The sequence below is a fragment of the Somniosus microcephalus genome, chromosome 3 (genome assembly GCF_052327205.1).
Source record: "Somniosus microcephalus isolate GS21.2 chromosome 3, FLI_Smic_1.0, whole genome shotgun sequence".
Lineage (NCBI taxonomy): Eukaryota > Metazoa > Chordata > Chondrichthyes > Squaliformes > Somniosidae > Somniosus > Somniosus microcephalus.
In genome coordinates, this window is record NC_140989.1 from 67,018,551 (window position 1) to 67,140,446 (window position 121,896).

The 121,896-nt window shown below is 44.8% G+C and overlaps 1 protein-coding gene across 1 annotated transcript; it reads left to right on the plus strand.

Annotated features, from left to right (window-relative positions):
* The first annotated feature begins 5,330 nt into the window (after positions 1-5,330).
* On the plus strand, positions 5,331-121,140 carry rcor3 (REST corepressor 3). The gene is made up of 12 exons (XM_085980904.1): positions 5,331-5,618; positions 5,782-5,838; positions 18,164-18,241; positions 20,671-20,723; positions 22,427-22,588; positions 25,476-25,600; positions 32,938-33,016; positions 57,082-57,300; positions 66,219-66,296; positions 106,743-106,800; positions 109,587-109,828; positions 119,031-121,140. Exons 1-12 carry the CDS (start codon positions 5,489-5,491, stop codon positions 119,346-119,348), a joined length of 1,599 nt encoding a protein of 532 aa, XP_085837030.1. The 5' UTR covers positions 5,331-5,488; the 3' UTR covers positions 119,349-121,140.
* Positions 121,141-121,896: the final 756 nt, after the last annotated feature.

Genomic DNA, 121,896 nt, shown 5'->3' on the forward strand with positions numbered 1-121,896 from the left:
ACCACTGTGCTAAATGGGATAGATTCAGAACAGATCTAGCAGCTCAAAACTGGGCATCCATGGGGCGCTGTGGGCCATTGGCAGCAGCAGAATTGTATTCCACCACAATCTGTAACCTCATGGCCCGGCATATCCCTCACTCTACCATTACCATCAAGCCAGAGGACCAAACGTGGTTCAATAAGGAGTGTAGAAGAGTATGCCACGAGCAGCACCAGACGTACCTAAAAATGAGTTGCCAACCTGGGGAAGCTGCAACACAGGACTAAATGCAGGCTATAGACAGGGCTAAGCGATCTCACAATCAACAGATCAGGTCAAAGCTCTGTAGTCCTGCCACATCCAGTCATGAATGGTGGTGGACCATTAAACAACTAACGGGCGGAGGAGGCTCCATGAATATCCCCATCCTCAATGATGGTGGAGCCCAGCATGTGAGTGCAAAAGACAAAGCTGAACCATTTGCAACCATCTTCAGCCAGAAGTGCCAAGTGGGTGATCCATATCGGCCTACTCCTGAGGTCCCCACCATTACAGAAGCCAGTCTTTAGCCAATTCGATTCACTCCACATGTCCAAAGATGTGCGGGTTAGGTTGATTGGCTATGATAAAAATTGGCCCTTAGTGTTAGGGGGGATTAAATACGTGGGGTTACGGAGTTACGGGGATAGGGCTTGGGTGGGATGGCTGTCGGTGTAGGGACCGGGTGCTAGGGTTTGGATGATCAGCCATGATCTCGTTGAATGGCGGAGCAGGCTCGAAGGACCGAATGGCCTACTCCTGCTCCTATCTTCTATGTTTCTATGTTTCTATATCAAGAAACGGTTGAGCGCACTGGATACAGCAAAGGCTATGGGCCCCAACAACATCCCAGCTATCGTGCTGAAGACTTGTGCTCCAGAACTAGCCGCACCTCTAGCCAAGCTGTTCCAGTACAGCCACAACACTGGCATCTATCCGACAATGTGGAAAACTGCCCAGGTATGTCCTGTCCACAAAAAGCAGGACAAATCCAATCCGGCCAATTACCGGCCCATCCGTCTACTCTCAATCATCAGCAAAGTGATGGAAGGTGTCATCGACAGTGCTATCAAGCAGCACTTACTCACCAATAACCTGCTCACTGATGCCCAGTTTGGGTTCCGCCAAGACCACTCGGCTCCCGACCTCAATACAGCCTTGGTCCAAAAATGGACAAAGGAGCTGAATTCCAGAGGTGAGGTGAGAGTGGCTGCCCTAGACATCAAGGCAGCATTTGACCGAGTGTGGCATCAAGGAGCCCTAGTAAAACTGAAGTCAATGGGAATCAGGGGGGAAACTCTCCACTGGCTAGAGTCATACCTAGCACAAAGGAAGATGGTTGTGCTGGTTGAAGGTCAATCATCATAGCCCCAGGACATTGCTGCAGGAGTTCCTCAGGGCAGTGTCCAAGGCCCAACCATCTTCAGCTGCTTCATCAATGACCTCCAACATAAGGTCAGAAATGGGGATTTTCGCTGATGACTGCACAGGGTTCAGTGCCATTCACAACTCCTCAGATAATGAAGCATTCCAGGCCCGCATACAACAAGACCTGGATGACGTTCACGCTTGGGCTGATAAGTGGCAGGTAACATTCGCGCCACACAAGTTCCAGGCAATGACTATCTCCAACAAGCGAGAGTCTAACCACTACCCCTTGACATTCAACGGCATTACCATCGCCGAATTCCACCATCAACATCCTGGGGGTCACCATTGACCAGAAACTTAACTGGACCAGCCACATAAATACTGTGACAACAAGAGCAGGTTAGAGGCTAAGTATTCTGCGGCTAGTGTCTCACCTCCTGACTCCCCAAAGCCTTTCCACCATCTACAAGGCACAAGTAAGGAGTGTAATGGCATACTCTCCACTTGCCTGGATGAGTGCAGCTCCAACAACACGCAAGAAGCTCAACACCATCCAGGACAAAGCAGCCTGCTTGATTGGCACCCCATCCACCACCTTAAACATCCACACCCTCATACCGTGGCTGCAGTGTGTACCATCTACAAGATGCACTGCAGCAACTCACCAAGGCTTCTTCGGCAGCACCTCCCAAACCCGCGACCTCTTCCACCTAGAAGGACAAGGGCAGCAGGTGCATGGGAACACCACAATCTCCAAGTTCCCCTCCAAGTCACACACCATCCTGACTTAGAAGTATATCTCCAATCCTTCATCGTCGCTGGGTCAAAATCCTGGAACTCCCTACCTAACAGCACTGTGGGAGTACCTTCACCACAGGGACTGCAGCAGTTCAAGGCGGCGGCTCACCACCACCTTCTCAAGGGCAATTAGGGATGGGCAATAAATGCTGCCCTTGCCAGCGACACCCACATCCCATAAACCAATTAAAAAAAAACTGCAGTATGAAATGTCAACCAGTGAACCAGAGATACCCTGGCAGCTGCCATTATGCCTTCATTTTGTGCCAATTATTGATTGACAGAACGTCTAAGTTCCAGAGTGAACAATGTTGAAGCCTGAAGCATCTATTTGTTATGGGCGAACGGCGCTACAGGAGTGAAAAGGCAGAGCACATCAGGGACCTATTTAAAGATGATTTCATAAAATTAGGGGGTGTAATAAGGCCCATGCACACTCTCCACATTACCATCAAAAAGCTGAAACATTTTTTGATCACCGAATTCAGAGTGCAGTGATTCTGGTGCTCAAGCGTATTTGCCTGGTTCTGTAATGCTTGTGTACATCGGTGTGCTTCCTGAATGTACCATTAGGGAATCATGCTTTATATCATCAGTGAAAATTCTTCTTTAGTTAATAATTTAAAAAGTATATTACTCCCAAAAATAGAGCCTATTTTTTGTTCTGTAACAGCATGTTGCACTTGCAAATCAAAGCATCCAATGATCCAGCAGCTTGCTTTGCCACAGGAGTAGTACGTTTCCCCCTTGCATCACAAACCATTTTCCAGTTTATTACATGTAAATCTTAATGATTAATGCTCATGTTCTCTTCATCTATTGAGGCACAAACAGCTATACGAATGTAGTCAATTGCTCCCGTGTATTGGAGTCAGTCTGACCCCTGCAATGGTGCCATACATTGTATGCACTGAGAAGCTTTTAGCAGTGTCAGTAATGAATAGTTACATTTCACTATAATGCCAATGTGGGTATCCATTTTCTAAAAGTCTACTTTTCTACAATTTTTGACAATACTCTGCTCCCTTAGTGCCCTCCTACAGTGAAGTGTTAGCCGATGTGCTCAAGTCTCAGAAATGAGTCTTGAGCATATAACCTTCAGGGTTAAAGGCACGAGTGCTATCATTAAGCCAAGGCTAGCTTTACTTGTCAAACAGGCTGATTGAGGATGGGGAATAGAGTTAATTAGAATGGATAATGATGTGGCAACAGTAAAAATAAAGGGGGTGTATATTTTTCTCCATTTGACAATTTTAGCAAAATAGTAGATGAGAGTAATGTTAAAGTTAGTAAACTTCTATTTGTCATTAACATTATCTAATGCAAGAAAAGTATTGGGAAGTGAATTGTGGTCACTATTGTAATGTAGACAAACACAGCAGTCAATTTACACACAGCAAGATCCCACAAACAACAATGAGACATATGACCAGGTAATCTCACAAATTGGGAAGTGAAGGCAAACCTTCCTTAACCTGACCATTTCTGTGGCACAAAATTTCTGTTAAAAATAAGTAATTAAAAAAAAATTATTTATTCATTGGATATGGGCATCGCTGGCAAGGCCAGCATTTATTGCTGATCCCTAATTGCCCTTGAGAAGGTGGTGGTGAGTCATGGTCTTGAACCGCTGCAGTCTGTGTGATGAAGGTACTCCCACAGATAGAGAGGGAGTTCCAGGATTTAGACCCAGCGACGACGAAGGAACGGCAATATTTTTCCAAGTCAGGATGGTGTGCGACTTGGAGGGGAACTTGGAGGTGGTGGTGTTCCCATGCGCCTGCTGCCCTTGAGCCTCTAGGTGGTAGAGGTCGCGGGTTTGTGAGGCGCTGTTGAAGAAGCCTTGGCGAGTTGCTACAGTGCATCTTGTATTTTGGGGCACAGTGACACAGTGGGTTAACAAACTACTGAAGTCAGCACACTTCTGAGGCCTAGGTTTGAATCCACTCTTGGTTGATAGAATAAGAGCCACTTGTTTCTGTTAGCTGTAAGTACTATACTGAAATGAGTTTGGGTAGTTTCAACACATTTCCCAATGCTTGATGCTCACACTGGGTGACAAAAGTGGGAAGAGCGTTCTGTTCTCCAGGACTGACATACGTCATCTCAAGAAGCACAAAATTACTAAAATAATATAAAGTCGAGGAAAAAAAGAATAAGCCATTTTAATTATAATCACAATATTTCTATAGCTGCAGTTAACTCAATGATGATGTATGGTGACTTTCCCCTCTTTTAACTGGTGTGTAAATGTGAAACTTTTAGCTATCTAATATTTGCTACATTTTAAATGCCCCAACTTTGAAAATCCCAATTTGGGGACAGATTTACTGCTACCCAAATACTACATGTTAAAGACATATTTCTACACAAGGCCAATAGTATTTTCTATTGAGCTTGGCATTAATGCAATACATTAATTTTTGTGACAAACTGGATTGGTACAATTTAAGTGTAGTGGACAAAATGTGTGCTACATGCAAAACTTTTATATATTAAATAGATTAATATAAACAGTGGCATGTGAGTTTGATAATAAATTCCTTTAAAGAGCTAGTTTATTTTATTTTTGTGCTGTCCCAATTGATCTCGAGCAACTGAGTACACTTAAAGCAGTCCAAATCTCTAAATATCAATGCAGTATTATTAGTTTTTATTATTCTGCACCTTTTCAGTCGCAGTTTTAGGCTCGAATTTATTTTTGATCTGGTTTTCATACAAATGTAGAGAATTTACACCGCAAGTAATACCTGTTATTCGTCGAAATAATGCATTTGCTACCAGGCTGAATTAGTAACCATGCACACACACATGTACAAATATTGCTTGGTATACAAGGGCAGAAGTCCTTGCAAGTTAAATCAGCCTAATCTTTTGTGCTTTTTTTTTAAAGGCCGATTCACCGCTGATGGGCGCTGTGACAGCTCTGTCCTCCGCAATGAGGAGGAGGAGGAGGGGGAGGAAGAGAGAAAGTGGAAAAAAGAGTCCGAGAGGAGAGTGGGAAGGGAAAGGGAAAGGAATGGTTCAGTGATTCCTTTGCGCGAATTTAACGCAAGGTGGGGGGGCGACGGGGTTGTGTGCAATGAGCGGCCGGTGAGGTTGCTGTAGTGGGCGGGAGTAGTGGTAAGGTAAGGGGGGGTGGGGAGCGGAGTGTTACTGGTGCGGCTCTGGTGCTGGCCGGGAGTTGTTGTGAGCTCTGTGTCAGCGCTCAGCTCACCGAGCCCCGCGCCACTCTCGTTGTCCTGGTGGGTTTTTTCCTTCCCCCCCACCACCCGTCGAGTTATATTTTAAATTCGCAATGCCCGGGATGATGGAGAAAGGGTCGGAATACCTGGGCAAAGGCCGATCGAACGGCACCAAGAGCCCGGCAGGCGCCTCTTCCAATGGACACTATTCTGAGGAGAGCGGCAGCGACGATGAGCACGGTGGTAGCCTCGAACTCTATGCGAAAAAAAATGATCAAACTTCATTTTGTAGCCCTTGGATTCTTTAAATCCCAATTATTCGGTATCGGTAGCTCGACGCCGTTCCTTTTTTTTAAATTTTGAATCGTCTTATTTTTTGATTTGTTTTTTTTTGTTATTGTTACAGATGTCGGAATGCGAGTGGGCTCTGACTACCAGGCATCCATTCCAGAATTTAACCCTGGTAATGCTTCATTCTCATCATTATTAATAATAAAATATGAATAATTTTCTCTGTTTATTGATGTGACCCGCGATTGTTCTGGAACTGAGGGTGACGGTGTAGCCTCGGCTTCGGGTGTAGGTGTCCCCACCTTCCCCCGAGTGCCGGTGAAGGGGGAAGACTGGCTCTCCGTTTCGTTTAATAAACTCTCGGGTTGGTTAGCAGCCTGCTTTCTACCGGGAATGGGGTGAGGGATCCGCGTGGCAAAGCGAACCGAGCCCGTTCGAAGAAGGAAACGAGCTCTTTAAATAGGCTGGGAGCCTGGCACATGCGCACCCAAGGCCGGGCTGGGAGCCTGGAGCATGCGCAGCCCAGGCCGGGCTCGGAGCCTGGCACATGCGCACCCCACTCCAGGCCAGGCTGGGAGCCTGGCACATGCGCACCCCACTCCAGGCCAGGCTGGGAGCCTGGCACATGCGCACCACAGCCCAGGCTGGGAGCCTGGAGCATGCGCACCACAGCCCAGGCTGGGAGCCTGGCGCATGCGCACCCAAGGCCGGGCTGGGAGTCTGGAGCATGCGCAGGCCGGGCTGGGAGTCTGGAGCATGCGCAGGCTGGGCTGGGCTGGGAGTCTGGAGCATGCGCAGGCCGGGCTGGGAGCCTGGAGCATGCACACCTTAGGCCGGGCTCGGATCTTTGAGCATGCGCATCTCAGGCCAGACTGGGAGCATCGAGCATGCGCACCAGGGCCGGGCTCAGAACGAGGTTCCTCAAGCTCCTGCTGGAAACTCTGGAGCTTCTGCCTGGTGGAGATGTGCGTGCCAATCTCTTCATCCCGATTGATCTCTGAACGCTAAAAAAATAGCTTCTTTGTTGGTTCATTATTCGCTTTTAAAAAAAATGCCAAACTATTTTTGTGCGTTTTGCAACTTTAGCAAAAATAGTTGTCAGTTTTTTTGCATTGATACTATACATTATCATGTTTTTTTCTCTATCCCTTAGATACAATTGCCAAAGACAAAATCTAAATAGACATGCCACACTCTATGAATGTATTTTGTTAAAGCATTAAAACACAAACTGTTAAACAGCTTTTTAAATTTTATAAATGAGAATACATTTCAAAATAAGAACATACATACAGAATAATGTATGCCACATGACTGTGCACACAAGCTTTGCATTAGTCTACGTTGGATGTGGCCTATATGCTAGTTCATTAGGCCTAAGTCAATAAGTAGCAGCAACCTATATGTGTGTTAGAATTGTCCTGCTTTTTTCTTAAAGGAATGTAATTATAAACCCATTTCTTCCCATGCCACCTATAGTGCATAAATGTACTCTGGTTTGGTATAGACCAGGAGTGGGCAATTATTTGGGCTGGAGGGCCATTTAACAAGTTTGGTGAGCTGTTGAGGTCCGCACACCAATGTTCCCCCTAAGGTGCACAGTTGCGCACCAATCACGAGGTCCTGTGCTGGCCGCTCACCAGCTCCTGCCACTGGAAGAGGTACTGCGCAACAAATTTAACGGGACCGCACACGGAAAAAAAATTAGAGGGAACATTTGAGTAAACATAAATTCAGATAGTAATCAGATACTATCTTAAATACACAAAATGTAGTGTACAATAGTAAAATCTTCCATTACTAAATGAATTAAATGATTGATCGATTACATGTTGTATTAAAAGTCTATGTGACTCGCGTCTGTGGGGCCAGCAATGCGAGAGGTTTTCTTTTCTTAGTGTGCTGAGTACGGGAGCCCGAGGCTTCGCAAGGCCTGAACTGCAGTCACGTTACCTGGAGTCCTTGTGCTCCGGGATCCACTCCCATGTCTAAGATGGCGATGAGAACTCCCCTGCTGTCATATTCTGAGTACTGGGTATTGGGAGAGGGAAGATGCAGCGGTAGTTTGGTAAAAGAGTCATGTTTGGTAAAAGAGTCATGGAGATGCGCAGCGATGACTCGACTCTAAAATGGATAGGGCATATTCGAGTACGCAGTGCATTCTGGGTACGGGCATCCGCTATTGGGGCCCAGAATCGCAGAACGAATCCTTTCACAATCAGGCTGGGGAGAATTGCTTTTGCGAATTGATGAATTGAATTAAGTCATAGAGTCATAACGGCATAGAAGGAGGCCATTCGACCCATCGAGTCCATGCCGGCTCTCTAGAGCAATCCAGTCAGTCCCATTCCCCCACTCTATCTATCCCTGTAGCCCTGCAACTTTATTTCCCTCAATTGCCTATCCAGTCTCCCCTTGAAAACATTGAGTGTCTCCGCCTCCACCACTTCCGTCTGCAGCGAATTCCAGGTCATTACTCGCTGCGTAAAAAAGTTTTTCCTCACATCCCCCTGTATCTCTTGCCCAAAACCTTAAATCTGTGTCCCCTAGTCCTTGTACCATCATCTAGTGGAAACAGCCTTTCCCCGTCTAGCCTATCCAAACCCATCATAATCTTGTACACCTCTATCAAAATACCCCTCAACCTCCTTTACTCTAATGAAAACAAATCCAGCTTCTCCAAACTGTCCTTGTAGCTAAGATCCCCCAACTCCAGAACCATTCTGGTAAATCTCCTCTACCCTCTCAAGGGCCTTCACATCCTTCCTAAAGTGTGATGACCAGAACTGGACGCAATACTCCAGTTGTGGCCTAACCAGCGCTTTATAAAGGTTCAGCATAACTCCTCTACTTTTGTACTCAATCCCTCTATTTATGAAGCCCAAGATCCCATATGCTTTGTTAACCACTCTCTCAATATGTCCTGCCACCTTCAGGGACCTATGCACATTAACTCCCAGGCCCCTCTGTCCCTGCACACTCTATAAAACTGTGCCATTAAGTGTATATTGCATCTCCCTGTTCCTTCTGCCAAAATGCATCACCTCACACTTCTCTATTAAATTCCATCTGCCACTTGTCTGCCCATTCTGCTAGCCTTTCTATGTCCTGTTGCAGTCGATTTGTATCAGCATCACTTTGCTACACCCCCAAGTTTGGTGTCATCGGCAAATTTAGAAATTTTACTCTCTATTCCAATATCCAGGTCATTTATTTAAAAAGCAGTGGCCCCAGCACTGACCCTTGGGGAACACCACTGTCTACCATCCTCCAGTCTGAAAAACAGCCATTTACCACAACTCGCTGTTTTCTGTCCTTCAGCCAATTCCTTATCCAAGCTGCCACTGACCCACCTATTCCATGAGCCTCAATTTTGTTAACCAGCCTTCTATGTGGTACTTTGTCAAACGCCTTCCGAAAATCCATGTAAACAACATCCATTGCATTCCCTTCATCAATCCCCCTTGTTACTTCGTTAAAAAATTCAATTAGATTAGTCAAACACGATCTGCATTTTACAGTTGGCTCTCCTTAATTACAGGAAATTCTTTTTTATCTGGCACCGACGTGACCGGCGTGGTGCCGGTTGATCAAAAAGTCCGGATTACGGAGAGGTATACTTACCAAGGTACGAGAGCCCTGTACACGGCCACAGGTGCAGGAGCCCCGGTTACACGGCACTTGTGCAGGAGTCCCAGTTGCACGGCCACAGGTGCAGGAACCCCGGTTACACGGCCACAGATCCAGGAACCCCGGTTACACTAATAAATAGTAAAACTTACCTGAACGTACTCTTGAATTTTGCCGGCTAAGAGAGGTTTCCAGATATTTAGGTGCCGGTTAAAAGAGAGTTTCCTGTAGCTTAAACTTCTCCAAGTGCCCGTTAATTTTTTCCTTGATTATTGTTTCTAAAACTTTACTCACCACTGATGTTAAACTGACCGGCCTGTAGTTACTAGGATTGTCCTTACACCCTTTCTTGAACAATGGTATCACATTTGCCACTTTCCAATCCTCAGACACCTCCCCCGCATCTAGGGAAGATTGGAAAATTATGGCAAGCCTTTCCATTATCTCCTCCCCCAATTCCCTTAGCAACCTGGGATGCAAGCAATCTGGACCAGGCGACTTATCCATTCTAAGCATACACAGCCTTTCTAGAACATCCTGTCTCAATTTTCACCCCTTCCATTGCTTCTACCTTTTCCACTTCTACCAATATTTTGTCAGCATCCACCTCCTTAGTAAACACTGATACAAAGTACTCATTGAGTATTGTAGCCTTGCCCTGCGCCTCTAAGTATATCTCACCTTCTTTGTCTCTAATAGGCCCCACCCCGCCGCTGACTGTTTTCATGCCGGTAGAAGATTTTTGGGTTCCCTTTTATGTTAACTGCCATTCTACTCTCATATTCTCTCTTTGCCAATCTTACTTTCATCTTCACATCCCCTCTCAACTTATTATATTTGGTCTGGTTCTCCCTTGAAGAATTCACCTGACATGCATCATACACCCTCTTTTTTGTTTCATCATCTTCTCTATCTCCCTTGTCATCCAAGGAGCCCTTGCTTTGGTTTCCTTACCCTTCCCTCTTCTTGGAATGTACTTAGCCTGTACTTGGAACATCGCCTCCTTGAAGATCATCCATTGTTCCGTTACAGTTTTCCCTGTCAGTCTTTGGTTCCATTTTACCCTGGCTAGATCTTTTCGCATCCCATGGAAGTTAGCCCTATTCCAGTTTAGAAGTTCCACTCTAGATTGTTCCTTGCTCCTCTCCATTGCTAATCTAAATCTTATAATACGATGATCACATGTGCCCAAGTGTTCTCCCACAGACACTTGGTCGACCTGGCCCACCTCATTCCCCAGCACCAGATCCAGCAATGCCTCCTTCCTAGTTGGGCCAAGAACATACAGGTCAATGAAATTCTCCTGAACACACTTCAGAAATTCCTCTCCCTCCTTTCCCTTTACCCTAGCATTATCCCAATCGATGTTTGGGCAATTAATGTCCCCCAATATCGCCACTCTTGCATATCTCTGTGATTTCCCTGCAGATTTGTTCCTCTACCTCCCTCTCACTATTTGGAGGCCTATAGAATACCCCCCTTTTTTGCTTCTCAACTCTTAACCAAATGGATTCTGTCCCCTCAAGAAGATCCTCCCTTTGCAACACTACAATGTCTTCCTTAATCAGCACTGCCACCCCACCTCCCTTTTTTCCTTCTTATATTTTCTGAACACCTTGTACCCTTGAATATTAAGTGCCCAGTCCTCACCGTTTTTAAGCCACGTTTCCGTTATTGCCACAACATCATATTGCCACACGGCTAATTGGACTTGTAGCTCACCAACCTTATTCACCACACTTTGTGCGTTTACATATATGCATTCTAAACCCATTTTTGAATTTTTCGTAGTCTTTCTTAGTCTGCTCCTATCTAATGTGGTACTACTACTGCCTCTAGTACTATCCCACACACTCACTCCTTAATGCACCTTATTCCTCTTTTCTACTCCTATATGCTGGTGCCCATCCCCCTGCCAAGCTGGTTTAAACCTCCCCAACAGCACTTTCAGTATTACTGTGTGGTCCCTGGCTGCAGTTCGGGTCCATCTCTGACCCACAAGAAGTGAAAGTGGATAGGCTAATGTGCAGCTTGAACTCCGGCTCGCGTTCTATTTCTGTCCCGTCCAGCGGGCCGGATAAAATGACTTGGCAGGCTGGATACGGCCAGCGGACTATATTTTGCCCACCACTGGTATAGACCCATACAAATTCCTGGTCCGATCATTGGTTTGCACTGTTAGCTGATTTCATTCAGGATGATGGTAATTGTTCACAATTAACCTCATTGGGGTAGAAATTGGATCTTGTGTAAAACGGGCACAACGGGGCTCAATTTTGGGGACCAATATCCTGTGCACCAAGGACGCCAGAAAAATGCGGACCCAAAATTGGTTGGGCTATTTTTCAGACATCCCTGGCGACCACTGGCGGTTTAGGTCCCTTAGATATGTAAATGAGAGGCTGAATGCATGTTTTAGGCCTCCTCGCTGAAATTGGTCTGCAATGATCAGGGCCAGTCCCACTCAGGATTCTTTAGCAATTGCTGTGGCCAACAAAAGGTAAGTTTATTTAAACGTTCTTCGAGAGCTGCTCTTCCTGACTCCATAGCTCTCCTGAGAGCTGCTGTCGACCTGTGACTGGCTCCCTTTCTATTCTCCACCCCTCCGCCCCCCCCCCCCCCCAAGGCGTGGTGCCGTGAGGCCGGTGGCCTGAAATTTGAAACAGCAGTAGGGCGAGCTGCCATGCAGGCATGACATGCACCAGCAGCTCGCACGTTTATTTAAATGAAGCCCAATTCCAGGCGACCTCAGGCTTCCTGGTTTGGGCATGTGTTGCAGCCGCTTCACTGCCTTTGCACCTGAGACCGGGCCAGACAAATTTCCACCCTATCACCTCTTGGCTGGGGAAGGGGAAATAATCTCGGGTCCCAGTATGGAAACTCTGTCGTAAATTTGGGCAAGAGCAGGATTAGAGTTGACTCTGGTGGCACCCTCCTCACCAAGTCTTATAACCTGGCCACATTTTCTGTCCAGACTCGCAGTCAAAGAATGGCTGTGTGGTGAGGTGATTGGGGAGGGAAGGGGGTCACTGCAGAATGTGGAACCCTTTGTGTCGTCGTCTTCAGAAGAGGAGAGATGACACAGAAAATTGGAGGAGAAAGAAATGTCATTCTGATAACATTTATTTTAGTATATATTCCATTATCTCTCGCCTCTGAGTCAGAAGGTTGTGGGTTCAAGTCCCACTCCAGAGACTAGAGCACAAAACCCAGGCTGACACTCCAGTGCAGTACTGAGGGAGTGGTGGTGGTGGTGGTGCTGTCTTTCGGATGCGACGTTAAACCCAGGCCCCGTCTGCTTTCTCAGGTGGATGTAAAAGATCCCATAGCACTATATCGAAGAAGAGCAGGGGAGTTATCCCCAGTGTCTTGGCCAATATTTATTCTCTCAATCAACATCACTTTAAAAAAAAAACATTATCTGGTCATTAACATATTGCTGTTTGTGGGAACTTGCTGTGTGTAAATCGGCTGCCGTGTTCCCTACATTACAACAGTGACTACAGTTCAAAAGTACTTCATTGGCTGTAAAGCGCTTTGGGACGTCCTGAGGTCGTCAAGGGTCCTATATAAATGCAAGTCTTTTTTTTCTTTATTGACCTTGACTTTTTTTTAAAAACACTATTCGTGAACCATCTAGGCCATCACAGCTGAGTGTAGTTCTGTTGTCAGCTGGCATGCATGGGGATCACTGGGAAGCAGCCGGGTACTGGAGTGCTGGTCCCTATTGTTTTTTTACTCTTCCCGCTAGGTTGGGGATGGAGCCCTGGCTGAGATCAGTTAACAGCGATTGAACTTTGGACTTTCTTGGTTTGTGCAAGTCAATACACTAGGCAGTGCATTTACCTGGTGAACTATTGGAGCAGCCTAATTTGATCATTTAAACTGAAACTTTCTATATGATGGTTGTAATAAACGAAAACTGTTTAAAATCAATATGGCCCTTGCCACTGAACTTTGCATATGTGTTGGGGTGGTGCTCTCTGCCTCTGAAAATAGCTTGTAAATCAATACACCTTGGCTACCCTAACTTCTGTATTTAATCCAGAATGTTCATGTCCAAGTGAAATATTGATGGTAGTTTTGGTAGATGGACTAATTTCACCATTACCTTGTAGAGGAGGACAAGTACCAGCTGATAAATACAAAATGGGTGTTATGCCAATTAATTGTTTTGGTTATTGAATACTCTCTCTTCTGGAAGTTTTACCTGTAGAAGACAGATATTTTAAAAGAGAACCATCTTTGTGAAACTGATTGGTAAACCTTCTTTCATTTGTTTACAAACACAATAAAAATTGGCTCAAAGTTAATTAACAACAGCAACTTGCATTTAAATAACACCTTTAATATATGTAACTTGCGTGTGACATCACAAAGATGAAAATGATGCATGTTTCTTCTGACACTTTCATGAAGATAGTGCCCCTTTAAGTTGCATGGCAAATCATACATGATCTGTTGCAAAGAGAGGGCTCTGGGTCAAATGACCGTGGCATATTATTATTGGCAGTATGTTTTTATTGGCAATCACCTATTATTGGCAGTATGTTTTTTGTGGAACATGTTCCATTTAATTGACTGGATAATCACTATCACCTTATCAATTGATAATGTGAAGAAGGTTGATCATTCATTGTGAGTGTGATCATATACTAGTGATGTGTGCATGAGCTGTTTTCGTGGATGGTGACGGTGGATGGCTGGAAAAGGGATGTGGAGGAAATAACCATGACGTTCATTTTTCACGGTTTTAAAAACAGTCATGCATACAATCATTTCAAGACTAATCTGATTTTGGGGTTCAGCTGACTTGCTCACTGCCCAAATTACATCATCTGATTCTTTGGTCAGATTACTGCTTTGAAATTAGAGCATGTATTGTTTGAGGTATTTCAGTACTTCATTCAGTTCAAACAATCTTAAAGTGCATCCAGGAGAGCTTTTTGAGCCAACATGTAGAAAGTCCTACAAGAGAGGGGGCGGTACTGGACCTAATTCTGGGGAATGTAGCCGGGCAAGTGGTGGAAGTGTCAGTAGGAGAGCATTTTGGCGACAGTGACCATAATTCGGTGAGATTTAAGGTGGTCATGGAAAAAGACAAAGACGGCCCGGAAATAAGGGTTCTAAATTGGGGGAGGGCCGATTTTAATATGATAAGGCAGGATCTGGCCAAAGTGGACTGGGAGCAGCTACTTATAGGAAAATCCACATCAAAACAGTGGGAGACTTTCAGAAGGGAAATAGAGAGAGTACAACGCCAACATGTTCCTGTAAAGGTCAAGGGTGGGACCAACAAGCAAAGGGAACCTTGGATGACAAGGGATATACAAAAATGCATTAGAAATAAAAGGGGGGCTTTTGGCAGTTACAAAAGAAGCCCTAGAGGAGTATAAAAAGTGCAGGGGCATACTTAAAAAAGAAATTAGGAGGGCGAGGAGAGGCCATGAAATAACACTGGCGAGCAAAATAAAGGAAAATCCTAAGATGTTTTATTAAGTATATTAAGGGCAAGAGGATAACCAGGGAAAGGGTAGGGCCCATTAGGGACCAAAGTGGCAATCTGTGTGTAGAGCCAGATGAGGTAGGCGGGGTTTTAAATGAATTTTTTGCATCTGTGTTCACTATGGAGAAAGACGATGCAGACATAGAAATCGGGCAAGGGGACTGTGACATACTTGAACATATTAGCATCGAGAGGGAGGAAGTGCTAGCGGTTTTAGCAGGCCAAAAAGTGGATAAATCCCCAGGCCCGGACGAGATGTATCCCAGGCTGCTGTGGGAGGCAAAGGAGGAGATTGCAGGGGCTCTGACACAAATTTTCAGAACCTCTCTGGCCACAGGGGATGTACCAGAGGACTGGAGAACAGCTAACGTAGTACCATTATTCAAGAAGGGTAGCAGGGATAAACCAGGGAATTACAGGCCAGTGAGCCTAACATCTGTGGTAGGGAAATTATTGGAAAAAATTCTGCGGGACAAAATTAGTCTCCACTTGGAGAGGCAAGGATTAATCGGGGATAGTCAGCATGGCTTTGTCAAGGGTAAATCATGTCTGACAAATCTGATTGAATTTTTCGAGGGGGTGACTAGGGGGGTGGATGAGGGAAATGCTGTGGATGTGGTTTACATGGACTTCAGTAAAGCTTTTGACAAAGTCCCGCATAGGAGACTGGTCAAGAAGGTAAGAGCCCATGGGATCCAGGGTGCCTTGGCACGTTGGATCCTAAACTGGCTGAGTGGCAGGAGGCAGAGGGTGATGGTCGAAGGTTGCTTTTGTGACTGGAAGCCTGTGTCCAGTGGGGTACCTCAGGGATCGGTGCTGGGTCCCTTGTTGTTTGTGATCTACATAAATGACTTGGATGAGAATGTAAAAGGTATGATCAGTAAGTTCGCAGACGACACGAAAATTGGTGGGGTGGTAAATTGCGAGGAGGAAAGCCTCAGGCTACAGGACGATATAAACGGGTTGGTCAGATGGGCGGAAAAGTGGCAAATGGAATTTAACCCTGAAAAGTGCGAGGTGATGCATTTTGGACGGACAAATAAGGTAAAGGAATACACAATGAGTGGTAGGACCCTAGGAAGTACAGAGGGTCAGAGGGACCTTGGTGTACATGTACATAGATCCCTGAAGGCAGCGGAACAGGTAGATAAGGTGGTTAAAAAGGCATATGGGATACTTGCCTTCATTAGCCGAGGCATGGAACATAAGAGCAGGGAGGTTATGATGGAGCTGTACAAAACGCTGGTGAGGCCACAGCTGGAGTACTGTGTGCAGTTCTGGTCGCCTCACTATAGGAAGGATGTGATTGCTTTGGAGAGGGTGCAGAGAAGATTCACCAGGATGTTACCTGGGATGGAGCGCCTCAGCTATGAAGAGAGGCTGGACAGGCTGGGGTTGTTTTCCTTGGAGCAAAGAAGGCTGAGGGGGGACCTGATTGAGGTGTACAAAATGATGAGGGGCATAGATAGGGTAGACAAAGAGGAACTTTTCCCCTTAGTAGGGGGGTCAATAACAAGGGGGCATAGATTCAGGGTAAGGGGCAGGAGATTTAGAGGGGATTTGAGGAGGAACTTTTTCACCCAGAGGGTGGTTGGAATGTGGAACTCAATGCCTGAAAGGGTGGTAGAGGCAGGAACCCTCAGAACATTCAAGAAGCATTTGGATGAGCACTTGAAATGCCATTGCATACAAGGCTATGGACCAAATGCTGGAAAATGGGATTAGACTGGACAGGGATGGATGGGCGGCGCGGACACGATGGGCCGAAGGGCCTCTTTCTGTGCTGTAAAACTCTATGACTCTATGAATCCAAGGCGTCCTGTCATTTTACTGATTTTTGGACAAAATTTCACGGTACATTCGAATGAAAATTTGATAAAGCATAAAAATAGATCTTTACCTTTTTTTTTTAAAGAAAACCTAAGGGCCAAATGTTATTGGTTGGTGAGTGCAATTACATATTGCATCCTTTAGAATACGATAATATTTGATTGATCTTTGTCATTTGAATCAAATTTATAGACTTAAAGATACTATTTATTAGGAACTGCCAGCTCTTGAATGACCAGTATCTGACTGACACCAGATAATAAAAGAAAAGAAAGACTTGCATTTATATGGCGCTTTTCACAACCACCATACGTCCCAAAGCGCTTTATAGCCAATGAAGTACTTTTTGAAATGTAGTCATTGTTGTAATGTAAGAAACGCAGCAGCCAATTTTCAAACAGCAAGCTCCCACCAACAGCAATGTGATGATCAGAGAATTTTTTTTAGTGATGTTGATTAAGGGATAAATATTGGCCAGGACACCGGAGCTAACTCCCCTGCTCTCCTTTGAAATCGTGCCATGGGATCTTTTACATCCACCTGAGAGAGCAGACGGCACCTCCGACAATGCAGCACTCCCTCAGTACTGGCCTAGATTTTGTGCTCAAGTCTCTGGAGTGGGACTTGAACCCACAACCTTCTGACTCAGAGGTGAGAGTGCTACCAGCTGAGCTACGGCTGACACCATTAGTCATTAGTTACATTAGTTAGAGCAGCTGAATTGGGATTGCTGCTCCCTTTGTAGCTCTTGGTCCTGGACAGACACCAGATGGCACTTCTACTCCAGTACAAGCTCGAGTGGAGCATAAACGCCGGCATGGACTGGTAGGGCCAAATGGCCTGTTTCTGTGCTGTATATTCTATGTAATTCCATGTAAAGCATGTAACATTGCAATAGTAATGCTCAAGTGAATGAGTTTAAGATGTTTAAATATATATTTCCTCCCCTTTTCTTCCTTCTGCCCTTAAGTGCTGACTTGCTGCAGTATAGTTCCAGTAGCGCTGCGCACACTTCATTACCTTGTCCAATTGGTCATTCTTCATACATGAGCCTAGAGGTGAGTATCAATAGGTTGTTCCTTACCGAACACTCCCAGATGCACAATTTCCAGCAAAACAGGAATGGGAACTCTGGCTGGATTGTTTTCTCCTTCCCTGGCCCAGAGTGCTGAACATCCTCATTGTTGTGCTGCCTAACATCATATCTTAACTTTGCACAGACGGGACATGCAATGTGCGACTTTCGTGGGTCTGTATGTCTTAGTTCTAGTCTAGATAGTGCATTTACCAACTGAGTGATTAGGAATCTTAAGTTAAAATTTGCATCAGTTATAACTAAAATGAGTTCAGGCAATTACAATTCGATGTTGTAACAAGTGCATGTATAGAAGTGCATTTTACCTCAGCAAAGAAAGTCCATCTCATGATTGTGGTAGTCATGCATGGACTGTGGAAGGCACAGCCTTGATGTCTGAAAGCTGTTTCTCATGAGTTTAATCTCAAAATGGTTTACTTAATTTTATATTAACAGGTGCTGCAAAATACAGTGATAAGGAAATTGGTGGTATGCTGGTTTGGTCTCCATATCACATCATTCCAGATGTAAAGTGTAAGTAATTTAACAATTTATTCTACTTTTTTTATATAGTATAGTAATTCTCACATACTATTTCCGCAAATCTTTTTTTGCATATATGAAATTATTCTTCAAATTTGTAATTATTTTCAGGGAGTGAAAATTTTATTGATCTAAAGTCCAGGACCTTTGGAAAATGTAGGCCAGATTCTCAAGTCTGATGCTCGATCAGAGGGTTTGGTAAACATCGCAATACTCAGTTTCTACCATACTACTAGAAATTGAAAATAGCAGCCTATAGTATAGTAGGTAGGGAGCATTTTAGGAGCACATGAGTACAATATACATTTTATGGACTGTGGACACATTCCACGCTGTGGGCACTTTGAATTTGCAATACCAGACTGGTAGATCCAAATGCACAAATAAAAAGTAGGTTTATTTACCTTTTAATTATTGTACTTGCATAAATTAAGTTTATACTAGCAAGTACATTTATTTTCTGCTGCAAAGTACCTAAAAAAAAATATGAAATCTTCTGGACCCTTTAATGGATTGAGTTTTTTTGCATCTTAATTATATGTACTTTAGTATATTTGCCAATGTATTGCTCAAAGTAAGCTGAATGTTTTTAGCAAGAATGCTGTAACAGGAGAGTTGTGCCTCTTTTAAGGCAACAAAGTTTAATTATTGTTAAGTAAGCATAGGCTCAGGTCATTCAGACTAATTGTATGGTTAGGGATTTTTGCAGATTTGATCCGACAACAGGAGTTTAAGGTTTGTAGACAGGAAATGCATCCAGATGTAAGATTATTACATTATGGTGTTGCCCTCCGTAAATTGGATGATATGCTGTTTTATAGAGACAGGAACATTATACGATGTAATGTACAATGTTTTATTCTGCTGTTAAAACTGTAGGTGCGTCCAACGTCATGTGTCCCTTTTAAGGCCAACAGCTGTAGTTTCAGTGCTTTGCTCAGATCAATTGGAAGCTGATTGGTATTAGCAGATCGTCCGTTCAGTTGAAAGTCAAACTGGCGTTTTCATTTTATTAGCGTGATACACATATTTTATATATGTGATCCTTGAAGTGTGACGTACACATTCAGTAGATGCAATGTTTTTATATAGATAAATATAAAAATATTAATGGATCTTCGGCATTGCTCATAGGTAGTCTGGGTTTGGCGCATGGTTTTGTTAAGCTATAAACTGGTCTGTACCTTTTAAGACCATAGCTCAGGTACTCCTTGGGACATTTTACAATCTTAAAGGTGCTATATAAATGCAAATTGTTGTTGCAAATTCTGTTGGAGATCAGTAAATTACTTGTAGACTTCAAGCTCCAGATCAGAATAACCCAGATTGAAATTCCTGGCTTTTTCTCCTTTGGTTATTTTGTAACAGTAACAAAACATGAAGTTTGGAATATGATGTATGTATTCTAGATGCAAAAGAAGCGTACATCATGTGGCATTGCTTATGATGAGTGGATGTTACGCTGTTTTATAATTTGGCAAAATCCATTTTGACTGGCTAATAGGATTAACAAGGTGATAAATGCCTCTCCAAGTAATCTAAAAAGATAGCGTAGCAATTAAGCTGAATCAAATGGGACCTCTGAACTGGTGTTCGGTCTCTATCCGGATGATTCTGCTTAATGAGGGGGGAAGGGGAGTCAGTACTTTCGAGGCTGTAAGTTTCGAGAGAGCCATAACTTGTAGAGATGCTTCATGGGTACTTTATTTACATATGTAGAATTGATCATTTTCATTTCGCATTTTCGTAGTGTGCATTAGATGGGTTAAGCAACAGGGATCTATATACTGGAAATTTGAAATAAAAATAGAAAATGTTACCAATAAGCATCAGGTCTGTCAGCATCTGAAAAACACAAAAGGCAAGTTAACTTTTTGAGTGGGACCCTTCATCAGAACTGACAATGTTGAGAATCAATCTTTTCTCTCTTAAGATGTTCCTGGACCTGCTGTACGTTTACAGCATTTCCTATTTTATTTCAAGGTACTCATTACATCTTATGAAAGGGGTAATGATTATGGATGACTTTTTAAAATTTATATTGATTAAAGTGAGGGACGATCAATGGAGCATTTTTCCAGATTCAACATCCATTACTAGTATCAGGTACACCCAGGTCAGATGCAACATCAGACAGATGCAGAGTAAAGCTTCCTCTACTCTTTCCAACAATGCACCTTAACCTTAGCGGCTGTTCTTTGCTAACCTCTCCCAGGAGGATTCTCCTTGTCCACGTCTGTTGGAAGCCACTTCCTGTTGGTTAATTCTCTTTTTAAGAGCACTTGCTGCTGACGCTGTGTGCCTAGCGTGTACAAGTGTTCATTGCCAACACTACCAAATTGGGACATCATGATGAGTGGCAACAAATGTCTGTATTGACTAATGTATTAAGAGTTTGCACTTATTTTTGTTTTTTATAGTGGATGAGTATATTGCAGTAGCAAAGGAAAAGCATGGCTACAATGTGGAACAGGTTTGTAAAGAAACTATTCTGGTAGTTGATTTGGAGGTTAGATTGCAGTCTTTCTTTGCATTTAGGGCCTGTAACTTTGTTTTTTGCTGTTGCTAGCATTTCATTATAATGCATATCCATATCAAGTACAAAGCATTCATCTCATTTTGGTGTTATATCATTTTAATAAACCCCTATTTTTTGCTGTCGGACCTTATGGGGCTGCCTGAATCCCATCAATGAGATTACTGCCTTATGCGCATTTATACTACAAAATTAACATTGGTGCAGTGTATTTCTATTATGCGCCAGCAATAAACTCGTGTACTGTAAATTCAGAGTTAGGGCCTGATCTGACTTCAGTGCAAAGTAGGGAGTCTCATTCTACTTTATAGGAGAGTGTGAGATTGGACAGGAAAGAAACCACTTTGCACTGACTACAGTTGTACAGTAGTATAAATGCGCCCTTAGTCACTCCACTTTTGTTCATTGTATATAAATATAATTGATTAGCTCCTCTGATGGCTTAGTGAGTAAATTCATCATGTGATGTCATGTCATCAGATTGGGAGGCTCCAGTATCCATTCCTGATTTGTGTAGTTAGGTAATCTCTGCTAGGGCATCTGTTGGGACACTAAAATTACCCTCAAGCCACTTGGGTTATGGGGAAAACCATCTCTAAAAGTTTCCATTCCTGATTACTATCCAGTGATCCCTGTACTTGACATTGGGTGAGAACAAGATTGGAGTCAGCTGTGCTACCCCCAGTTGAATAAGTTGCTGACACGCTGGCCCCAATATTTGCAGGGGTTATTTGTAGCAACCAGGGAATGCAGAGCTCCTGACGATTTTAACAGCAGGACCACATTTGATTTTTTTCCCCCCGTTTCCTGGCCGGCAACCAGCCAGATTAAGAAGTGGGGGATGGGTGGGAAAGAGATCGCGGGTGGGGCTGAAGTGCCGATCGCAGTGGGGGGCTGAAGTGCCAGTCATGGGGAGGGAGGCCGATCGCGGCAGGTTAGCTTGGTGAGCCGGCGGGGAAGCACTCCTGCTCCTCCTGGCCCTCAAGCAGTATTGGAAAAGTACTTGCCTGCTGAATCCAACAGTTCTCTCCTCCCTTCAGCTGCCGGATTTTCCAAGCCCTGGGAAACCCGGCCCGCAGCCGTTAAATCCACATGGCTGATAAAATCTGAAGGACGCAGCCTTATTATCATATTTAAGTTACTGACCCGCCTCTTGAGAGCAGGTTACTCACTCGCCCCCCTAACCTGTCCATGTTAAACCGGAAGTAGGCAGACTCACGACGGGTTGGGGTTGGGTTACAGATTTTTAAGACGTTAACCCTCTCTCGCCCATCCTGGGGGTTTAAAATTTCCCCCCCCTGTGTCTAGGGTATTCTTCAACAGGGCTGTCCCTGGTCAAGGAAAGCAAAAGGGGCACAGGTGAAGGGGAGAGGCAAGAATCATTGGCTGTGCAATTACGAAGACAAATTCTACATGATACTCAAAGCTATAGTGGATTGGGGCAGACTTGCCATTTGGGAATGCCTCCATAGTGCTGTATTGTCAGTGCCCCCTTTTTTCCAGGAGAATCCTGAAAAATCCTGCACCCTTTTGGGGGAGCCAGTCTGCCCGAGTGGAATTAGATACAAGCTTGAATGCCAAATATTGCACAAATTTGCAGATAGTTTTCTAATGTTTCTTACTTTGTATATACCTCTTAGGCTCTGGGAATGTTATTCTGGCACAAACACAACATTGAGAAGTCATTGGCCGACTTGCCTAACTTCACCCCTTTTCCAGATGAATGGACTGTGGAAGATAAGGTCCTCTTTGAACAGGCCTTCAGCTTTCATGGAAAGAGCTTTCACAGGATTCAGCAAATGGTAACTATACCTTTGCAAATCATTTCTTAAATTTTACCGTAACCTGCTTTTACACTGAATTTAGGTTGAATTTTGCTGGAAGAAGTTAATAGAACTTTTAAAATTATGAATGATGATTATATTAGTGTTTGGTATCTGCAGATGTGTGACATGGGCTGTAAATTACTGTATTATATTATGCAGAAACTGATGCCATTGCTTACAATAAGTTAGAGGGTACACTGTTTATAATAATAGGGTTGTTATCAACAGAGTGCGATGGGGGAAAGTGTTAGAGGGAGTTAAGTGTGATATTTCCAAGAGGCTATATATATTTGGTGAAGGGAATCAACCATTCACAGGAAATAGTAGTTAAATTAAGGGGGTATAATGAATTTCATGTTTCTTATTGGGCCTTTCATTGTGTGGGGGAGCAGGAAGGAAGTGGAATGAAGGGAAATATAAAAAAGCAAAGTAGAGGACAAGATAAAAAAGCAAAAATGTGGGTTCCAGGAATCGATCTCGCTCTCACGCTCTCTTTCTCTGCTATCTCTTACTCTTGTGCTCTCTTTCTCTGCTATCTCTTGCTCCTCCGCGCCCTCACTCTCATCTGCTCTCATCATCTCAGCCGAGCTTTAAATGCAGCACTTCCATGTTAAGAATGGGATCCTCCAAGCCCCCAACCCTGTGAATTTTGCGGGCCTTCCAGTCCCAGCATAACTGTCCCAATTACAGGTAGGACATGTGCCTTTGTCCTGCCCAGCAATATAATGAACTGATCCCAGAATTTAGGATGGAGTCAACATCAGGGGCATCAGGCAGGCAGCAATCCCACCCCGCCACACATGCGGCGGGTGACAGGACTCTTTATTTCAAGTCTTGTTTTTTCTTTTGTGTATTGATCAATTTTCTTCTTTCCCTTAGTCATTGGGGTGTGGTTTGCCATGGGAGCAGTTGCCCTCTGATGCAAGTAGCCACTACTCATATTTAGACTACATAATGAATGTTGGCATCACCTGACTGAACATCCTCACACATACACTTCCAGCAGGGATCACTGGACAGGATGCAGGAGGTTTTACTTTTCCCTAACCTAAGATAGTAGAGGCATAGTGAATCAAACCGGTGACCTTCTTGGTCCTTATGGATCAGCTATTCACTGGATAAACTTACTGTTAGGGAAGCTGCTACATTCTTGCTTTTAATAAGATCGATACCGTTGATTTTGAGAGATGTTCAAGTAGATTTTAACCTCCACCACCCCCCCTGGCCTGGCTGGAACTGTGGGCGAAGAGTTAATCTGGGGCTGGAGGTAGTGCTGCATTCCCACCTTCCACCATCTTAACTTACCTGGGAGGGCCACCTGAACCCTGGCAGGCAGGGAACTACTTTACATGGGACGTTCGCTGCCCGATGACATCATTGGTGCCACAATGGCTTTTTAATTTGCAGGTTCGAGAGGCCCACACTTGGCTAACCCCAGCAGCTGAGCCATTTTGTTAGTCGCAGAGCGGCTAGAAGAGTTTAAAAATACAACTTTTCTGTGGTCCTTGTGGGCCAGGAGGAGCTCCCTTGGGTCTCCTAAGAAGTCCTTAATCCTCCCAGCCCCGATTTTGGCACTTCATGCCAGGGACTGGTCCCTTGGGTCCCCGTTGTCCTTGGGCTTCTGCCCACTGTCCCTGACGTCACTCCTGGTGGATTTGGGTGGGAGACTCTTCTGCTTTACTCAAATTAGCCCCGGGAGCTAAAATGGCCCAGGCCTCACGCTAAGCTCTCAACAAGGGTTTCACTGCTAACCTGCACCACGGCCCACCCCGAATGTACCCCCCCCCCCCCCCCAGTTAAAATAAACCCAATGTCTGCCATTGATTCAATTGGAGAACCTTGAGGTGACTGATGCATTGTAATAAGTAAAGAAAGACTTGCATTTATATAGCGCCTTTCACGACCACCGGACGTCTCAAAGCGCTTTACAGCCGATTAAGTACTTTTTTGGAGTGTAGTTACTGTTGTAATGTGGGAAAGTGGGAAGTGTAATGTGGGAAGTAATTCTGTGAGAAACTCAAGTCCACTGGATTAGAGTATTGAGCATGAAACAAAATCATAAATAATGATGATGAAATCATAAAACTTCTTGCATGGCTCCAAGTAGATTATAATTTGCATACAAGTCAGAAACTCATTCTAATAATCTGCTGTTTTTCTACACGTGAAGCTTTCCTAATTTCCTTGACTTCCGTTGCTTACCCCAGGGTAGTGGTGAATTATTAGTGGGTTGTTTAGCATTAAAATTCTTGCCTCTGAGCAGTAGTTTTCTTTTCTTTTTACCTTTTTCATTCTTCCTCTTTTATCCTGTTCCCGCTCTTCCTCTTTTTCTATTTACCTAGTTTTTATAAATTCTTAGCTTGCAAATTGAGAATATTACTGAGAATATTGAAAATATTACTTGACACTGAAAATTAAGTCAGCTGGTCATTGATGCACTGCTCTTGGTGCCCAGCGCTGGTTTGTCATTTTTGAAATATTTTAACATTTGAAAACCATAGCCAGCGATGAAAAGGTTAATGATTTTTCACAAACACCTAATATTCGCTGAGTGAAAATGTGCTAGGTACATCTCCAGTCCTCTACCTACCTTGAAGTGCCTGCTGCCATTAAGGGCGCAGTGATATAAATCATTTTTTAAAATAAACTAGTTGTGAAAGACATAAAAGAATGAAGCATGTTGTTATGTGAAGTATCCTTTTAATGGAGATTTTTGAGGAATTATCAATTTAGGATATTGACCTTATTTATCTCACCCTACTGTGCCCACTCCCACTTCCCAATCCCATTATAGTGCCCATGTACATGCAATAATCAGTGTCATGTAGGGTTTTGATTGATTTCCTCTTGTACCATGCCTCAGCTACCAGATAAGTCAATTGCAAGTCTAGTGAAGTACTACTACTCCTGGAAAAAGACTCGATCACGAACAAGTTTAATGGATCGGCAAGCACGAAAATTAGCAAGTAGAAACAATCAAGATGAAAGGTGAGTCCGGTCAGATGGTTATTTCCATGGCACCCACGTTTACTACTGGCAGTAGCAACTGATGCTTATCTAAAGCTTGTGCTGTGTCACACTAAACTATAGTATTTCAGACCAGGATCAGGAAAGTCCATTGCAGTCCATCTGGTCTAGGATATATCAAATCTATCACATATATATGTTCCCCTTTTTTTTAATCCACACTTTCATCTGGGCTTTTTTCTTCCCTCCCACATGGCACCTGTCCTTCACTCTGCCAGGGCCATTCACACTTCATCTAGAGCCATCCTTTGTTCCTTGAATATCTCTTAATGTCTCTTAATCTCTCCTGCTTTCTATCCTATCTCTGACCTTACCTTTTGATCTTTCATCCCCTCCCCCTTTTCCCAGCCCCCACTTGCTTTAAAATCTATCCCTTTTCCTGCTTTTTTTCCAGTTCTGACGAAGGGTCTTCGACCTGAAACGTTAACTCCGTTTCTCTCTCCATGGATGCTGCCCTGGCCTGCTGAGTTTTTCCAGCGTTTTCTGTTGTTGTTTCGGATTTCCAGCATCCGCAGTATTTTGCTATCGTCCCACAATACATTTCATACTCTTATCAAAATTTTCATTGGGTACTTATCCAGCTCGCTCTTGAATTTGCTGATCCAGTCAGCCACTACTGCCTCCTTTGGATACATTCACCACTCTCTGGGTAAAGTAGTTATATCTAAACTCACTTTTCATCCTCTTCTAAATTTGAGGCTACACCCTTTTGTAGAATATGTTAAACGTATTGATGATCATCTTGTCTATATCCTTTAGGATCCTGAATGTTCTTCAATAAGATAATTCCTGAGCTGTCTGTTCTCCATCGTAAACATTCTCAGCTTCTGCAGCTTATACTAATTCCAGATAGCAATTTACAACAACAAGTTGCATTTATATAACGTAGTAAACATCTCAAGGTGCTTCACAGGAGTGATTATCAAACAAAATTTGACACCGAGCCACATCAAGAGATATTAGAACAGGTGACCAAAAGCTTGGTCGAAGAGGTAGGTTTTAAGGAGAGTCCTAAAGGAGGACAGAGAAGTAGAGAGACAGAGATTTTGGGAGGGAATTCCAGAGCTTAGGGCCTAGGCAGCTGAAGGCACAGCCGCCAATGATGGATAGAAGAAAATCAGGAATGCGCAAGAGGCCACAATTGGAGTGCAGAGATCTCGGAAGGTTGTACAGCTGGAGGAGGTTACAGAGATAGAGAGGGGCGAGGCCTTGGAGGGGTTTGAAAACCAGGATGAGAATTTTAAAATCTAGGCGTTGCCGGACTGAGAGCAATGTAGGTCAGCGAGCACAGGAGTGAACATAAGAAATAGGAACATAAGAAATAGGAGCAGGAATAGGCCACTTGGCCCCTCGAGCCTGCTCCGCCATTCAATAAGATCATGGCTGATCTTGGGCTCAAAGCCACTTCCCTGCCTGCTCCCCATAACCCTTCACTCCCTTATCTTGCAAAAATCTGTCCAACTCCACCTTAAATGTATTTAATGACCCGGCCTCCATGGTTCTCTGGAGCAGAGAATTCCACAGATTTACGACCCTCTGAGAGAAGAAATTCCTCCTCATCTCAGTTCAAAAAGGGCAACCCTTTATTCTGAAACTATGCCCCCGAGTTCTAGATTTCCCCACGAGGGGAAAAATCCTCTCTGCATCTACCTTGTCGAGCCCCCGCAGTATCTTATATGTTTCAATAAGATCATCTCTCATTCTTCTAAATTCCAGTGAGTATAGGCCCAACCTGCTCAACCTTTCTTCATAAGTCAATCCCCTCATCTCAGGAATCAACCGAGTGAATCGTCTCTGAACTGCCTCCAATGCAAGTATATCCTTCCTTAAATAAGGAGTCCAAAACTGTACGCAGTACTCAAGGTGTGGTCTTACCAATAAAGGATTTGGTGCGAGTTGGTACGGGCAGCAGAGTTTTGAATGAGTTCATGTTTACAGAGGGTGCAAGGTGAGAGGCCGGCCAGTAGCTCTTCATTGCACTCTCTTCACTGCCTGGGTGTTTATATTGTACTGTAATACAGTGACCAGAATTGTGCACAGTGGGACTGGACCAGCAGCAATCTGTTTTTTTTTTAAATAATTGATGGGATGTGGGCATCGCTGGCTGGCTAGGCCTGCATTTAGTGCCCATCCCTAATTGCCCTTGAGAAGATGGTGGTGAGCTGCCTTCTTGAACCACTGCAGCCCATATGGTGTAGGTACACCCACAATGCTGTTAGGAAGGGAGTTCCAGGATTTTGGCCCAGCGACAGTGAAGGAACGGCGATACAGGTCCAAGTCAGGATGGTGTGTGGCTTGGAGGGGAACTTGTAGGTGGTGATGTTCCCATGCGTCTGCTGCCCTTGTCCTTCTAAGTGGTAGAGGTCGCGGGTTTGGAAGGTGCTGTTGAAGGAGCTTTGGCGAGTTGCTGCAGTGCATCTTGTAGATGGTACACACTGCAGCCACAGTGCGCCGGTGGTGGAGGGAGTGAATGTTGAAGGTGGTGGATGGAGTGCCAGTCAAGCGGGCTGCTTTATCCTGAATGGTGTCGAGCTTCTTGAGTGTTGTTGGAGCTGCACTCATCCAGGCAAGTGGAGAGTATTCCATCACACTCCTGACTTGTGCCTTGTAGATGGTGGAAAGGCTTTGGGGAGTCAGGAGGTGAGACACTCGCTGCAGAATTCCCAGCCTCTGGCCTGCTCTTGTAGCCACAGTATTTATATGGCTGGTCCAGTTCAGTTTCTGATCAATGGTAACCCCCAGGATGTTGATAGTGGGGGATTCAGCGATGGTAATGCCATTGAATGTCAAGGGGAGATGGTTAGAGTCTCGCTTGTTGGAGATGGTCATTGCCTGGCACTTGTGTGGTGTGAATGTTACTTGCCACTTGTCAGCCCAAGTCTGAATGTTGTCCAGGTCTTGCTACATATGGACACGGACTGTGTCAGTATCTGACGAGTCTCGAATGGTGCTGAACAGTGTGCAATCATCAGCGAACATCCCCACTTCTGACCTTATGAAGGAGGAAAGGTCATTGATGAAACAGCTGAAGATTTGTGCTCAACGCCTCTCTAGTCAACATTGACCACACCAAATCCTTTAAAATATTGATGATCTTATTGCTAAAGACTTGATGCTATATAAAGTACTGTTGTATGTTTGTCTTAAAAAACATTTCCACTTACCATTTAAAATTACCTAGATGTGGTGCACTATTCTGATCTAGTTGAATCAAAATACACCTTACCGTTGTAATCTTGAGAGCTGATGAGAACCTCCCAAAAGTCAGAATATAGAAACATAGAAACATAGAAGATAGGAGCAGGAGTAGGCCATTCGGCCCCTCGAGCCTGTTCCGCCATTTAATGAGATCATGGCTGATCATCCAAATTCAGTACCCTGTCCCTGCTTTCTCCCCATATCCCTTGATTCCTTTAGCCTTTAGGGTGAAGAAATTCCTCATCTCAGTCCTAAATGGCTTACCCCTTATCCTTAGATTGTGACCCCTGGTTCTGGACTCCCCCGCCATCGGGAGCATCCTTCCTGCATATAGTCTGTCTAGTCCTGTTAGAATTTTATAAGTTTCAATGAGATCCTCTCTCATTCTCCTAAACTCTAGCGAATATAAGGCCAATCGACCTAATCTCTCCTCTTACATCATTCCTGCCATCCCAGGTATCAGTCTGGTGACTCTTCGCTGCACTCCCTCCATGGCAAGAACATCCTTCCTCCGATAAGGCGACCAAAACTGCACACAATACTCAAGGTGTGGTCTCAACCAAGGCCCTGTACAACTGCAGCAAGACATCCTTGCTCCTGTACTCGAATCCTCTCGCTATGAAGGCCAACATACCATTTGCCTTCTTAACCGCCTGCTGCACCTGCATGCTTACCTTCAGCGACTGGTGCACAAGGATACCCAGGTCTCGTTGCACCTTCCCTTTTCCCAATCTATTGCCGTTCAGATAATAATCTGCCTTCCTGTTTTTGACACCAAGGTGGATAACCTCGCATTTATCCACATTATACTGCATTTGCCATGCATCTGCCCAATCACCCAACCTGTCCAAATCATACTGGAGTTTCTCGGCATCCTCCTCACAGCACACACGCCCATCCAGCTTTGTGTCATCTGCAAACTTGGAGATATTACATCTAGTTCCCTCATCTAGATCATTAATATACATTGTGAATAGCTGGGGTCCTAGCACCGATCCCTGCGGTACCCCACTAGTCACTGCCAGCCACTTGGAAAAAGACCCCTTTATTCCAACTCTTTGCTTTCTGTCTGCCAACTAGTTCTCTATCCAAGTCAGTACCTTACCCCCAATCCCATGTGCTTTAACTTTGCACGCTAATCTCTTATGCGGGATCTTATCGAAAGCCTTCTGAAAGTCTAAATACACCACATCCACTGGTTCTCCCTTATCTATTCTACCAGTTACATCAAAAAATTCCAGTAGATTAGTCAAGCATGATTTACCTTTTGTAAATCCATGTTGACTTTGTCCGATCCTGTCACTGTTTTCCAAGTGCTCTGTTATTACATCTTTTATAATGGACTCTAGCATTTTCCCCACTACCGATGTCAGGCTTACTGGTCTATATAATTTCCCGTTTTCTATCTACCACCTTTTTTGAATAGTGGGGTAACATTAGCTACCCTCCAATCCATGGGAACTATTCCAGAGTCTATAGAATTTTGGAAGATGACCAGCAATGCATCTACTATTTCTAGGGCCACTTCCTTAAGTACCCTAGGATGTAGATTATCAGGCCCTGGGGATTTATCGGCCTTCAATGCCGTCAATTTCCCTAAAGCATTTCCCTACAAATACTGATTTCATTCAATTCCTCCCTCACATTAGACCCTATGTTCCCCGACATCTCTGGAAGGTTATTTGTGTCCTCCTTTGTGAAGACAGAACCAAAGTATGTATTTAATTGGTCTGCCATTTCTTTGTTCCCCATTATAAATTCCCCTAAATCTGACTGCAAGGGACCTACGCTTGACTTCACCAATCTTTTTCTCTTCACATAGCTATTCACAATATATATTAATACTAGAATAGATCCGATCAAATGGCTGAAATTATATTTCCAAAACCTTTATCCACGAATTTTATTTTCCCACGAACTCAAATATCCTCAGTTCAAATTACGGTTTCTAATGTAAAATTACATATTTCACAGATGCGTGATTAATCCTACTTATAAAACTGAATTTTAAATACCATCCTTATCATGTTTACTTAGAGATTTCATCCTGTCAAACCTTCACATGCACTTGATATTTTCCCCAAAGTTATCCCTCAGCTGAAAGAAAAGTTACCAATTGCATCTGTGACTACAATTCCCAAGATGCCACAGTCTGAGCTAGTGCACTGTAAAGAATTATCCAGCATTCATTGCAATAATTCTTTGTACAAATTGAAGTGTCTTCTCAAGCTGGAACCTTCAGAGTCTTCAGAGGCAGGAAACAAAGGGGAACGGTCGAAGGGTGTTTTTGTGACTGAAAGGCTGTTTCCAGTGGGGTTCCGCAGGGCTCAATATTGGGTCCTTTGCTTTTTGTGGTATAGATCAATGATTTGGACTTCAATGTAGGAAGTATGATTAAGAAGTTTGCAGATGATACAAAAATTGGCCGTGTGGTTGATAATGAAGCAGAAAGCTGTAGACTGCAGGAAGATATCAATGGACTGGTCTGGTGGGCAGAACAGTGGCAAATGGAATTCAATCCAGAGAAGTGTGAGGTAATGCATTTGGGGAGGGCTAACAAGGCAAGGGATTACACAATAAATGGGAGGACACTGAGAAGTGCAGAGGATCAGAGGGACCTTGGAGTGCATGTCCACAGATTCCTGAAGGTAGCAGGACAGGTAGATAAGGTGGTTAAGAAGGCATATGGGATACTTGCCTTTTATTAGCAGAAACATAGAATATAAGAGCAGGGAGGTTATGCTTCGACTGTATAAAACAGTAGTTAGGCCGCAGCTAGAATACTGCGTGCAGTTCTGGTCACCACATTACAGGAATTATGTGATTGCACTAGAGAGGGTGCAGAGGAGATTTACGAGGATGTTGCCTGGGCTGGGGCATTTTAGCTATGAGGAAAGATTGGATAGGCTGGCATTGTTTTCTTTGGAACAGGGGAGGCTGAGGGGAGACTTAATTGAGGTGTATAAAATTATGAGGGGCCTAGATAGAGTGGATAGGAAGGACCTATTTCCCTTAGCAAAGAGGTCAATAACCAGGGGGCAGAGATTTAAAGTAATTGGTAGGTTTAGAGGGGAGTTGAGAATTTTTTTCACCCAGAGGGTGGTGGGGGTCTGGAACTCACTGCCTGAAAGGGTAGTAGAGGCAGAAATCCTCATCACATTTAAAAAGTACTTGGATATGCACATGAAGTGCCGTAACCTGCAAGGCTACGGACCAAGTGCTGGAAAGTGGGATTAGGGTGGATAGCTCTTTGTTGGCTGGCACGGACAAGATGGGCCGAATGGCCTCCTTCTGTGCTGTAAATTTCTATGATTCTATGGAACAGGATTTATGGGTTTATTTTTCTAAATTAATTGCAAACAAACTGGGAAATTAATTTTAATAGCTTTTTTCAGCTAAAGTTTTACATCTAAACTTCAGTGAGCCTAGCTCAGAGAGAGACAAAATGAGTGATTAGTCCTAGAATTTGAAAACAATGATTATTACAGAAAGTGTGTATTATTTTGGTGTAAGTTTCAAAGTGTGTGCCTCAGCTCAGGTTACAACACTGGTTTGGTTTGTTATTCAAAATGATTTGAAAACGAGCTGTAAGGTAAATTTTTTGAGAACTTTTTTTTAACTTGAGTCAAACTCCAAGAGGGAACAGCAGAAAATGGGTGATTCTAGCATCTTTCTTTCATTTTATACTGAGAATTCAAAACCAATGTATTCACTGATTGATTAATGAAGCAGCTGTGTTAGCTATTTATTCAATCGTAGTGGGAAAGGAAAGCATTTCCCAGGAGCCAATTTAAAAAAAATGCTTCGCCATCCTTGAGCAGAAGATAACAAATTATTTTGCAATGAAATTGTACACTTCTTCTCTCCTCTCCCCCCCGCCCCCCCCACCCACTTTCAACAGCATGAAGATAATCATAGGAGATTCAAAATATTTATACCTATGGCCTGAAATTTGAGGCCCTTTTAATATTGTTAGCCTTAAGTTTAATTAACTGTGCTAATTGTGTTGCATCCTTCTGGAACTTTCTAACTTTTTTGCCATTTGGTACAAAAGCCTATGTGTATCTTCTGTGATATTTACACTAGATTCTTGATTTTAGTGATGATGGGATGGAGGAAGGAGCTGCAAATGACGTTAATGACAGTGATTATGATCCCACTAAAGAAGCTAAGAAAGAGGTGAGAAATTTTAGGATTGTAACAAAGCCTGGGTTTCCACTATAAGATTCATTGACATGGGACTATGAACCTTCAAGGTCCCTAGGCTGGGGTAGCTGAAGCTTGCTGGAGAGCACCTTCACACACAAAGGGCAGGATTTTGCCAGCCCTGGGGAGGCGGGACTGCCGGGAAAATGGCAGAATCTGGGGGCGGGTGCCCTTCCCGCCTCCATGCCATCTTCCCAGGAGGCAGGTAGCCGACCCGCGCCGTCTCCTGGAGGCGGGAAGGGGATTACAGCCACTTGTTAAAAGGATTATCTCCATTTTGCCACCAGAGGCGCGGGCTTCCCGATGTCGGGAAACCCCGCCAGGGTCACCGAGGCGAGCAGTGGGTCTGCGGGGTGCAAAAGTGCGTTGTGGAGGTAAGTGATGGGTGCAAGTGTGGAGAGGTAAGTATGTGAGGTGAGTGGAAAGTGATAGAAAAAGTTTACTTGCCTTTGTTTCTTCCTGCAGGCTTCAGCAGTTGGGGATGCGGAGAGTCTCGCATCTCACTGGCAGAGATGACAGATGGCTGCTGCATTCTCCGATGCAACAGCCATCAAATTTCTGCTCTCAAAAGAGGTTTGATGAGTCTTGAATACAAGGACTCATCAAACAACATAGAGGGCTGGATTTTCATTCAGAAGTCGGGACTACAACTTTCGGGTTTTAGTCCCGCCTCCATCGACGTCCAGCCAATCCACGCAATTTTCCCTTGATTGATCTTGTTGAGCCCGCCCAGCGGGCTCAGCAGGCCAATTAAGGGCCACCCGGCAACAGGTGACATCACAGACTGAAATTTCATCTGTTTTCATGTGTTGACAGATGAAATATCAGTGTTTCACAGCTGTTTGAAGCTGTCAAACACTGACAGTCTTACTTCTAACCTGAGTCCTTCTACGCAGACTCGGTTAGAAATCACGCCGGCACTGAAAGCTGAAGGCTGTCACTTTTGACAGCTCGCGGCCATTCTGCTTTCTGTGCCGGCTGAATGATGGACTCCCGAAGCCTAGAGGAAGGAAGGCTGTTAAGGTAAATACAGGTAATTTAAACTTCTTTACACACTTTAGACAAACCAAACACACTTACCTTTGCACTCATGCACCCATCACTCACCTGAACACCAACATCTCGACCCCTCCAAGTCCTTCAACCCGACGGCCCGCCTCCTCTAACCTGGCGTGGTTTGGAGCCGTCGGGAATCCCACACGACACCCTTCAAAATAGGGATTTGGCTAAAAACTGCCTGTTAACTACCTGTTAACAGGCAGTTAATTGGCACTAATCCCTTCCCGCCTCGGGTCGGCGGGTCCCAGTGCGGGCCGGGTACTCGCCTCCTTTGAAATTTATGTGGAGGCGGGTTTTGGGTGGGATGGTGTCGGGACCCCCGAATTCGGGATTTTTGCCCCCTGCATGCCTAAAAGCCCGCCTCACGGCACACTGAAAATCAACCCCAGAATGTCAGTGTTTGACAGCTTCACAGAGCTGTCAAAACGATGACAATTCATCTGCCAAAAATTTTTGACAGATGAAACGTCATACACTGACATTCTCTGTAACCGGCTTCCCATTAATTGGCCTGCTAAGCCCGTGCTTATAAGGTCAATAAAGGGAAAATAGCTTGGGTTGGCCAGACATCGATGGAGGTGGGACTTAAACCCGACAAGTGGGCGTCCTGCCTCCAAAAGCTCCCCATTGGCAAAATCCAGCCCAAATTTTCATCTTTATGAAACCTCATTGGTGTTGAGCCTTTGTTGCACATGGCCTTTTAGATTACTTATTCCTTTACACTTTTTGAAGGTTTGTACATACATAATTAGAGTTAGTTCAGTGCAAGGTAGCAGAAATGTTGCTATTAATTTTAACTGGTGACTTGATTTTCTGCGAATGACTAAGAACATAAGAAATAGGAGCAGGAGTAGGCCAATCGGCCCCTCGAGACTGCTCCACCATTCAATAAGATCATGGCTGACCTGATCACAGCCTCAAATCTTCTATCACTCTCCATCCACCCGAACCCATGTGATCTCCCGGGAGGCGAAAAAGCAGACAAAAAACCCAATGGCCAATTTGGGAGAAAAAATCTGGGAAATTCCTCTCCAACCTATCTAGGCGATCGAAACTCGTCCAGGAGATCACTCTGTCCCTATATTTTCTACAGTACTTACCTTCTGTAAAGGCGATCTCCACCCCAGCCAGGAACAGGAATAAAACCATCTCCTGAAATCTAACACAGAATTAGAACACAGTAGGTGCAGAACAAGGCTACACGGCCCCTGGGCCCACTCCACTACCCACAGGGCCATGACCATTCCGAACCTAGACTCATGTCCAATTTCCTGCCCGCTCCCCGTAACCCTTAATTCCCTTTACTTCTAGGAAACTATCTATTTCTGTTTTAAATTTATTTAATGATGTAGCTTCCACAGCTTTCTGGGGCAGCAAATTCCACAAACCTACCACCCTCTGAGTGAAGAAGTTTCTCCTCATCTCAGTTTTGAAAGAGCAGCCCCTTATTCTAAGATTATGCCCCCTAGTTCTAGTTTCACCCATCATTGGGAGCATCCTCACCGCATCCACCCAATCAAGCCCCTTCACAATCTTACATGTTTCAATAAGATCGCCTCTCATTCTTCTGAACTCCAATGAGTAGAGTCCCAATCTACTCAACCTCTCCTCATATGACAACCCCCTCATCCCCGGGATTAACCGAGTGAACCTTCTTTGTACTGACTCAAGAGCAAGTATGTCTTCTTAAGTATGGACACCAAAACTGTATGCAGTATTCCAGGTGCGGTCTCACCAATACCTTGTACAACTGCAACAATACCTCCCTGTTTTTATATTCTATCCCCCTGGCAATAAAAGCCAACATTCCATTGGCCTTCTTGATCACTTGCTGCACCTGCATACTAACTTTTTGAGCTTCGTGCACCAGGACCCCCAGATCCCTTTGTACTACAGTACTTTCCAGTTTCTTGCCATTAAGATAATAACTTGCTCTATGATTTTTCCTGCCAAAGTGCATAACCTCACACTTTCCAGTATTGTATTCCATCTGCCAAATCTCTGCCCACTTACTTAGTCTGTCTATGTCCCTTTGCAGGTTTTTTATGTCCTCCTCACTCACCACTGTCCCTCCCATCTTTGTATCATCTGCAAACTTTGATATGTTACACTCGGTCCCCTCCTCCAAATCGTTAATATAGATTGTAAAGAGTTGGGGACCCAGCACTGACCCCTGCGGAACACCACTAGTTACTGATTGCCAGTCTGAGAACGAACCATTTATCCCAACTCTCTGCTTTCTGTTAGAGAGCCAATCCTCCACCCACGCCAGAATATTACCCCCAATCCCGTGATTTTTTATCTTGAGCAATAATCTTTTGTGTGGCACCTTGTCAGATGCCTTTTGGAAGTCTAAATACATTACGTTCACTGGTTCCCCTTTATCCACCCTGTATGTTACTTCCTCAAAGAACTCGAGCAAATTTGTCAAACATGACTTCCCCTTCATGAAACCATGCTGAGTTTGTCCTATTAAATTATGTTTATCCAAATGTCCTGTTACTGTCTCCTTAATAATGGACTCTTAACATTTTACCAACCACAGATGTTAGGCTAACAGGTCTATAGTTTCCAGCCTTCTGCCTACTACCCTTTTTAAATAAGGGTGTTACATTAGCAGTTTTCCAATCTGCCGGGACCTTTGCTGAGTCCAGGGAGTTTTGGAAAATTATTACCAATGCATCCACAATCCCTACCGCCACTTCCCTCAAGACCCTAGGATGTAAGCCATCAGGTCCAGGGGATTTATCCACCTTGAGTCCCATTATTTTACCAAGTACCACTTCCTTAGTGATTTTAATCGTATTTAGCTCCTCCACCACCCCCCCCCCCCCCACCAGAGTCCCCTGTTTGTCCAGTGTTGGGATATTCTTAGTGTCCTCTACCGTAAAGACTGATACAAAATATTTGTTCAGCGTTTTTGCCATCTCCATGTTTCCCACCATTAATTTCCCGGTCTCATCCTCTAAGGGACCAAGATTTACTTTAGCCACCCTTTTTCTTTTTATATAACTATAGAAACTTTTGCTATCTGTTTTTATATTTTTTGCTAATTTACTTTCAAAATCTATCTTCCCTTTCTTAATCAATCTTTTAGTTATTTTTTGCTGTCTTTTAAAGACTTCCCAATCTTCTATCCTCCCACTAGATTTGGCTACCTTATATGCCCTTGTTTTTAGTCGGATATTATCCTTAATTACTTTACTTAGCCACGGATGGCTATCTTTTCTTTTACACCCTTTTTTCCTCAGTGGAATATATATTTTTTGGAAGTTGTAAAATAACTCCTTAAATGTACACCACTGATCATGTACCGTCTTACCCTTTAATCTATTTTCCCAGTCCACTCTAATCAATTCCGCTCTCATACCTTCATAGTCTCCTTTATTCAAGCTCAGCACGCTTGTTTGAGATCCAACCTTCTCACCCTCTAATTGAATATGGAATTCAACCATGTTATGGTCACTCATTCCAAGGGGATCCTTTACTAGGACATTTTTAATTAATCCTGTCTCATTACACAGGACCAAATCTAAGGTTGCTTGCCCCCTGGTCGGTTCAGTTACATACTGCTCAAGAAACCCATCCCTAATACACTCAATGAACTCATCCTCAAGGCTGCTCTGCCCAATTTGATTTGTCCAGTTAATATGATAGTTAAAATCCCCCATAATTATAGCTGGTCCCTTATTACAAGCCTCAACTATTTCCTGATTGATACTCCGTCCAACAGAGTTGCCACTGTTCGGAGGCCTATAGACTACGCCCACTAGTGTTTTTTTCCCCTTTATTATTCCTTATCTCCACCCAAACTCTTTCACTATCCTGCTCCTTTGACCCAATATCATTTCTCTATTATAATGATTCCTTCATTTATTAACATAGCCACCCCACCTCCCCTCCCTTCCTGCCTGTCCTTCCTGATTGTTAAATAACCTGGTATGTTTAATTCCCTGTCATGGTCACCCTGCAGCCATGTTTCTGTAATGGCCACAAGATCATACCCATATGTAGTTATTTGTGCCGTTAACTCATTCATTTTGTTACGAATGCTACGTGCATTCAGATAAAGAACTTTCCAATATGTTTTGTGACACTTAGTTCCTGTTTTTTCCCCTTTTAGTACTTTATCTTTTACTCCATACCTTCTGTCCCTTCCTGACACGTTCTGTTTTTTAATTCCCCCACTGCTACCTAAGTCTATGACCTTCTCCGTTGTCATTTCTATTATTTGCTCTCTAGAAACCCACCCCCCCACGAATTAGTTTAAAGCCCTCTCTACAGCCCTAGTTATATGATTCGCCAGGACTCTAGTCCCAGCACTTGCCAAGTGGAGTCCGTCCCAACGGAACAGCGCCCTCCTGTCCCAGTACTGGTGCCAGTGTGTCCCAAGAAGCAAAACCCATTTCTCCCACACCAGTCTTTGAGCCACACATTTAACTCTTTAATTTTATTTATCCTAGCCAAATTCGCTCGTGGCTCGGGTAATAATCCAGAGATTATTACCCTTGAGGTTCTGTTTTTTAATTTGACCCCTAGCTGCTCATACTCCTTTAACAGAACCGTCTTCCTTGTCCTATCTACGTCGTTTGTACCAACATGGGCCACGACAACTGGATCCTCCCCCTCCCACTCCAAGTTTCTTTCCAGCCCAGAAGAGATGTCCTTAACCCTGGCACCGGGCAGGCAACACAGCCTTCGGGACTCCCGCTCTTGACTGCAGAGAACCCTATCTATCCCCCTAATGATACTATCCCCTACCACTACAACATTTCTTTTTACTCCCTCCACTTGAATGGCCCCCTGTACCACGGTGCTGTGGCCAGGTTGCTCATCCTCCCTGCAGTTCCCGCTCCCGCCTTCACAGGGAGTAAGAACCTCGATCCTGCTTGACAAGAGCAAGGGCTGCGGCTCCTTCAACACTACCTCCTGGATCCCTGTACCTGCCTCACTCATAGTCACACCGTCCTGTCCCTGACTACGGACTACATCTGCATTAATTAATTTCATAGGTGTGACCACCTCCTGAAACATAGAGTCCAGGAACTTCTCCCCCTCCCTGATGTGTCGCAGTGTCTAAAGCTCGGTCTCAAGCTCTTTAACATGGAGCTTGAGTTCCTCTAGCAGCAAACACTTATCGCAAATGTAATCACCGTGAGCCTCAATGGGGTCCACCAGCTCCCACATTTCGCAACAGTGACACATCACCTGTTCACCCATATCTATGTAATTAATTAAATTTCTTATTATTAGTTATGAAGACCCTTTGCCCCGATATAGATGATAATATTACACCACTATTCAATAGGACTTACCAACTTAAAGGAATAAGAGAGAAGGAAGAAAACCAACCAACCAGCTGATCACCAAACTCCTCCTTGAATACTGTCTGTGAGGCCTGTTTGGTTGACTCGTCTCGCTGCTCCGCTTCCGCAGTGCTGTCTAAGCCTGGGAGTGGGGAACAAAACAGAGCAAAAAACACACCCTCACCTCCCACTTGCCCGAACTCTCCCACTTACCAAACTCTAGCAGCACTCAATGCCACAGCACTCTGTGCAACAGCACTAGCCCCGCCCCTTTTATACCCGGATTCGACTTCCTGTTTAAACGCCCCAGCAGTTTTAATATACACTGAAAAAAATTAAACTCACTTCAAATAATTAACTTTTTAACACACTAAAATTCACAAAATACACTTAAATGACTTTTCTCCCACTTACCAAACTCTAGCAGCACTCAATGCCAAAGTGATCAAGCTGGTAATAGATATGGTAGATTCTGGGACTGGGGTCCGTCCTGCCATAGTGAAGACCAATTTAATGCCGCTACTTTGGAGGAAATTTGTTGTCTTCAATCATGCTTACAAAACGATGAATATTTGCAGAAATCCAGCTTCCGTTGTACATAAAGCGTGGAACAAGAACAAGAAAAAGGCATTTGGCCCAGTATACGCTTCCTTTCACAAACTGTACGGTCAGCAAATGGAAACTCTGCTTATGTGGATTCCTTGGTGATTTGGTTTGGAGACTTTTAAATATGCTGATGAGTTTTTGTTTGTGTCTGGCATCTAGCTGACCAAAAAGAAAGGAAAGGAATACTGTTTTTTGTTTAGAAAATTTAAATTTAAGCACATGAAAATAGAAGGCAAGTAAAAAAAAAAAAAATGGAAACCTGGGAGAGAAGGGGAGAAAAGCTAAATACTGCCCTCACTCTTAATTCTGAGTGCTGTCTATTGATCTCGGCTGTAAATGCAGAGCTTGCCTGAGGGGTTACATAGCTGTGATGTCCTTCACCTTTCAGTAGCTTGCAGACACTCACTGCCCAAGTTCATGTGAGGAGTAACCACTTGCAAGGAACCCAGCATGAGTCATTGCCTTAAGGATAGGCAGGTAATTGGGGAAAAAATTAGTAGGGAAAATAATTCTGATGGCTTATAAATGTTCCTGTATATGCTTAATTGAATTGGCAATGTTTATTTTTCTAAATTGCATGATTTGTGCATGAAGAGTTAATGTATTTGAGGGGGAAAAATCTGTTGCTGCTGTGGTTTCCTGTAGATGGTGAGAGAGTGAAGTTGTTTTATAAAGATAAAGGAGCATTTTACCACACACCTGTTTCTCTTAAACTCCGTTCCTGAAACACAATGGGCTAAAAATTTGGTGGCATAGCACCTGTTGTTTGGGTGCTACGGGTGCCATTTTGGTCAAAAATGGCGGTCGTACCAGATGTCATTTTGGTGAGGGTGTTGGCGTCGGCGCTGGGTGCATGCGCCGGAAGTATGCAGAGTACGCAGATCGTGACACCAGTGCTGCCATTTTCTACCTCAATGCTGCAGCTAACGCCCTCTCAGCCTCCCACAGCTGAACATGCATTCAGCAGCAGGAAGGACCCCCCCACCAGCGCTATTTAAAGGGATCATCACTTACTTACAGGTTAGTTGCTGATTGATTTTTACTAGCTGTTGCTGAGTTTGTAGAAGTGTTTGGTGCTTTCTAAAGCTTTTATAGATATGTGAAGAGAAAAAGATTGGTGAAGTCGAGCGTAGGTCCCTTACAGTCAGAATCAGGGGAATTTATAATGGGGAACAAAGAAATGGAAGACCAATTAAATACATATTTTGGTTCTGTCTTCACAAAGGAGGACACAAATAACCTCCCAGAGATGTCGGGGAACATAGGGACTAATGAGAGGGAGGAACTGAAAGAAATCAGTATTTGTAAGGAAATGGTGTTGGGGAAGTTGACTGGATTGAAGGCCGATAAATCCCCAGGGCCTGATAATCTACATCCTAGGGTACTTAAGGAAGTGGCCCTGGAGATAGTAGATGCATTGCTGGTCATCTTCCAGAACTCGATAGACTCTGGAACAGTACCCATGGATTGGAGGGTAGCTAATGTTACCCCACTATTCAAAAAAGGTGGTGGAGAAAAAGCGGGTAATTATAGACCGGTAAGCCTGACATCGGTGGTGAGGAAAATGCTAGAGTCCATTATAAAAGATGTAATAGCAGAGCACTTGGAAAGCAGTGACAGGATCGGACAAAGTCAACATGGATTTACAAAAGGTAAATCGTGCTTGACTAATCTACTGGAATTTTTTGAGGATGTAACTGGTAAAATAGATAAGGGAGAACCAGTGGATGTGTTTTTGGACTTTCAGAAGGCTTTCGATAAGGTCCCGCATAAGAGATTAGCGTGCAAAATTAAGGCACATGGGATTGGGGGCAAGGTATTAACTTGGATAGAGAACTGGTTGGCAGATAGAAAGCAAAGAGTTGGAATAAATGGGTCGTTTTCCGAGTGGCAGGCAGTGACTAGTGGCTACCGCAGGGATCGGTCCTAGGACCCCAGCTGTTCACGATATATATTAATGATCTGGACGAGGGAATTGGATGTAATATCTCCAAATTTGCAGATGACACAAAGCTGGGTGGGAGGGTGTGCTGTGAGGAGGATGTCGTGAAACTCCAGTACGATTTGGACAGGTTGGGTGATTGGGCAGAAACATGGCAAATGCACTATAATGTGGATAAATGTGAGGTTATCCACTTTGGTGGCAAAACAGGAAGGCAGACTATTATTTGAATGGCAATAGATTGGGAGAAGGGGAAGTGCAAAGAGACCTGGGTGTTCTTGTGCACCAGTCGCTGTAGGTAAGCATGCAGGTGCAGCAGGCGGTTAAGAAGGCAAATGGTATGTTGGCCTTCGTAGTGAGAGGGTTCGAGTACAGGAACAAGGATGTCTTGCTGCAGTTGTACAGGGCCTTGGTGAGACCGCACCTTGAGTATTGTGTGCAGTTTTGGTCGCCTTATCTGAGGAAGGATGGCCTTGCCATGGAAGGAGTGCAGCGAAGATTCACCTGGCTGATACCTGGGATGGCAGGAATGACATATAAGGAGAGATTGTGTCGATTGGGCTTATACTTACTGGAGTTTAGAAGATTGAGAGGGGATCTCATCGAAACCTATAAAATTCTGTCAGGCCTGGACAGACTAGATGCAGGAAAGATGTTCCCGATGGCCGGGGAATCCAGAACTAGGGGTCATAATCTAAGAATAAGGGGTAAGCCATTTAGGACTAAGATGAGGAGGAATTTCTTCACCCAGAGAGTGGTGAACCTGTGGAATTCTCTACCACAGAGGGCGGTGGAGGCCAGTTCATTAAATATATTCAAGAAGGAGTTGGATATATTTCTTAAGGCTAAAGGGATCAAGGGATATGGGGAGAAGGCAGGGACAGGGTACTGAATTTGGATGATCAGCCATGATCTCATTGAATGGCGGAGCAGGCTCGAGGGGCCGAATGGCCTACTCCTGCTCCTATCTTCTATGTTTCTATGTAAACTTCTTTAAAGTTGCCTAAAGTCTGCAAGGAGTAGTGTGGCACGTGTTCAAGGACTTGGTACTGACTTGCAAGGGACCTACTCTGACCAGTTGCTCCCAGACATGGGTCCAGTAGTTTGTATTCTCCTTGGCCTGCAGCATGGGGAGAATTAGCTGAGGCGACACAGAGCAGGACAAGCTGCTACAAGAGGCAGGAGGAGGGGGGGTAGAAGGGCTCTCAGCAGGAGTCTTCAGGGAGCAATTCTCCTACCTCAGCAACGAACAGTGTGTGCAATATCTCTGTTTTACTAAGGAGGTGCTCACAGAAATCTGCTACCAGCTGCCGCTAGACCTGCAGTCTCAGTCCAGGGCGAGGACGGCATTGCCAGTGGCTGTAAAAGTGATGGTGGCCTTGAACTTCTTCGTGTCGGGCTCCTTCCAGGCTAGAGCAGACGACTTCTGTAACATCGCCGCCGTCCACTCCTGTATAAGGGAGGTGAGTGAGGCTCTGTATAAAAAGAGAGCTGAATAAATTTCATTCTTTCTTGCCGGAGAGAAGCAGGGGGAGTGAGCATGTGGCTTCTTCACGATAGCAGGCTTCCCTACGGTGCAGGGTGCCATTAACTGCACGCATGTTGCTTTGCAGGTGCCGCATCTCAATTCAGAGATGTACCACAACCGAAAGGGATTCCACTCCCACAAAGTCCAGCTGGTGTGCGACCATACTCGGTGCGTTATGCAGGCTGGCAGCAGTCTTGATGCCTTCATTCTGCGGCAGTCCGCTGTATCATCAGTATTTGAGTCACCACGACAAACCAGAGGGTAGCTACTGGGTGACCAGGACTATCCGCTGACCACCTGGCTCATGACTCTACTGCACAACCCACGCACACATGCATACAGTGAAAGCCATGCTGCCATACGGAATCTGATAGAGCAGACCATTGGCGTCGCGTCCTTAGACAACGCTTCTGCTGCCAGGACCGCTCTGGAGGAGCCCTGCAGTACTCGCCAGAGTGTGTCTCAAGATTCATCTTGGACTGCTGCATGTTCCACAACTTCGCCATCATGAGGGCGCAGCCCTTGACACCAGGTATACAGCAACCAGCTGAGGAAGGGAGGAGGCAACCCTTTCTGCCTGGGCTGTCCGTGATTGACTCATCCGATTGCGGTACCAGTGAACGCAACCCTAATTCCCCATTCACTACTAGTCCCACGCCTTACCTTCCCTCTGTTATTGACCATCACAGCGTTCTCTTGGCCACAATGCTACAATAAACGCCACCACAAAACAAACATTCCAAACCAATTTTATGAATCAAACCATTACAATATTTCATTTAAAAGTCAACTAATCACCCTTGTGCATTCCATTAATGCCTGGCTGGTTGAAGGTTGCTGACTTGCAGTGGGGGAGGCTGCAAATGGCCTTGGAGGACAACCCTGAGCAGCTCTGGGCCTAGTAGGCCTGGCTTTGAACTGCACCAGCTCGGCATAGGCGGCAGCAGTCTGGGCTGGCTGACTGACTGGCAACAGCAAGGGCACTGGCAAAGATGGGAGGACGAAAGCTGTCATCCTGAGAGGACAGCAGGTGCTTGCTCCATGGAGCCACTGCCACTTCCCTGGGGCGGCTGCTCAGCAATCTTAGTAATCCGCTGGAGGACAGATTGCTGAACTGCTGTGACACCCTGAAAGCCCCTTTCAACACTGCTAACCGCAGCCATGATATCAGCAGTCTGTATTTGCAGGCAGCAAGCTGAGCTTGCATGACTTCAGTCTGCGCTTCCATTGCAGCACTCCAACATTGGGTGGCTTTTGCTTGTGCTGCAATGGAAGCTGAGACTTCGGCCATCAGGCACTGCCTGATGGTTGGGTCCACAAGTGCGCTAATGGACCTGCCCACCCCTTCCACGCTAGAAAGGATGGGCTCCAAGCTCTGAGCAAAGCCCTGTGGGAGGTTGGAGCTGGATTCCTCCATGCACTTTTTTTTTAGTTGTTTATGGGCTCTGGGCGTTGCTGGCAAGGCCAGTATTTATTGCCCATCCCTAGTTGCCCTTGAGAAGGTGGTGGTGAGCCGCCCTCTTGAACTGCTGCAGTCCGTGTGGTGATGGTACTCCCACAGTGCTGTTAGGTAGGGAGTTCCAGGATTCCTTGACATTGCATTCAGGCTTTCTGGAAGGCCTGCCAACGCACCAAGCATTTAGTTGTGCATACCCATCAGCTTTGTTCTGTAGGCCGCCCCATTGAAGTCCTCAATCTGAGTCCTGTGCAGCAGAACATGGGCAACCTAGCCCTCGATGGAGCTGACACCTGCGCTACCCTTTCCCCCTGCCCTGGCTGCAGCCCACTCGTGCCTGGTGATTCAACACGTGCAGATCCTGCCGCTAAGCTACCTTCTAAACACAGTGCCAGTATCTGAGCTGGTGGCTGCAAGTGTAAGATCGAATGACGGTGTTTCTTTTTCATCATCGCTCTCCTCTTCCTCATCATCGCTCTCCTCTTCCTCATCATCGCTCTCCTCTTCCTCTTCCACCATTGCCTGGCCAGGTTGAATTTCTTGGGTCTCTGAAATTAAAAAAGGCATAAGCTTGTGGGGAGAAGTGGTGGAAAGAAAGAGGTGCATGCTTACACCACCTGCAGCTTCTCAGTCAAGAGATTGTGGGATGAGGGCGATGTGGGATGTGAGGAGGATTAGGTATGAGCATACCGCCATGTTCAATGGTTTTGGCGCTGCTGCTGGCCATGGCCTCAGGCACAGTCACTCCAATTATGCTGGGCACCGTCTCCTCGAGTGCGGGTCAGGATATGGAGGTGCGCCTGTCCCCCTCCAGTTCTCGAGCAACACTGTTGTCATTGATCTCCGTGGCTATCTGCTCCCATTGCCATCGCTGTGTCTGTCTGGAGGGCCTCTTGGCCCCCTGTGGAAACAGGACTTCTTTCTCTCCTCTCCACCTCCTGTACTAAGACCCTCCAGTGATGCATCTGAGAACTTTGGGGCCGTCTCTCTGGCTTCTTGTGCCATTGCTGAATGTTAACCAGTTGAAACTACCTTCTCGAATGGCTTCCAGCACCTGGTCTTGTCAAACTGCACCTCCCCTTTTAAGAGGGGCAGGCTGGCTTTAAGAAAAGCTAGGGTAAAGGACATCTCTGGGCTGGAGAAGAACTTGGAGTGGGAGGAGGAGGATCCAGTTGTCGTGGTCCACGTAGGTACTAACGACATAGTAGGACAAAGAAAGAGGTTCTGCTGAGAGAGTTTGAGCAGCTAGGGACTAAATTAAAAAGCAGAACCACAAAGGTCATAATCTCTGGATTATTACCAGAGCCATAAGCAAATTGGCATAGGGTCAATAGGATCAGGGAGATGAATGCGTGGCTCAAAGATTGGTGTGGGAGAAGTGGGCTTCGATTCGTGGGGCACTGGCACCAGTACTAGGGAAAGAGCGAGCTGTTCCTTTGGGACGGACTACACCTGAATCATGCTGGGACCAGAGTTCTAGCGAATTGAATAATTAGGGAGGTAGATAGGGCTTTAAACTAAATAAGGAGGGAGGGGGGGAGGGTCCCGGTGGAGAGAAATCTAGAATGCTAAAGAGAAAAGACAAGGAAGCAGTGCAGGAGAATGATTGGGGTAAGGATAACCAGATTGTGTAAGGAAGGGACAGAGCGTACAAACAAAGGAATGCACTAACAAATGGGGTCCAGGTAAGAAAAAATGGTAATAAGACAAATAGGGCCATAGTACAAAAAAATGTTAAGATGTCTGATGGGCCTTCATTAACCACAAAACTAGAAGTTATAGACTTAAACAAGTTGGCTTTTAATCACTAAGATCAGAGCTAACATCTCAACACGCCGACTGGTTCACAGGAATGAGTCATACAGATCCTGGGATCTTTATGTAAGAGAAGTCAGGGGCGGAGCCAAGAGCCAAGACCTAGAACCTCCCAGGTTAGTCGGGAAAGAGGAAGTGAAACTATACACAGTGGGGGAGGGTAATGTACATGAGTGCAAAACGAATACAGGATCAAGACAAACAGATTTCATTACATTCACCCCTTCTATAGATTTAGTCCATCGGGGTGATGTTTCTTAAAAGTTGGTATAAGTGAGTCTGTCAGGAGGTTTTGCAGTTCTCTGATCAGCGCAAAGCCGGTTGGGGTGCCTCTAGGGGAGTGGATTCTGGTTCCTCCGCTGTCCGGGCCTCCGCAGTGTCTTCCAGGTTATCTGCAGTGTCCTCCAGGTTAAAGTTGGGTATTGATACTTCTGGGCGTCCTGTCTCTTTGTAGTGTAGGTCTTCATCGGGTAGTCTCCCATCGTTCTCTCCGCTCCCCGAGGGAGCGAGGTCTTTTATGGAAACAGTGTCCTCTCGCCCGTCAGAGTATTCGATATAGGCGTACTGAGGGTTTGCATGGAGGAGCTGTACCTTTTCCACAAGGGGGTCCGTTTTATGGCCTCTCACGTGCTTCCGCAATAGTACTGTCCCCGGAGACGTCAGCCACGCGGGTAGAGATATGCCCGAGGTGGATTTCCGGGGGAAAACGAACATCTTTTCGTGAGGGGTAGCGTTAGTGGCAGTACATAACAGAGACCTTATGGAGTGGAGCACGTCTGGGAGGGCTTCCTGCCAGCGGGAGGTCGGAAGGCCTTTTGACTTTAAGGCTAATGTGACAGCCTTCCAAACAGTAGCATTCTCCCTTTCCACTTGCCCATTACCCCGGGGGTTGTAGCTAGTGGCTCTGCTAGTGGCTATCCCCTTCGAGAGCAAGAACTGGCGCAGCTCGTCACTCATGAATGACGTCCCCCTATCGCTGTGTATGTAGTTCAGCATGCCAAACATGCAGAATAGATTACAGAGACACTTGATGACCGTGGCACTGGTCATGTCTGGGCAGGGAATGGCGAAGGGGAAGCGGGAATATTCATCAATGATATTGAGGAAGTATACGTTACGGTCGGCAGAGGGAAGGGGTCCCTTGAAGTCCAGACTTAGGCGCTCGAATGGCCGTGTGGCTTTGATAAGGTGTGCCTGGTCAGGCCTGTAGAAACGAGGCTTGCATTCCGCACAGATGCGGCAGGCTCTGGTCATTGCCCTGACCTCCTCGATGGAGTGGGGCAGATTGCGGGACTTTATAAAATGGTATAGTCGGGTGACCCCTGGGTGACAGAGGTCGTTGTGGAGACCCTGTAATTTGTCCGTATGAATGCTGGCACACATTCCCCGCGATAGGGCGTCTGGGGGTTCATTAAGGGCTCCCGGCCTGTACATAATATCATCGTCGAACGTGGATAGTTCGATCCTCCACCTGAGTATTTTGTCATTCTTGATTTTCCCCCTTTGTTATTAAACATGAAAGCCACCGATCGCTAGTCGGTGAGCAGGGTGAAACATTTGCCGGCTGGGTAGTGTCTCCAGTGCCGCACTGCCTCCACTATAGCCTGTGCCTCCTTCTCGACAGAAGAGTGCCTGATTTCAGGTCCCTTAAGGGTTCGGGAGAAGAAGGCCACAGGTCTCCCAGCCTGATTGAGGGTCGCAGCTAAGGCAAAGTCTGACGCATCGCTTTCGACTTGAAAGGGAATGCATTCGTCCACTGCACACACTGCAGCTCTTTCAATGTCCTGTTTAATACTGGTGAAAGCCTCCCGAGCTTCAGCTGATAGTGGGAAGGACGTCGATTTAATGAGGGGTCGGGCCTTATCAGAGTAATTGGGCACCCATTGGGCATAATACGAAAAAAATCCCAGGCACCTTTTTAAAGCTTTGGGATTGTGTGGCAGGGGCAGTTCCTTTAGGGGGCATAATCGGTCAGGGTCCGGTCCAATTACCCCATCTTCCACCACACAGCCGAGGATACAGAGACGGGTTGTGTTGAAGACACATTTGTCTTCGTTGTAGGTTAGATTCAGCTTTAGGGCAGTTTTTAAAAATCTCGCAAGATTTAGATCGTGGTCTTGCTGGTTGTGCCTGCAGATAGTGACATTGTCCAGATAGGGGTAGGTAGCTTGTAGTTTATTCTTGTCAACCATGCGGTCCATCTCACGTTGGAAGACCGAGACCCCATTTGTTACCCCGAAGGGCACTCTGAGAAAATGGTAGAGGCGCCCGTTCGCCTCGAAGGCGGTGTATGGGCGGTCCTCCGTTCTAATGGGGAGCTGGTGATACGCGGATTTGAGGTCGATAGTCGAGAAGACTCGGTATTGCGCAATCTGGTTGACCATTTCTGATATGCGGGGTAAAGGGTAGGCGTCCAGCTGGGTATAAATATTAACAGTCTGGCTGTAGTCAATTACCATCCGTTTCTTTTCGCTATTTTTAACTATGACTACTTGGGCACGCCACGGGCTGGTACTGCATTCAATAATGCCTTCCCGCAGGAGACTGTCCACTTCCGCCTTGATAAAGTGTCTGTCTTCCAGACTGTACCGTCTACATTTGGTCGCTATGGGCCTACAGTTCGGAGCGAGATTAGCGAATTAAGAGGGCGGGCTGATTCTTAAGGTTGCTAGGCCACAGACTGTGAGTGGCGGCTGGGACCCGCCATATGCTAGCGTGACACTTGCGTGGTGGCACTGGAAGTCCAGGCCCAAGATTACATTAACACAGAGTTCTGGCATCACGAGGAGTTTAAAATCCTTGTAATCCGTGCCTTTTACAGTCAGTGTTACCACACAGTAGCCCAAAATGTCCGAAGTGTGGGGCTTAGCAGCCATAGCAATTCTGCTCCGTGTAGGGGTTACCGTTAATGAGTGCCGCCGTACCAGGCTAGGGTGGATAAAACTCTCGGTACTCCCACAGTCAATTAAACATTTTGTTAAATTCCCGTTTACCTGTATGTCCATCATGGATTTTGTCAACGGGTGTGGCCTGGATTGATCCACCGTGATCGAAGCCACTGTTGGGCCCTGGGCGGCCTTTGAGTCGGGAAAAGATGGCGGATCCCAAGATGGCGGCCCGCACAGCACGCACGAGGCGGTGACGGAGTTGGAAATCGGATTCCCCCTGCAGACTTTGCTAAAATGCCCCTTTTTCTTACATTTGAAGCATGTAGCGTCCTTCGCTGGGCATCGTTGTCTGGGGTGCTTGGCCTGGCCGCAGAAGTAGCATTTCAGGCCTCGAGACATTGCCGCTGTAGTAGGACTCCTGGGTGAGCTTCTGTGTGGGGACTCCGGCGGCGTAGAGCTGGTCTGAGACCTGGATGGGGAAGATGGCTGATTCCAAGATGGCGGCCCCCTCGGCGCGCACGAGGCAGTGAGGGCCGCATGGCCGGAAGAATAAGAGTCATTTCTCTGGGCCACGTCCAGCGATCGCGCAGTGGCCACTGCCTTTTTTAAGTCCAGGACCTCCTTCTCCAGCAGTCTCTGCCGGATATAATTCGATTTGAGGCCCGTGATGAAGGAATTGCGGACCAATTTGTCAGAGTACGCGTTGGCCGTCACGGCCTTGCAGTTACAGTCCTGGACCAGGTCCTTTAGGCCCTGTAAGAAATCGTCCATTGATTCCTCTGGTCGCTGCCTGCGTGTAGCCAGCAGATGTCTGGCGTACACTTCGTTTACCGGCCTCTGGTATTGGGCCTTCAGGATAGTGATGGCCTCCGTGTAAGAGGTGGCGTCCCAGATGAACGAATAAATCCGATGACTTACGCGAGTAGTCAGTAGACTCAGTTTATATACCTCGCTAGCGGATGAGGCCCCCCGCGAAGAGTTCGAAGCATTTGAGCCAGTGTCCAAATTGATATGATGCTTCAGCAGAATGTGGATCCAAGTCCAGACGCTCTGGTTTTAGGAGTCGATCCATCCTAGTATTCTTTAGTGATTAAAATTGATGTGCCTTCAATAACCACAAAACTAGAAGTTATAGACTTCAACAAGTTGGCTTTTAATCACTAAGATCAGAGCTAACATCTCAACACGCCGACTGGTTCACAGGAATGAGTCATACAGATCCTGGGATCTTTATGTAAGAGAAGTCAGGGGCGGAGCCAAGAGCCAAGACCTGGAACCTCCCAGGTTAGTCGGGAAAGAGGAAGTGAAACTATACACAGTGGGGGAGGGTAATATACATGAGTGCAAAACGAATACAGGATCAAGACAAACAGATTTCATTACAATGTCTAAAAATGTTAAAAAGACAAATCTAAAGGCACTGTATCTGAATGCACGAAGCATTCGTAATAAGGTAGACGAATTAACAGCGCAAATAGATGTAAGCGGATACAATATAATTGCGATTACGGAGACATGGCTGCAGGGTGACAAAGGCTAGGAGCTGAATATCCAAGGATATTCGATATTTAGGACGGACAGGCAAAAAGGAAAAGGAGGTGGGGTGGCCTTGTTGGTAAAGGATGAAATCAGAGCAATAGTGAGAAATGATATTGGCTCAGAAAATCAAGATGTAGAATCAGTCTGGGTGGAGCTAAGAAGCACCAAGGAGCAGAAAACATTGGTGGGAGTTGTCTATAGGCCTCCAAACAGTAGTGGTAATGTAGGGGATGGCATCAAACAGGAAATTAGAGATGCATGTAACAAGGGTACTACAGTAATCATGGATGACTTTAATCTACATATAGACTGGCCAAACCAAATTAGCAATAATACTGTGGAGGATGAATTCCTGAAGTGTGTAGGAGATGGTTTTTTAGACCAGGATGCTGAGCCAACTAGGGAACAAGCTATCCTAGATTGGGTATTGTGCAATGAGAAGGGGTTAATTAATAATCTTGTTGTGCGGGGTCCTTTAGGGAAGAGTGACCATAACATGATAGAATTCTTCATTAAGATGGAAAGTGAAGAAGTCCAATCCGAAACTAGGGTCCTAAATCTAAACAAAGGAAACTACGAAGGTATGAGGAGTGAGTTGGCTATGATAGATTGGGGAGCTTCATTAAAAGGCATGACGGTGGATAGGTAATGGCTAACATTTAAGGAACGAATGCAGGAATTTCAACAGTTATACATTCCTTTCTGGCGCAAAAACACAAAAGGAAAAGCGGTCCAACCATGGCTAACAAAAGAAATTAAAGATAGTATTAGAAAAAGTAGCAAGCGTGAGGATTGGGAGCAGTTTAGAGTTCAGCAAAAAAGGACCAAGAGATTGATTAAGAGGGGAAAAATAGAGTATGAGATTAAACTTGCAAGGAACATAAAAGCAGATTGTAAAAGCTTCTACAAGTATGTAAAAAGAAAAAGATTAGTGAAGACAGATGTAGGTCCCTTACAGTCAGAAATAGGAGAATTTATAATGGGGAACAAGGAAACGGTAGAGCAATTAAACAAATACTTTGGTTCCGTCTTCACGGAAGAGGACACAAATAACTTCCCAGAAATGCTAGGGAACCAAGGGTGTAGTGAAAAGGAGGAATTAAAGGAAATTAGTATTAGTAAAAAAATAGTGCTGGAGAAATTAATGGGACTGAAAGCTGATAAATCTCCAGGGCCTGATAATCTGCATCCCAGAGTACTGAAAGAGGTAGCCATGGAAATAGTGGATGCATTGGTTGTCGTCTTCCAAAATTCTATAGATTATGGACAAGTTCCTGCAGATTGGAGGGTGGCAAATGTAAGCCCACTATTTAAAAAAGGAGGGAGAGAGAAAACAGGGAACTACAGACCAGTTAGCCTAACATCAGTAGTAGGGAAAATGCTAGAGTATTATAAAGGATGTGATAACAGGACACTTAGAAAATATCAATGGGATTAGACAAAGTCAACATGGATTTATGAAAGGTAAATCGTTTTTGACAAATCTACTGGAGTTTTTTGAGGATGTAACGGTAGAATAGATAAGGGAGAACTAGTGGATGTGGTGTATTTGGATTTTCAGAAGGCCTTTGATAAAGTCCCACATAAGAGGTTAATGTTCAAAATTAAAGCACATGGGATTGAGGGTAATCTAATGGCATGGATTGAAAATTGGTTAACAGACAGGAAATAGAGAGTAGGAATAAATGGGTCTTTTTCAGGGTGACATGCGGTGACTAGTGGGGTACCGCAGGGATCAGTGCTTGGGCCCCAGCTATTCACAATATATATCAATGATTTGGATGAGGGAACCAAATGTAATATTTCCAAGTTTGCTGACGACACAAAACTAAGTGGGATTGTGAGTTGTGAGGAGGATGCAAAGAGGCTTCAAGGTGATTTAGACAAGTTGAGTGAGTAGGCAAATACATGGCAGATGCAGTATAATGTGGATAAATGTGAAGTTATCCACTTCGGTAGGAAAAACAGAAAGACAGTATTATTTAAATGGTGATAGATTGGGAAATGCTGATGTACAAAGGGACCTGGGTGTCCTTGTACACCAGTCACTGAAAGCAAACATGCAGGTGCAGCAAGCAGTTAGGAAGGCAAATGGTATGTTGGCCTTCATTGCAAAATGATTTGAGTACAGGAGCAAGGATGTGTTACTACAGTTATACAGGGCCTTGGTGAGCCCACACCTGGAGTACCGTGTGCAGTTTTGGTCTCCTTACCTAAGAAAGGATATACTTGCCATAGAGGGAGTGCAGCAAAGGTTCACCAGACTGATGGCAGGACTGTCGTATGAGGAGAGATAGGGTCAACTAGGCTTGTATTCACTAGAGTTTAGAAGACTGAGCGGTGATCTCATTGAATCATATAAAATTCTGACAGGGCTAGACAGACTGGATGCAGGGAGGATGTTTCCCCTGGCTGCGGGGGTCTAGAACGAGGGGTCACAGTCTCAGGATATGGGGTAGGACATTTAGGACTGAGATGAGGAGAAATGTCTTCACTCAGAGGGTGGTGAACCTGTGGAATTCTCTACCACAGAAGGCTGTAGAGGTCAAGTCACTGAATATATTTAAGAAGGAGATAGATTTCTAGACACAAAAGGCATCAAGGGGTATGGGGAGAGAACGGGAATATGGTGTTGAGATAGAGGATCAGCCATGATCATATTGAATGGCGGAGCAGGCTCGAAGGGCCGAATGGCCTACTCCTGCTCCTATTTTTCTATGTTTCTAGGAAGTGCAGCTTAGTTTTAATAGCCTCGCATGAACTTGGGACCCCTGTTGAGCGTGCAGCCACTCTGCGTGTTTAGATCATTTAAATTAGGCAGCACCAAGTTTGCGTGTGCAGCCTGTATTACTTTGAATGGGCACAGGTTAATCACGCATGGCGATTCCCCGCGCCCGTTTTCGGGGGCTATCGAAATTTTAGCCCAATGTTTTTTGCGTTTATGCAGAGGGACTGTGGAGCAAAGGAGAACTCTTCCATAGCTACTGGACATGCTGCATAATCCATGTATTCTGGATCTTGATCCTAAAATAAAATTTTCTAACTTGGAGCAAAGCCAACTTGCCCCATTGCCTTGTGGCTGCCTTCCCAATTGAGTAAATCATTTACTTTAAAAATATTTGCAATGTTTATCCAACATAATGGATGCCTGTCCTTTTCCTCCCCCACCAGAATAGAAACAAGCTGGGTCCCCATTCTTTAGGACATGGATGAAACAACTATGGAAAATTGCTTAAGCATAGAATATTGCAAAACAAGAGGATGATGGGTGTGTGCCACCACACAAAAAATCATGCGCTGGAGATAGAGAACAAAAAAGGATGCCTTGGCATGGGGATTGAATAGAATAAAATATTAGTTGGAATGTTGGAGGAAGAAATGCAGAATATTTAAAGATAAACCTGGAGAACAGTAAAAATGGATAAGTTGCACCGCCAAGGGATACGATGGCATAGCAGTTTTGAGTCTCACTTGGTGTATTGTGGCTCGTTTGTTATAACACTTTTGTATGACAGTTTTGTCTGCTGCATGTGGAAACCCATCACCATTTTTAAGAGTCTCCAAATGAATCCACTAAGTAATCCATGAAGAAATCCACAGATCTAAAGTTTTTGTTTGCTTAATATGAATTGCACAGTGTCACATGATTGGGTGTACTCCAGTTACCTAACCTAGAGGACTTAGCATTGTTTAGGAAAACCCAAGGCTTGGGGTTCCTTCCCCCAAGTGTGCATAGAAGTACTGCTGGAGTTCAAACAGCTAAAACCATGCAAGCTACCAACATGTGGCATGGGTAATTTTCTTGCTGTTGCCCTACCCAGGACCACCCTAGCAGTTAGCACATTGGCTTCCAGGAATAGCTGGAGCTAAATGGGAAGAATCCCAGTCGCAGTGACAGTATCTGGAGGTCAGATCTTTTAATGAGCCAGGCTGGCTAGTCAGTCAACACTCTGGAGAATCCAATGATTGAATCTACTACAGAGTATCTTTGTTTTCTGTCTCCCATTCCCAGATGTCCCCTTTGAACCACCTTGGTTCTAAAGCAAAACTGTTGGTCACCTCCTCCACCCGTACCTCCAAAGTGGATAGTCAGTAATTAATCAGGAAAATAAAATAAGTGCTGTTCTGCATGATTGTAGTTCAAAATCTGAAAATACTTTGAGTGTTACGAACACTTATAATGTATGCGGCTCAATTTGTTCTAAAGTAGTGACCAAAAATTCGCCGATGATGCAACAAAAACAATCCCTGAAAATGTTAATTTAATTACTGTAATTCTTTGCTTGCTGCAAGAAACCATGAGTAGCCTTGAGTTCAATCCTCTGTGTCTCAGCACCATAATTATTGTAAGAAAATTTAAACCATAAAGTAATTTTTTGTGGGTCTCCCACCCCACTACTATTCTTCTGAACGGAAGTTGGAATTCTTCTTTGTGATTCACTGACCAGAGTTGTATGTTTCCAGGTATTTTTTTAACTTTACGCTTCTTCCCCCTCCACTAATCAAGTGCTGAGTACCATCCAACACCTGACTTATAGGGGAGAATTTTTAGTTCCCAACATGCTGGGACCGAGGGGGTGGTGTCCGGTAACGCAAGGGAAACCTGGAAATCTGGGTTTCTCGGCACGCTGTGGACATTAAATTCCATAGTGTGCGACTTTCAGTGACCGGTTCCCCGTCCAGAAGTCAGCCTGATTGACAAGTAGGCTGGATCCCCGAGCTGGGGTGGGGGGAACCGATCCCGTGGGTGGGGGGTCTGAGTCTGAACTCTGACCCTGAGGGGGGGATTGTATGGTTGGGGGGGGTGAGTGGGGGGGGGGTCTGATGGTGGATGATCTTGGGGGGCCGGGAGGAAGAACTCCTGCTCCTCCTGGCGTACTTACCTTCTTTCCGAGGCTGCTCTTGCCTCACTGCAGCTGCTGGGTTTGAGCGGGAAACATGGCTGGCCACAGCAAAACCTGAAAAGTGGGTTAAATCCCAGGCTTCAGCCTCATTAACATATTTAACATGCCAACCCGCTGCTGCCCGCCACTTGTCCCGCCTCAGTAAAACCCGGAAGTCAGCGGGTTGGAGCCAGCTTCCCGACACGCTTCGGTTTTTTGGGTGTTTTTTCTCCCATTTAACCCCCCGCCTGCATCCACTCCCACCTGCTCACCCATGCTAAAGTTCCCCCCACAGCGAGTGTTGGGGAAATCGCTAAAATGAGATTCAAACGTGTGATCGCTGGAAGTCCCATTGTGCTACTACTAGAATGAATGTGCTGTCCTAGACGTCCTGTTAATTGGCCTTCTCCCAACCCTTTAGCTACTCTATGTAAATGCCTCATAACTGAAACTTGACGAAAGCTTGGATTCACAAACGGTTACATTTTTTTGGCCCTTTTCTGAGTTCAGTATTAAAGAAGGAATCTCACTATTGTGGCCTTGTTTAAAGCTAGAAGTGATGCAGTGTGATTATCATTTATACTTTATTTTTAGCACATATTTGTTGTTTTTTGGTAACAAGTACTTACATGGTTAAAACAAAGAATTTGATTTTTGAGTTAAATACTGTATCATTTTTGATCAGCTCCTCACATTGTTATAACTCCTCTAACTCAGTTGTTCTCCTTGCATTTATATAGTGCTTTATCACATCAGTGACTCAAAGCACTTTGCACAGTGAATTACTGTTGACTTATCTAGGCAATTTCTCCAGGTATTGTCATCAAAATTCAATGTTGATGACATCACAAGGGGGTGTATTCAGCAGCTAGATTGTAAAAAAAAAGTAAAGACTGGTTAAATATAATCCTATTTCCTTTGTATTACCATGATAATTTGTTTTTCTTTTTGAGTGTTCTTTATCTCTTTAAAATACACGTAACACCTACCTATTCTGATATGCCTTTTTCTGTTAGGGTAATCCTGATCCACCCGTGCAGGTCAGCAGAGTTGGTTCAGTCAGACGTGAGCTTTCAAGTTTGCAGCATCGTCACCACCCTCTTCGATCCAAGTGTCGACCACCAAAAGGAATGTATCTTAGCCAAGAAGATGTGGGAGCCATGTCCTGCAGCCCAAATGCAGCAAGTACCATTCTTAGACAGCTTGATATGGAACTAATCTCATTGAAGCGCCAGGTATTTGGATACCTGTAGTGTAGTTATAAAACTCCCAAGAAGTAAATTTTGTTTCTTGTATACCGTGTATAAAGTAATCTGAACTGCAGAATAATTTTCGTAACAAAAGCTATAATCTTAACGCTGCTAAATAAAGATGGACTTTATACAATTAATCCAGCAAGTGTTAATTCATACTTGAACAAATGTTTAAATTAAAGCTTCAGCACCAGGTTTTTATTTGCTTTGCATTTTAAGTTTCTTTGCTTTCTAGTCCAATAATGTCAAGTGTCAGCTTGGCTAATTTGTAGCACTCTTGAAGATCATGAGTTGAAGCCCCACTCAAGGGACTTGAGCACACAATCTAGGCTGACTCTTCAGTGCAGTACTGAAGGAAGACTGCATTGGTGGAGGTGCCATATTTCAGGTGAGATGTTAAACCAAGGCCACATCGTTTGTTTAGGTGGATGTAAAAGAAGAGCAGGGGAGTTCCTTCAATATCGTGGCCACAACTTATCCCTCAACCAGCACCACCAAAACAGATTAATTGGCATTTATCTCCTTGCTGTTTGTGAGATCTTGCTGTGCACAAGTTGGCTGCCGTGTTTGCCTACATAGCAACAGTGACTGCACTTCAAAAGTAGTTCATTGGCTATGAAGCACTTTGGGATTTCATGGGGTTATGAAAGCTTTTTTCTTTCAACCAGAATATCTCCTTTTAACACGTGTAAATGAGAAAGAAATTGCATTTACATAGTGCCTTTCACATCCTCAGGATTCCTTTCTCAAGCAGTATGTTAGTAGATCTACAAGGGTGGAGGAGTTGCTAGATCTGGTAATGAGTAATGAAATAGATCAGGTTGATGAGCTAAATGTGGGTGAGCACATTATGACTAGTGTTCACAATATGATGAAGTTTGAGATCTAACTGGAAAGGGAAAAAGTCAGTGCAAAGGCTAGTACTCCAGGTTGGATTGGGGCAAATTTTAGAAAGATAAGGAGTAAGCTAGCTGAGGTAAGGTGGAAGGAGAAATTGGCACACAGGACTGTATAGCAACAGTGGAATGTTTTTAAAAAAAAGATTGCAAAGGTACAGAATAAATATATTCCATTAAAAAAGGAAATTTCTAGTAGCTTTAGGATGCCATGAATAAATGAAGAGGTTAGAAACCAATTAAAATTGAAGAGGAGGGCCTGTTAGGACTATAAGAATGGTAGCATAGTGGTTATGTTAATGGACTAGTAATCCAGAGGCCTGGACTAATGATCCAGAGACGTGAGTTCAAATCCCACCACGGCAGTTGGGGAATTTAAATTCAGTTAATTAAATAAACCTGGAATAAAAAGCTAGTATCAGTAATGGTGACCATGAAACTATCGGATTGTCATAAAAACCCATCTGGTTCACTAATGTCCTTTTAGGGAAGGAAATCTGCCATCCCTACCTGGCCTGGCCTATATGTGACTCCAAACACACAGCAATGTGGTTGACTCTTAACTGCCACTCAGTTGTAAAAAACCGCAACAAAAACAATAAGAATAAAACCGGACAGACCACCCGGCATTGACCTCGGCACCGTCTACGGACACTACAATGGCACACCCAGCCCAGTCGACCCTGCAAAGTCCTCCTCGCCAACATCTGGGGACTTGTGCCAAAATTAGGAGTGCTGTCCCACAGACTAGTCAAGCAACAGCCTGACATAGTCACACTCACAGAATCATACCTTTCAGCCAATGTCCCAAACTTCTCCATCACCATCCCTGGGTATGCCCTGTCCCACCGGCAGGACAGACCCACCGGGGGTGGCGGCACAATGGTATACAGTCGGGAAGGAGTGGCCCTGGGAGTCCTCAACATTGATTCTGGACCCCATGAAGTCTCATGGCTTCAGGTCAAGCATGGGCAAGGAAACCTCCTGCTGATTATCACCTACCGCCCTCCCTCAGCTGATGAATCAGTACTGCTCCATGTTGAACACCACTTGGAAGAAGCACTGAGGGTAGCAAGGGCACAGAATGTACTCTGGGTGGGGGACTTCAATGTCCATCACCAAGAGTAGCTCGGTACTACCACTGCTGGCCAAGTCCTGAAGGACATAGCTGCCAGTCTGGGCTTGCGACAAGTGGTGAGAGAACCAACACGAGGGAAAAACTTACTTGACCTTGTCCTCGCCAATCTACCACGGTAATGTGGAGACGAAGTCCCGTCTTCACAGAGGACACCCTCCATCGTGTTGTGTGGCACTACCACCGTGCTAAATGGGATCGATTCAGAACAGATCTAGCAGCTCAAAGCTGGGCAGCCATGAGGCATTGTGGGCCATCAGCAGCAGCAGAATTGTATTCCACCACAATCTGTAACCTCATGGCCCAGCATGTCCCTCACTCTACCAATACCATCAAGCCAAGGGACCAACCCTGGTTCAATGAGCAGTGTAGAAGAGTATCCCAGGAGCAGCACCAGGTGTACCTAAAAATGCAGTGCCAACCTGGGGAAGCTGCAACACAGGACTACATGCATGCTAAACAGCAAAAGCAGCATGCTAAAGACAGAGCCAAGTGATCCCACAATCAACGGACCAAATCAAAGCTCTGCAGTCCTGCCACATCCAGTCGTGAATGCTGGTGGACCATTAAACAACTAACGGGAGGAGGAGGCTCCATGAATATCCCCATCCTCAATGATGGTGGAGCCCAGCACGTGAATGCAAAAGACAAAGCTGAAGCATTTGCAAGCCATAAGTGCTGAGTGGATGATCTATATCAGCCTACTCCTGAGGTCCACACCATCACAGAAGCCAGTCTTCAGCCAATTCGAATCACTCCACGTGATATAAAGAAACCGCTAAGCGCACTGGATATAGCAAAGGCTATGGGCCCCGACAACATCCCGGCTGTCGTGGCGAAGACTTGCGTTCCAGAACTATCCGCGCCTCTAGCCAAGCTGTTCCACTACAGATATAACACTGGCATCTATCCAACAATGTGGAAAACTGCCCAGGTATGTCCTGTCCACAAAAAACAGGACAAATACAATCCGGCCAATTACCGCCCATCAGTCTACTCTCAATCATCAGCAAAGTGATGGAAGGTGTCGTCGACAGTGCTATCAAGCAGCACTTACTAACCAACAACCTACTCACTGATGCCCAGTTTGGGTTCTGCCAGGACCACTTTGCTCCAGACCTCATTACAGCCTTGGTCCAAACATGGACAAAAGAGCTGAATTCCAGAGGTGAGGTGAGAGTGACTGCCCTTGATGTCAAGGCAGCATTTGACCAAGTGTGGCATCAAGGAGCCCTCGTAAAACTGAAGTCAATGTGAATCGGGGGGAGAGGTGGGGGGGAACTCTCCACTGGCTGGAGTCATACCTAGCACAAAGGAAGATGGATGTGGTTGTTGGAGGTCAATCATCACAGCCCCAGGACATCGCTGCAGGAGTTCCTCAGGGCAGTGTCCTAGGCCCAACCATCTTCAGCTGCTTCATCAATGACCTTCCCTCCATCATAAGGTCAGAAGTGGGGATGTTCGCTGATGACTGCACAATGTTCAGTTCCATTCACAACTCCTCAGATAATGAGGCAGTCCATGCCCGCATGCAGCAAGACCTGGACAACATTCAGGTTTAGGCTGATAAGTGGCAGGTAACATTCGTGCCACACAAGTGCCGGGCAATGATTATCTCCAACAAGTGAGCGTCTAACCACTGCCCCTTGACATTCAACGGCATTACCATCGCCGAATCTCCCATCATCAATATCCTGGGGGTCACCATTGACCAGAAACTTAACTGGACCAGCCACATGAATACTCAAGAAGCTCGACACTATCCAGGACAAAGCAGCCCACTTGATTGACACCCTATCCACCACCATAAACCTTCACTACCTACACCACCGGCGTACCGTGGCTGCAGTGTGTACCATCTACAAGATGCACTGCAGCAACTCGCCAAGGCTTTTTCGGCAGCACCTCCCAAACCTGCGACCTCTACCACCTAGAAGGACAAGGGCAGCAGGCGCATGGGAACACCACCACCTCCAAGTTCCCATCTGAGTCGCACACCATCCTGACTTGGAAGTATATCGCCGTTCCTTCATCGTCGCTGGGTCAAAATCCTAGAACTCCCTAACAGCACTGTGGGAGTACTTTCACCACACGGACTGCAGCGGTTCAAGAAGGCGGTTCACCACCACCTTCTCAAGGGCAACTAGGTATGGGCAATAAATGCAGGCCTTGCCAGCGATGCCCACATCCCATGAACAAATTAAAAAAAATAAGAGTAATTAGGAAAGAACTAATAAAGAATATGAGAAAATAAGAGGTTAAGAGTGGGATAATAAAAGCTAAGAAGGAGCATAAGGGAGAAATTTCAAAGAACATCAAAGGGAACAATAAAGTATTTTACAAATATATCCGTTAAGAGCCATCATTGAGCGAAGACTGACACCTGAGAGATTGAGGATGCAGTGAGAATGACAAAATAACTTGATTTTATTTTGATAGGTTAAATTTTACAAAAGGAGGTAGACTAGAGGAAGTGACAAGTATGTAGCATACACAAACTTTTTAAATCGTGCATATATTTACAACTTTAAGTATATTGTACAGGGTATTGTAGGAGTGATATCAAAGCAATTTAGAAACCATTTTGAATCAAAGTTTGAGTGAGGTTTATGGAATTGATGTAACACCCATTTTTGACTAACTTTGGTTTTCAAAATCATACTTTTAACAAAAGTTGGAGGTTATATGTAACTTCAGTCAAACAGTCTCCTCTATAGGATGTGATGTATGAGGAAGCAGGCTATTAAAACTCAGTTGATGAAACCCTTTACTGTAAGGGGCCCTGCTTCTATTGATTGCTTGTAGTTTCTTCTACATAATGAGAGGATGTAATAATTGCAAGGTGCATTCTTTAGCCTAACTTAGCAACTTTTGATTTTACTTGGGTTGATGTGATTAAACTAAGATGATCGTCTGTACATCATAGTTTTGTTCCATTCTCTGCAATATCTTGATGTATGCATTACATTATGGAGGAGATGAAGCTGAATTTAGTGATGCAGCCTGTCAAATTGGCTCTGATGTTGGACTTGCAAAGTTTGATTAAATTTAAGAAAATATTAAAATCTTTACTTAAGACATTCTGGTTAAAATGTTTATCCTTTATTTCTTCAGTCCTGCTCCACTTGGCCCCACAAAAAAAAATCCACTTGCCTTTATGACCCTGACTCTTCTTTCTGCCAAGTTGGCCTGGTGGCGACACCACAGCAGCTTCCCCGCGCAGGCCTCCAGTTAAAATTACAGTTGAGGCCCCAATGTTGTCATTTTAGCCTAATTTGCATACTTAAAGAAGGTCCTGGCAGCATTGTGGCAGTTGTCCCTTTCGCCTGCTCAGAAGAGCAAGTTCAGATCGCAACCCATGGGAATGCAGCAAGATCATCATTGTATATAAATCGCATGAACCATTTTACCTACCCGCCTGCCTGGTTTCCGTCAGGTGGGCAGGGTTAAAATCGGGGCTATAGTTCTTTATCATAGAGATTTTCGTACATAAACAGGTGCTTAGGTTCATTACTCCAGTGACGTTACTAGCTCCAATTGGAGCTAGGTATTGAAGTTCCATTTCCCTGCACTCTCCTCATTTCTATTAATATTTTCCTCTTCAAGCTATCCAAAAGGGGGGAGGAAAGTAAGCAGGGTCTCCTTGAAGTTAAAGTGGCATCAAGATGGTATGCCTGATGATAGAAATTCAGAATAACTGGCACACTCTGTAATCCAATACCGTAACCATGCAGATCTGGAGTTTCCCTGGGCAGTTTTGATGATTGACCAGCCAGCCTGGCTCATTAATGGAACCCGAAAGGGTAGACCTATCACTGTGAGCTGGGATTCTTCCCACTTGTCTCCAGGTAACCCTGCAAGTCAATGCCCTATGGACAAACAGCAGGTAACTCACCAGTGGTCTGCTGGTAAGTTGCATGCTTTTCAACTTGCATCTAAACAGCACCTTTAATACAAAAAATGTCCCAAGGTACTTAACAAAGGCATAAGGAAATTGGACGCTGAGACAAAAAAGGAGAGATCAGAAGGGGTGATTTGGTCAAAAGTGGGTTTTAAGGAGGAGAGGCAAGAGTTCTAGAGAGGCAGCTGAAGATGCAGCCATCCGTGGTAGGATAAAGGGAAGGGGGACATGTACAAGTGCTTGCTGTTAAAGAAACAGTTCAGGGGAGGTGGGGATGATGTAGGGCTGGCGGAGGTTGCAGATAGAGCCGAGGTCACGGGGAGCTTTAAAGGCAACTACAAGAATTTTAACTTTGAGTTATTAGGGGATCGAGAGCCAAGGTAGGTCAGCGAGGACAGGGGCCTAATGATGAGAGGGATTTGGTGCGGGGTAGGATACAACAGTAGGATTTTGGATACGTAGAAGATGGGAGGTCAGCAAGGAGAGGATTGGAATAATTGAGTCTGGAGGCAACAAATGCATGTATAAGAGTGCTAATGGCAGATGGATTGAGGTAGGGGCAGAGGCAGACAATGCTTTGGAGGTCTTTGTGATAGAGTTTATATTCAGAAACTCAGCTCGGGGTTGAACAGTATGCCAAGGTTGCAAACAGGCTGGTTCAGCTGGAGTTGGTAGCAAGGGAGCAGAGATTGTGATGAGGCTGAAGGCGATGGCTTTGGTCCTAAACTGCAGCAGTATCTGTCAGCATACTCGGGGTCCGTAAGGCTTGGCTCTGCCAACCCTTGTTCAAGCTCTCTGAACTTGCCTAAGTTGGGTATGGGGGAGTCTGTATGCTCTTTATATTGGGCAAACAAATTCTACATGTGTAGATTACTGAGTAGCTTAGTTCAGAGACTGTTAAAAGTAGTGATAGATTTTCACAAATCTCTGTTACACAGACGACTCAAAAAAAATCTCATTCCCTCTTAAATGCTTTAATTGACTTGCCTTCAATAGCTTATTCCATACTCTAATAACTCTTACTAGAAATTTAAAAAAAATTGTTCCAACCATTCCTTATAGGCTTTTGGTACTAATCCTAAATTTTGCTCCGATACTGATTCACTGACTAGTGAAAATAATCTTTATTTACCCTCCTCAAATCTTGCAAAACTTTGAACACTTCTGTTGGATTCCTTCCCACCTTCTCTCCACTAGTGATTATAGTTGTGAGCCCTAAAATTAAGTTGTGGGATAATGACGGATGAACACTTACTGTGTTTGTCTGAAATTCCTATTTCTACTATTTATTTTTGCTGATGCATTAACTCCTTTATTTTGAATGAGTTAACTCCTCCACTAAAATAACAGAACATTTTCATCAGAACACATTAAGCATTCATGCATATCACATGGTGTAATTTCAGGGCTATAGCTTTTCAAGTGTCTCATCATAACTATAATCCTCTGATCCCTGGTATCATCCTCATAATTCAACATTGCACCTTTTCCATGGCTTCAATACCATTCCCAAATCTGCACAGAATAATTCAGATTCTTATCTCCTTTCATATCCAATGCTCTCTATATATAAAATACAGACTCTTGACCTTTTTATGACCTTCCCCCTCCCCCCCCCCCCGACTAAAGATTTGCATATCTGTACCCTTCTGTTCTTTCACTCCATTCTTTGTAACGGTTTTAGTTTTTAAAGGGAGTCCTAATGATCAAGATCTCTCTTAAAGATAACCCAGTAGTTTGGGGAGTAAGGTTTAGATTATGTGATGAGGATCCAGACTGTGCTGCCCTTTGAACACATCTCCAACAGATAATTGTATTTTTCATAGCTCTTGACCACGCTGTGCCCTATTGTGAGGTGAGAAGAGGGGGAAGGTAAATTGACAGGGAGCCTCTGGTCCTCCAATCCTCAGATATGGACCTGACTGGTTTTCTACCCTGCCAAAGGATTTCTAATGCCAACACACTACTAAACTAAGATTACCACATGCTTGTGGCAATTTCAGTTAGTTGCACACCTAAGGTTAGTATTGTTGTGTGTGTATAGCCGAAGTTTTCAGTTAGTGTGTTTGCCAGCCTTCAATTTTCATCTCCACATGAAAATAAATGGGGTGAAATCACAGGCTGGTGAGCACGCAAGCGGAAAGCGCCGGCCATCTACTTAGTTATTGGTCATGTTTTTATTTTTCTTGCAAACAGTAGAGGGATGGGGGAAGCACGAAAGCAGCGACACTTTAATCAGAGGAACGAGGATACATGGTACATTTTTGGAATTCTGTTGATAGGATATTTAAAAAAATTCTCACTTTAAAAAAAAAATCTTTACAAATTAAGGGAACCATTGTAAAGATATTGTTTTGAATGTTAAATATTTTGTCATAATAAGTCACTAGGCCCATTTATAGCTTAATTTAGCCAGACCATCCAGGTTTATGTAATAAAACAGAAAATGCTGGAAATACTCAGCAGGTCAGGCAGCATCTGTGGAGAGAGAAACAAAGTTAACATTTCAGGTCGATGGCATTTCATCACAACTGGTTTATGTGACTTTCCTAATTTTGCTGATTCCATCATGGTGATTTGATGAGCAATTTTGGGATAGACTTGAGGTCCTGGTTTTAACTCATGTTGCCACCTTTATAAAAATAAATTTGCTTGCGATTTGCATACAGACATATCTCTCTGAGCATAAATGAAACAACAGCTAGTCACCCCCCCTCCCAGGCCAGTTCTTAGTATGGATTTCCTCAGAAGTAAAAGCTTTTACTTCTCCCCTTCCTGCAGCTGCTTTTTGATCTGACGTCTCCGCTTTGAAAAATTTAAATCTGGTTATTATAGCTACATTTTATAAATTGCTTAAATTAATTTTACTAACCTATAGAAAAAATTATACTGCCTAAAGGAGCAATGTTAATTTCAAAATTGATTATAAAAAGATAGGTAAAAGTCTAATTTTGAAATGGTTTCCCAGGTACAAAATGCCAAGCAAGTTAACAGTGCACTGAAGCTGAAATTAGAAGGAGGCATAGAAGAATTCAGACCACCTGAGGTAAATAATATGGTGCTTATAATTTCACAACCAATGTAATTCTCTGTCTTGTTATGTGTGCAGTTTTAGGTCTATAATTTTATACATTATATGAAAATATTCCTCTGTTCATTGACTACCTGTAAAACTAGACTGATTTGGAGATCTGTGGTAAAAGTGGAATTCTGCATCAAGAAATTACTCATTCACTTGGCATAAATAAGTACATGAATGCATCCACAATGAACACAGTGGCATTCCCATTGTGCACTGACATTTTTGCAAGATTTAGAAAAAAAAACTTTTGCATGTGTGCTGGTGCAATCCACATCTGTGTTCACACCTGAGGTATGTCTGCATTTGCAGCAATATAAATTTTATAAAACAACCCTCCATTCAATTTCCCTTTATCATTTGGGAATTAAGTGTGTGCAGTTTAGACCTGGGGAAACCAGAACTGAATATTTCAAAAAATAGACAAGAAATAAATAGTCTGTCTTTTTGCAGACCAATAGACATTTAAATCTTAGAATAGTAATCTTTAAACTATCAATTGGAGTATGGGTTCTTGCTTTTCGGGAGCATCTTATATTTACATGCAGCTGCTAATAATTGACCAAACTCTGTGTGGAAATCATTTGAATGTTGAAATTATCATCTTGGAGTGCAACAAGCATGAAGTGGAAGATTTTATTTTGGTACAGATTTAGGTCCCAAAGTTGCCTGAGACTGGGTAGAATGTAGAATTAGGTCGACCTGCAGAGGCTTCAATTTTCCTTTATTATGGAACAGGTCTTTCTTTACGTCTCCTGTGTCAACAAAGTACAGGCTATCATCTGACTTTTCAGCCACAAGGCCACCCAGAGGAGAATTTTGTTTTTAATTTTAAAAGGTGCTTGGTAATTTTACAGACATTTAGAATAACACAACAAGTTGAAAGAACAAACATATTCTCACTTCAGTCATTGTTGTGGGAATGTTGGTAGCAGTGCACCTGTAATATACCTCTACATTTCCTGACTTAAGATGGGAATGCACTGAAGATGTTTGACTAAACAAGTCAGTAAGAGGATTAGCAATAATGTGATTTCATCTTCTCATGTATAACTAGGGTCAAAAATATTCAAATACTGTTAAGTAGCATTATGCAACAGAAGAAGTTTTTTTTATGGGAAGTGTTTAGAGTATAGCAGATTAAGTTGAAGATGTTTAATTTTTTTCAGCAAAATACCCGTCCACAGGATCTACAAATTAATAGATGACCAGGAGGAGAGTTTAAAAGACTATAAGAAAATTTAAGGATTTAAACTTTTGGGGCTGAGTTTTATGTGCGGGTGTAAGCCAATTCTAAATGGCTGAGACCTAATGCAAATCTTGTCAGAATGGTAATGTCAATAGCACTCAATTTTCTAGGCTCAGGCCATTTGAAAAATTATTCATAAGATCATGATAGTTATAGATGAGGCAGCCATTCATCCCATCTCAGCACATCCATCCATAAAGACTCTAAAATCCCCTCATTGCAACATCCAGTTGGTTCTTAGGACCCCAGGGTTTTTGCTTTGATTATTGTATCTGGAAGTCTATTCTCTGTGTTGATCACTCTTTGTGTGAAGAAGTACTTCCTGATATTAGTTCTAAATTTGCATGACACTAGTTTAAACCTGTGACTCTTTGTTCTATTCTCAGTTTAATTTAAATACATTTTCCAAATCTACCTTTATCCATACTGTTTACAGTCTTGTATATTTCTATAAGATCACCTATCAGACATGTCCTATCAGGACTAAAAAGCGCAAGTTTCCCCAGTCTCATAACTGAGACCTCTAAGGCTAGGGATCAACCTTATGGTTCTTCTTTGTACTGCTCCAGTGGTTGAATGAAAAATACTTGCACCCTGATTCCACTGTACCAATTCATATAGGGTGGTGGTAATATATCGTTTATATGTTTTGTTTGTATACTTATCTATACCATAGTCTGCAGTGCAATGCAAGCCAGTAAAGCATCAAGGGGTAAAATAATGACATGAGCCACAGGAACAAACTATGATGGTCTGAGGAGCGAGTTGGGTAGGATTGATAGGGGAATGGCACTCAAAGGGTTGACGGTGGACAGGCAATGGCAAACATTCAAAGACCGAATGGATGAACTACAGAATTTGTTCATCCCAGTTTGGCATAAAAATAAAACAAAAAAGGTGACCCAACCGTGGCTAACAAGGGAAATTAGGGATAGCATAAGGTCCAAGGAGAGGGCATATAAATTGGCCAGAAAAAGCAATAATCCTGAGGATTGGGAGCAGTTTAGGATTCAACAAAGGAGGACAAAGGGATTAATTAAGAAAGGGAAAATAGAATATGAGAGTAAGCTTGCAGAGAACATAAAAACTGACTGTAAAAGCTTTTATAGATATGTGAAGAGAAAAAGATTGGTGAAGTAAAGCGTAGGTCCCTTGCAGTCAGAATCGGGGGAATTTATAATGGGGAACAAAGAAATGGCAGACCAACTAAATACATATTTTGGTTCTGTCTTCACAAAGGAGGACACAAATAACCTCCCAGAGATGCCGGGGAACATAGGGTCTGATGAAAGGGTGGAACTGAAAGAAATCAGTATTTGTAGGGAAATGGTGTTAGGAAAATTGATGGGACTGAAGGCCGATAAATCCCCAGGGCCTGATAATCTACATCCCAGGGTACTTAAGGAAGTGGCCCTAGAAATAATAGATGCATTGCTGGTCATCTTCCAGAACTCGATAGACTCTGGAACGGTACCCATGGATTGGCGGGTAGCTAATGTTACCCCACTATTCAAAAAAGGTGGTAGAGAAAAGGCGGGGAATTATAGACCGGTAAGCTTGACATCGGTAGTGGGGAAAATGCTAGAGTCCATTATAAAAGATGTAATAGCAGAGCACTTGGAAAGCAGTGACTGGATCGGACAAAGTCAACATGGATTTACAAAAGGTAAATCATGCTTGACTAATCTACTGGAATTTTTTGAGGATGTAACTGGTAAAATAGATAAGGGAGAACCAGTGGATGTGGTGTATTTGGACTTTCAGAAGGCTTTCGATAAGGTCCCGCATAAGAGATTAGCGTGCAAAATTAAGGCACGTGGGATTGGGGGCAAGGTATTGACTTGGATAGAGAACTGGTTGGCGGACAGAAAGCAGAGAGTTGGAATAAACGGGTCGTTTTCCGAGTGGCAGGCAGTGACTAGTGGGGTACCGCAAGGATCGGTCCTAGGACCCCAGCTGTTCACAATATATATTAATGATCTGGACGAGGGAATTGGATGTAATATCTCCAAATTTGCAGACGACACAAAGCTGGGTGGGAGGGTAAGCTGTGAGGAGGATGTCGTGAAACTCCAGTACGATTTGGACAGGTTGGGTGATTGGGCAGAAACATGGCAAATGCACTATAATGTGGATAAATGTGAGGTTATCCACTTTGGTGGCAAAAACAGGAAGGCAGATTATGATTTGAATGGTAATAGATTGGGAGAAGGGGAAGTGCAAAGAGACCTGGGTGTTCTTGTACACCAGTCGCTGAAGGTAAGCATGCAGGTGCAGCAGGCGGTTAAGAAGGCAAATGGTATGTTGGCCTTCGTAGCAAGAGGGTTCGAGTACAAGAACAAGGATGTCTTGCTGCAGTTGTACAGGGCCTTGGTGAGACCACACCTTGAGTATTGTGTGCAGTTTTGGTCGCCTTACCTGAGGAAGGACGTTCTTGCCATGGAAGGAGTGCAGCGAAGATTCACCAGGCTGATACCTGGGATGGCAGGAATGACGTATGAGGAGAGATTGTGTCGATTGGGCTTATACTCACTGGAGTTTAGAAGATTGAAGAGGGGATCTCATCGAAACCTATGAAATTCTGTCAGGCCTGGACAGACTAGATGCAGGAAGGATGTTTCTGATGGCCGGGGAGTCCAGAACCAGGGGTCATAGTCTAAGGATAAGGGGTAAGCCATTTAGGACTGAAATGAGGAGGAATTTCTTCACCCAGAGAGTGGTGAACCTATGGAATTCTCTGCCACAGAGGGCGGTGGAGGCCAGTTCATTAAGTATATTCAAGAAAGAGTTGGATATATTTCTTAAGGCTAAAGGGATCAAGGGATATGGGGAGAAGGCAGGGACCGGGTACTGAATTTGGATGATCAGCCATGATCTCATTGAATGGCGGAGCAGGCTCGAAGGGCCGAATGGCCTACTCCTGCTCCTATCTTCTATGTATCTATATGTATCTCCCCTTTGGGAGTGGTTGAAGTGAGTAGTATAGATGTATTTAAGGGGAGGCTAGATCAGCATATGAGGGAGAAGGGAATAGAGGGTTATGCTAATAGAGTTATATGGAGTTAGGTTGCAGAACAGCCATGATCTCATTAAATGGCGGAACAGGCTCAAGGGGCTGAATGGCCTACTCCTGTTCCTATGTACCTATAAGTTAGATGAGGAAAGACCGGAGGAGGCTCGAGTGGAGCATAAATGCCAGCATAGACTGGTTGGGTTGAATAGCCTGTTTCTGTGCTGTATATCCTATGCAATGTCTCCGTTGTGTCTCATTGACCAGAACTAGGTACAATACTCAAGGCTTGGTCTGACCAGAGCACTTCCAGTGTGTAGTGCTTTATATTTGTCTGTGTTAAGCTTCACCTGCCATTATTTTTCCCATTTACATATTTTGTCCAGCTCATTCTGTAATTTCTAAGTTGCTTCCTATGATTCCATTGACCTTCCTAACTTGGTATCATCTACAAATTTAACCAGTTTGCATTGGGTTTCTGAGTCCAAATAATTGATGCAAATTAGAAATCATATTTGTCCCAGCATCGATCCCTGGGACACCCCACTCAGTACTGCCTGCACCACCACCCCCCCCCCCCGGCACACACACACACATACATCACCCCAATATCACTCCTTTAAGTACCTAATAATTTCTACCCATTAGCTCATTTCTTATCCATACCCGATATTTACCCTGCGTTAGCTTTGAGCTTGACGAATACCTTAATTTTGTCAAATGCCTTCTATAAGTCTAGATACATCGCGTTTTAGGGCTTCCCACAGTCTACTAGGAATATCACTTCCTCAAAGATCTCAAGGACGTTTGTCAGGCAGTGTCTTCCCCTTCTGAATCCATGTTGACTGCTGTTAGATAAGTTATTATTGTACAGGTGATCTTCAAGTTTGGGGGCATAACCCATTCCATTATTTTACACAGAATTGAAGTAAGACTAATGTGCCTGTAGTTGCCTGAGACTAACTTGTTGCCCCTTTTGAATATGGGAACCATGTTGACCTGTTCCTAATCTACTGGTATCTCCCCAGTGTCCAGTGACTCCTTCATAATGATTGGAAATACCTCAGAAATCTCCTCCCAACAACAACAACTTGCAGTTATATAGTGCCTTTAATGTAGTAAGCCGTCCCAAGGCACTTCACAGGATTGATTATCAAATACAGTTTGACATTGAGCCACATGAGATATTAGGACAGGTGAGGTAGGTTTTAAGGAGCGTCTTAAAGGAAGAGAGAGAGGTAGAGAAACGGAGAGGTTTAAGGGAGGGAATTCCAGAGCTTGGGCCCTAGGCAGCTGAAGGCACGGCCGCTAATGGTGGAGCAAAGAAAATCAGAGATGCGCAAGAGGCCAGAACTGGAGGAGCGCTGAGGTATAGGATGGTTGTAGAGCTGGAGGAGGTTAGAGATAGCAAAGGGCGAGGCCATGGATGGATTTGAAAACAAGGATGTGAATTTTAAAATTGAGATGTTGCTGGACTAGGAGCCAATGTAGGTCAGGGAGCACAGGGGTGATGGGTGAATGGGACTTGGTGCGAGTTGGGATACGGGCAGCAGAGCTTTGGATGAGCTCAAATTTACCGAGGGTGCAGGGTGGGGGAGGCCAGCCTGGAGAGCAGTGGAATGGTTGAGCTGTCGCCTTTAGCACTCTGAGATAAATACCGTCTATCTCTCAGGAGTTATTGTTTTAGCCTTTGTAAAACTTAACAGTTCCAAACGCAGATTTATTTTTTCAGGGAGTATTGTAGTAGGACCAGAAGATTGCGTGCAGATGAAATTTAAAGGGATGTGGACAATTAAAAAGAAGTGCCAGAATAGGAGGACAGAAATCCTTGCAGCCTTAGAAAGGCTCAAAGAATTCCAACCTGTTAGAAGCTTATGCTAAAATAAAGGTGGGAGAGTGCTAAGAAGTAATGGGCAAAAATGAAGGGACAGGAAACATGCATTAGTTGGTAGGCAAATAATGGAGCAGGCCAACATCTAAATTCTTGTTTAATGGCTGCGAGAGTAGAGGTGGCGCTGCATGAGGTGATTGTGAGGAGGCTGGCCCTATTTTGCCACTTAAAGAAAAAAGAAAGACTTGCATTTATATAGTGCTTTTCATGACCTCGGGACATCCAAAAGCGCTTTACAGCCAATGAAGTACTTTTGAAGTGTAGTCACTGTTGTAATGTAGGAATCCTATAGATCAGCATTGCAGCAAGCCTGGAAGGAGGTAGAGGCAAACTGGAGGCCATCACTGACTTGTTACTGTCACTGAATATGCTAGACAAATGCTGCATGTCCGTTGCACTGTCTTTGCAGCAAATTACACAGCTGCACGTCTCTGCCCCTGAGCCTGTGATAACATTACCAATGGATGTGCCAATGCTTGTGGATATGGAAGGTGGCATCTTGAGTGTAGACAAGCAGGCTATGTTGGCTTAAGTCACCTTTGCATGCTTGCTTGTATGCAGTGCTACTGAAGTGTTAATGATGTTTCCTATGTAATTTGAATATTTTAATTAAGCTCCCACCTGTTTCAGGCAGGAGCTTCCTGTACCCACCTCATGCCTACTGGAAATGAGCATCAACTACAAATGCGTGGAGAGTGGATTACTAGACATTACTAGTCTCCTCCCCATTTCTGGTCCATTACACCCTGTGCATAAATGCAAGTCATAGTCATAGGCCTAGAAATTCAGTTGGGCCCTGTTTGGGGCGCCAAGCTCGCCTGGGCGCCGGAATTACCGCTGCGAGCGGAGCCACTTGCGCCATCCCGATATTCAGTTTCAGCGCCCCAAACGGAAGTGGGCCGCTACTCGAGGCTCCCCGCGCCCCGCTTGGGGCGCTCACACTGAATATCGCCGCGCTAAGGGCCACAGCGCCACACGCTGCGGTACTGCAGGCCTTCCTCCCACTGTTAAGGGGGAGGTGCCTGCAACAGCGCGATCCCCGCTCGCGAGTGCCGGCAAATGAGCCCGGCACCAAGGAGAAGTGCCGGGCTCTCTGGAAACAGCCGGCAATGCCGTGGGGGGGGGGGGGTGGTTTAGGAGGCCGGGGACGGAGGTGCTGGCAGGCGGCCGCCGAAAAAGCGGCCGCCCCGCACCTCCACCTTAACTTGCGCCACTACCGCCACAGGTAGGCCCTGTGAACCGGTCGCGATTTGCGACCGGTGTTAAAGAGGCGGGCGCGACCAAATATGGTGATCGGGGCGCTGCGCACACCGATGACGTCATCGGTGGCGGCGCAGCGCTACAGGCTAACGCCGCCATTAGCGCCCCGCTAAATATCGCGGGAGGTGTGGCCAGTGACGCTAAAGCCACTAAGTGCCCTCTTTGGGCGCTAACTGGTGGCGCAGCCCACTGAATTTCTAGGCCATAGAGTCTTAACGGCACAGAAGGAGGCCATTCAGCCCATCGAGTCCATGCCGGCTCTCTGCAGAGCAATCCAGTCAGTCCCATTCACCTGCTCTATCCCCGTAGCCCTGCAAGTTTATTTCCCTCAAGTGCCTATCCAGTCACCCCTTGAAAACATTGAGTGTCTCTGCTTCCACCACTTCCATCGGCAGTGAATTCCAGTTCATCACCACTCGCTGCGTAAAATTTTTTTTCCTCACATTCCCCCCTGTATCTCTCGCCCAAAGCCTTAAATCTGTGTCCCCTAGTCCTTGTACCATCAACTATTGGGAACAGCCATTCCCCATCTAGCCTATGCAAACCCGTCATAATCTTGTTTACCTCTATCAAATCACCCCTCAACCGCCTTTGCTCTAATGAAAACAAATCCAGCTTCTCCAACCTGTCCTTGTAGCTAAGATCCCCCATCCCCGGAACCATTCTGGTAAATCTCCGCTGCACCCTCTCGAGGGCCTTCACATCCTTCCTAAAGTGTGGTGACCAGAACTGGACGCAATACTCCAGTTGTGGCCTAATCAACGCTTTATAAAGGTTCAGCATAACTTCTCTACTTTTGTACTCAATAGCTCTATTTATGAAGCCCAAGATCCCATATGCTTTACTAACCACTCTATCAATGTGTCCTGCCACCTTCAGGGACCTATGCACATTAACTCCCAGGTCCCTCTGTCCCTGCACGCTCTTTAAAACTGTGCCGTTAAGTATATATTGCCTCTCCCTGTTCCTTCTGCCAAAATGCATCACCTCACACTTCTCTGTATTAAATTCCATCTGCCACTTGTCTGTCCATTCTGCTAGCCTTTCTATGTCCTGCTGCAGTCGATTGGTATCATCCTCACTGTTTGCCACACACCCAAGTTTGGTGTCATCAGCAAATTTAGAAGTTCTACTCTGTATTCCAATATCCAGGTCAATTATATATATACATATATAACACAAAAAGCAGTGGCCCCAGCACTGACCCTTGGAGAACACCACTGTCTACCATCCTCCAGTCTGAAAAACAGCCATTTACCACAACTCGTTGTTTTCTATCCTTAAGCCAATTCCTTATCCAAGTTGCCACTGACCCACCTATTCCATGAGCCTCAATTTTGTTAACCAGCCTTCTATGTGGTACTTTGTCAAATGCCTTCCTAAAATCCATGTAGACAACATCCATTGCATTCTCTTCATCAATGCCCCCTGTTACTACGTCAAAAAATTCAATTAAATTAGTCATACACGATCTGCCTTTTACAAATCTGTGTTGGCTCTCCTTAATTAGCTTAAACCTCTTCAAGTGCCCGTTAATTTTTTTCTTGATTATTGTTTCTAAAACTTTACCCACCACTGATGTTAAACTGACCGGCCTGTAGTTACTAGGATTGTCCTTGCACCCTTTCTTGAACAATGGTGTCACATTTGCCACTTTCCAATCCTCAGGCACCTCCACCGCATCTAGGGAAGATTGGAAAATTATGGCAAGCCCTTCCGCTATCTCCTCCCCCAATTCCCTTAGCAACCTGGGATGCAAACCATCTGCACCAGGCGACTTGTCCACTCTAAGCATACCCAGCCTTTCCAGTACATCCTGTCTATCAATTTTCACCCCTTCCATTGCTTCTACCTTTTCCACTTCTACCGATATTTTTCAGCATCCACCTCCTTAGTAAACACAGATACACCGTACTCATTGAGTATTCTAGCCTTGCCCTGCACCTCTAAGCATATATCACCTTCTTTGTCGCTAATAGGCCCCACCCCGCCTCTTACTACCCGCTTACTGTTTACATGCCGGTAGAAGATTTTTGGGTTCCCTTTTATGTTAACCGCCATTCTACTCTCATATGCTCTCTCTGCCAATTTTATTTTCATCTTCAGATCCCCTCTCAACTTAATGGGCAGGATTTTCATTGGGCCTTGGAGGCGTGTGGGAGGTTAAAATCTTGTATTTGGGGGGCATGACCCCCAACCCACCTCCATTCCAGTTCCAAAGGAGGCGGATACCTGACCTGTGCTGGGACCCGTCTCCCTGAGGCGGGAAGGGGATTAGTGCCAATTAACTGCCTGTTAACAGGTAGTTAACAGGCAGCTTTTAGCCTAATCCCTATTTTTATTGCTGAAGTGTGGGATTCCTGACGGCTCCAAACCACGCCAAGTTAGCGAGGCGGGCTGAAGGGCTTGGAGGGTTCGAGATGTCTGGTGTTCAGGTGAGTGATGGGTGCATGAATGAAGAGGTAAGTGTGTTTGGTGTGTGTAAAGTGTTTCAAGAAATTTTACTTACCTTTACAGCCTTCCTTCCTTCCTTCAGGTCTCAGGAGTCCCTCATCTCACCGGCACAGAAAGCAGAATGGCCGCGAGCTGTCAAAAGTTGCAGCATTCAGCTTTCTGTTCTGGAGATATCTCTAAATCAGCCTGAGAGGAAGGAATTAACTTGGAGTACAGATTGTCAGTGTTTGACAGCTTCAAGCAGCTGTCAAATGCTGATATTTCATCTGTCAAAAGCTCTTGACAGATGAAATGTCAATCTGTGACGTCACCTGTTGCCGGGTGGCCCTTAATTGGCCTGCTTAGCGGGCTCAACAAGGTCAATCAAGTGAAAATCGCGTGGGTTGGCCACAAATCGATGGAGGCGGGACTACAACCCCGAAAGTTGTAGTCCCGCCTCTTACATGCCTCCTCAATGAAAATCCAGCCCAATGTATTTGGTCTGGTTCTCCCTTGAAGAATTCACCTGACACGCATCATACACCCTCTTTTTTTGTTTCATCATCTTCACTATCTCCCTCGTCATCCAAGGAGCCCTTGCTTTGGTTCCCTTACCCTTCCCTCTTCTTGGAATGTACCTAGCCTGTACTTGGAACATCGCCTCCTTAAAGATCACCCATTGTTCCGTTACAGTTTTTCCTGTCAGTCTTTGGTTCCATTTTACCCTGGCTAGATCTTTTCACATCACATTGAAGTTAGCCCTATTCCAGTTTAGAAGTTCCATTCCAGATTGTTCCTTGCTCCTCTCCATTGCTAATCTAAATCTTATGATACGATGCTCAATCGTACCCAAGTGTTCTCCCACAGACACTTGGTCGACCTGGCCCACCTCATTCCCCAGCACCAGATCCAGCAATGCCTCCTTCCTAGTTGGGCCAAGTACATACTGGTCAAGCAATTCTCCTGAACACATTTCAGAAATTCCTCCCCCTCCTTTCCCTTTACCCTAGCATGATTCCAATCGATATTTGGGTAATTAAAGTCCCCCAATATCACCACTCTATAGCTCTTGCATATCTCTGCGATTTCCCTGCAGATTTGCTCCTCTACCTCCCTCTCACTATTTGGAGGCCTATAGAATACCCCCAATAGCATGATCGTACACTTTTTGCTCCTCAACTCTAACCAAATAGATTCTGTCCCTGTCCCCTCAAGAACATCCTCCCTTTGCAACACTACAATGTCTTCCTTAATCAGCACTGCCACCCCACCTCCCTTTTTTCCTTCCCTATCTTTTCTGAACACCTTGTACCCTTGAATATTAAGTGCCCAGCCCTTACCGTTTTTAAGCCATGTTTCCGTTATTGCCACATCATATTGCCACACGGCTAATTGTGCTTGTAGCTCACCAACCTTATTCACCACACTTTGTGTTTACGTACATGCATTCTAAATCCGTTTTGAATTTTTCGTTGTCTTTCTTAGTCTGCTCCCATAGAAACATAGAAGATAGGAGCAGGAGTAGGCCATTCAGCCCTTCGAGCCTGCTCCGCCATTCAACGAGATCATGGCTGATCATCCAAACCCTAGCACCCGGTCCTTACACCGACAGCCATCCCACCCAAGCCCTATCCCCGTAACCCCACGTATTTAATCCCCCCTAACACTAAGGGCCAATTTTTATCATGGCCAATCAACCTAACCTGCACATCTTTGGACTGTGGGAGGAAACCGGAGCACCCGGAGGAAACCCACGCAAACACGGGGAGAATGTGCAAACTCCACACAGACAGTCACTCGAGGCCAGATTTGAACCCGGGTCCCTGGCGCTGTGAAGCAACAGTGCTAACCACTATGCCACCGTGCTGCCCATATGGTACTACTTCCGCCTCTAGTACTATCTTCTCTAGTACTATCCAACAGACTCACTCGTTTATGCACTTTATTCCTCTTTTCTACTCCTATATGCTGATGCCCATCCCCCTGCCAAGCAGGTTTAAACACTCCCCAACAGCACTAACAAACCTCCCATGAGAATATTGGTCCCGGCTCTGTTGAGGTGTAACCCGTCCGGCTCATACAGGTCCCACCTTCCCCAGAAACGGTCCCAATGCCTCCGGAATCTAAAGCCCTCCCTCCGGCACCATCTCTTCAGCCACGCATTCATCTGTTCTATCCTCCTATTCCTGTACTTACTTGCACGTGGCACCAGGAGTAATCTGGAGATTACTACCTTTGAGGTCCTGCTTTTTAATCTCTCTCCTAGCTCCCTAAACTCTGCTCGCAGGACCTCATCACTCTTTCTGCCTATGTCGTTGGTACCGATATGGACAACGACCTCTGGCTGTTCACCCTCCCCCCTCAGTGTCCTGCAGCCGCTCAGTGACATCCTTGACCCTGGCATGCTGCTCCTGCACTATGTGGGAAATCAGGGACACTTTCTGTGTCCCTGACGACCATGTGTGCGGGAAGTGTATCCAGCTGCAGCTACTGACAGACCGCATTGCGGTGCTGGAGCTGCGAATGGATACATACTGGAGCATTCGCGATGCTGAGCACATCGTGGATAACACGTCTAGGGAGTTAGTCACACCGCAGGTAAAGGCTGCACAGGCAGGAAGGGAATGGGTGACCACCAGGCAGAGTAGTAGGTGCAGGCAGGTAGTGCAGGGGTCCCCTGTGGCCATCCCCCTTTCAAACAGATATGCCACTTTGGATATTGTTGAGGGGGATGGCTTATCGGGGGAAGGCAGCAGCAGCCAACTTCCTGGCACCATGGGTGGTCCTGCTACACAGGACGGGAGGAAAAATAGCAGGAGAGCAAACGTGATAGGGGATTCTATTGTAAGGGGAATAGATAGGCGTTTCTGCGGCCGCAAACGAGACTCCAGGATGGTATGTTGCCTCCCTGGTGCAAGGGTCAAGGATATCTCGGAGCAGCTGCAGGGCATTCTGGAGGGGGAGGGTGAACAGCCAGTTGTCGTGGTGCATATAGATACCAACGATATAGGTAAAAAATGGGATGAGGTCCTAAAAGCTGAATATAGGGAGTTAGGAGGTAAATTAAAAAATAGGACCTCAAAGGTAGTAATCTCAGGATTGCTACCAGTGCCACGTGCTAGTCAGAGTAGAAATAGAAGGATATTTCAGATGAATACGTGGCTAGAGGAATGGTGCAAGGGGGAGGGATTCAAATTCCTGGGACATTGGAACCGGTTCTGGGGGAGGTGGGACCAGTACAAACTGGACTGTTTGTACCTGGGCGGGACCGGAACCGATATCCATGGGGGAGTGTTTGTTAGTGCTGTTGGGGAGGGTTTAAACTAAAATGGCAGGGGGTTGGGAACCTGCGCAGGGAGACATGGGAAAGGGAAGCAAGGATAGAAACAAAAGACAGGAAGGAGAAAAGCAAAAGTGGAAGGCAGAAACAAGGGTGTAAATCAAACAGGACCACAGTAAATAATAATTCTAAAAGGACTAAGAGTGTTAAAAAATCAAGCCTGAAGGCTTTGTATCTTAATGCAATGAGCATTCGTAATGAGGTGGATGAATTAGCTGCACAAATAGATGTAAACAGATATGATATAATTGGGATTACGGAGACATGGCTCCAGGATGACCAAGTCTGGGAATTCAGCATCCAGGAAGGACAGGAAAAAAGGATAAGGAGGTGGGATAGCATTGCTGGTTAAAGAGGAGATTAACACAATAGTAAGGAAGGATATTAGCTCTGATGATGTGGAATCTGTATGGGCAGAGCTGAGAAATAACCAAGGGGCAGAAAACATTAGTGGGAGTTGTATACAGACCCCCAAACAGTAATGCTGAGGTTGGGGATGGAAGTAACCGGGAGATTAGAGACGCGTGCAATAAGGCCACAGCAGTTATCATGGGTGACTTTAATCTACATATAGATTGGGCTAACCAAATTAGTAACAATACTGTGGAGGAGGAGTTCCTAGAGTGTATACGGGATGGTTTCCTGGACCAGTATGTCGAGGAACCAACTAGAGATCAGGCCATCTTAGACTGGGTATTATGTAATGAGAAAGGATTAATTAGCAATCTTGTTGTGCGAGGCCCCTTGAGAAGGAGCGATCATAATATGATAGAATTCTTCATTAAAATGGAGAGTGAAGTACAGTAGTTGACTCAGAGACTAGGGTCCTGAATTTAAATAAAGGAAACTACGATGGTATGAGGCACGAGTTGGCTAGGATGGATTGGGGAACGTTACTTAAAGGATTGACGGTGGATAGGCAATGGCAAACATTTATATAGAAATATAGAATATAGGAGCAGGAGTAGGCCATTCGGCCCCTCGAGTCTGCTCCGCCATTCAACGAGATCATGGCTGATCATCCAATTTCAGTACCCTGTCCCTGCCTTCTCCCCATATCCCTTGATCCCTTTAGCCTTAAGAAATATATCCAACTCCTTCTTGAATATATTTAATGAGTTGGCCTCCACTGCCTTCTGTGGTAGAGAATTCCACAGGTTCTGTTAAGTCTGTGTGTCCCAGTTATGCTTATTATAAATCACTGGACACAGACCACAAGAATAACTTTAACAGGTCTTTACTATTCGGAGGTCAGGGCTGAACTGCCCAGCAAATCCCTACACAACGTTTATATACCGGTGTGGTCACCACCGGTATTACAGTATACAACAGCCAAGAGAAAGTAGTACATCTCTTAAGGTAGTTCTCTTAAGGTGGAACAGGTTACATACACCACAATCCTCCCTTTTTAGCTTAACAGTTATATCCCCATTTAACATAACATAATAACATATATATATACAACTTCATGCAAAACAGTTCAAAGATTCAGTCTCTGAGGAGGCCTCCTGATTCGAGTTGGATAACGCCTTTCAGGGGTCTCTGATTCTCGTTGCTGGGGTGACTCATCTAGTTGGTCTCTTATGGATTGGACATCATCATCAGGTACATTCACTTCTGAGGTAGATGCTTCAGGTTCACTAACTTCTTCCACGGTTGTCTCTGCCGTAACCATGGGTTCGACCCTTGTTCTCGATTCTACCAGTTGGTCAGCATGACGCCGTATTACATTTTCACCAATATCTACCGTGTACATCAGGGGTCCTTGTCTGGCCCGAATTGTTCCAGATTGCCATTTCTCGTTTTTATAGTCCCGGGCTAACACTGGTTGTCCTATTTCGAAACTCCGAGTGGTCTTGTTATTTATATGCTGGAACTGTTTGCTTTCAACTTCCCTCCGCACATTTGGTTTTAACAAGTCCAACCTGGACCGCAACCTCCTGTTATAGAACATCATGGCAGGACTTTGGTTTGTCACTGCATGAGTGGCGTTTCGATATGCCAGTAGGAATTTGTCCACCTTGTGTTGTAGTGGCATCTGATCTTCACTCATGGCCTTTATTGCTTTTTTGAACGTTTGTACAAATCTCTCGGCCAACCCGTTTGTAGCCGGATGATATGGGGCAGAGGTATAATGTTTCACCCCATTTTTCTTCATGAATTTCTGGAATTCTTCTGACACGAACTGCGGTCCGTTGTCTGAACATATTTGTTCTGGCAATCCATTTCTTGCAAATATCGTTCTTAGCACCGCGATCGTCTTTTCCGAGGTAGTGGTAGTCATCTTAATCACTTCTGGCCATTTAGAATGTGCGTCCACCGCAATTAAAAACATGCAGTCCATGAATGGACCCGCAAAGTCAATATGTACACGTTGCCATGGGGTTGAAGGCCATTCCCATGGATGCAGCGGTGCAATCGGAGGTGCATTTTGCACTTTTTGGCACCCTGAGCAGCTTTTCGTCAGATCCTCTATCTGTTGGTCGATACCCGGCCACCACACATAAGCCCTAGCAAGGCTTTTCATCTTGACTCCCCCCAGATGACCTTCATGCAGTTCCTTTAGAACTCTCTCTCTTAACTTAGGAGGAATAATCACCCTTGTTCCATACATCAATGTTCCTTGACAGACGGACAGCTGTTCTCGTCTTGCTGAGAATGCCGGTAACAGTGGATCACCATGTGCTGGCCATCCCTTCACTGTCACTTCGTAGACCCGGGACACCATCTCTGGAGTCTCTGTGCTGTCATCACCGAAACACCCTTCTTAGGGTTAAAAATGGATACCAACGGCTGGTGGTCTGTCAGAAGCGTAAACTTTTGGCCCTGCAGGTAATGATTAAACTTCTTTACTCCCCACACAAGGCTGAGAGCCTCCCTATCTATCTGAGCATAATTGCGCTCAGCGGAGGTCAATGATCTGGATGCGAACGCAACTGGCCTTTCCAGGCCATTTGGCAACTTGTGTGAGAGTACTGCCCCAATACCATATGGAGAAGCATCACAAGCCAAACGAATAGGCAGCGTTGGGTTGAAGTGAGCCAACACTTCCTCTGAGGTGATCAATGCCTTGCTTTTGCGAAAGGCCCTCTTACAGTCCTCGCTCCAGTTTCATGGTACTCCCTTCTGCAAAAGAGCGTTCAGCGGGTGCAGCACCGTGGATAAATTTGGCAGAAACTTATGGTAATAGTTAATCAACCCTAGGAATGACCTCAACTGGGATACATTATCCGGAGCGGGAGCCTTCACAACAGCTTCAATCTATTCAGGAGACTTATGAAGCCCCTCCTGGTCAATGACATGACCACAGTACGAGATCCGCTTCTGAAAGAACTCACACTTCTGGCGATTAACTCGAAGTCCATATTCTTTCAATCTGGTGAGCACCAGTTCCAAATTTGCAAGGTGTTCCTCGTCATCATCTCCTGTAATCAGAATATCGTCCAGGTAACATTGTGTGCCTGGAATTCCCTGTAATACCTGCTCCATGGCCCTCTGCCAAATTGCTGGAGCCGATGCCACTCCAAAAACCAGTCTATTATACCGGTACAAGCCTCTATGCGTGTTGATCGTGAGATACTGGCGTGACTCTTCCTCAACTTCCATCTGTAAGTATGCCTGCGCCAGGTCTATCTTGGTGAAGTGTTTCCCGCCAGACAACGAAGCGAAGATATCCTCAATCCGCGGAAGCGGATACTGCACCGTGTGAAGCACTGGATTAACAGTGATCTTGAAATCTCCACAGATGCGAACCTTCCCCGGTTCCCCCGGCTTGTTGCTCGATGAACGCTTCATGACGGGGACAATGGGCGTGGCCCACTCACTCCAGTCTACCTTAGACAGTACTCCTGAACGTTCTAGCCCTTCCAGCTCAGCTTCCACAGCAGGTCGTATCGCATAAGGTACCGGTCTGGCTTTGAAAAATTTTGGGTTTGCATGTTCTTCAACCTTGATGTTTGCCGTAATTCCTCTCAGTGTTCCCAGTCCCTGTTGGAACACCTCTTTAGCATCGTCCAATATTCTGGACAATCGTTTAGGTTTGACATCTTTTTTACCGGAATCTACCGTTAGTGCTTTTAAGGAATGCCAGTCCATATTTATTTTCCTAATCCACTCCCGTCCCAGTAGTGGTGGACCTCCCTCAGGTAGCACATATAAGTCCATTCCTCGGCTTTCTTTGCCCTTGTGGACCACCTTTACCTCTATCTTCCCGATGGGGTATACTCTTTGCCCCGTGTATGTTTTCAATACAATCTCCGTATCCGGTAGGGGAATATGTGGGAATAACCTTTTGTAATCTTGCTTATTCATGACCGTCAATGCCGACCCAGTGTCCAATTCCATCTTCACTTGGACTCCTGCTATCTGAAGTGTGACCCAGATTGTTTGGAGGTCTGCTTCATTACCAACATTGTGTACTCTTAGACTACCCAGTTCATTACTGCTGGAGTCTGAATTTGACTTCTGTTCGTTCGAACTGTTCTCTGTCACCTTGTGTACCTTTCTGTACTTTTCCTGCGTGACTTTTTGTTGCTGGTCTTCTTTCCTGACTGGCATACTTTAGCTATGTGACCAAGCCTGCCACATTTTCTGCATTCCTGATTTTTGAACCAGCACTGGTTCTGATCGTGCGTTGTCTTTCCACAACGATAACATTTTACTGTACCCAAGACCATTTGATTGGTGCTGAGTTCCGGTGACCGTAGCTGCATTTCCGCCGTGCCTCTCGCTGCGGCTTCCTGCGATGCTGCAATAGTGACAGCTTTATCAAGCGTAAGATCATTCTCCTCAAGCAGTCGCTTTTGTGTTCCTTCTTTTAACAATCCACACACAAATTTATCTCTCAGCGCATCTGCTAGTCCTGTTCCAAACTGACAGTACTTTGATAGCTTACACAGTTCAATTAAAAATTCAGCGTTGCTTTCGTCTTTCAGCTGCGTTCTTCTGTAAAATTTAAATCGTTCCGCTATCATCAGCGGCGTGGGGTTTAAATGATTTTTCAGGACAGTAACAATATTCGCGAAAGTCTGATCGGCCGGTTTATCTGGTGATAGAAGGTGCTTCAATAGCCCGTATGTCTTCGCACCCATTGAGCTTAATAAGGTTAGTGCTTTCTCATCATCTGGTACCTTATTTGCTTTACAATAAACTTCCATGCGTTCTACATACGTGGTCCAATCTTCGATATCGCTATCAAAGGTATTAATGTTCCCATGTTTAGGCATCCTTGCAAGTTTTAAAATTTTTCTTTTTCTCAAAATGGCGGCTTCCCGCGCTTGTCTTCTTCCCCCGCCTACTAAAATGGCGGCTTCCCGCGCTTGGCGGTCTTTCCCGCGCTCGTCTTCTTCCCCCGCCGACTACAATGGCGGATTCCCGCGTTCGCCTTCTTCCCCCGCTGGCTGCAATGGTGATTGCCGTGCTGCTGCCGTTCTCGCCTCCCCAGCGGTTCTCAATTCCCCGACGCTGCTTTTACTCCCCCGCGGTTCCCGTGGGCATTCACGCTTCCCCTGCTGTTGCACCTCTCAGCCCCGCATGCAGCCTGGTCCTTTACACCGGCTGCGTTTGAGTTCTCCGCGGCTCTCGTGCCTTAAGCTGCCCCAGTCGCTGCGCCTCTCGGCCTCGATTGCAGCCCGGCCCTTTTCACCGGCCGTGGTTGAGTTCTCCGCCCTTTTTCCTCCGTTTTCCCTCCCCCACTCCACAGTCAACGCGGCCGACTTTCTGCTCGTGTCGCTGATCAGCTTACCCACCACCGTGGTAGAAGGGATGATCACTGCCTGTCGCTGATGGAGGGCTTCGTGGTCAGAATTTTTCTTTTTAACCCGGGTTCTCGATGCCTCCCGTGCGATGGTGCTCAGCAGGATGATGAGGGCGGATGCCTCTTCTCGACGCCCGTTCTGAGGACGAAGCTGCCTTGGATGTAAAACTGCCGCAGGGTAAGATCGGACTCGTCGCCACTGTTAAGTCTGTGTGTCCCAGTTATGCTTATTATAAATCACTGGACACAGACCACAAGAATAACTTTAACAGGTCTTTACTCTTCGGAGGTCAGGGCTGAACTGCCCAGCAAATCCCTACACAACGTTTATATACCGGTGTGGTCACCACCGGTATTACTGTATACAGCAGCCAAGAGAAAGTAGTACATCTCTTAAGGTAGTTCTCTTAAGGTGGAACAGGTTACATACACCACAGGTTCACCACTCTCTGGGTGAAGAAATTCCTCCTCATCTCTGTCCTAAATGGTCTACTCCTTATCCTTAGACTGTGACCCCTGGTTCTGGACTCCCCGGCCATCGGGAACATAATTCCTGCATCCAGTCTGTCCAGTCCTGTTAGAATTTTATAAGTTTCAATGAGATCCCCTCTCATTCTTCTAAACTCCAGCGAGTATAAGCCGAATCGACCCAATCTCTCCTCATACGTCATTCCTGCCATCCCAGGTATCAGTCTGGTGAATCTTCGCTGCACTCCCTCCATGACAAGAACATCCTTCCTCCGATAAGGCGACCAAAACTGCACACAATACTCAAGATGTGGTCTCACCAAGGCCCTGTACAACTGCAGCAAGACATCCTTGTTCTTGTACTCCAACCTTCTCGCTATAAAGGCCAACATACCATTTGCCTTCTTAACCGCCTGCTGCACCTGCATGCTTACCTTCAGCGACTGGTGCACAAGGACACCCAGGTCTCGTTGCACTTCCCCTTCTCCCAATCTGTTCCCGTTCAGATAATAATCTGCCTTCCTGTTTTTGCCACCAAAGTGGATAACCTCGCATTTATCCACATTATAGTGCATCTGCCATGCTTCTGCCCAATCACCCAACCTGCCCAAATCATACTGGAGTTTCTCGGCATTCTCCTCACAGCACACACGCCCACCCAGCTTTGTGTCGCCTGCAAACTTGGAGATATTACATCTAGTTCCCTCGTCTAGATCATTTGTATATATTGTGAATAGCTGGGTTCCTAGGACCGATCCCTGCGGTACCCCACTAGTCACTGCCTGCCACTCGGAAAAAGAGCCGTTTATTCCAACTCTTTGCTTCCTGTCTGCCAACCAGTTCTTTATCCAAGTCAGTACTTTGCCCCCAATCCCATGTGCCTTAACATTACACGTTAATCTCTTATGCGGGACCTTAACGAAAGCCTTCTGAAAGTCCAAATTAAGACCAATTAAATACATATTTTGGTTCTGTCTTCACAAATAACCTCCCAGAGATGTCGGGGAACATAGGGTCTGATGAAAGGGAGGAACTGAAAGAAATCAGTATTTGTAGGGAAATGGTGTTGGGGAAATTGATGGGATTGAAGGCAGATAAATCCCCAGGGCCTGATAATCTATATCCTAGGGTACTTAAGGAAGTGGCCCTAGAAATAGTAGATGCATTGCTGATCATCTTCCAACATTCGATGGAATCTGGAACAGTATTACCTGCGGTACCCCACTAGTCACTGCCTGCCACTCGGAAAAAGACCCGTTTATTCCAACTCTTTGCTTTCTGTCTGCCAACCAGTTCTCTATCCAAGTCAATACCTTGCCCCCAATCCCATGTGCCTTAACTTTACACGCTAATCTCTTATGCGGGATCTTATCGAAAGCCTTCTGAAAGTCCAAATACACCACATCCACTGGTTCTCCCTTATCTATTCTACCAGTTACATCCTCAAAAAATTCCAGTAGATTAGTCAAGCACGATTTACCTTTTGTAAATCCATGTTGACTTTGTCCGATCCCGTCACTGTTTTCTAAGTGCTCTGCTATTGCATCTTCTATAATGGACTCTAGCATTTTCCCCACCACCGATGTCAGGCTTACCGGTCTGTAATTCCCTGTTTTCTCTCTACCACCTTTTTTGAATAGTAGGGTAACATTAGCTACCCTCCAATCCATGGGAACTGTTCCAGGGTCTATCAAATTTTGGAAGATGACCAGCAATGCATCTACTATTTCTAGGGCCTCTTCCTTAAGTATCCTAGGATGTAGATTATCAGGCCCTGGGGATTTATCTGCCTTCAATCCCGTCAATTTCCCTAACACCATTTCCTTCCGAATACTGATTTCTTTCAGATCCTCCCTCTCATTAGACCCTATGTTCCCCGACATCTCTGGAAGGTTATTTGTGTCCTCCTTTGTGAAGACAGAACCAAAGTATGTATTTAATTGGTCCGCCATTTCTTTGTTCCCCATTATAAATTCCCCTGATTCTGACTTCAATCTTTTTCTCTTCACATATCTATAAAAGCTTTTACAGTCAGTTTTTATGTTCCCTGCAAGCTTACTCTCATACTCTATTTCCCCCCTCTTAATTAATCCCTTTGTCCTCCTTTGCTGAATCCTAAACGACTCCCAGTCCTCAGGTTTACTGCTTTTTCTGGCCAATTTATATGTCTTCTCCTTGGATCTTATGCTATCCCTAATTTCCCTTGTTAGCCACGGTTGAGTCACCTTTTTTGTTTTATTTTCATGCCACACAGGGATGAACAAATTCTGTAGTTCATCCATGCGATCTTTGAATGTTTGCTATTGCCTATCCACCATCAGCAGTTTGAGTAACATTCCCCAATCAATCCTACCCAACTTGCGCCTCATACCATCGTAGTTTCTTTTATTTAAATTCAGGACCCTAGTCTCTGAATCAACTACTTCACTCTCCAACTTAAAGATCGCATGGATGAACTACAGAATTTGTTCATCCCTGTTTGGCATAAAAATAAACAAAAAAGGTGACTCAACCGTGGCTAACAAGGGAAATTAGGGATAGCATAAGATCCAAGGAGAGGACATATAAACTGGCCAGGAAAAGCAGCAAACCTGAGGATTGAGAGCAGTTTAGGATTCAGCAAAGGAGGACAAAGGGATTAATTAAGAGGGGGGATATAGATTATGAGAGTAAGCTTGCAGGGAACATAAAAACTGACTGTAAAAGCTTATAGATATGTGAAGAGAAAAAGATTGGTGAAGTCAAGCGTAGATCCCTTGCACTCAGAATTAGGGGAGTTTATATTGGGGAACAAAGAAATGGCAGACCAATTAAATACATTCTTTGGTTCTGTCTTCACAGTGGAGGACACAAATAAGCTCCCAGAGATGTCGGGGAACATAGGGTCTAATGAGAGGGAGGAATTGAATGAAATCAGCATTTGTAGGGAAATGGTGTTAGGGAAATTGACGGGATTGAAAGCCGATAAATCCCCAGGGCCTGATAATCTACATCCTAGGGTACTTAAGGAAGTGGCCCTAGAAATAGTAGATGCATTGCTGGTCATCTTCCAAAATTCTATACATTCTGGAACAGTTCCCATGGATTGGAGGATAGCTAATGTAACCCCACTATTTAAAAAAGGTGGTAGAGAGAAAACGGGAAATTATAGACCGGTAAGTCTGACATCGGTAGTGGGGAAAATGCAACAGTCCATTATAAAAGATGTAATAGCAGAGCACTTGGAAACCAGTGACAGGATCGGACAAAGGCAACATGGGTTTACAAAAGGTAAATCATGCTTTACTAATCTACTGGAATTTTTTGAGGATGTAACTGGTAGAATAGATAAGGGAGAACCAGTGGATGTGGTGTATTTGGACTTTTAGAAGGCTTTCGATAAGGTCCTGCATAAGAGATTAGCGTGTAAAGTTAAGGCACATGGGATTGGGGGCAAGGTATTGACTTGGATAGAGAACTGGTTGGCAGACAGGAAGCAAAGAGTTGGAATAAAAGGGTCTTTTTCCGAGTGGCAGGCAGTGACTAGTGGGGTACCGCAGGGATCAGTGCTAGGACCCCAGCTATTCACAATATATATAAATGATCTAGACGAGGGAACTAGATGTAATATCTCCAAGTTTGCAGATGACACAAAGCTAGGTGGGCGTGTGTGCTGTGAGGAGGATGCCGAGAAACTCCAGTATGATTTGGACAGGTTGGGTGATTGAGCAGATGCATGGCAAATGCAGTATAATGTGGATAAATGCGAGGTTATCCACTTTGGTGTCAAAAACAGGAAGACAGGTTATTATCTGAATGGCAATAGATTGGGAAAAGGGGAAGTGCAACGAGACCTGGGTGTCATTGTGCACCAGTTGCTGAAGGTAAGCATGCAGGTGCAGCAGGCAGTTAAGAAGGCAAATGGTATGTTGGCCTTCATAGCGAGAAGATTTGAGTACAGGAGCAAGGATGTCTTGCTGCAGTTGTACAGGGCCTTGGTGAGACCACATCTTGAGTATTGGGACTGCTCCTTTTAACTGCTCCGCTCACACTGCGCTCCCACCAGGTCTGCTCCTTCCGGTCTCAGGCTCCTGCCGCTCGGGACTGCTCCGCTCTCGCTGTGCTCCCACCAGGTCCGCTCCTTCCGGTCTCAGGCTCCTGCCAATCGGGACTGCTCTTTTAACTGCTATGCTCTCGCTGCACTCCCACCAGGTCCATTCCTTCCTGTCTTTTTCAACTTTCGAATTAGGAAAGGAAAGAGAGGGCATGAAAAAATATTGGCAAGTAAAATCAAGGGAAATCCAAACATGTTTTGTAAATACATTAAGAGCTAGAGGATAACAAAAGTCAGAGTAAGGCCTATTAGGGCAACCTGTGTGTGGAGGCGGAAGACACGGGTATGGTTCTTAATGAATACTTTGCGTCTGTTTTCACAAAAGAGAGGGACGATGCAGACATTGCAATCGGAGGAGGGGCGTGAAATATTAGATGAAATAAACATAGTGAAAGAGGAAGTATTAAGAGGTTTAGCATCTTTGAAAGTGGCTAAATCCCCAGGCCCGGATGAAATGTATCCCAGACTGTTGAGAGAAGTAAGAGAGGATATAGCAGAGGCTCTGACCATAATTTTCCAATCCTCTCACCAGGTATGGTGCCGGAGGACTGCTATCATGGTACCGTTGTTTAAAAATGGAGAAAGGGGTAGACCGAGTAATTACAGGCCAGTCAGCCTAACCTCGGTGGTGGGAAAATTATTGGAAAAAATTCTGAGGGACAGGATAAATCTTCATTTAGAGGGACACTGATTAATCAGGGACAATCAGCATGGATTTGTTAAGGGAAGGTCGTGTCTGACTAACTTGATTGAATTTTTTGAGGAGGTAACGAGGAGATATTTCATAACTCTCAGCAAAGCTATATTCCAGTGAGAAGGAAAGACTCTACGAGAAGGATGAACTGTCCTTGGCTAACTAAGGAAGTTAAGGATGATATCAAATTGAAAGAAAAGGCATACAATGTTGCGAAGATTAGTGGTAGGCCAGAGGATTAGGAAATTTTAGAAACCAGCAAAGGATGACTAAAAAAGTAATAAAGAGGGTGATGATAGATTGAGAGTAAACTAGCAAGAGATATAAAAAAGACAGTAAGAGCTTCTACAGGTATATAAAAAGGAAGAGAGTAGCTAAAGTAAATGTTGGTACTTTAGAGGATGAAACTGGGGAATTAATAATGGAAAACCGGGAAATGGTAGAGACTTTGAACAAATATTTTGTATCTGTCTTCATGTTAGAAGACACTAAAAGCATCCCAATAATAGTAGATAATCAAGGGGCAAAAGGGAGGGAGGAACTTAAAACAATCACTATCACTAGAGAAAAAGTACTTGGCAAACTAAAGGAACTAAAGCTGACACGTCCCCTGGACCTGATGGCCTGCATTCTAGAGTCTTAAAAGAAGTGGCTGCAGAGATAGTGGATGCATTGGTTGTAATCTACCAAAATTCCCTGGATTCTGGAAAGGTCCCAGCGGACTGGAAAACTGCAAATGTAACGCCCCTATTCAAGAAAGGAGGGAGACAGGAAGCAGGAAACGAAAGGCCAGTTAGCCTAACATCTGTCATTGGGAAAATGCTGGAATCCATTATTAAGGGCGTAGTAGAAAATCATAATACAATCAAGCAGAGTCAACATGGTTTTATTAAAGGGAAATCATGTTTGACAAATTTACTAGAGTTCTTTTGAGGATGTAATGAGCAGGGTGGATAAAGGGGAACCAGTAGATGTAGTGTATTTGGATTTCCAGAAGGCATTCGATAAGGTGCCACATAAAAGGTTACTGCACAAGATAAGAGCTCATGGTGTTGGGGATAATATATTAGCATGGGTGGATAGAGGATTGGCTAACTAACAGAAAACAGAGAGTCAGGATAAATGGATAATTTTCAGGTTGGCAAACTAACTAGTGGGGTGCCATAGGGATCAGTGCTGGGCCTCAACTATTTACAATCTATATTAATGACTTGGATGAAGGGACCGAGTGTACTGTTGTCAAATTTGCTGACAATACAAAGATAGGTGGGAAAGCAAGTTGTGAGGAGTACACAAAGAGTCTGCAAAAGGATATAGATAGGTTAAGTGAGTGGGCAAAAATTTGGCAGATGGAGTATAATGTGGGAAAATGTGAGGTTATCCACTTTGGTAGGAAGAATAAAAAAGCAAAATATTATTTAAATGGAAAGAGACTACAGAATGCTGTGGTACAGAGGGATCTGGGTGTCCTCCTACATGAAACATAAAAAGTTAGCATGCACATACAACAAGTAATTAGGAAGGCAAATGGAATGTTGGCCTTTATTACAAAGGGGATGGAGTATATAAACATGTAAGACGTAGGAGCAGGTCATTTGGCCCCTCGAGCCTGCTCTGCCATTCAGTAAGATCGTGGCTGATCTGATCTTGGCCTCAACTCCATTTCCCTGCCCGCTCCCTGTAACCCTTGACTCCCTTACCATTCAAAAATCTGTTTATCTCAACCTTAAATGTATTCAATGACCCAGCCTCCACAGCTCTCTGGGGAAGAGAATACCAAAGATTCACGACCCTCTGAGAAGAAATTCCTCCTCATTTTCATTTTAAATGGGTGCCCTCTTATTCTGAAATTATGCCACCTAGTTCTAGATTCCCACACGAGGGAAAACATCCTCTCAGCATCTACCCTGTCAAGCCCCTTCAGAATCTTATATGTTTCAATAAGATCCCCTCTCATTCTTCTAAACTCCAATGAGTATAGGCCCAACCTGCTCAACCTTTCTTCATAAGACAACCCCTTCATCTCCGGAATCAATCTCGTGAACTTTCTCTGAACTGCCTCCAATGCAAGTATATCCTTCCTTAAATAAGGAGACCAAAACTGTACGCAGTTCTCCAGGTGTGGTCTCACCAACGCCCTGTACAGTTGTAACAGGACTTCCCTACTTTTATACTCCATTCCCTTTGCAATAAAGACCAACATTCCATTTCCCTTCCTAATCACTTGCAGTACCTGCATGCTAACTTTTTATGATTCATGTACAAGGACCCCCAGATCCCACTGTACCTCAGCATTTTGTAATCTCGCCCCATTTAAATAATTTTATTTTTTATTTTTACTACCAAAGTGGATAACCTCGCATTTTCCCACATTATACTCCATCTGCCAGATTTTTTCCCACTCACGTAGCCTATCTATATCCCTTTGGAAATTCTTTGCGTCCTCCACACTGATGCGCTATCAATTACTCAAAAGACTGAGGTTAAGCGAGTAACTAACAGGCTTTTATTAACAAGAGAATGAAGGTGTGCCTCGAGTGGTCGACCAGTCCAGAATACAGAGGGACTGTGGAGCAGTCACCTTTATACCTGGACTCGTGGGAGGAGGCAGCCGAGGCATGTACAGACATGTGCACAGTGGAATACAAACACCCACACAGGCAGGTATAACAGTGGTTTACCACATTCACCCCTTGTTTAAAAATGAGTCCGGCGGGGTGAAGTGTATTAAAAGTTTGTGTATTGGAGTCTCTCCGGAGGTCTTGTCTGCCGCTGTGATCGACGTGGCGACGGCAGGGGTAGTGAAGCTTCCGGCGTCGAGTCCCGCGTAGGCTGGGGCACTGGTGTGTAGTCCTCGTGGGTGTCGAGCGGGTCGCGGGGCCCAGGCGTGCCGTCTGCTGGGGTTGGATATTGGATCGTGGGGGGGGGGGGTGGTAGTGGGTAGTGGGTTACTGGGGCCCCCGAGGGTGCGAGGTCTCGTATGGAGACTGTGTCCTCCCGCCCGTCCGGGTATGCAATGTAAGCATACTGGGGGTTGGCGTGGAGGAGGTCGACCCTCTCGACCAGGGGGTCCGTTTTATGGGTCCTCACGTGTCTTCTCAGTAGGACCGGCCCTGGGGACGTCAGCCATGGCAGTAGCGATGTCCCCGATGTGGACTTCCTTGGGAAGACAAACATTTTCTCATGAGGGGTGGCGTTAGTGGCCATGCAGAGCAGTAACCAAATAGAGTGGAGCGCATCGGGGAGCACATCCTGCCAGCGGGAGGTCGGAAGGCCCCTAGACTTTAAGGCTAGCAGGGCGGCCTTCCAAACTGTCGCATTCTCTCTTTCCACCTGTCCGTTCCCCCGGGGGTTGTAACTGGTGGTCCTGCTTGTGGCAATACCCCTAGCTAGCAGGTACTGACGGAGTTCGTCGCTCATAAACGATGAGCCCCGGTCGCTATGGATATAGCTGGGGAAACCGAACAGGGTGAAGAGGTCGTTCAGACATTTAATGACCGTGGCACTGGTCATGTCCGGGCAGGGGATGGCGAACGGGAAACGGGAGTACTCATCAATAATGTTGAGGAAGTACACATTGCGGTCGGAGGAGGGGAGAGGCCCTTTAAAATCAACGCTAAGGGGCGAGTGGCTTTTATCAGGTGAGCCCTGTCTGGTCTATAAAAGTGCGGTTTGCACTCAGCGCAGACTTGGCAGTTCCTGGTCATGGTCCTGACCTCCTCAATGGAGTAAGGCAGGTTGCGGGCCATGATGAAGTAGAAGAACCTGGTGACCCCCGGGTGGCAGAGGTCATTGTGGAGGGCCCGCAGTCTATCGATCTGCGCGCTGGTGCAGGTGCCACGCGATAGAGCATCCGGGGGTTCATTGAGCTTCCCGGGCCGGTACAAGATCTCGTAATTGTAGGTGGAAAGTTCGATTCTCCACCTCAAGATCTTGTCGTTTTTGATTTTGCCCCTCTGCTTGTTGTTAAACATAAAAGCAACTGAACGCTGGTCAGTGAGCAGGGTAAATCGTTTTCCGGCCAGGTAGTGCCTCCAATGACGCACAGCCTCCACAATCGCCTGGGCCTCCTTCTCAACAGCGGAGTGTCTGGTCTCCGGGCCCTGGAGGGTTCGTGAAAAGAAGGCCACGGGTCTCCCCGCCTGATTAAGGGTAGCGGCCAGGGCAAAGTCGGACGCGTCGCTTTCCACCTGGAAGGGGATGGATTCGTCCACTGCGTGCATGGTGGCTTTGGCAATGTCTTCCTTGATACGGTGGAAGGCTAAGCGGGCCTCTGCCGTCAAGGGAAAAGAGGTGGACTTGATCAGCGGACGGGCCTTGTCCGCATAGTAGGGGACCCACTGGGCGTAATAGGAGAAAAACCCTAGGCACCTCTTCAGGGCCTTGAGGCAGTGGGAGTTCCATAAGGGGACGCATCCGGTCGGGGTCGGGACCGATGACTCCGTGTTCCACAACGCAGCCAAGGATGGCGAGGCGGGTTGTGCGGAATATGCACTTCTCCTTGTTATACGTCAGGTTCAGGAGTTGGGCGTTGCAGAGGAATTTTTCGAGGTTTGCGTCATGGTCCTGCAAGTCATGGCCGCAGATGGTCACATTGTCCAGATATGGGAAAGTGGCCTGCAACGCATTTTGATCGACCATCCGGTCCATCTCCCTTTGGAAGACGGAGACCCCGTTGGTGACGCCAAAGGGAACCCTAAGGAAGTGATAGAGGCGGCCGTTTGCCTCAAAGGCAGTATACTGGCGGTCCTCAGGGCGGATAGGGAGCTGGTGGTACGCTGATTTCAGGTCAATGGTCGAGAAGACGCGGTACTGCGCGATCTGGTTGACCATATCAGCTATGCGGGGGAGTGGGTAAGCGTCCAGCAGGGTGTAGCGATTTATTGTCTGGCTGTAGTCGATGACCAGGCGCTGCTTCTCGCCGGTCTTAACGACCACAACCTGGGCTCGCCAGGGGCTCGTGCTGCCCTCAATAATCCCCTCCTTCAGGAGCCGCTCCACTTCGGTTTTAATGAAAACCCTGTCCCCGGCACTGTATCGCCTGCTCTTTGTGGCGATGGGCTTACAGTCAGGGGTGAGGTTAGCAAACAGTTGGGGGGGGGGCGGGGGTGACTCTGAGTGTGGAGAGGTTGCACCTGGTGCGCGGCGGGCAGTTTGGAAGCTGCTGGCTGCGGACTGTGAGTGGGGGGGAGGGGTCCATCGTACGCCATCGTAACACTTTTAAGGTGGCACTGAAAATCTAACCCCAGTTGAACGGCAGCGCAGAGGTGGGGCAGGACCAGAAGTTTAAAATTATCGTACACAGTCCCGTCTACTAAGAGTGTCACCACGCAGTAGCCGCCAATGTCCGCCGACTGGGACTCGGAGGCCATAGAAATCCGCTGGTGCGCAGGCAGGACTGGGAGAGAGCAACGCCGCACCGTGTCGGGGTGGATGAAGCTCTCCGTGCTCCCAGAGTCAAAAAGGCAGGTTGTTTCGTGACCATTTACCTTAATGTCCATTGTGGACCGGGCCAGTTGGTGCGGTCTCGCTTGGTCCAGCGTAACGGAGGCCAGCGTAGGGGTCGGTGTGTCGCTGCGGGTATCAGATGAGGCGGTGTTGGGGGCCTGCTGCGTCCCGGCTGGCGTCCAAGATGGCGGCGTCCATGATCCCCATGTGGCTGGAGGCGTCCAAAATGGCTGCTGTTCCGGTGGTTCGCACATGGCTGGGGAGGCCCAAGATGGCGGCCCACACGCGGCGCTGCTGGGGTTCGGGGTGGCTTTGGCCCTGCAGACGCTGGCGTAGTGTCCCTTCTTCCCGCAGCCCGAGCAGATCGCATTTTTCGCCGGGCAGCGCGCTCTGGGGTGTTTGGCCTGGCCACAGAAGTAGCATTTCTGGCCTTGGGACACTGCTGCGGTAGTTGGGCCGTTGCTGGGGTGGCACGGCGCTATGAGACGGTCCTACCGTGTCCCAGGCTGTCGTTCCCCGCGGCGTCCACGGTGCAGAGGAGTAGGCATCCATGCCCCGGTAGGCTGCGTCCAATGATAGTGCGAGTTCAAAGGCCTTGTTGAGGTCGAGGTCACTCTGCTCCAACAGTCGCTGTCGGGTGCAATTGGACCTGTGGCCCGCTACAAAAGCGTCCCGGATAAGTTCCTCTGTGTACACGGCGGCCTTTACATCCTTACAACCACAGGCCCGGCCAAGCACAGACAGTGCCTGAAGGTATTCCTCGGTCGATTCCCCAGGTTGTTGTTTACGACTCCCCAGGAGGTGCCTGGCGTACACCTCGTTCATTGGGCGCGTGTACTGGTCCTTGAGGAGCTTGAGAGCAGCCATGTACGAGGTCGCGTCCTGGATGACCGAGTACGCTCGGTGGTTCACTTTGGAGGTCAGGACATCCAGTTTGTCCTCATCCGATTTGACCATTGCAGCGGAGGCGATCAGGAATCTTTCAAAGCACCTAAGCCAGTGAGCAAACTTGGTGGATGCGTCCGCCTCCCGATGGTCTAAGTCCAGGCATGCTGGTGTGAGGATCTTCTCCATTATAAAAAAATCTTGTTAATAAAATTGATGCGCTATCAATTACTCAAAAGACTGAGGTTAAGCGAGTAACTAACAGGCTTTTATTAACAAGAGAATGAAGGTGTGCCTCGAGTGGTCGACCAGTCCAGAATACAGAGGGACTGTGGAGCAGTCACCTTTATACCTGGACTCGTGGGAGGAGGCAGCCGAGGCATGTACAGACATGTGCACAGTGGAATACAAACACCCACACAGGCAGGTATAACAGTGGTTTACCACACACACAATTTGCTTTCCCACCTATCTTTGTATCATCAGCAAATTTGGCTACATTACACTCTGTCCCTTCATCCAAGTCATTAATATAGATTGTAAATAGTTGAGGCCCCAGCACTGATCCCTTCTGCACCCCACTAGTTACAGTTGCCAACCTGAAAATTACCCTTTTATCCTGACTCTCTGTTAGTTAGCCAATCCTCTATCCAAGCTAATATATTACCCCCAACCCCGTGAGCTCTTATCTTGTGCAGTAACCTTTTATGTGGCACCTTATCGAATGCCTTCTGGAAATCCAAATACACAACATCTACTGGTTCCCCATTATCCACCCTGCTCGTTACATCCTCAAAGAACTCCAGAAAATTTGTCACACATGATTTCCCTTTCATAAAACCATGCTGACTCTGCTTGACTATATTATGATTTTCTAAATGTCCTGCTACCACTTCCTTAATGATGGACTCCAGCATTTTCCCAATGACAGATGTTAGGCTAACTGGCCTATAGTTACTTGCTTTCTGTCTCCCTCCTTTCTTAAATAGGGGCGTTATATTTGCGGTTTTCCAGGATCCAGGGAATTTTGGTAGATCACAACCAATGCATGCACTATCTCTGCAGCCACCTCTTAAGACCCTAGGATGCAGGTCATCGGGTCCAGGGGACTTGTCCACCTTTAGTCCCATTAGTTTGCCTAGTAGTTTTTCTCTAGTGCTGGTGATTGTTTTAAGTTTCTCTCCCCCCGCAACCCCAATTGCCCCTTGATTATCCATTATTGGGATGTTTTTAGTGTCTTCTACCATGAAGACTGATACAAAATATTTGTTCAAACTCTCCACCGTTTCCTTGTTTCCCATTATTAATTCCCCAGACTCATCCTCTAGGGAACCAACGTTTACTTTAGCTACTCTCTTCCTTTTTATATACCTGTAGAAGCTCTTACTGTCTGTTTTTATATTTCTTGCTAGCTTACTCTCATAAGCTATCTTCTCTCTTTAGTCATCGTTTGCTGTTTTTTTTTAAATTTCCAATCCTCTGGCCTTCCACTATTCTTTGCAACATTGTATGCCTTTGTTTTCAATTTGATACCATCCTTTACTTCCTTAGTTAGCCACGGATAGTTCATCCTTCTCTTAGAGTCTTTCTCACTGGAATATATTTTTGCTGAGAGTTATGAAATATCTCCTTAAATGTTTGCCACTGCTTTTCTACAGTCTTACCCTGTAATATATTTTCCCAGTCCACTTTAACCAAGTCTTTGTAATTACCTTTATTTAAGTTCAGAACACTAGTTTGAGACCTAGCTTTCTCACCCTCAACCTGAATTTGAAATTCTTCCATGCTATGATCACTCTTCCCAAAAGGATCCTTCACTTCGAGATCATTAATTAATCCAGCCTCGTTACACATTACCAGATCTAAAATAGTCTGCTCCCTGGTTGGTTCCACAACGTATTGTTCCAAGAAACCATCCCGCATACACTTCAAGTCTACCGTTGCATCTTTTGTATAAAAGTAGGGAAGTCGTGCTACAACCACACTTGGAGTACTGCGTACAGTTTTGCTCACCTTATTTAAGGAGGGATATACTTGCATTGGAGACACTTCAGAGAAGGTTCACGAGGTTGATTCCTGAGCTGAAGGGGTTGTCTTAGGAGGAAAGATTGAGCAGGTTGGGCCTATACTCATTGGAGTTTAGAAGAATGAGAGGTGATCTTACTGAAACATATAAGATTCTGAGGGGGCTTGACAGGGTAGATGCTGAGAGGATGTTTTCCCTCGTGGGGGAATCTAGAACTAGGGGGCATGGTTTCAGAATAAGGGGTCACCCATTTAAAACGGAGATGAGGAGGTATTTCTTCTCTGAGGGTCGTGAATCTTTGGAATTCTCTACCCCAGAGAGCTGTGGAGGCTGAGTCATTGAATATATTCAAGGCGGAGATAGACAGATTTTTGAAAAACAGGGGAGTCGAGGGTTATGGGGAGCGGGCAGGAAAGTGGAGTTGAGGCCAAGATCAGATCAGCCATGATCTTATTGAATGGCGGAGCAGGCTCGAGGGGCCGAATGGCCTACTCCTGCTCCTATTTCTTATGTTCTTATGGGTCGATGAGGATAGTGCGTTTGATGTAGTCTATATGGATTTTAGCAAGGTTTTTCATAAGGTCCCGCATGGCAGGCTGGTCACGAAAGTAAAAGTCCGTGGGATTCAAGGCAAAGTGGCAAGTTGGATACAAAATTGGCTCAGAGGCAGGAAACAAAGGGGAATGGCCGAAGGGTGTTTTTGTGACTGGAAGGCTGTTTCCAATGGGGTTCCGCAGGGCTCAGTACTAGGTCCTTTGCTTTTTGTGGTATATATCAATGATTTGGACTTGAACGTAGGAAGTATGATTAAGAAGTTTGCAGATGATACAAAAATTGGCCGTGTGGTTGATAATGATGAAGAAAGCTGTAGACTGCAGGAAGCTATCAATGGACTGGTCTGGTGGGCAGAACAGTGGCAAATGGAAGTCAATCCGGAGAAGTGTGAGGTAATGCATTTGGGGAGGGCTAACAAGGCAAGAGAATACACAACAAATGGGAGGACACTGAGAAGTGCAGAGGATCAGAGGGACCTTGGAGTGCATGTCCACGGATCCCTGAAGGTAGCAGGACAGGTAGCTAAGGTGATTAAGAAGGCATACGGGATACTTGCCTTTATTAGCCGAGGCATAGAATATAAGAGCGGGGAGGTTAAGCTTGAACTGTATAAAACACTAGTTAGGCCGCAGCTAGAATACTGTGTGCAGTTCTGGTCACCACATTACAGGAAGGATATGATTGAACTAGAGAGAGTGCAGAGGAGATTTACGAGGATGTTGCCTGGGCTGGGGAATTTTAGATATGAGGAAAGATTGGATATGCTGGAGTTGTTTTCTTTGGAACAGAGGAAGCTGAGGGGAGACCTAATTTAGGTGCATAAAATTATGAGGGGCCTAGATAGAGTAGATAGGAAGGACCTATTTCCCTTAGCAGAAGAGTCAATAACCAGGGGGCACAGATTTAAAGTAATTGGTAGGAGGTTTAGAGGGGATTTGAGGAGAAATCTTTTCACCCAGAGGGTGGTGGGGGTCTGGAACTCACTGCCTGAAAGGGTGGTAGAGGCAGAAACCCTCATCACATTCAAAAGGTACTTGGATATGCACTTGAAGTGCCGTAAGCTACTGTACAAGGCTACGGACCAAGTGCTGGAAAGTGGGATTAGGGTGGATAGCTCTTTGTCGGTTGGCACGGACAAGATGGGCTGAATGGCCTCCTTCTGATCTGTAAATTTCTATGATTCTATGAACTGCACATGCAGGAAGGAACCAACACAGAAAGCAGCTCCATTATATCTGAACTGTTATCTATTATTTTATGACGTCCAAATCAAATGCATCTCACTGGTGTATAACGTGCACTCCAATTTTATGGTTGCTATTTTTTAAAAACAACTATTCTAGGGAGTAACTCTGTTATATACTTAGAGAATTTTAAATTGGCTGTGAAGGTATAATTGGTACACCAGAGAAAGTGTGTTAATGTATTGTTTTATCTTGATTGCTATGTCTTAACCAGTGTGGAAGGTCCTAGAATTTATTGTGGCCTGATTGTATCATTCAATACAACTCTTATGAGGATATTAAGAGACTAAAACCACTTTTCCTCTTCACAGCAAGTCAGCTTTTGATCAAATGTCTTGCCTCTTCCCCAGTGGCTTAGTGGTAAGCATACTCCCACTTGTGGTACTCAGGAAGCTTCTACGTTCAAATCCTCAGACTGTGCTGAGATAACTGACCTTGGTAGGGGTTCAACAATTGGTCTTAGTGTTCCTGGGCTTGACAGGAAGAAGAGATCAGGCAGAATTCCTGGTCCTGATTGCAAAATGGTGACCTTGGCTGGAAGACTGTGCATGTGTGTGGACTTTGGGTGAAAACAGGATCGGGCTCAACTGTTCTCCCTCCCACAATAAAATAATCTGCTGTGGTTCACATGAAGAATGGGGGCATGGGTGAAGTACCAGAAGGCTATTGATAACCTTGGGAAGGAAAGGGGGCTAGCGAACCTGCTTTTCACCAAAATTGCTGTCATTAGGCCTCCATTTCTGTATTGTTAATTGAACCAAAGTAAAGGGTCTCGTAAAGTAAATGGCACTTTAGCCACATACTTTTAATTGTAACATCTTATTCAGTGTGACTAAGCAAAGTTTATTAGGTAGCTGACAGATGTATGCACCATTAGGATAATGCATTGGCCATATGTGATATTGAAATAGGATATCTTTATTCACCTATTTGTGAACTGATTACTAATATAATCTGAGGGTATGTTTTGTAAATGTCCTTAATGGCTGATGGGGAACACCACTAGACACAAGGATGCAAGTCACTGGATTCCTGGTGGTGCACAGCAGCTAACAGAAGATAATGGAAGCGGAGCAGCTTGTGGTACATTTTCCGATTGCCACTGTTCTAGGATAAACATTTAATGTGTTTGCGCTAAATTATTTTTCTGCTTTTGTAATGCAGCCATGGAGCTGTATACAGGGAATTTATTACGAGTGTGTTAAGTGTTTTGTATGAGAAGTGTGCCAGCCAAAAATGCATCATGTTGTTCCTAAAAGAAATTTGGTGCCAGGAATAAATACAGTTCATCAGACTTTATTTTAAAATGAGCAGGTTATGACGTAATTAAATACAAAATACCAGATTGTGTGACTTTCTAAAACATTACAAGCGGGTTTCCACAGCATGTTTTGTTGAGTATCACACATTAATTATTTGATGTATAGAATGAGTGATAGTGTAAAGGGGTAATGCAATTGGGGTCAGTAAACTGAGATGGGTAAAGGGGAACATTATTTGAAAGGGGATAGGAAGTACTTTCAACGTGCTCTCGCTCCAAAAGCATGTACATGATGCATATTAATATTTGTTTTGGGTGTTCGCTTCTTGAGAAGGTTTATTTTAATTTAAGACATTTAAAAAGCAACCTGGCATTTTGGATTCTGTCTCTTAGGTGCTTTCTGTTGAGCTGAAGGGAGGGGAATAAAAGAGGAGGATATCAGCTTTCTTTAGTCTTGGATGATGTTTTTATTTACTAGGATTGTTGTGCGGGATCTGTCATCTTTTCTGTTCAGGAGGCAAAAAAATGCAGTATCCAGTAGGAGCTTTTGACTGATAGGAGTATCTCTTTTAATGAATTATTGGCCCGGAATTTGCGGTCGGCAGCGAAGCAAAAGCGTTCGCCGCTGGCCCCGAGGTACGCTTCGCACAAGGATCTTGCGATCCCTGTGTCGAGAACTTCGGGTTTTCCAACATTCAGTTCAAATCAACGGAGGTTAGTGGGGATCCCCTAGTGCGAACTGCTGTGGCGTCAACAAGCTGTCTAAGCAGCCAGTCAAAAGGCAGAATTCTCACAGACCGCGAACAAGGAAGTGAGTAAGCTCTTAAAATTCTAACTTTTTAAAAACGTTAGAGAGAGCAAAACAAAGATTGGGGCTCCCATATGGGGAAACGGCAAACCTGAAATAAAGAAGGACAAACTTTTTTTAAAAGTCTTAAAAATTAAAATTTTTATCAAAATGGGCAAATTTCACACTGCACAAAATTAAAATTTGTTTTCCAGGTTCTTAACATTTGTTTAGCAGTAATAATGCTGTTAAAACCCCAGTTACACCTAATCCCCTTGGGTCTAACCTTTGGTGGGGAATTTAACAGCGTACTTACTGTGGAAGAGCCGAAGTTTTCATCAGTTTCCCTGATTTGGGTGATTACATAGATTGCCGGCTCGGTGGGGAGTGGCGGGAGGGCGGCACAGTGCAGCCTGTTCTGGAGCAGTCAATGACAGACCGCAACTTCAGGATTTCCTGCGCCAAATCCTGAAGTTGCAGTCAGTTTCAAAGGCGGAATTGAGGTGAACGCTGCCAGTTTGCTGTCATCCCATTTATAGGCATGTCCTGAATGGGTTGTTTTGAATGATGCCAGGAACCCACCTTTCTGGGCAAGTATTTGAAAGTATTCCCATGCTCCCCCAATTAATATTTGCCTTTAAGGACATCAGTCCCTCCAAATTGTGTTAGAGCCTGTAATAAGCCCCTTGGATACAGTTACTGAATATATATCTGAAGTAATGTTTTAGGTATTGATTTTGATCAAACTACACAAGTATTTGCTTACTAGTTCTGCATGTTAAACTGGAAAGAGACAGCAGGCCAATAAGCATCTAAGTTAATATTTTTGCTGCAACCCTTTTAGTTGTGATGAAGAGTTTTATCTGAAATGTTAACCCTTTTTCAGATGCTGGCTTAGCTGCTTTTGTATTTCCAGCATTTTCTATTACAGATTTCCAACACTTATCCTGTTTTTATTTCAGATTTCAGCATTCATCATTACATATGGGTGGGGGAAAGTGTTTTGGCACTATGCTATGACCCTCAACAAATCTTGTAATTTACTACACTTGCTATGTCTAATGCAATTTTCTACCTAAGTACTGCAATTTTACATAAAACAAAATCCTGGGGGTGGCAAAAATCACGGTATCCAAACAACGGCAAATCATACTCACTGCATATTTGCAGTTTGCAAATGCACCCTCTGTTTGTGATGGAATGGATTGTACTTTCATTATTATTAAATGGTCCAATTTTTATATGTTATGACCAGAAAAAATTTACCTGAATCTTTTTATATCGGTATGTACATACAGGAAACTTTCTGGTATCCGGCACTGATGGGACCGAGCTGTTGCCATTCCATCAAAACTGCCGGAGAAACCAGTGCTAATGTTAAAACATACGGAGCTTCTGAGCTCCGTGTGGAGCAACAAACCCTGTTGCTTAGCAACAGCTTCAAAACAGTCGGCGTAGCTTGCAAGCGTCTCTGTAGCTAAGCAACAGCTTCAGCTAAACCTTGCAGAGCCACGACTGGAGTAAAAAAGCAACGAGAAGTAAAAAAAACTTACCTGAACCGACTCCTGAATTTTGCCGGTGGATAGAGCTTTCTGGACATTTAACCTCCGGTTAAACGAAAGTTTCCTGTATATAAAATTATATACAGTAGAATTAAACTTACTAGAGGAATTGAGGTCATTGCCTACAACAACCTACAGTGCAAAGCATCCCATTGGCATTCCTGCAAGCTTGATATCAGTTTCTGGTTATCCTATAATACATTTGTCAAGTCTCCTGAAGTGTAAGTCTTACTTACTTTCAACTAAATGTATTAAAAATGGTACAATTGACACCCATCTACAGAGGCGGACAAGTTTCAAATAACAAAAATGTAGCTGGTACAAGAGATCAAGCAGAATCTGGGATGTAACTATAACATGCAAAAATAAAAACTTTTCATATTGAAATTGCATAGAATTTGCAGCATAGAAACAGGCCATTTGGCTCAACTGGTCTATGCTGGTGTTTATGCTCCACACGAGCCTCCTCCCACTCTACTTCATCTACACCTAACAGCAGGTCCTTCTATTTCTTTCTTCCTCGTGTACTTACTTAGCTTCCCCTTAAATGCATCTATGCTATTCGTCTCAACTATCCTACGTGGTAGCAAGTCCCACGTTCCAACCACTCTGGGTAACAAAGTATCGCTTGAATTCATTATTGGATATATAACTGAATCTTACATTTATGACCCCTGAATTTTTTAATATCAGTATATACATACATAAAATTATATGAAATGTTTGTTGTGAAAGCACATGGTGAGTAAATACTGTCAGCTGCAGGGTTATTGTTGTATGCAGGATGATAAAGATTTTGATGCAGAGTTATCTGTTTTTTTACTGAATGAATGCATGTCCTGAATGGGTTGTTTTGAATGATGCCAGGAACCCACCTTGTACAGTGTCTATTGGTGTGTCTGCCTTTTTCCTCCTCTGAAGTAATGACTCATGCTTGGAGTACAATGCCTTTAAGCCACTCATATTGTACCCAACTGCCCATCCTTCTATGTAAGCCAAGACACTGAAGACCAAGTTTAACCCTGCCAGCCTGGTGGAAACTGGGCAGTTAAAATTGCTTGGGAAACTTGTTTGACAATATCCCACACCCTTCCATTTTTAACCTGCTCTTCTGAGCAGGCAGGGGGACACCTGGTGGAAACCAGCGGGGCCCTGCTTTAAAGAATGCAGATCGGGCTGCGATTATGTCATCGGACCCGACAGCTATTTCCATTAGTGGCCTGAGCGGGGAAGCAGTTGTGGCTTTCCCCCAGGTGAACATGGCAGGGGGAAAGAGCATGGGCCAGAAGAGGCCCAAACAGGTAAGTTTTTTAAAACTTTTGGTTTGCATGTGGGCCAGGAGGAGCAGGATTGCCCCACAAGGAATGTTTAGGCGTCCATTATCTCAGGTTCCCCCACCCCTCGATCACGAGACCCTGCCAAAACTCACTCCCTGCGACATACACATACCTGAGTGCCGGGAACTGTTCCTTTGGTGACAGGCGGCAGCTGTCTGGCACCTGATGTTCTGCTCCTACCCATCTGCCATTTCTGCCGATTTCAGATGGGTAACACACTGTCGAGGTTCAGATGGTTTGCTGTCCACCTTGGACCCTTCCTATCTGATGCTGTCCCGAGTTAAAATCAGGACTTGAGTGTCAGCGGGGCATTCGAGTGTGGGTGCCATCGCAGTTCAGCCCAATTTTTTCCACCTGACAGCCACACATGCAAGCTTACCAGCAGGAGTGACTGGGTAGTAATCAGGAGCTGCAGCTCTGCCTGGTTTTTTTTTCTTGCATTTCCTCCTCTCCCCAGGCCCCATTTCCCTAACTGGGGAAATTTTAGCAACACTATTATCATCCTACTGAAATCAGCTATCTTGGCAAAGAATGAAGATTGAACTTGTGACTTTTCTGTAGAGTACTACAGTACACTGGGCATTAACCCACTGAGCTATCAGAAGAGCTTGCTTTTTTCTTGGGGGAAAAAAAAATGATTTGAGAGTTGTGTTGCGGGTGATGGTGCTAAAATTTTCACTCTAGCTAAATTAGTAAAAACAGACCATTGCAGAGGGAATCCTGTCTTGTCTTTAAAAATAGATACTTTTCTTCAAGCAGAACATTGGGGTAAAGATTTGACTATTGCCCAATATGGGGTTGGACCCATTTTAGACACCTTTGGGGGCATGGAGACAACACTATGCAATTGGTGTTTCTGCCCCCTTTTCTGCACCTGAAAAAAAGGTGCAGCAGTATCAATTCCTCCCCCATTTTGTTCAATTTCCCTGTCTATTAGATATTTTTTAAACCTTGTACAATAATTTAAGAGAAAATGCAATGCAGGTTTTCTGAAGTTCTCATATGGCCACCTGCCTTTTAAATTAAAAAAAGTTCATTCCAGACAAATGGTTTTTTGTAGATGGTGGAGATTTATGATGTACAACTGACTTTTATTTCCCCCTTTTTATTTAAAGTCTACTCAGAAAATCAATGCACGTTGGACAACGGAGGAACAGCTGCTTGCAGTACAAGGTGGGCTTCATCCAAAGGCCTGAATCTGAAGCTGGGATTTCATCAATGCTCTTACTCTTTTGTTACTTTATAGATATTATTGAATCAATCAAAAAATTCCTAAGGCCCCTCGGGAGTGTTGGACTTTTCAGAACACTCAGACTCATCTATACCCTTCCACTTAGCCACCAACAATCTTAAGGGAAAAGGGATCCATTTTTTTTCTAGAAGAATTCAGAATGTTTTGTACTGTTATTAGTAATACTGTTAATGGCCAAGATTGATATATAAAATTAAAATAAAAGGATTGACCTATGCAAATATAAAGCTTACTGCTTAAAGATTATGACAACTATTAGTTACACTAGTGAATGCTATTTCAGATGAGCTTCTGTGGGATTTTAAATCATAACAAGCAGCAGTTCATGAAACATGTTGATTTACCCCTGATCCTCTCTAACTTTTACCGCTGCACAATAGAGAGCATCCTGACAAACTGTATCACAGTATGGTATGGCAGCTGTAGCTACTATGACCGGAAAGCCATAGTCAAAACTGCCCAACGCATTACCGGCACCCGGCTACCGACCATAGAGCACATATACCAGAAACGCTGTTTACGGAGGTCACGGTCCATCATCAAAGACCCTACCCACCCCAGCCACAGTCTGTTCGCCCTCCTGCCATCTGGGAGACGCGACAGATGCATTCGCACCCGTACGACCAGATTTAGGAACAGCTTCTTTCCCAGGGCTGTCATCCTACTGAACTCCACAAATAAACTCTAAAGCCTGCACATCTGTCAATGCACTTTATTATGGTTATGTTTATGTTAATGTATTACAAGCCAAATGTATGTTGAATGTTTAAATGTCTTAATCTAAATGTACACTCTCGGGAGCCACAAGCCTACATTTCGTTGTACTGCATTTGTGCACTAACAATGACTTGATTTGATCTTGTGAGCAGGATGTACAGGAAACTTTGGTTTATCCGGAGGTTAACTGTCCGGAATGCTCGAGGCACCAGCAAAAATCAGGAGCCGTTTTGTTAGGTTTTTTTTCTTTTCGTTGCTTTTTTTTCACCAGTCAGGCTTTGCAAGGTCTCGCTGAAGCTGTTGCTAAGCTACAGAGATGCTTGCAAGGTACGGCCGACTGTTTAGAAGCACAGGGTTTGTTGCCAGTATGTTTCAACATTAGCGCTGGTTTGTCCGGCAGTTTTGATGGGACGGCAACAGCTCAGTCCCGTTGGTGCCGGATAGCACAAAGTTTCCTGTATACAGATTCATCAGATACTTGGGACATCCATAATTGTTTTTTGACAGGAATGCAAAGGACTTTTTTCTTGACCTACTCTTAAGAAAATTCTGAACATTTTGTGTTTACACAATGTTCTTGGATCATTAATCTCCCCCCCACCCCCAAACCCCAACCCACTGATCTGGTGTATTAAAGCAGATTAGTGCTAAACTAGACAGACCATAAGGTCCCAGATTGAAATCGAGTCTATGTAGACTTTATTAATCTCAGCTAGAGCAGCAGTTTGGGACACTATAATTGACCTCAGATTTGAGCTAGATAGGGGGCAAGTATCCATTCGAGTTTCTGCTCCTTTTCGCTATCCACTGATAGTTTTGGAAAATCTATGTCTGTGAGAACAGAATCAAGCTCAGTTGTAATGCATTTCAAAGTCACTATCTAGGCTCACACATGAAGGGTGACCATTTATGCCTCAGCCCTAACATCAGATCACCACCTTCTACTTTACCATTATGATATTTTTCTGTTTCCCACTCCAGCTGTCCTGTGGCCTCCAGAGTAAGATTGTCAACTGCTGAATTATGGGCCTTTTTGAGCTTGGGGGACCTATACCCCCTTTGAACTGAGCTGAGACTACACAAACAATTTTTTTGCTACAGCAGAGGAGGCCACCTTCTAGTTGCTGTGAACTGCTTCTTCTAGCTAGTGTGAACTGTATTTGAACCGAGGTAAAGGCCAGTGTCCAACCCACTGTTTTCCACTGCTCCCTCTTTTTTTTTTAATAGTAATTTTACATTAGAGTGTTACCATCTCTTAAAAAATGAAACTTCCAAAAATCAACATTAAAATTCTTACATTTTATTGTCTTTCTCAGTTACTATTTTTGCATTCAGTCTTATAATGGAGAGATTTGGAGATGTAGTAATCTTGAGTTTAAGAAGTTGAGTTAGCATTGAAATAGTCACTTGATCCAGAGATGCTTTAGCTTCAAGTGGATGTGTTAATTCAGCTCCCCTACACTTTAGGGCTCAGTAACTCCTCCAATCCAGTTCACCCGATGATGTTGGAACTTTAGTATGTCCCAAAAGATTTAAAACTAAAGATACAAGTAAAATATTAGAATTAAGTTTCTATGTAATACACACACTGCACGGATAGTGACATTCCTTTTCTTAAATAGTTCTAAACATCTGAAGCTATGTTGGCATGTGAAAATACTCCACTATTAAAACTAGGGATTCTTGTTTCATTAAGCAGTACTTTTTAATTACACGTGCAAAATGTTTTGTTCTCGTATTCCTCCACATCAGTAATGAAATAACACATTCAGGTAATTATTCACCTGAATTCACTTTGAATTTTATAGACACAGCAAAACTATTCACCTATGTAAAAATGTGCCTTCTCTTTCCCCCTCCCCCCACATATGTCACTTACATTGGCCATTTCCTAGTTTTCCATTTGGATGTTTACAGTAATTTCCCCTCTTACTGCTTCGTTGTTGGGAGAAGACTTTACAAGCTAAAATGTCTTGTGTGACTGTTGCAGGTGTCCGCAAATATGGGAAGGACTTCCAAGCCATCGCAGACGTAATTGGAAACAAAACTGTTGGCCAAGTGAAGAACTTTTTTGTTAACTACAGACGTCGTTTTAATCTTGAAGAGGTCCTGCAGGAATGGGAGGCAGAGCAAGGAACACAAGAATCAAATGGAGTTTCTCCCACATCAGGAGAGGAAGGAAAACCTACTTTGAATTCTCTTCCGGCAAAAAGTCCAGATGTAGAAGAGGAGGTAGTACATTTTCCATCCTTAACCTTTGTTTGTACCAGAAGTGTATTTGCAATGTTTAAAAACAAATACTAACTATTTTACTACACCAAGTTTCTTTCTGACACAAATCTTTACCTTGGAATAATTGCAATATGGTTTTTGAAAACTAAAATAGGCACGTTCATGTATACACTGCTGATCTGATACAGGAAACTTTGTGCTATCCGGCACCGACGGGACCGAGCTTCTGCCGTCCCATCAAAACTGCCAGATAAACCAGCGCTAATGTTGAAACATACGGAGATTTTGAGCTCCGTATCTGGCAACAAACCCTGTTGCTTGGCAACAAACCCTGTTGCTTAGCAACAGCTTCTAAACAGTCGGCCGTACCTTGCAAGCGTCTCTGTAGCTTAGCAACAGCTTCAGCGAGACCTTGCAGAGCCTGACTGGTGGGAAAAAAAAAGCAACGAAAAGAAAAAAAACCCTAACGAAACGGCTCCTGATTTTTGCCGGTGGCTCGAGCTTTCCGGACAGTTAACCTCCGGATAAACCAAAGTTTCCTGTAATTTGATGCATAATATATATTTCAATAAAGTTTAAAAAGGTGAATAGCCTAAAATTAACAACAATGTTTAAAAACAGTGAATAAAAATTATAAGTTTGATGCACATAATTTTGGGCGGCTCAGGTAAGTTATTAAACTTTTCCTCTCTTTGAACTCCTTGTGGGCCAGGAGGAGCAGGAGTCCTCCTTCCATGCTCTGGCTGCTGGGTGTCCCATGTGGATAATGAGGCATCTATGTGGGAACAAGCTCTTGGCCACCACTAAGGAGGATGAAGCTCATCTTCAATGTTCGCTAAGACCAATCCCTAGTTTATACAAGCCAGAAGAAAAGGCCTTCTGTAAATTGGAGCCTCCGGTCTCAATAGCACAGTCAGTGTTAGTAAGGGAAACTATGTCTGTGCTTTTGTACCTCTCGCCTCAGAGGCTACCCTGCAATATCTGTGAAATTGTCATTTGCTTGATGATGGCCTGGCAGGTTTCTCAATCTGCCTTTTGCATTAATACACAGATGCCCATTAGGTCACAAAGGTCTCTGACATATCATGCAGGGAGGTCTGAGGATTAGCAAAGAGGATTGCATGAAGCGCTTCTACTCATTAATGAACTCCCTTCTAGAGGTAGCACATGTAAGATAAGAATCCATGGACCCTACAGCAGAGGAACATCTGGCCCTCTGTTCTGGTTGTTCCTCTGCAGCCACTTAGGCTTTCTCCTCTTCACCTTGTATTTTTGTGCAGTATTCTTTAGAAATAGACACAATGTACACTTTCAGCATTTGGAAGAATGTAGAGTGGCACAACATGCTGTAGCTAATATTTTACAGGCCAGTCACAAATTTCAAACCTCAACATTATGGACGTGGAATTGTAGGTGTGATCAGATCTGAGAAGTTGTGCTGCTGCTTCTTATGCTTCTTTGCTGATGCTGCACAATGTTGAGGGCATCGTGTATGTTGGATACGTACTATGGGCAGCGACTTCTTTTTAATCGTTCCTGGGATGTGGGTGTCGCTGGCAAGGCCAGTACTTATTGCCCATCCCTAATTATCCTTAAGGTGGTGGTGAGCCACCTTCTTGAACCGCTGCAGTCCGTGTGGTGAAGGTACTCCCACAGTGCTGTTAGGGAGGGAGTTCCAGGATTTTGACCCAGTGACCATGAAGGAACAGCGATATATTTCCAAGTCAGGATGGCGTGTGACCTAGATGGGAACTTGCAGGTGATGGTGTTCCCATGCGCCTGCTTCCCTTGTCCTTTTAGGTGGTAGTGGTCGTAGATTTGGGAGGTGCTGTTGAAGAAGCCTTGGCGAGTTGCTGCAGTGCATCTTGTAGATGGTACACACTGCAGCGCTGGTGGTGGAGGGAGTGAGTGTTTAAGGCGGTGGATGGGGTGCCAATCAAGCAGGCTTCTTGAGTGTTGTTGGAGCTGCACTCATCCAGGCAAGTGGCAAGTATTCCATCACTCCTGACTTGTGCCTTGTAGATGGTGGAAAGGCTTTGGGGAGTCAGGAGGTGAGACACTCGCCGCAGAATACCCAGCATCTGACCTGCTCTTGTAGCCACAGTATTCATGTGGCTGGTCCAGTTAAGTATCTGGTCAATGGTGACCCCCCAGGATGTTGATGGCGGGGGATTTGGCGATAGTAATTTCATTGAATGTCATGGGGTGGTGGTTAGATTGTCTCTTGTTGGAGATAGTCATTGCCTGGTACTTGTGTGGCGTGAATGTTATTTGCCACTTATCAGCCCAGGCCTGAATGTTGTCCAGGTCTTGCTGCGTGCGGGCATGGACTGCTTCATTATCTGATGAGTTGCGAATGGAACTGAACACTGCAATCATCAGCGAACATCCCCACTTCTGACCTTAGAATGGTGGAAAGCTCATTGATGAAGCAGCTGAAGATGGTTGGGCCTAGGACACTGCCCTAAGGAACTCCTGCAGCGATGTCCTGGGGCTGAGATGATTGACCTCCAACAACCACAACCATCTTCCTTTGTGCTAGGTATGACTCCAGCCAGTAGAGAGTTTCCCGCTGATTCCGATTGACTTCAATTTTACCAGGGCTCCTTGATGCCGCACTCGGTCAAGTGCTGCCTTGATGTCAAGGGCAGTCACTCTCACCTCACCTCTGGAATTCAGCTCTTTTGTCCACGTTTGGACCAAGGCTGTAATGAGATGTGGAGCCAAGTGGTCCTGGCAGAATCCAAACTGAGCATCGGTGAGCAGGTTATTGATGAGCAAGTGCCGCTTGATAGCACTGTCGACGACACCTTCCATCACTTTGCTGATGATTGAGAGTAGACTGATGGGACGGTAATTGGCCAGATTGGATTTGTCCTGCTTTGGGTGGACAGGACATACCTGGACAGTTTTCCACATTGTCGGGTAGATGCCAGTGTTGTAGCTGTACTGGAACAGCTTGACTAGAGGCACAGCTAGTTCTGGAGCACAAGTCTTCAGTACAACAGCCAGGATGTTGTTGGGGCCCATAGCCTTTGCTGTATCCGGTGCACTCAGCCATTTGTTGATATCACGTGGAGTGAATCGAATTGGCTTAAGACTGGCTTCTGCGATGGTGGGGACGTCAGGAGGAGACCGATGGGGATCATCCACTCAGCACTTCTGGCTGAAGATGGTTGCAAACGCTTCAGCCTTGTCTTTTTTACTCAGATGCTGAGCTGCACCATCATTGAGGATGGGGATATTCATGGAGCCTCCTCTTTCCGTTATTTGTTTAATTGTCCACCACCATTCACGACTGGATGTGGCAGGACTGCAGAGTTTTGATCTGATCCGTTGATTGTGGGATTGCTTCACTGTTTAGCATGCATGTAGCCCTGTCTTGCAGCTTCCCCAGGTTGGCACCTCATTTTTAGGTAAGCCTGGTGCTGCTCCTGGCATGCTCTTCTACACTCCTCATTGAACCAGGCTTGGTCCGCTGGCTTGATGGTAATGGTAGAGTGAGGGATATGCCGGGTCATGAGGTTACAGAGTGTGATGGAGTACAATTCTGCTGCAGCTGATAGCACACAGTGCCTCAGGGATGCCCAATTTTGAGCTGCTAGATCTGTTCTGAATCTATTCCATTTAGCACGGTGGTAGTACCACACAACACGATGGAGGGTGTCCTTTTGTGTGAAGACGGGTCTTCGTCTCCACAAGGACTCTGCGGTGGTCACTGCTACCAATGCTGTCATGGGCAGATGCATCTGCGACAGGTAGATTGGTGAGGACGAGGTCAAGTAGGTTTTTCCCTCTTGTTGGTTCTCTCACCACCTGCCGCAGGCCCAGTCTGGCAGCTATGTCCTTTAGGACTCGGCCAGCTCAGTCATTAGTGGTGCTACCGAGCCACTCTTGGTGATGGACATTGAAGTCCCCCACCCAGGGTACATTCTGTGCCCTTGCTACTCTCGGTGCTTCTTCCAAGTGGTGTTCAACATGGAGGAGTACTGATTCATCAGCTGAGGGAGGGCGGTAGGTGGTAATCAGCAGGAGGTTTCCTTGCCCATGTTTGATCTGAAGCCACAAGACATCATGGGGTCCGGAGTCAATGTTGGTGACTCATAGAAACATAGAAGATAGGAGCAGGAGTAGGCCATTCAGCCCTTCGAGCCTGCTCCGCCATTCAATGAGATCATGGCTGATCATCCAAATTCAGTACCCTGTCTCTGCCTTCTCCCCATATCCCTTGATCCCTTTAGCCTCAAGAAATATATCCAACTTTTTCTTGAATATATTTAATGAACTGGCCTCCACCGCCCTCTGTGGCAGAGAATTCCACAGGTTCACCACTCTCTGGGTGAAGAAATTCCTCCTCATTTCAGTCCTAAATGTCCTACCCCTTATCCTTAGACTATGACCCCTGGTTCTGGACTCTCCGACCATCGGGAACATCCTTCCAGCATCTAGTCTGTCCAGGCCTGACAGAATTTTATAGGTTTCGATGAGATCCCCTCTCAATCTTCTAAACTCCAGTGAGTATAAGCCCAATCGACACAATCTCTCCTCCTACGTCATTCCTGCCATCCCAGGTATCAGCCTGGTGAATCTTCGCTGCACTCCTTCCATGGCAAGAACGTCCTTCCTCAGATAAGGCGACCAAAACTGCACACAATACTCAAGGTGTGGTCTCACCAAGGCCCTGTACAACTGTAGCAAGACATCCTTGTTCCTGTACTCGAACCCTCTTGCTACGAAGGCCAACATACCATTTGCCTTCTTAACCGCCTGCTGCATCTGCATGCTTACCTTCAGCGACTGGTGCACAAGAACACCCAGGTCTCTTTGCACTTCCCCTTCTCCCAATCTATTGCCATTCAAATAATAATCTGCCTTCCTGTTTTTGCCACCAAAGTGGATAACCTCCCATTTATCCACATTATAGTGCATTTGCCATGTTTCTGCCCAATCACCTAACCTGTCCAAATCGTACTGGAGTTTCATGACATCCTCCTCACAGCATACGCTCCCACCCAGCTTTGTGTCGTCTGCAAATTTGGAGATATTACATCCAATTCCCTCGTCCAGATCATTAATATATATTGTAAACAGCTGGGGTCCTAGGACCGATCCTTGCGGTACCCCACTAGTCACTGCCTGCCACTCGGAAAACGACCCGTTTATTCCAACTCTTTGCTTTCTGTCTGCCAACCAGTTCTCTATCCAAGTCAATACCTTGCCCCCAATCCCATGTGCCTTAATTTTGCACGCTAATCTCTTATGCGGGACCTTATCGAAAGCCTTCTGAAAGTCCAAATACACCACATCCACTGGTTCTCCCTTATCTATTTTACCAGTTACATCCTCAAAAAATTCCAGTAGATTAGTCAAGCATGATTTACCTTTTGTAAATCCATGTTGACTTTGTCTGATCCTGTCACTGCTTTCCAAGTGCTCTGCTATTACATCTTTTATAATGGACTCTAGCATTTTCCCCACTACCGATGTAAGGCTTACCGGTCTATAATTCCCCGCTTTTTCTCTGCCACCTTTTTTGAATAGTGGGGTAACATTAGCTACCCTCCAAATCATGGGTACTGTTCCAGAGTCTATTGAGTTCTGGAAGATGACCAGCAATGCATCTATTTCTAGGGCCACTTCCTTAAGTACCCTGGGATGTAGATTATCAGGCCCTGGGGATTTATCGGCCTTCAGTTCCATCAATTTTCCTAACACCATTTCCCTACAAATACTGATTTCTTTCAGTTCCATCCTTTCATCAGACCCTATGTTCCCCGGTATTTCTGGGAGGTTATTTGTGTCCTCCTTTGTGAAGACAGAACCAAAATATGTATTTAGTTGGTCTGCCATTTCCTTGTTCCCCATTATAAATTCCCCCGATTCTGACTGCAAGGGACCTACACTTGACTTCACCAATCTTTTTCTCTTCACATATCTATAAAAGCTTTTACAGTCAGTTTTTATGTTCCCTGCAAGCTTACTCTCATATTCTATTTTTCCTTTCTTAATTAATCCCTTTGTCCTCCTTTGTTGAATCCTAAACTGCTCCCAATCCTCAGGATTATTGCTTTTTCTGGCCAGTTTGTATGTCCTCTCCTTGGATCTTATGCTATCCCTAATTTCCCTTGTTAGCCACGGTTGAGTCACCTTTTTTGTTTTATTTTTATGCCAAACTGGGATGATCAACTTCTGTAGTTCATCCATTCGGTCTTTGAATGTTTGCCATTGCCTATCCACCGTCAACCCTTTGAGTGCCATTCCCCAATCAATCCTACCCAACTTGCTCCTCAGACCATCGTAGTTTCCTTTACTTAAATTGAGGACCCTAGTTTCTGAGTCAACTACTTCATTCTCCATCTTAATGAAGAATTCGATCATATTATGATCGCTCCGACCCAAGGGGCCTCGTACAACAAGATTGCTAATTAATCAGTCTAAGATGGCCTGATCTCTGGTTGGTTCCTCGACATATTGGTCCAGGAAACCATCCCGTAAAAACTCCAGGAATTCCTCCTCCACAGTATTGTTACTAATTTGGTTAGCCCAATCTATATGTAGATTAAAGTCACCCATGATGACTGCTGTGCCTTTATTGCACGCTTCTCTAATTTCCCTTTTAATGCCATCCCCAACCTCCGCCTTACTGTTTGGAGGTCTATATACCACTCCCACTAATGTTTTTTTCCCCTTAGTATTTCTCAATTCTACCCATACAGATTCCACATCATCAGAGCTAATATCCTTCATTACAATTGTGTTAATCCCTTCTTTAACCAGTAATGCTACTCCTCCTCCCTTTCCTTTTTTCCTATCTTTCCTGAATATCGAATACCCCTGGATGTTGAGTTCCCAGTCTTGGCCATCCTTGAGCCACGTTTCCGTAATCCCAACCAAATCATATTCGTTTACCTCTATTTGCGCAGCCAATTCATCCACCTTATTACAAATGCTCCTCGCATTAAGACACAAAGCCTTCAGGCTTGTTTTTTTAACGCTCTTAGACCTATTAGAATTATTATTTACTGTGGCCACGTTTGATTTAAACCGTTGATTTCTCTGACTGGCACTTTTGTTTTTCTCCTTCCTATCTTTTGCTTTTATCCTTGTTTCCCTTTCCTCTGTCTCCCTGCTCAGGTTCCCAACCCCCTTCCATTTTAGTTTAAACCCTCCCCCACAGCACTAGCAAACACTCCCCCTAGGACATCGGTTCCAGCCCTGCCCAGGTGCAGACCGTCCGGTTTGAACTGGTCCCACCTCCCCCAGAACCGGTTCCAATGTCCCAGGAACTTGAATCCCTCCCCCTGGCACCATTCCTCTAGCCACGTATTCATCTGAAGTATCCTTCTATTTCTACTCTGACTAGCACGTGGCACTGGTAGCAATCCTGAGATTACTACCTTTGAGGTCCTGTTTTTTAATTTACCTCCTAACTCCCTATATTCCGCTTCCCGACTGTATACCACTGTGCCGCCATCCCCGGGGGGTCTGTCCTTCCAGTTGGACAGGACATACCGAGGGATGGTGATGGAGGAATCTGGGACGTTGGCTGAAAGGTACGATTCTGTAAGTATGACTATGTCAGGCAGTTGCTTGACTAGTCTGTGGGACAGCGCTCCCAATTTTGACACAAGTCCCCAGATGTTAGTGAGGAGGACTTTGCAGGGTCGACTGGGCTGGGTGTGCCATTGTCGTGTCCGAAGTCGATGCCAGGTGGTCCGTCTGGTTTTATTCTTCTTATTGTTTTCTGTAGTGGTTTGTTACAACTGAGTGGCTTGCCAGGCCATTTCAGAGAGCATTTAAGAGTTCAGCCACATTGCTGTGGGTCTGGAGTCACACATAGACCAGACCAGGTAAGGAAGGCAGATTTCCTTCCCTAAAGGAGATTAACCAGATGGGTTTTTACGACAATCTGATAGTTTAATGGTCACTATTCATAGAATCACCATTACTGATACTAGCTTTTTTTAAATTCCAGATTTATTTAATTAACTGAATTTAAATTCCCCAGCTGCCATGGTGGGATTTGGATCATTAGTCCAGGCCTCTGGATTACTACTCCAGTAACATAACCACTATGCTTCCGTTCCCGCTGAATTGTCCAACTGTGGGCAATTGGTTCAGTCACAAAGTCACACTACAGAGATTGTTCTGGAAACTGTTGATTCCTGTTTTCTGGAATGTGATTAATTGAAGACGCAGTGGTACATGCATTCATAAAATAAGTCGCAGACTGCAGAATATATACATAAATAATAACAGAAAATGCTGGAAATACTCAGCATGTCAGGCAGCATCTGTGGAGAGAGAAACAGAGTTAATTTTTCAGTTCAATGACCTTTTGTCAGAACTGGAATATAAACATAACACAATTAGTACATAATACCAATTTATCTTTCAGTAAAGCTACAATAGAAAACAGGTATTAATTCTTATTTGTGCTAACATCATATACAAATGAGCACTGAGCCACCAGAGCTCCACCTGGAAAGGAAGATTACTCAGCTGCATGAATAGTGAATGCTGCACTTCATTTCCCACGTGTGACTTCATGATGCATTGCCATTGTTCTGACCCCTGCTGGTAGTGGAATATCTTGCATATTGTTCAGGTCAAGAAGGCAGTGCTGCTCACCCATGTTCTTTCAAGTGATATCATCTATAATAGCAACGCAAGTAATAATCTGTGCCATACTGAATGGAGTACTGCGATTTGACTTGGTTTTTTTTGCCTCCTGTTTTTGTGCCTAGAATTGAATAAGTTCCTTTCACTGTCCATTCACTTGCCTCCGTATCTGCAGCTGCATTACACTTTGTTTCTTTATTAGGCCCTGCAAAAGTATATTAGTAGGGAAGACTATATAGAGACACTACAAGAAAAGGAAAATGGTGCACAAAGTCCCATCAGATTTCTAATTTAATAATAGAACAGGCGGGTGTGTCTTCGGAAAGAGTTGGGGAAGAAAATTGTGGATCTTGAGGAGAATTGTTAATTTAAAGGATGGTAAAAATGTTACTAGTAAATATGTGTTATGAGTATTGTAAGATGTAGTTACAACTGATGAAGATCCAGAAGCACTTGTGCTATACACTAATGACACATTTTGAAATTGTAGATATAAAGTCGTGTTCATTTAAATGTGTCTGTAAAGGGTGCTTGTTTTTATTTTGAGTTATGCCTAGTTTTTCTCTTATTTCTCTTGCAGGTTCAACCGCCTCCAGCTTCTGGCCCAGCACCTCCAACTCCAGTTACTGTAGCCGTTACAAGTGTAGCTACCTTAAACCAGCCTCCACCACTGCTTCGACCAGTGCTTCCCGCAGCTCCTGCTCTTCATCGTCAACCACCTCCTCTCCAGCAACAGACTCGTTTTCTACAGCCAAGACCTACCCTTAACCAACCTCCACCCCCACTAATTCGTCCAAGTAATCCTATTCCACCCCGCTTGAATCCTAGGCCAGTACTACAGCAACCTCCATCACTGATTGGAATTCAATCTGAATCACAGTCTTCATCTTTACATTGACTTGCTTTTTCTTTGTTTTTTAACATATCTTTAAAAAATTGCTTGTGTGGCTTGGTTTAACTGAAGATGCTTCACATAACCCAAAATTCACCAACTAAGAAGGATATTTAACACTATCTAATTGTATCTTGATCTAATCCATCTCTCTGAGTTCTACATTTTGGTGAATTGAACTCTTGATAACACAATTTAAATTAGATGGTTTATTGTATACGCTGTATGTACATATCTTTTTGTACAGAAAATAAAAGCCAGTAAGATTGACACCTGAGGAACTTAAGAAAAAAATGTTTTTAGCACAGTTATTTATGGAATCTGTTGCACCATAACTCTTGTTTAATTGCCCTGTAGTATATTTATTATATTTGAAGATACAGTATTCAGCAATTAAAGGCTAAAACATCAGGAAACATTTAAGATTGTATTGTATGAAATACAGTCTTTTGAAATTGTATTTTTATGGTTAAAACTTTTTGGACTTGACAACATTAACTTCTGGTTGTACGAGTCAAAACCTTGGTCCCAAGGAAGTGCACTTAATTCAACTTAGTTCCAAAATAGATCTTTTGTTTTGAAACACCAGCCGGTAAGATTGAAAATTAATCTTAACTTATTAAATGTTATCATTATCACTAATTTCAATGTCAAATTTTGTAAAATGATTAGCATAATTGAAAATGAGATAGTTACTGCAGTTAATTGGTTTTGGTACCAAAGAGATGCACTTGGTTTAGGATAACTCCAGAAAACCCTCTTGTTATTAGAATCTCAATTAAGTTAAATATCTGATCTCAGCTTAATCAAAATTTGTCATTATTCCTACCTTTTTAAACATCAATTTATAAAATGATTAATAGTTACTGAAATGTGGTAGTTGCTGCATTTTTGTAGCGTACAGATCTTTTAAATTCATGATAAATATTTTTAAATACATTTCTTTTAAACAAAAGCTATTATCACATGAGGTACAAGTAGTGAGTCCTGTTTGTACTGAGGTGAGCATCACTAAGGGTACATTCATCATGTTATCAAATATATCATTAAAGTTGTTGAGAATGGTAGCAAGGAATATGTCCTAGAACAGTTATTCCCAAGCCAATAGGTTGAGGATCTGAGTTATAAGGGTGTCCATCACTGGATGCTGCCATACACCTTTGAGTGTGAACCTTGTCAGTTTTCAGTCTAGCCATTAGACTGAGCAGTAGAATACAACAGGATACTTCCTCTGAGGGGGAGGTGGCCAGGCTAGCTCAGGCACAATTGCCTTACCCTAATAAAAATGTGCCTCCAGTTGGCTGCTGACAGAAGAGCATTAACCATGATCATGGATAAGAAGGCAGTCCACAGAATCATGCTTTCCCAGCTGAAGGACACTCAAATGCAGATTGTGCCCTGCAGGGAAATAAAGAGTGGGGGGGGGGGATTTTTCAAATAGTTTTTATTAAAAATGGCTTGAGACTGTATTGATATGCATTAATACTTCTGTTTATTTTTCAGTGTAAGATGTTTGAAAATACTAAAATGAAATTATACTGTAATTTGATGTAGAAGATAGCACAAAGAAAAACCTATAAAACCTCAAAGTACTTTAGTTTACTGTATATATTGACATGAATTTTGTCTTATTTTAGTTTTCTGTTTATAGGATGTGTACAGCTACTTGTGCATGTACAGTCAGCTTTCTTATTTATCTGTTTACTCAGCACATTCTGCATGTATTTCAAGCAGTATTTTTAGTGTAAGAAATTGTGTGCTTGCTCCTTTGCTGTATTAAACTTCTTTCTGGAAATGCTTTTCTTGTATTGTATCAGTTTTGTTTCAAAAGTATGAAGTTAATGCATTGTTATAATCAGACTTTACTACTTTATGTTGGGACCTATTGCACTTCACAAAGCGTTAATCCTATTGATGGCAGTTTGTTAACAAATATTGCAGTAAAAAATGTTTTCTAATTTCTGTAGTTTTGCTTGAGGCTGGCCAATTTTGTACTTGGATTAGCAAGCATTTATGTCTGGAGTTTCTATTACATAGTATTACATAGTATTTACAGCACAGAAACAGTCCATTCAGCCCAATAGGTCTGTGCCAGTGTTTATGCTCCACACGAGCTTCCTCCCACCTTACTTCATCTCAGCCTATCAACATATCCTTCTATTCCTTTCTCCCTCATGTACTTATCTAGCTACCCTTTAATGTCATCTATGATTTTCATCTCAACTACTCCATGTGCAACAAGTTCCACATTCTAACCACTCTCTTGAGTGAAGAAGTTTCTCCTGAATTCCTTGTTCGATTTATTAGTGACTATCTGACAGTCAGAGCTGGGTCAGAAATGAAACGAGAGGCGGCGGCACAGAGCAACTAAAGGCAGCGAGCGGACGGGGCGGAGACATCCTGCTGTCAGCTCCCGGCCCCTCCAGCTTCTCTGTGTTTCTCCTCATTAACTCTCCGATTCCAATTAAACTCGGGCACTCCAGATTCCCAGACTGGCCTCTTTCTGTCTCGAAGACCGGGATGTTTGCTGTCGAGAAAGTTTCATCAGAATTAA

What these genes read in the sequence shown, in the direction of transcription:
- rcor3 (XM_085980904.1), top strand. Translation starts at nt 5,489, where the DNA reads ATGCCCGGGATGATGGAGAAAGGGTCGGAATACCTGGGCAAAGGCCGA. An exon ending in CATTCCAGAATTTAACCCTG is followed by an intron (nt 5,839 to 18,163) that starts GTAATGCTTCAT and finishes TTATATTAACAG; the next exon opens with GTGCTGCAAAATACAGTGAT. An exon ending in AAGAATTCAGACCACCTGAG is followed by an intron (nt 66,297 to 106,742) that starts GTAAATAATATG and finishes TTTTATTTAAAG; the next exon opens with TCTACTCAGAAAATCAATGC.